General features: G+C 38.1%; 1 protein-coding gene across 1 annotated transcript; it reads left to right on the forward strand.

Moving 5' to 3' along the window:
• The first annotated feature begins 18482 nt into the window (after positions 1-18482).
• Positions 18483-117476, forward strand: LOC121322855 (follistatin-related protein 5-like). The gene is made up of 11 exons (XM_041263283.1): positions 18483-18516; positions 19895-20015; positions 55812-55978; positions 63283-63403; positions 75639-75800; positions 77685-77819; positions 91299-91417; positions 94646-94795; positions 98079-98186; positions 103849-103973; positions 116715-117476. Exons 3-11 carry the CDS (start codon positions 55847-55849, stop codon positions 117415-117417), a joined length of 1755 nt encoding a protein of 584 aa, XP_041119217.1. The 5' UTR covers positions 18483-18516; positions 19895-20015; positions 55812-55846; the 3' UTR covers positions 117418-117476.
• The last annotated feature ends 14822 nt before the right edge of the window (positions 117477-132298 follow it).

Consider the following 132298-nt stretch of genomic DNA (forward strand, 5'->3'; position numbering starts at 1 on the left):
ATTATTCCTGATTCAATCTAAATTAAAATGAACACAAATTCATATTTTTCAGTCCAATCTCAATTTTGTTAAATATGTTTACAGAGGAACAATACTTTTGTTTTGAGGAAGGAAAAAAAAGGGTTTAAGAGTCTCGTGATACCTGTGAGTAAGTGAGGAAAATCTGCTGGGCAAAGTTCACTTAATAGTGCTTCAGCGGACCCTGATTTGGCGGTCCAAGATTTCAGGAAAAGATTGCCGCTGCTGAGCCTTGACTCCTTGTTTCAGTAGCTTCATAACATCTGTTGCTTAGGTTCGTAGGGTGAAAAGATACAATTGGATTGACAGAAATATTGAGGTTGCCTGCTGATTTTCAGTCCTCTTGACCAGTAAGTGTTAATGCTTAAAGCTGTGAGGCTATGAGCCTATACCGCACACGAACCTGCATCGAGTTCTGCCACAGCATTTTCAGGGCAGGGCCCAATGTCTTATTCTTGTCTTAATCTTATTCAATGTCTTAATGTCAGGGCCCCTCTTAGTAGATGCTGCTTCAAAACCAGGAACATATGACTTGTTGAAACACACACATAAAATAATAAAAACATTTTTGCAAAAATAGCAGTATGGGATGTAGGCTAATATAAATATAAATGTCTAATATAAATAAAATACATTAATAAATATAAAAGTCAATGTGCAATGTGTAGTCTTCCATTTTTTGCGAAAGTAAAGAACAGAAGGTTATTATTGTTTCAGTCCAAAAGTAATCGTATGAGTTGTTTGTTCTTAGTTTTGTAGCATTATGGGTTTTTTGGAGGTTTTTTTTCCAGTAATTTCCATCCCATTACAAAAAAACTAAGTTAATCAAGAAAAAAAAAAAGATAAAGGTAAGCATCCATTACATTTTGTGAACCATTTTAGAATGTTCAATTTCAAACAAAATGGCCTCACAACTATAAAATATCATCATGTTTTGTTTTTTTCTTCATAGTGTAAGGGAACATTTTGCAATCTAAGGAATATTATTATGCTTTATCAGCATATCCCTTTTTAAAACGGCAAATGCAGGAAGAGTAAGGCAGGTACACAGCCGGAAGTTTGACGTAATCCTCACAGTCTGTCAAACCATTCCCTAGTTGATTTGTGACCAAGATATGTGAAAACAAATATTAAAACAATCGATATTATGTTGAAAAATACATTTCATCTCTACGTTTAGCACAAGAGACAGCCATGATTAGTAGGGTTTGTTGTAAACACTAAAGGGTGTTCTGAAACATTTAAGATAGTTATCTAAAAGCTGATTTCATGAAAATATGAGAATTTGTTAGAAAATAAATAGTAAGTTTTAAGTTTGTATGGAATCAATAGAAAATGTTTTTTACTGGATGTTCAGCACCTGGACTTTCTTAATTATAAATTGAAATGTAGGCAAAAATGATATCACCAGATACATTTGAAGTTCCTGTCAAATCAATGTTTTGTGGTCATTTGCATTTTATCATTTTAATATTTAGAATAGGAGTATAGAATACTGTCCTTTTCTTCAAGTAAATATCAGATAACTAATATGTCATTGTATATCTGATTTATTAATATCTTTTTTTCGCTGATAAAGATGCGGTTTTAATGATACCAGTAGAAATAAAATTAAGTAGACTGGCTTACTGAAGCTCAAGGTCTCATAAATATTTAACAGCACCCCACTCACAAAATGAATAATTATCATTCAGCAACAGAATACCAGTACTTTGAATTGTCTCTTGATAATCTCTACAAACTCTAATCACTACAGTTAGCATGTAATGTACATTGCAGCTTAGCAAAGTATCTGACATCCTCTTGTTTCTTTCCAGTGCACTGTATGAATTTTAATACTATGTATTTAAGACATTAATGTTAAAACCTGACAGGATGCAGAGAAATCGCAGATGAAAAGACATAGCAGACATATAAAAGCAACTGAAGAATTTTAAACATTTAAAATACAACTAATTAATACTAACTAATAAAATAACACAACACATTATAACATAGAAACACCCCAGAACAGCCAATGTTCTACACGACTGCCACACATGGCTGTTACTATTTTTACATTAAGAACATAGCTTTGTAAAACTATTTTTGGTCATTTTACCTCCTTAGAATTGTGTATTGTATGTTTTAAATCCATTCTTATCATACAGCATTTAGGTATTCTGTCCTCAAAAACCAAGTTGAATTCTGGCTCATAAACAACCACCGTCTTTGTTGGAGGCAACACAGTTGCATCCGGCTTAGGTAAACAATTTAACAGAACTTCCTGCAAAATCCAATAATCTAAACCAAGTTTGCCTAGCACTTGATTATGCAGTTATACAAACTGCAGTAAGCCAGCAGGGAACTAACTGAGTTACTGTAACGCAAGGGTGCCCAAAGCATGGCCTGGAAAACCTGAGTCCGAGTCCCAGTCACTGTCATTTTTGTCCAAGTCCAAATCACGAGTCCTTGACTTTGAGTCTGAAGTCCTTAAGCAAACTCTTATCAATTTTCATTCAACTAGCGGTAGTAGTGGGGGAACAGTTTACCTAACAAACGTTGTCAGATATCCCATATTTGAACAAGCGCTTCCCAGCTTTCTTACCGGAAGTTGTTTAGTAATGCGTGTGCAAGCGCAGTGCGCTGAGTACCACTTTTCAACGCGTACCTGAAAATAACACTACACAGGTAAGAAATTCAAGTTACTTTCACCTCTGACTACTGCATCTACTTTGACTTCAATTCAGGTAAAATCTGCCAATTTGATTTAGACATTGCTGGAACTGTATATATACTGTGTTCTTAAATAGTAAGTGTAGTGTTATTTTTATTATTTGTCCTGCAAAACAGAAGCGTTATGTTCCACTTCTCATTGCATTTGCACTTTTATTAAGTCTGTAACACAATGATGCATTTCTGAGATTGTGCTTCAGTTCAGTTGATTTCAGATCATGTATTTTTTATATTTGCTCTTTTACACAAAAACATTATGTTTATGTATTTCCCAGTGGCAACTGGTGGCCAAAATGTTTGGTGTTCAGGTGAGGGGGTGAGGTTCAGGGGGCAAACCTCAGTGGTAAAAGTACTGTCCAGCCTGACGTGGCTATCAACATGTATATAATAATAATAATAATAATAATAATAATAATAATAATAATAATAATAATAATAATAATATTAAACATTATATAAATAATAATAATAAAATAATGCAAATATACTGTACAGTATATTTAATAACCGATTACTCCAAACAGGAAGTGGTGAAGGGCAGCAGCCTCGTGAGAAAAACAAAGTTGCACCAACATTAAAGGATGATTTTATTGCATTTGCGTGTGCTCTCTGGCTAAACAGTCACTGGAGTATTCTACTGAAATTGATAAGCAGCACCGTGAACTGAAATTGATGTGACTGGTTTTGGGCGAATACATTTTTTTACCACAACATGTGGTAATTTAGTTAAGGCATTTCTAAAGTAAACTAAGTCAAAATTTGCATATGACCTTATGGCATGGCAGGACCCTGCCTGTAAATACTGTTTTGTGGTGTTTTGGTGGTGGTTGACAGGGATGGGGTTAATTTCCTATCCTGCCAAAATACATGTGAGAATGTGACTGGAGCTGATTTAAAAAGGGAGAAAAGCCTTTGCTTGGTGGAGGGAGTTTGGTAGTGAAGAAGTTTGTTATGCTGTGTTTTGGTATAAGGTTCAGTGAAGGCTCTGCCCAGCCTGAACAGTTCTGTTTAAAACTTTTGTTTTGGCCTTATAGTGAAAGACGCTATCTAACGTAAAGATCATGATGACTGTTATTATTATTAGTAATAAGTAATACGCACATGATTGAAAGCAGGAAGGGTGTTCTTCATTACAGTGAATATGTGATGTCAAGACCTTGTTAGTTCAGCCTCTCTCTTTTCATGGATGATATATCTTTGTTCTCCGGTTTAAAATAATCATTGTATAATCCTATTTTTTTTTTTTTTTTTAATATTACACCAGACATTTAGTGTATTATTACAATAATACACCAGACATTTAGTTTAAAACCTGTTTTTTATTTTAAATGTTTCAATAATTTTTGTTTGAGACCAGTTAGGAGATGTGAAAAGTCAGGTTGTTTTCCAAATGGTTTCGTGTGGGTACATCCGGCATTAACATGTTTCAAAATCCAATATTGGACCGAATATAGTCTTGTAGCCAAATAATATTTCTGAAGAACAAGCAAGGATTGGCCTCCTAATTTAGATAGAGAGAGAGTTTCATTTTCTTTATTCTGGCCTGGAAACCTTTAATAGAAAATCTACCCAGTAGAGAGATTAGCAGCTTTTTACAGTTTAGCATTTTCTACTGTTAATGTTAATTATTATACCAATTATTGGAAGCCTAAAACTTAGTTCCAATCTTCACACAACATAATGATTTATATGCAAATTTACATTTTCCCATCCAAATTGCAGAATGATAGTTCATGGACCCAGGCTCCCCAATTAATATTGTCATCGTTTCAGGTGTAAAATTAACTGCACTGGCACTGTAAATGTGAATAAAATACCTAGGGGCTTTGCCCCTGGACCCCACTGGGGGCCTGACAGTTCCCAGACCCCTTGCACGTAGGAAAACGTGCAGTGTTGGTCCACATTGCATAACCCAGTATAATCTACTCACTAGTTTCTGTAGGAGTCTAACCCTATTTTTGAGACCAGATACAATATGTAGTATACTTTAGTTTAACTTTCCATTTGGGAAAAATAATTATATTTCGTTTTAAGATGCTATAAAAAGTGGTATTTTTTGTTTTACTATAATGTTAGAATTTGCATACCTAAATATTAGAAAGAACATGATACAGTATAGCATTATTGAAAGTGTATTGTGAGTAGTACTGATTGCAGTACAGAGATTACATTGTCTTTAGAATGATGGTATTAAACAGAAATATTTAATACCATCATACTAAAGACAAACAGAGTATAACAGAATGTATATGGCAATGCCTATGAATAGAGCATTGCAATTTGGTTTATTAATTTGAATATTTTTAGTCAATACATTTTATATTTTGTCCTTTTTTACCCAGAAATTCTGCCTTTCAAACCCTGCGCTAGCCTATATAGTGTTACATTAGTCTACTTATATGTTCAGCACATGCAATGGAAATATTACATAAAGCCACAATATAGTTACAATTACATCTTAGTGCTGTACATATAATAATACTACTACCAGTACAACAGGTCGCCAACATTTCTGGAACAACATAGGTGTTATGGGTGTGATTTGCCAAATATTGGGGTCACAAATATTTATGGCTTTGCAGTAGCTGGGGAGAGCTCTCGCTCAAAGGTTAATTGGTCTCCACTTTGTGTACGTGCCCTGAGAACCTTGTCCAATTGATCCTGCTGACATTGCTGGAGTAAGCAAGTAAGTAAGTAAGTCTGTCTCCTGCTCTGTTTGTCTAGTTCACTCCTTATAGGGTTAACTTCTATTCAGACAAACGACTGCAGTTTGAAAGAGTCTGTACACTACATACAAGAATTGCCTGAAAATAAGTAAAAAAGAAAATAAATTCTATTCCTTGTCCGCACCGACTGTACATAAATCGATAAATTGCATATGTTTTTTTTGTAGCTCGAGAGACATATGAATATGAATACTGTACAGTCTGAGAACTTCACATTTTAAACTTTATTTTTACTTTGTTAAAACAAAGTGTTCAACACAATACAGTGAAACTGGCCTCTGCCACTATTTAGTTGGACCCTAACAACAATGCTGCCAAATTAAACAATCCCTAAAAATATTTTCCTAAAAACAGAGATGCAATTAAATACATATTTTAAACACATTAACACATGTATTGATAAACATTTGTTGTGACAGCATATTTGTCCAAAGTTTTCTTTATAATCTGCTATTAAAAATTCAGTGGCCAGGTCTACCAAATGACTAGGCTTTAATAGTTGCTATATTGAGTAAAGGAAGCCTAAAAATTGTATACATGTCTCATTAAAGATAACGGTAATTTACTACAGACAGAAAGAGTCATGAGAAATTTCAGTAGTGTAGTATTGTGGCAAAGTGCCCCGCCCGTGGGCTATTTATTTGTGTTGCGTGTTACATGTATTGTGTTAATGTTGGTGTATAGTGTTTAAAATGTATATTTGTATTTAGGCACGAGGATTGCACAGCACTTCATGTGCAGGTAAAATGTAATAATATGTGTGCATGGGGAATTGCACTTTTATTAATTCATGTGCAGTTGTACCGAGACCCAACTGAATGATTGATTAGAAATCGAGTCTCGGTACAGCTGTATAAAAGCAGCATGTTTTCACTCACTCTGGGTTGTGTGTTTGGTGAGTGGAGAACTGGATTGGAGACGGAGGTTAGAATAATAAGAATAGTTAAAGCTCACCTTGTTTGTCTGTGTAGTCCATTTTGTTTGTCTCTTTATTTTGGCGAAAGTGCTGTGTCCTGTGTTTTGTTTGTCTTTCAACCTTTTATTTTCTGTTTGTTCATTTACCAAATGCTGAGTGCAACCAAGCGCTCAGCTTCATCAAACTCCACCTCTCTGTTTATTTTGTGTTAGTTCCTGGTTCTGGTCTGATGTCACCCACTGCAGCCGTCTTTGTGACAAGTATGCTAAAAAAGTTTTTAATTCTGTCCAGTATTTGGTTAATGTAGAAATTTTTTTGCATCACTGCTTTCAGGTTGTTGAGAGCAACTGGCAGCCTTGTAACCAGAAATCCATTTCTGACTCAGCCAGGTGTTACAGTAATGACAATTCTAGTTGGTCTTTAAGACTGCAATCAGTGACCTCTGATTTGGATAGCTGAGTTTGTCCCAGAACACTAACTTGATGTATGACTGCGCTGCGGGAACCAGAGGGGACTGAAAAAGCTTATGGAAACTAGTCTGGGCAATCTATAACAAAAATGATACATCATTCCATTCAGTGGAGAAGCTCATCTGGCTGTTGCAAGTCTAGAATTTTAAACTGAAACAGTAAAGCTGGAGTTCAGCATTGAATCTATGTGACTTGATCTTTTGAAGGTAAGCAGCAATTTAGAACTACTGTACTAAAATAAACTTTGTAAATCCATTGACAAATGTTTTGACTTTTTACCCAATGTGTGGAAATTAGACTCTGTGTAATGTAGTCTCCAACCCCATAATGTGAAAGTCTCTTAATGGTCCTATTTTGTGTGTGCTTATTTTACACTTATTAGACATTAATCTTGCATAGGTGTGAATAGGTCACTAAGGCAAGGGAGGGAAAGAAAAAAGTGGTAATTGTGTGGGTGACATAAAGGCAGAATTTCAGTCATATGAAAAATAGAGAAAAGAAAGAATACGTGTACAGATTTTATGTTTCCTTAGGTAGAAAACATTGTAATATTGAAAGCAAAACCCCAGGTAATTACATTGTTGCAACATCGCCAGCATGTTGGAATTTCATTGTGGCAATGTAGTGAAACAGCGTTCTATGAACATTCAAGCTGGAATGTTCCTGCAACACTGTAATATTATTGTGACATTACTACAACCATGTTTTCACACCCTTCTGATGGCATTCCAGCAACCTTATTGTTACTTCTATATGACATTTTTATTAGTTGTAAAAAAAAGAAAAAACAGTCTTGTTTTTCTTGTATTATATATTTAAGCGTTAGAGCCCGTCGATGCGGGCTCCACCGTGTGGTAGATGACTGCGACTGGAGTTAAGTCAATGAAAGTCAAGGTCATCTACCACATGGTAGAGCCCACATTAGAAAACTATCTATTTATTTATTTTTTTATGTTAACTTGCGTAGTTCAGGAGGCGTGCAGCAGGGGGCTTCCAATTTTCTGTCAATTAGTACCTATTTTCTATTTAAGCCTTGATCACTTGCACCTTCGCTGTCTAGTGTTTCGTTTTTGTAGCAAACGCTCAGACACCGTCTTTTCGTGCCTCACTGCTAATCTACACTTTGTTGCCTTTCACTAGAGGTCAATTCTCTGTGCAGCGCTCCCAAGATATTATCAAGTATTTTCCTACCTGCTCCGGTGCTGCTTCTCATCATTCAGCTTCTCCATTCGGCTGCAGGAGCTCCAGCGTTAGTCTTTCCTACTCTTTCCAGCCTCCAGCCCAGCAACAGCACCGTCCAAACCGCAGCTTCATTTCTCAGCTCATCCGCGTCTTTATTAGACAGACTGGCCCTCCACTAAAACCTCTAAAGCTCCTTCAACAAGACATCGATATTCCCGTCGTCAGCGTTTGCCTTGCCATAATTCCTTTTATTAATCCACCACAAAGATCTGTCAGATGAACATTCCTTTACTCTTCACTTGAAATCAAGCGCCCCTCCTCCGCTCCCAGAGCCAGCACAAATTACTGTTCCTTCATAAGATCCTGCCCTGGATTTCTATTAGCTACGTTCAACGTTTTAAAGACCTATGCAGTCAATTTCATACTCCATTTCAACGTGTGGCGGCTTGTGCTTTCGACTGGTCACTACATGCTGCAACAAAACTGCTGTTCTGCAACTTTTACACCGGCGCCTCTCAGTCCGTGGCTACCACAGCAACGCCCTCATTGCGTGACTGTGGGGAGTGGTAAGTCGCCATGGTGACCAGGCAGCTTCATCCGCACTGCGAGCTCCGTGCCTCGGTACTGCAATCTTCTGGCTTGCTGCTGCTGTGCTTTCACAATCTGTGAGGGCTCATTCAACTCACCGAATTGTGACATCTAAATACTGTGTTAATGTATTTATATACATGACTAACTGTCCTAAAACATGTAATGAAGATATCCAAATCTAAAAGAATACGCAATTGTTGTTCTACACCGACAAGGATTTTAATCACAATAACCAAATATATTCTACCCGGCTTCACTCAAGCCAATGGTTAATTCTAATCATAACCGCTAGATGGCAGTATAACACCACACATTTTTTACAGTCTCTAAGCTGGTTAGCTATCACTGTGAAGCTCACACGCTCCAGCTTTTCTATACATTCCTGCAGTTTATTGTCACTCTGAGGGATTCACAGGAGTCCCCCTCCTCCTCAACCTTTTGTAGCAACTTACGTTCTCCAATTTCAACTCTTCCCCTCTTCAATGACCTGGTCATGAAGCAACCTTACTCAGCTGTTTTTGAGATGCTCAGCATCTGCCATCATAATAACGTCCTGCTTCCCTGCATCACGCATCCATTCCTGTGACTTATTCCTGTTCCCAGATTCGTGTTTCCTCATCTGACGCTGCTCCTCCAATCCGACCAGCTTCATCAAAGTCATCATTTCATAAACGCGAGCCACTAGTCAGTCATGGAACCATGTCCTACAATTTGTCAACGTTCCAGTCAATGTCCTCCTACCCCCAATAGACAATAAACTGCTCCCGATCAATCAATAGGTTTTGCAGACGCCTCGGAGCAACACATTCTTCATCCTCTCTGGTTCTGCAGTGGTCTCAGATCTCTGCAATCTTCATCTCTGCCCAAAAGCAGCCCCATCTCTGGCTCCAGCTAAATCTGCCTTAACACTGAATCCCTACTCTCTGCAGCAGACCACCGCACTCTACCGATGGTAGTCCTCCATTCCCTATAGCAGATCTCTACTGTTAATTGCTCCTCACTACAGCAGATCTCCACTCCCTCTTCAGATCAGCTCACTACTGCAGCTCCAAAAGTCGCTCTAGTTTACTGTTTAAATCTGCAGCTGCACTTCTCCAGAGTCTACAATACTCCAGCCTTCCTCCAATACGCAGATCGTGGCAGCATTCCCACAATCAAGGCTAACGCTAATCCCCATCTAATCAAAATACGGGGCACTTCCTCAGCAATCCTATTCATATCTCCACTCATCCTCCCAAATGTTACAGCATTAATACTTGGTTTGAGACGTGGTACAAGACTGGAAATCTGTCTTGATTATGAGCTAAGGATTTCCACTATTGAGAGAATAACTGGTGTTGCGAAACCCAAATCTCTGAATGTGAGTTTAACTTCTCCATTTCAAGCAGACATGATAGTAGCAAACCGCTGATCGATCCTGTACTAACTAACACATAGAAAGGCGGTGTCTCATCTCTGCCCTCATTTCTAGAATATGGGACGCAAAGGCGCGGTGCTTCTCCAGTAACCGATTCATGTTCGTTCAGTTCAGCTGCCACCTCAGCCCTCAGTTCCAGCTCTCCTTCTGCCTCTACTTTCGGTATCCAAGTTCAGTGAATTGGTCCCATTTGCTTTCACAACCCCCATCCAGAATCCTCAGCTTCTCCAGATGCTATTTGACTGAATCCTACTCTCAGTAACCTCCTTCACATGTCTGCAGCCCTCCACCTTGTTCAAGAGCTCCTGCTCAGTGTCTTCAATCCTCTGCGTCCAGATTCGAATAATCATAGCCCTTCAATCAAAACCTGGCTCTCATGGTCTGTGCTAGGGATTCTCTCCAACTCCCTCCAGTCTCTCCATATCAGCATTCTTCCTGACCCTCTGTGGGATTCTTAAGAGCTTTCCCCCTGCCTCAACTTCCTTCTCCCCTACAATGATTTACCCATGGAGATCAGCTGCCTCTCAGCCACCTTCCATGCTTACTCCATTACTTGGCTGCATACCTCAAGATGGATCAATTCAGCACGGTCGGTCCACTCACCTGTCAAGTATCAAGTCCCCTAGCTCCCTTTTCAAGGTATCTCCACAGCAGGAACCCCCCCTCCTCAGACCATCTGTTCATTGATTCCTCTCACTCCTATCATCACTCGCCCCGCCTTCGAGCAGACCTCCTTCCATTCCTCCACCCTCTCCTCCAGAGCAGGCCTCCCTCCTCACATGGCTCCCTCTTCTTCACCCTCACCTCCAGAGCAGGCCTCCCTCCTCTCTTCCTCACATGGCTCCCTCCTCTCCACCCTCACCTCCAAGCAGGCCTCACTCCTCGACTTCACCCTCACCTCCGAGCAGGCCTCACTCCTCTACTCCACCCTCACCTCAGAGCAGACCTCCCTCCTCTCCACCCTCGCCTCCGAGCAGGACTCCTTCCTCTCCACCCTCTCCTCCAGAGCAGGCCCCCTCTCCATCCTCGCCTCCTCGCAGGCCTCCCTACTCGACTCTCAACCCCCCCCCCCCCCCCCAGCCTGATCACAAATGTGGGGGAGCTATTTTAGAATAGTTTGTTTTTCACTTCTGAAAAAGGTAATTACCAGGGATAAAACAGTACAAGATTTTGGAATTGTAAAGAACACTGTGACCGATATTAAAAAGTCTGCCTCAGAGATTAAAAAGTTTGTGGTCTTTGGTGGGATTTTCGAGAACTATATTGCAGTACTTGAGCATTATAATTTCCGAGTACTCGACTCCAACACCACTCTCCTCTACATATTAGTACATAAATCTCAAAAATATGCCACAGGTCCTATTTTTAAATGCCAATCTAACACACAAACAAGTAATATATGAAGTAATTAATATAATGTTTGCCGCCTTGTGCAGTTATTGCATATGGTCAAGTATTACTAACTAACGAAACACATTCAAATTCACGTATCCACACAAGCTTTACATTAAATTGTTAAAAATAGGTGCCTGGCCTACCTGTTTGAAGTGTATGTCTTAGGTCCTTTATTTTAGTGCAGTAGTTCCAACATACAAACAAAAAGTGTACTGAACATAAATGGCCGTTCGGTCAAAAATCATAAAGAACAATTTCATGTGAAAAAAGCTTTCTGCCTATGGGAAGATTAGGGAATTCCACGAGACTGTGATAATCGTAACTTTTTCTCTCTTTGAAAGTTTTTTTTTTTTTTATGAACAGCAGCAGCACAATTTCTTTAAATTAGCCTAGCTGTTGTTGTTTTACAGGGCAGCACAGCATTGGGTTAATTTTAAATCGATTTCAAAACTCTGCTGCATTCCCAATTCACACGCTGTCCTCATAGAGGCTAACATGATCACAAGTAATTTCTGAATATTTTCATATTAAATGGTAAAGCATTGAACCTGTGATTTTGTGGTACGCCAATTTTGTTTGGCATAATTATTTACATACCACTGTTTTCTCGTCCGGGTCCTCAAAATACTTCCAAATGTGGCTTTGCCTCATTCCTTTGTTTAGAGAAGTATTTCATTAAAAAATATAACAACAGAAAAAAAACGCTTGTCATTAGCCCACTAACAGCGTGGACTGGATACTGTACACGCCTACTACAGCATGATTCCAGAAGCGCCAGATCGACTAAGAATAAAACCTGCCCCAGTGTCAACCTTTCTGTTGCACCAACTACAAAAACTTAATGGAGGCAATACTTCTTTTTGGTTAATGGCCACTGAGCTGAAGCTTATTGTTGCCACCTATAGTTTGTTTTGATTATTGTTATTGTGAGCCTAAGACTTCCTGATTCCTGATTTTTTTTTTTAATTTTATTTATGACTTGTTAAATCTCCCTGTTTTCCTAATGAATTTCCCTATATATCCCCTACCTATTATATTACCATCCCCTATACCAGTGGTTCTCAAATTTTGTCATAGTGAGCCTCCCTGAACTATAAAAAAAATAACTGTGCCTCCCCAGTTTACAAAAACAATATAACAAACTGAAAATCCTATATGTTGCAAAAAGTGAATACAAAAGTAGAAGGGTTTTGTTCAATATAGAGCAGTATGAGTTTCAGAAGTAGTAAAAAGAGTACAAATGTAAGCAACTAAAATGTTTGTTTTTTTGTCCTGTTCACTTTCATATCTTACTGGGTTTTAATGTAACTTTAAAATTGCTGCTTTTGTATTATTATGTGTATACTGTTGCTTAAACCTGTTATTTAAATGGTCTTATTGTTACAATTGTATGTGTGAAAAATGTATTGTGGTTTGTTCTTTTTTCTGCTATGTACTGTACAGTGCTTTGCGATACTTTATATAAATGCAATAAATAAATAAAGAAATAAACTCATTGAGCTTCCTGTGAAAACATTACGGGTTTAGATACTAATGTAGGGTGTCTTGTTTCAAGATGCTGGTGTAGCTTGCAGGGCAGCATACTGTGGTTTGCCATTATTTCGTTGCATAAAACACACTGAGGCTCGGTGCACCTCTGGACCCGCTCCATGTAAAGCCCAGTTTTAAATGTGCTTCGTCATATTTTCAGCTTGTGCGTTTTGCTGGAACCACCGCTGCTGCCCTCACTTCGGCTTGCCTTGTACGTTTTTCTCCATTTGTCACAAAAAGACCCATTTCTCATTAAAGCCATTTCTCACTGTAAGCGCTGCTGATACTGTTTTTAAGTTTACTTGGGGAGGGGGGAACCACGCATGTATGTGTGACGTTTCACAGTTGCTAAGGAACATTAGCACGTTAAATAAAAGCTTTTTGTGTTATTTTATTTTAGTTATTTTTAAATATAATACATTTAAAATCTATAATAATTTGTTATTTTTTTTCAAATCATCCAACTTCCAAAAAAAAAAAGGGACACACAGCTTGCTCCTCCCTTAGGAGGCATGCCTCATAGTTTGAGAACCGCTGCCCAATACCATCCCTAAAAAAATGACACTCCCTTAACCCATAATGGACATCCATACCCACATTCACTTTCTTCACTGCCATTTTTGCTAACCTATCTCATTCCCCTCTATTCCTACATGGACTGGAATCCACACAAAAAACACATACAATCCTAAATACATACATTCTGACACTAGATACATTACTTCCTGTACTAAATCCTTTCTATCCCCCTTTCCTTCATTCTTAATTGTCTGTAGCCCTGATAATGAATCAGAAAAATTGACTTCCCTCTCTACCTTAACCTCTATAATCCATTGTTATGCCAAAATAATCCTTATTAGTTCAGCCGTCATAACAGACATGTTATCTGTAATACGTACACATTTTCCTACCTCAAATTCTGGAATGTAATAAGCTGCTCCAACCCTACCGCTATCTATATTTTAGACACACACCCTCATCTTAACACTGCTGGAATATATTGTTTTACCATAAATGACTGGATGCCCATAAATGCCCTACTTGGAATGTTTTCACCTTCAAAAATTAACATCACAGTACCTGTAGTTACTTTTAATTTTAAATCGCTTAACTCTTATTTTTTCATTTCATTTTTAATTTATTCCACTGAGATGTTGTCTTGTGGAACTCCATAATTACCCCTTTTGTTGTTAACTTACTTTTAGGTAACTGGCATTTTAGTTTTACTTTAACATTTTTAACTGCAACAATTTTTTTCATTTGAGCCTCTGTTTTACACACTACCAACAAATCACCTCCTTGCGTTTTCTTTGCCTTTTCAATGTTCCCAACCACACTTTTAATCCACTTAGCAATTTTGAGGGGATTTATCTCTACAATTGGTTTTTCTTCCTCTACAGCTTTCATAATTACTTCATATTCTTTAACATTACTTTCAGCATTCCACCTATTTCTTTTCAACTGATTCTTTTTTCTTTGTTTCCACCTCCTCCTCCTGCATATTTTTATCCACACTTTTATGTTTGCTAAAAATACACACATACAAAGAGAATGTGAAAATGTAAGTATTAAAATAAAATAACTCACCTTCATAGTGAACGAGATAGCTGGAAACAGAGAAACAGTGAGTTCAAGTTCACTTTACTTAACAAAGTGTATAGAACATGTAAATAAGCAGTGTATACCTGGGACGGTGACGAACAGGCAGTGGACCATGCAACTGCTTGTCCGGTGACGAACAGGCATCCCTGTGGGGTGGGGGGGGGTGGGGTGGGGTGGGGGGGGGGGGGGGGGGGGGGGTTCAGGCTTGGCAGCACCAGGAGCTGTAGGCTTGGCAGCTACATCCGAACCGTCGGGGCCTCCAGATCCAAACCGTAGAGGTCCGTAACGACGAACAGTAGGGTTCCGCAATGTCGGCATCCCGTAGGAGACCGTACCGTTCGAACCTTCCTTTGGCATCCCTAGGTATTGTAGGTAGAAGCAGCTGCAGCTCCTCTCCCTCTGGTGGTGGAGCTAGCTCCAGCTAATCTGGTGGTGGAGGTAGAACAGCTGCAACCCCTCTCCCTCTGGTGGCAGTGGAGGCGGGAGCTGTAGATAGCCTCCCTCTGGTGGTGGAGACAGCGACAATACTGACCTCAGTACGGGGCACTCTGGCCGCTGTTCCTCCTACCCCTCCTCTTGAAGGGGGCAGTTGACCAGGAAGATCACTCCCCGCAGGTGGGTCACCAATTCAATACCTCCAGAAGGCGAAGGTAGGCATCCCGATGGCCCTCAGGCAGTGGTTCATCCTCCACTCCTGGGAGGGGGCAGTTGGTCGTGAAGTGCCCACACTCCCTGCAGGTGGGGCACCAACTCAAGATCTTGAGGAGGAGATAGGCTTCCGAGCAGCTCTCCTGCCATGGCAGGAGTGTGGGGTATTCTGACCTTGGCAACTGTGGCACTAGAGACAGCTAGGATTTTTCCTGTGGTGCTGGAGGCTCAGCCTCCACCCATGTGTTTGCTAGATGCTCAGGCTCCCCCCCCCCCCCCTCCTTGTGTTTGCTAAATGCTCGGGCTCTCCCCTTGTGGGTGCTGGACGCTAGGGCTCCCCCCTTGTGGGTGCTGGACACTAGGGCTCCCCCCTTGTGGGTGCTGGATGCTAGGGCTCCCCCCTTTTAGTTATTGGATGCTCTGGCTCTTCCCTCGTTGGCGCGGGATGCTCAGGCTCTTTCCTCGTTGGCACTGGATGCTCAAGCTATTTAACCCTCCAGACCCTCTTCATGGCTTTGTATGTCCTCGGAACTTCCTCTGGCAATGGGGACAATGGATCATCCATGTTGGTTTGTAGATACCAGAGGACCATTTCAAAGACATCCTGCAGCATTGCCGGGTTGTGCCACTTCTCCCATGCGGTCCACCAGTCCCAATCCCTCTGCTCCAAAATGTTAATGGCCGTAGTGACCGGCTGCTCGGGTTCCCCTTTGTTTTTGAGGAACCACTCCATGAGGGTGATTGTGTCCACCTCCATTCACCCCAAAAAAAAATAAAACATAGGAACATAACCTAGGTGGCTCTGCTAAAATGTATGTTCTTAAAAAAAAATTGGGGAGGGGGTTCCATCATTGTTCTACTACTCAGTGAAGAAATATACCTATGGTTGAAATACAATGTACAGACATTCTATATTTTCTGTCCTCTCATAAGTAACAGAAGGCACAATACTTTGGTCACTTTATATGATATATCATTGCATTTATAATTTTTATCGAATGTCTTTATTTATCCAAGTGCAGTATAAGTTTGTAGGGTTAAAGAATATCATTTTCAGTGTATGTATTTCTTAATATAAGAAAAGTAGTTTGTGTGTTTATTTAATTAGAATTTTTTTTCTGTTTTAATGTTCTTTTTAATCTTTTTAAGAGTATTTTATAAATCTTCGCTAATAATTTGCGTTTTCAAAGTTCAAAGTTTGCAAATGTTTTGTCATTAGACGGAGACCTGGAAAGGCCTACAAGCCACAATGTCTCGCACCCACTGTGAAATGTGGTGGAGGATCAGTGATGATCTGGGGGTGCTTCAGCAAGGCTGGAATCAAGCAGATTTGTCTTTGTGAAGGACGCATGAGTCAAGCCAAGTACAAGGTTGTCCTGGAAGAAAACTTGCTTCCTTCTGCTCTGACAATGTTCCCCAACTCTGAGGATTGGTTTTTCCAGCAGGTCAATGCTCCATGCCACACAGCCAGGTCAATCAAGGTGTGGATGGAGGACCATCAGATCAAGACCCTGTCATGGCCAGTCCAATCTCCAGACCTGAACCCCATGGAAAACCTTTGGAATGTGATCAAGAGGAAGATGGATGGTCACAAGCCATCAAACAAAGCCGAGCTGCTTGAATTTTTGCACCAGGAGTGGCATAAAGTCACCCAACATCAATGTGAAAGACTGGTGGAGAGCTTGCCAAGACGCATGAAAGCTGTGATTGAAAATCGGGGTTATTCCACCAAATATTGATTTCTGAACTCTTCCTAAGTTAAAACATTAGTATTGTGTTGTTTAAAAATAAATATGAACTTATTTTCTTTGCATTATTCGAGGTCTGACAACACTGCATCTTTTTTGTTATTTTGACCAGTTGTCATTTTCTGCAAATAAATGCTCTAAATGACAATATCTTTATTTGGAATTTGGGAGAAATGTTGTCAGTAGTTTATAGAATAAAACAAAAATGTTCATTTTACCCAAACACATACCTATAAATAGTAAAACCAGAGAAACTGATAATTTTGCAGTGGTCTCTTAATTTTTTCCAGAACTAGTCTTCAGTGTTCAAGGAAGTATCAACACATGGGGACATGTAGCACTATAATTCCATATACTGGCACATTGTTTCTTTTATGTCCAATAATAATTGGTGGAACAGTTGTAATGACAATAGATTTGCTAATTATACAAATAAATTTGTTGGTTCATACCATTCGTTTTTTTGTATGGATTTAATAACTTTGTAATGTCTATTTCAAAATCATGTTTCACAGTTGACACTTATTTTTCTCTTTCTTTCATCTTTCATCCATAATAATTTGATAATTGGCTGGTCCGTTATAACGCCACTGGTGATCTTAATCAATATTACCGATGTGGAAGGACGGTTGTGTTCTAATCAATTACCAGATGCTTTGGGACCAAGTTATGGTGAACAATTTCCCAGTTTTATGTTCCTATGCAGGTCTTTGGGGAGCATTTGTCATGTGATTAGTTATGTCATCATTGACGTCATATGTGATGTCATACATACACATAATGGTGCAGTTAATGTTGCGTGTCAAAAAATCCACTTTTGAGGGTTTTGCTTGGTTAACTTTAAGTTACTTTAACACAGTTTTTGCAATACATTTCCTAAGGTTTGTTTTGTTAAAAAATAAATAAATACATACATTTTAAAAATTCAGATGGTTTCAGTTAACATTCCTTATTTAAATGACAGCTTAGGTTGAAACAAAGTTCTGCTTTGGAAGAAATTGCAAGTGCCAAGTGTTTTTCAGGTATAATTATCTGTCACAAAAAAAAAAAAAAATTAAAAATGCAATAAAAACTAATGATATATATCATACAATTAATGCATTTCTACCAACATATATTTTGAAGAAATAACTTTATTCAATAAACTGTATAAAAAAAAAAAGTAATAATTTTTGCAGAGCACTTTGTTTCAACCAGACTTATATATCATATCAATTACAACACAGATGTATTTATGTATTTATTAGTTTTTATATAGTGCTTTTATCAAAGTGCTTTACAATGCATACAACTCATGAATCCAACTATGTTTACATTACTGTATTATTAGGCCTATAGGCTACATTTAGGGTTACCAGATTTCCAGATTGAAAAACTGGGATTTATTTTTGTTCAGTTAACTCCTGCATTTTCTAAACAGGTGAAAACACACAAAAGTATGATACTATAATATTATTATTCTTGGTACATACATAGAAGTAGGCCTATTTCCTTACGTGTTGATAAACGTTTAAGTGTGGACAACAGTGGTCTTGTCGACACCAACGAGCTGTCACAGGTGGGTACTGTTATGTAAAGAATATGTATGAAAGTATATAATCAGTAATATGTACTTGAAAACAAGCAGCATTGAAATGCTACTGCACTTTTAGTAATGCAGTCTAACTGTATAGCCTGAAGTTTGCAATACACAAAGATGTTTTTAGAAAGGATTGTAACTCTTTATTACATGAACATTATGGACCCCTTGTGCTCATTAGGAAGATACCTGCCTTTTCAGAGTTATCAAAGCTGATGCAAAATTATTACCAGACATTTATTATTTCCAGATGACTTTCTTGTTCCTTTATCTAACCATATAACCAACATTTTGGTGACTTCACATCCTTACAAGACAATTCCTAGACAATTTTCGAAAAAAATGTTCTTTGGTGATAAACGTTTATTGTAATACAACAGACAAAATACATTAAGGGCTGTTTGGAAAAAAAAAAAAAAAGGTTTCGTTCGTAAATGCCTCTTTTTGTGGTACGTGTTTGATTTAGGTTAAGGAGATATATAAACAATATGTTAGGTTTTATATTGTCTATACCCTTGATCGTGCTGTAACTCCAGATTTCGTCCCCAAAACCCATCACATGAACAACCTTACAGCCCTAAATATTTTCTTTCGCTTCAGTACAGGATTTCTTTCTTCTTTGCAATTTACCTTTTACTCTGTTTTTAGTTTGAGAATCTCTAATCTATATAGTGGCATCTCTAAATATTACAGGTATACAAACATTGTATTAATAGGAAATCTGTAACATGTAGTAGCAGTGCTTCCTTATCCACTTGACAACACTAATTACCAAAAAGTAAAGAGGCTTTGTGCTCAAGTGGTTAAAGAAAAGGGCTTATAACCAGGAGGTCCTTGGTTCAAATCCTGGCTTACTCACTGACTCATTGTGTGAACCTCAGCAAGTCACTTAACCTCCTTATGCTCCATCTTTTAGGTGAGATGTTGATGTAAGTGGCACAGCAGCTGATGCATAGTTCAGAGTGCATCTCTGTAAGTTCTCCTTGGAAATAAATAAAATAATAATGATAAAAGTGAAACCATTTAGGCTGATGTTTATATTTATAACACAGATTAAATTATCCAAACATATATATATATATATATATATATATATATATATAATACATATATATATATATATATATACACACACACACACACACACACACACACACACACACACACACACACACACACACACAGTGTACACACACACAGGATTGGCCAACCACAATATTAATGTACTTTTCATAATAATTATCTCCGTTTTCTTTTAAAGCAGGTTTCAATGTTCATTCATTTCTCAGGTTTTACAGCAATCCAAATGTATATTACAGTTGATATAGCCATTAACAAAGCTTTTTTTTCATATTAGGTAATAAAACAAGAAGGACTGGCTAAGGATCTCTCGGGGTGCACTTTGTTTGATCTGTTGAAATACGATGATTACAATGGCGATAAGCATCTGTCAAGGGAGGAGTTCTACGAGGCATTTGGTAAGTGTGCATTTATCAATGTGAACTGTTGTTTTATCTACATTTTTTCTTATGCAACATACTTATTCATTCCCAAGTTCTGAGTTACAAGCTCTTGAGTAAATAATGTATAATGACTACATGTATAATGGAGTGCTTTTACAATGTCTGTATTTTATAATTCAGTGTTAATTTTAATGATCTAAAAAGTGGCCGATCTGAATATCATCACCTTAATATTTTTAAACAAGATTTTCTGTGGACCTCATGTCATTGTATTTTAGTTTGTCTGGTAATGTTAACAGGTTGGTCAACAAAACATCCATTAAAATTATCATCTGCAGAATTACCTTTCAATAGAACATAAAACATGCAGTATTTGGATTCCATCCTTTTGTTTGTATACTGAATCTACAAAATGCAGAATACTATTCTGTAACAAATTCAAAGATGTATTGCCCTATAAAAGGGTTTTAAAACCATGCATGCTGTGGTTTATACCTATTCAGCTTGCCAGTGGTGGTTCAGTTTGTATTACTGTGTTTTGCTTCTGAGCCTTTCTAACAAGTAATAAAAGCTAAAAAAAAATAAAAATGAAGAGGGGAAATAATTCACAGAAAGAAGCTATAACACAAATAAAAAGCAAAGTGTAAACAACACAAAGCAACACTCAAAAGGAATAGTGTGTAAGGGAGAATAACAACCTGCAGAAAGAAAATGGGAACTGAAGGTTACTAAAGGGTACAGAGCCACTGGCTGAATCAGTGAAATTAGATAATTGATTCATTAAATTAAGAGTATCTACCAGATGGAAAATTGAAATGTTATAATCAAATGGGAGAACTTGTTCCGGATGTAAAGAACATACTAAAAACTGGAAGCAAGTCTATTTTTATACAAATTGCAGTGTCCAAATGAGCTCACTATTTGGTTCTAACAATACTTATTTACATGTCAGTAGTTTCCCACACCCACAAACAGTATGTTTGTTTATTTGTGGCTCCTGGTTCCTCACATAAATAACATACAAACAGCAAAGAAGAGTTGGATTGTTGCTTTGCCCTTGTGAAGTTGTTTATCCTCATGTAGTACGGCACAAATTGTAGAACAGTGCAATCAGATGAACTTGGTAAAGCAACTGCATACAAAATAAATTACATCACTACAAGGATCCTTGAAAAATGGTAGACAGATATTGTATACCCAAACTGACTTGCCTATGGAGTGAATTATTTTAGAAAAATAGCTCTGTTAATCTCAGTACCATATTTCTTTCTGACAATCAAAGTGATTCTGAGTAAAATGTACAGTATTGCTGTACCATTGTAAGAACAAAATTGCACAAAAAAAGCAGAGCATTTTTCAAATACTTTCCATCTATCTGTTCAAGTCAAGCTGTTATTCTAGCTGAGTCTACACTGAAGTAACATCACTGTGCTGTGCTCACAAATTCATGCTTCTTTTTCTGTGAAATAGCCTTTAGTCCTTTTGGTATGGCAAATTTTGTCTTTAAGATTTTGTAACCTGTAACTCCATATTCAATAGTTGTATTACCAAATCATTACAATGCTGATTTAAAAGGGTTTCAAAAGGTGTTAAATTAAAGACTAAAATTGGTGCACAGCGCTGTTGGTACTTATGCCACTGGATCTTAGTCTAAATTGGTGTATTAATATTTTTCTTTTGGTATTTTATAATACATGAACTAATGGAGTGGTAATTTTGTATATAAATATTGTGATATTGTGGTATTAAAACAAAAATTCACAAGGTTTGCCAGTTGCTTGGTATTAAAACAAAACTTCAAGGCGCAGCACAGTATGTTGCAGCTTCTCTAACATGGTACTTTGTTGGAGGTGTGTCATATAACATAGGCAGGGTTTACATGCAAGTTTTAATCACGCTACTATCGTGTATTCATGACGTGTCACGCACAAATGATGCATGATTGTGCTCGTTCCAAAAGTGCACGGCAAAAAAAGTGTGCGGCTTAAGTGTCATTACACTTTGATAAAGCATGGTAAAGTGTGCGCTAATTGGCCTAATTAGTCCCATAGCAACAAACTTGACAGTCGTTCACGATAGACTTTCATGAAATACCATAATACCTCCTCCCCTTTCCTATATAAAAGAATGTTCTTCTCTGGGAATGTTCTTTCCACCCAGTTGCTGTAGCGTAAGATTTTCCTTATCCCAATCTTACTAGTACAAATCAGTTAGATATCCATCCATCCATTATTATCAGTCTGCTTCTCCTGGTGAGGGTCGCGGCTAAATTACTAAATTATATATAAATTGTACATAGAGATTTTGATTTATACCAATACAATGATGTCAGCAGTTCATAACATTATTTATTCATTTCAGTGTATTTTATGAACTATGCATGAGAACTACTAGATCATTATTACTAGTATTATTAACATAATAATAATACTACGAATAATGTAGCTTTTTTCCCGCAGGATGTTTCAAGCTTCCACCAATTCTGACAACACGTAACACCAGGTCCACTGGACGGATGAGGAAACTCGTTCCCTCCTCAAAATTATTGCGGACCTGGGGGTTATGGATGAACTGGATCGACCTCGCCAAAGAAATGCCACCATTTTCACCAGTATTACTGGTGCTCTGGCTGAACTTGGTATAAACAGAACGCTCCTGCAGGTACAAGATAAATTCAAGAAACTGAAATATCTGTACCTGCAGGATAGACAACGCCTGCAGTCCTCCGGTCAAAGCTCGAGGTCCCAATTTCGGTTCTGGGAGGAAATGCACTAGTTAATGGGTGACCGGCCAGTGGCAGTTGCATCGGACCCTTTGCTGGAATCCTCATCCTCCCAGACGTCCTGTGAAATAACAGCCCCATTAATTGCGCCAGCCATCGTTTACTTTTCTAAACTAAAATATGCTGCAATTGTAAAATGCAGAAATTTATATTATTATGTTCTTCTTCTTGGCAGCATGACCGTTTTAACTGCAAGCACTTTGCATTCCAGACAGATGGGGGGCAACCTTCTCTTCATCTCTGCCTAGTGCGTTTTACCTCATGTAAACCCCTATGCATTATGTCCCTTTATCGCATAGCATCTCTTTTCAGCGCATTCGGTGATATTTAAATAAACCCTCCCATTATTTTATTATTAATGAGGTTGTTTGCATTTGGACAACTAAATTCTCTCTCTAAAATAAGCTCTCATGTAAATGTGGAAGCAGAACAGTCATGCAGATCTGTTGTCACCCTTTTCAGTTTTTGCTTGTAAATTGCCCCATTGTGTAAGAACACATTCATTCAAGTGTTGTAGAACTTGCAGTAGTATAACATTAGAATAGGTTATGCAAGTCCTTTTAAAGACAGCTTCCAAGTTCTTCTTATATAGTGCGCATGAAGATACACATTTAAAAAACAATAAAACAGCATATAAATTAAATATATAATGGGCATTGTACCATACCAAAGACACCAAACTTAACTATAGACTATTCAAATGTAAAAGGCACAAAACCTGTATGTGCATTTCTGGGGCACTCCTTACAGTATTTTAGTTTAATATTGGAACGTTCCAACTGTATATTGTCAGCTTCAGCCATCTGAGTGAAGTGCCGCAAAATATAAAATAATACATTTTTTATTATCAAATATTTTAGCCAGCATTTGAATTTAAGTGAATGTTCACTGCTTCACAATGTAATTAAATGTATACACTTGAATATCCACATATGAGAGCTATATTTGAGACCTAAATAGTATTTCTATAGTATATGAGCTCTCTTTTTTACCTCCAAATGAGAGAATTCAGCATTTTGCACAAGAATCAAGCACAATCCAGTAAAGTTAGATTTCATTGGGAAAAAAAAAAAAGTCCTCTTATTCCCATTCTACATTCCAACAGTGCATGTACGCAGTACATAAGTGTAATTACAGGTTGTATGTTACTTCAATATTTCATACTGTTCATACTTTATCCTAATAAATACTGTACATGAAATAAATCCATTAGATCAGGGCTAGTCAATTATTGGGTATTAGAGGAAAAGGTCTAGCGCTGATGTTGGTGATAGAAGTGGAGGGCTGTGTTCAGTGTTCTGTGTTCTGTGCAGTGCTGTTTGTTTATGATCATGAGGAAAGTGCTTCTTTTTTGGCCCTTGTGCTTTTAATTTTGTTAAATGCGTTTTTGTTAGTGTTTTGTCTATTTTGTTTTGTATAGTTATTTTGATTAAAAAGCGCATTAGGGCTTTTAACTTTGCAGCTTTCTGTGTCTGAGTCTCTGTCCCTGCCATTATCATCTGGGCTGGGAGGCTATCACGCCTTAAGGTCCAGAACTCTTATTTACAGCAAGATCCAGCTCCAGAGCAACATTTTCACACGACTCCTATCACCATATCCACAAATAAACACATATCTGTTACTCACATTATTGGTTTCATAGTTCTGCACAAGTTTAAATTAGTTTTTTGTTTTCAGTAGAAGTAAAACTAATGTATCCTTTTATGCCTAATGTCTGCCTTCCTTTCTGTCTTGTTACTGCAAGAGTGCTTTCCCTATCTCAGTGATAGAATTGTATAGCTACTGTATATGTTTCTGTGTTGTAACAGACCAAAATATTGTGTTCCAACATTGCAAAAACAAAGTTTAAAAATCAGAGCCACAGATTGCATTGTGGCCAGGCAATTATTTTGCACTGCGCCCTATGTAAGCTTAAGAGCAATGCAAATTACTCAACATGCACAAATAATGATCAGCAATTGTGATAATGAGGGTCTCAGTGAGTACATCAGTCTATTTAGCGGCCGTACTTGCAGAGGTAGGAGTACAGAGAGCAGTAGTCGCTGTATGTCATTTGTGAAGCACGAAAATACAAACCAAAAAAAATGTCAGATGAAGGGCAGCAAAGTCCTCTTGGTGCACGGAAAAGAAAAGAAACATTTTCTAAGAAGGAGCTGAGATTCCTTACAGCTCACGTCAGTCAGCATGATGAAACGAAGTTGTTTAGAAAAGCCTCAGCCAACATCAGTTATGCTAGTATCCTTAGGAAATTGGCCTGCCCTTTTAAGCTTGACATCTAGAAATGTGCCTAACACTCTGGAAAAGGTGGATTGGGCTACTCCTCCAGACATTCCAACTGTGGTCTGAGAGAACACAGCACTTACACATGTGCAGGGATAGCAGTCCCTAGATTGAAGCTGAGGTCTAGCTCATCCCTCAAGTCAAGGATGGCCTGCGGAGTGAGACGATAACACTTTAGCACCGCATCCTTCGGCACCCCAAACAAAGTGACCCCGGGATTGAATATACAGGGTCTTCTTCATCTTGTCCTTCTCCTCTGAACATGTTTCTGTCTTTCCTCAACAATAGCCAAGTGCCACTGCATCAGGAAGTGTACCACAGCAGCCATCCTGAAGCCAATGACAGGTCTCTGCAGGTGTGTGCTTTTATACAGCTCTTAGTTGCTCGCTTCTACAATGGTTTGCATCTTGTAAGAAGAGGTGTAGCGTTTTTGAAGGGTCAGCAATTGTCTAAGTGCAACACCTTACATCACATCACATTATAATGTTTGCGCCCATTTAGTGTCCAGATCATGTCCAATTTCATGCACTTTTCTTCATTTGAATACAATTCAATATAATTTTAATGAATTAATGATGGCAAAGTGCAAATTTGATAGCAGGTGCAGAACACCAGGCGAACACCATTCTTTACATATGCTATATTTTAGCGACTGGTAAAATCAGACCTGATGGCTGCTAAACATGATTTACGGTAGCAATATGGGGGTTTTGCACCTGCAAATCACTTTGCACATATCCTTACATCACCCCCTAAGTGGCAATGTTGATATAAAGCAGATCTGGTATGATCTTGTACCATTGGTACAGAGGCACAAAAACAAAAACTCTATAATGATACAACCACTCTTTCTGTGTGTCAGTCTATACAATGAGGTTTGTGTATATGGGTGTCTGCTGTATCTGTTTACTACTTTTCTATACATCAGTTCCAAGTCATAGTAATGTAGCTTTGCAGCATTTTGCATTGCAAGTTTCACAGGGCTTACACTGCTGATTGTGACCTTCACCTGTCAAGCAGGACTGACAAGACTGAGAAGCAAGCTGCGGTCCCCATGGCAATTGTTTCTAGCCAGTAGGATTTTCCTAATCCTGCAGGCAGGTGGCCAACATTCTCACACAAATTCACTTTAGACTCCTGTAAACGCTGACATTTTTTCATCTGTCATCTTGAACTATATTTCAGTTCAATGTTCTAGGAATTGTTTCAGAGTTTTATTTGTTTTTGGTTTGCTGGGAATACTGGTATTTACTGTGGGTAAATGTATAAATGCCAAACATCATACAATGATAATAACAGTACTCAAAGACAAGGACATAGCCTATTTTACAGAAAAGCATTTAGTTAAGCCATGGATTACTTATATTAGATTACAGTCAGGTCAATTCGTTAAGATACGGGACTTGTAGGGTGATCAGTAGGCTGGCGATATAAATGTGGAGAATGTATTGTATGCACATGACCTTCCGAATGGGCTTATGTGTGATATATTTTACCATTCTCACTTATACAACAAAAAAACAATAAAAACAAATAGTATATGGTATTTACACTCCATATATGACAAATGTGGCCCATAGTAAATGGGCCACATTTGTCTTTTTTTTAATTTTTATTCAGGTAAATTCACAATAGGTTGCTTCATTTATTGAACTGAGGAAATATGTTGCCTCGACAGGTGGCCACAATAAACAGGCAGCACTTCAGTTTAAGACTTCACTCTAAGCCTATTAGCAAATACTGCACTGGCTATCAAATGTACAGATGGATGCCATATGCAGTTTAAAAGATCTAATTATCAATTATGTTATAGGACAATCTCTCATAGCCTGTGATTTCTAACAGAATATTAATTGCTTTACCAGCATACAAAGCTTATATTCATGTTCGGATTTTACTTTGCAAGACCATGTATATATGCATATTTTGCATTCTTGTGATTTTAGTGCAAAACATTTTTTTACCCTCCAAAACATTTCTGCAAAGTGTCTCAGATTATGTAAAAAATGTAAAAAAAAATGTTTAAGTGTTTACTTCATTTAAATGTAATTGGAACTCCTGGCGCAATCTGTTTTGTTTTATACAATACAGTATATTATATTGTCATTTATCCAAGATTAACTAATTGGAGGATGTGGCAGAGTAAGACACCCTGCCTGTAAATATTGTGGTGTTTGTGTGTGTTTTTCACCCCACCACCCTGGTATGCCATACTGTCGTAGTAAAAACAGTGGGTTTGGTTTAGTGCTGCTGAACTTGAGAGCTTTGCACTTGTTTTGAATAGTTACAGGAGACATTTTCAAGCGTGATTTATCTATCAACAGCTGTAAAAATACTTATTTTCTATTTAAAAATATTTATTTTTGAGTTCAAATGAATAGACCAATACAATGCAGGACTGCACAGCAAGTCTTAGGTGTGATTATATTGGAAAAGAAAAAAAAGTTACTGAATAATAGTGTATCAAACCAGCTATTGCAAGCTAACAGAGTTGAATAGCTAACAGAGTTGAATAGCTAACAGAGTTGAACTTAGGCCCAAAATAAAAGGGTAAGCAGAAAACACTTGTATAAAACAGTCAATCAAACAAAGCTCCCGCTGCATGTCAAAAGTCACCTCTGAGCTGATAAAATCACTCTGTTCTATAGCCAAGCATTTGTAACCCTTCCAAGACCACCCCGAAGTCTCATGTCAGTGCTCATGTTGTAACAGGTTTCCCTCACGTGTAACAAGCAGGCTGCAAAAACTGTGTCACAGACAAAACAAACAATAACATCAAAACATCTGATTTACAAAGAAATTATGAGAAAATACAAGTGGGGAAATCAGAATTAAAGGTAACCACTGTTTGGTATGTTAAAATAAACACGCTGTTTTGACTACATTAACTACATTAAACACAGAACAGTTTCATAGCGTGCGACTCTGCAGTAGTTTTATGCACGTTTGCAGCGGCTCTAAAATAAAACTTATTTTTAGCTGCGTACTCTACTAGAAGGTTGGCTACATCTTGGGTCCTCTTCGGAGGGGCCTCATGGTCCGATATTTGTACTGCGGCTAGAAGGGCTATGTCGCATACATATTACGAATTGAAAGGGAGCATTAGGTTACTTACCGTAACCCTGGTTCTCTGAAAGAGAAAACAACCACCAACCAGCAGGTTGCATTGGTCGCCCTCACGGGTTTGAAGCAAAAAGAGAACTTGACTTCCATTGGCTGACTGTTTAATCCCTCGGTAGGCGGGATCGAGGATATCCCCCCAGGAAAGGGGCTATCGGCAGCTTTGATATAAAGAGCTCAGTGAATACCTACCAATAGGAGGCATATCCCATAAGTATGTTGTTGGTCATCTTCGAAATGAAAGAAAACCAGGGTTACAGTAAGTGGCCTAACGTTTGTGTTACTGCCTCAAGTATGTGATATATGCATATTTTCTTGTTCTGTACACTTTGTTTGATGAGACCTTCAAGTTTGGATAACCCCTATGGCTAACAGCTTCATCACAAAATATGCACTCTTCCATGTCCTGTGCACTAGTCACTTATCTGAAAATGAGCTTCAAGCAAAACCTCTCCGGAAATGATGCGTGGCCTTTCATTTAGGTTAAAGTTCAGAGATATTTCTCAATCCAAATGGATTTTCTATTGTGTCAAATGTATGTAGTTGATTTGATTAAAAATACAAAATAGGTTCTCACTGAGGATTCTCACAATGTATTGCAATTGTAGCCAGTGTATTTCACCAAAAGTCTGTTAGGGAGAAAAATATCTGTTTTTGTAATTAAAGTTTGTAGTGTTAATATAAATAAAACATTAACTGTAGGTCCATTACATTTAGAAAAATGCATGGCTTTTTAAACACAGTCAGTCTGTTTTTGTTCAGGTTACACAGGTTTTATCCCTAGGCTCTGGTATAATAAATAAGAATGATGTAATCAAGAAAGAATGCATTCTACAATATTGTTTACTGGCAACTTAAGTAATGCAGTATACTTTGCTGGGAAATCTGTATTATCAGTACTACACAAATTATAAGTAGACTTGAAAGAATCATAGGACTGTGTTCATTTTTAACAGCCAATTTCTTCAGAGAATTTGGCCTCAGGGTCAGTAAGAGCTGTTGTTCCAGACGCAATCCCAATTTCAGTATTATTTTATGCTTCATAGTTGCTGTTTGTTATTAATGAATATGCTCCTTCTAGCTAGGCTCAGAATTATGCATGCATTAAAAGCATGTATATGGCTAAATGGGAGGAAATGTTATTGAGTAAACTAGACAAGAAACCTTCAGAATACATAAGATATGTGGATGACGTATTTGGAATATGGACATATGGAGAAGAATCTCTTTTCTAGCTTCATAAAGTAGCAAATATTATCAACCCTAACATTTTGGTGGATCTACAGTGGACAAAATCTGAAATTAAATTCTTAGATACCTTGGTTAAACTTGATCAAGAATCTATTAAAACAGATCTTGAAGCCTACTGATATGCATCAATGATATGCATGAGATTTGACTTGGGCTTTAAATGTTTTTAATCTAACCGTTGCCTTTGATACTGTAGACCATCTACTGAGTCACTTGAAAACACAGTGGGACTGTCTGGCCTTGTCCCATGCTGGATGAAGTCTTATCTTTCCGATAGACTTCAGTTTGTCTCTATTGGGGAGGCAAAATCTGAAAGGTCTGAAGTTGTCTGCAGTATTCCACAGGGCTCTATTGTAGGTCCTTTGTTATTTTCTTTATATATGCTAATTATTCTTTAATGCTAAATCCAGATAAAACAGAGGTTATGCTAGTGGGCTCTCTGAACCAACTAAAAATGTGTGAGCCCGACCACAGTAATCTGTAATTACACCTTAAACTAGAAATAAAAAATGTTGATGGCCATCTTTGATCCTGATCTATCATTTGAGACTAATATCAGGGAAGTTACAAAAGTATCTTTTTACCATTTGTGAAATATAGCCAAACTTAGACCAATTATTTAATGAATGCATTTGTTTCATGTAGAATTGATTACTCTAATGCACTTATTTCTGGTATCCCAAAAGGTGTGGTGTCTTGCTTACAGCTTGTTCAGAATTCTGACTAAAACCAGGAAAAAAATTAAAATGAATCAGTTGGTGATTAGGGTTCTTGGAGGCTAAGCCTAAATTATTACAAATAGTTTCCCAACTAATCTCCATATCTAAGGAAGCAAGATCGCTACTCCAAATAGTTTTAACTGCTAAAGATTTATAAGAAGCTTTGAAAAGGTAAACATGTATAATCAGATGACAGACATTATCAGATGCCAGGGATAGGGGACGATACCTTGTACAAAGAGTAGGGTCTTTATCTTTTTTTAGTAAAAGGCAAATGATAACAGTGTTCATGTCTCTGTGAAAAGAGCCTTTAGCAATAGCAGTTTGCATCATACCCAGCAAAAGAGGACCCAGTTGGGTCCAGAAGGTTAGAAAATATTCAGGAGGAATACCATCAATGCCTGGTTTTGGAGGATTCACATACAGGTGTCCTTATCAAAGTGAATATCAGAACTATAGCGGTTGGAACAGAAGGATCTGTCAGATTATCTCCCTATGTGGATTTAACAAAAAAAGACCACCACAAAGAACCATGTATATGCTACTGGGGAAAAGAACATCCAGTAGCCCCCACCCTACATAATATCTATCCGTGGTTCTGGTGGACAGGGAAAACAGAGCTCCACCCCCCCCACCCTACCCCCACTAAAAAAAAAAAAAAAAAATGTTAAAAAAAAAAAAAAAACATGCTACAAATATCCATCACAATTACACCAAACTTCTCAGGCAAGTGAAATGTTTACCTCAGTTATGCCATGAACATTTCAAGTCCAAGGACAGAAGTTCAAAAGCGTACAACACAAATACCATAAAAAAAGAAAAATATAATAATAATCAAAATCCAGAACAGTTCTTTCAAAAGACATCCGACTGTAGAAAGAGGTGATCCCCGTTGTCGTCAACTGACGTATATTGCGTGGAAAGATTCGATTACCAGGACAGAAATCAACCAAGGCTGAGGCGTTGCACAGCAGAGCCAACCTTCTTCATCCCATCAGAGTGCATTCTGTCAGCAGAAGCAGGGGAAAGGACCTGGGATGGGCCTGGGAGGTCAAGAGAATCCAAAAAGGATTGGGCATTGTCAGTCGACTGGAACAGATGAACTGTGGAGTTGTGGCTGATCTTGAGAGCCGTTGGGAAAAGCAGAAACACCTGCAGGCCATGGGAGTATGCAAAGGCAATAGAGTGGGAGAAGGTCCTGCGGTGCTGAGCAGTGACTATAGTTTAGCAGTTACTATAGTCTGGACAAAATGTAAGTTCACTGGCCGCAGAACGAGAAGTGTCCTTCCTGGCTGCTTGCACTATAGCCTGGCGGGCTGAATATCTCAGGAGATTAAAAAGAAGCATGCAAGGCTAATCATTTGTTTTATAATGGTCAGAATAAATACAATGTGTACGCATTATTTGAATATCTTTACCAGACAGGGTCGGAATCCACAGTGGGAGTGATTTGGTCAAAAAATCAACAGCGTTGTTGGTTTCTGTCCTGAAGATTAGCCATCTTTGTCTCCATCTGATCAATCCTGCTCTCACAAGCTGCCATATCATCCTTGTTGTTAGCCACATGAGCGCAACAAGTAGCCAAATGAGATTTAAGGGTCTTGAATTCCAGAGTGAAGCCCGAGAACTCTTTCCGCAAAGCGACCACCCCAGAAGCACTTTCAGCCCTGTATTTTCAGTCCGAGATGGCAGTTGTTCAAAATATCGATGAGTCTGTGTCATACAGGCCTCTATAATAGGGGACAAGTCTGGATCCAGCTTGCTTTTTTCCCCTTCGATGGAGAAGAAGAAGACGACGTAAGTAAGTACACGACATTCTGAGGAAAATCAGAAGTCGATCAGTGATATATTAAGATAGGTAACAAGGGATTGTGCCCTTTTAAAAAGTGAAATAAGCAAGGGGAGGTGAGGAGAAAAGATACATTGCTCTCGCAGGTCTTGCAGAATGACATACATATAAAGAGAAAAACTAATTGTTTTTATTTAGTAAATCAATTTTTATTTGTTATTAACTTGTTAGGGTTTTAAACCCCTATGAATAACTAGGTGCTAATCCATTTAGGGCTTTATAGGTTATCAGCAAAATCAAAAAAATCAATTCTATGGCGCACAGGGTGCCAGTGTAAGGAGGCTAACATGGGTATTAATAAACAGTACCGTCAGCCAATCAGCTTCCATCTCTAGCAGGTTCTAATAGATGATAGATGCCCGCTGGATTGTCTCAGCATCAACTGTGAATCAAATTTAAAATCAATCTGCAAAAGTGCTGGCTTTTTCTTTTTGGCTTGCTGTATTTTTAAGCTAATCTACTGGACAGTAAATACTAAACAAATGCACAATTGGTCCAAATAAATTATCCACCAAAACTAGCCAATCAATACTTTGCATCGATGAAAGCAACCAATCCTGTACCTGCAACTGCCGAGAGCCAGTCACAGACTGTCAGCTCAACTGGAGCACAAACACAGCATCTTTCAACAACAACAAAGCGAGATGCAGACAGTAATATTGCTCCATTCATTTATAGATTCAGGAGAGGAAAGGCTTTGGCTGGAGATAGAAATATGATGAGTTAGGAAGCATCTTAGAGTGGTATTTAATGAGAGATTGTATTGGTAGTTCAGACTCCATCGTATAGGGACTGTTCAGTAATTGCTCTGTTCATTTCTCAGGCAATGTCCTGATTATTTGCAGGAGCTACTGGCCCTGTATAATCCAAATTGCACTCTTAGATCACAGGATGTGGGGCTCCTTGTTATTCCTAGGGTCAACAGAATTAACACGAGAGGAAAGGCTTTTTCATGCAGTGCCCCAAAATTATGTTATAAAATGGCTTGGATAAATTAAGTGCTGTGATTGGCTGAACAACATCACATGACCGTGTGGTAATAATTGTCTTAGCGCATGGCTATGACATCGTAGACCAACTTACTTATCTGATCTGTTAATATTAATACACATTAATAGTAACAATTATATAAACAGTATTTCTGTAGGTAAAAATGTCAACGTACAACTGAAACAGCATTTAAATCACTCACCAATCTTTTTTTTTTTTTTTTTTTTTTTTAATCTCTATTGCTTAGAATTACAGAAAAATTGGCAAATATACTGTGGTATTTACTTAGTCAGAGAACAGAACAAATAAAACTCTGAGGCAAGCAGTAGCAGTAACACTATTCAAAAGCCATCTGAGAAAACACCACGCAAGTCTCACTCACCATGTAATACTGTATATGCAGCAGCTGCATCTACTTATTAAACTAAATAGTGCCTTATAAAACCGACTAGCGAGTATGCAATATTTAAAATAGACACAACAGATACATCTCACCACTACTGTCCGATTTCAGAAACATATTTAAAACAAAATTAAAATCTCTCCTGCTCTCTGCTGACACAACCGTTGGGCTTTTAAACAAGGTCGGGTTCAGTATAGAATTCTCTTGTGCTCGTTGCGGATGAGAAGGACTGTGGCACTGCACAAATTGACACGGAAGCCGTTCAGTCCACATATCATCTAATGCTGGTTTACAATCTAGGGAAATTATGCCGGTTACTGGCATCGGTGTGAAAACAGCCTCACAAATTATTTGTCAGCTACTCTTGAAGACTGCAAAGCCTGAATAGGATTTAAAAAAAAAAAAAAAAAAAAAAAACACTCGGAAGACCCTCCCTTGAGTGCCAATGCAGTGCAGTGTTTGGCTGTTCCTTGAATCCTCCCTCAGATGTGGGAAATCAGTCTGCATTCAATTCACAAATGTAATTTCATCTCAAAAATGTTACTATAAACGACAATGTTCAATGTAATGTTTATGGCAAATTAAAAAGTACAAAATATTTTACAATCAGTCTTCAGGGACTATTTTTTCTCAGTGGAAGGATACATAATATATATATATATATATACATAATATATATATATATATATATATATATATATATATATATATATATATATATATATTCCTTAAAAAAGCCAGTTTGTGTAATTATTTTCAATTTTATTTTTTTGCCATTTTATAAGCAAAATAACCCACTCCAGGGTGTGTGGCAAGACAATTCTTACCGCACTTTCTGGATGGTTGAAGGCCTCACAACACACCAAGGCGTGTGGTAAGAATTATTTCTCACGAATGCCCTCCCTACTTTTGGTGGGACTGACACTTTTTAAGTCAAGACTGAAAACAAACATACTTTCATAAAATGGCTTATCTTAGTGGGTTTTAATGTAACTTTTAAATTGCTGCTTTTTAATATATTATTTTTTATATACTGTTATTTAAATATGCTATTTAATATATAGCAGTTGTGTGTGTGACATGCCTGGGGACTTTCAAATGTGCTGTGTAAATGCTTTTTGCAATGTACTATACAGTCCTTTACAATACTTTTGTATGAAAGGTGCTATATAAATGCAATGAATAAATATGTCATATGCACATCCCATCCATACTAAAATAGACATTCCAAAAGGACTAGGTATAAGGATAACACTAATCTGAAAATACAAAACAGAGAAAGGAATTGAAAATAAATGTTAAAAAATAGAAGATAAAGAACATATTATTGAGAGAGAATTGAAAAGAGTTGACAAACTCAATAGAAATGAACTACTTGAGTATAATACAAGAGAAAAGAAAGTTGAAAGAATACCATTAATAATTACATATTCTAAATTATTACCCAAAATGTTCAAAATAGTTTGGAAGCATTCATACTTCATAATAATAATTAAAAATAAATACATAAATAAATTAATTAATAAATAAAAACATATTTCCAAAAGCAAAGGTAGTGGCTTTTCGGGATGCAAATGTAGCTGACATTTTGGTCCACAGAAAACATAAACGAATGGTAGACACATTAAAGGACATTAAAACCTGTAAGAACACATGTAAGGTATGCAAAGATATTTAATGCAAAGATATTTAAAATAAAAACATTCTAAATATCCTGTGCTTTTAAATTAGTTCCCCCCAGTAGGGGAAAATGGTGTGCTAACAAGGAACAAGCCCTGATGGGGCAAATGGCCTTTTCTTATTCTCAAATTTTCTTTCTTATGTTCTGTGTTCTGAAAGTTTTCATAATGTAAATATTCTCACGTATTTACCATAATGGGTAATGTATTCCCAGACTCAGGGAAAATATGCAAATGACTGAATTGGTTTTAAATCTAGAAATAGCAGCAGTAAAACAATAAATCTAAAGGTAGATGCAGCTGGAATGCATTGTGGACAATAGCTCTTAAGCTATCAGGATCAGGCACTGATGATTTCTTCTTGGTAAGACACATGACAGTAAAGCCTTAAGTAATTACAATGCAGTAGAATATATACACATAACCTGTTACATGAGCTTTTCACATGTAAAAACCTAATCTGTATGATGTATCTGTTAATTTCTTGTGTGATCAAATTAGAATGTATAGTTATTTGAATTACAACACATTCTTAAATATATTATAAAAATGTACTTTCTAATTACTGACTACTGTATATTGGCCTATTATACATTGCCTTCCATAGTAATGTGATCTTCAACATGTAACACCTCCTGTGATGTTTTTTTTAGTTAGAATTCTTTAAATTCCAGTTTCTAGCAACATAGCGCATTCTAGTGTGGTAAACACATACAGTAATGGCTGGTTGAATAGATGGCATATCGCACCAACTTCAGTTGTGCTGCAAATTGTGACGGCTGATTTCACATCACTGCGGTCAGAACATGCAGTTCCCCTTGTAATTAATTTATCCAAATATGGTTGTGCTCTATCGATTGTGCTGTGTTTCACTAAGCGAAAATAAAAGTAAAAAAAAATGATGAACTTCAAACACATTGAACAGTTTAGCAAACAAAATAATTTATACAGAACACTTGTTTATCAAAGAATATGGATTTTGTTCCTATAATTTGTTGTTTTGTTAAAACAAACATGTGGATTAAGAACAAATGCCTGTACAACATTGTTAAATTAAGAATGCTGCTATTAGTTATTTAGCATCTAATTACCTGGATCTGTGAAATTATTCAAATTCAGAAGAGGGTAGTGTATGCAGTATTTATTTTGGCTGAATGGGAATCTGTGAAAAGCTGTAGGGTCCTGCAGAACATTCAGCCAACAGCAACACTGTTAAAGCGAACAATAAGTGTTTAATTTTCATGAATAATTCATTCAAGCTACTCTAAAGATTCAATTTGTTTTAGCTTGCATTGCACTAAGCAAAATGTCTTTGATTACACTTTGTCATTGATATGAATAAACAATGTACATATTCAAGATAGTCACTAAATCTTTAAAGATACTTTTTAGGCAATACGTTGATAAGAAATATACCTTGGAGAAATTATCAGTAATAAAATGTGGGTCTAATGTTCGGTGTGGCCTTCACATAAAAGGATTAAGGTTGCTGCATGTGGCAGATTGGCAATGCCAAAAGAAAACAAAAAAAAAAAACCTGTATATCTGATAGTGTTTTACAGATTTCTTTTGAGGGATACTATAATATAAGCACAGTAAAGAGTTTGGGCTTCTGTTCTCACCGCTGTCAGTCCCTGGGGCTACTGATTTAAGCTTTGATGACGGGTGACAGACCATTTGCCCATGAAAATGGGAAGGTTTATTGTGTTGAGTGTCTTCCTTCTGTGGTCTCCAGTGATTTGACAGACAGGCATGAGAAATTGCATGTTTCCTGTAAGTGGGCCCTGTACTGCATATTCTATTAAACGATCCTACTGCAAGCAATAAAATGATACAAGTCCTAGTCTAATACAGTATGCTTGTGTAGCAGGGGGAGATCTGTGCTGACTCTGCTGGCATGTTCACAGTGCTGCAGGAAGAGAACGGCAATCATCCAACAACCGCCTGTGAGTCATGGCAGTGACACGGGGAGGTGGGAAAGTGGGTGTGTGGACTTCCCCCCTCTCTGAATGGCTGGGAGGCAAGTCTTGGGAGATTGTTAGCCCTATAAGTTAACGCTCTGCTGTTTCCTCAGGTCTGCCCTCTTAGATACGTTGTGTGTACAGAAGCGCTGGTCGAGGACCAAGAAACCAGCTGGGAGAAACATGGCAACGAACAAGCCAGAGAGTGACAGCGGGGAACTCTTGGGCAGACCCCCAAAGTATTGTTTAGAGCAGGCAGGGAGCAGCTAGAGTAGGTCGGTGATCCGAGTCGTGCGGGTAGCGGCGACCGGGATAACTCTGCCGAGTGCAGCACCTTTTATTTGTAGTTTTATTACTGTGTTATTTTTCCTTGTTCTTTTTGCCTTTTGTTTTCATTATTATTTCTTTGAGCACCTGCAAGTGCGCCCGCAGTTAATTCTCTTACCAGCTTTGGTATTTTCGTGGTGCTGTCTATCATCGTTGATAGGCAGCCCACAGACAACAGTGCCCTCTGCAGGTGAAAAGTAAAAAAAAGTCCTGAAAATAAAACTGGGCACCTGTGCGGTGTTGCCAAATTCAACTGTCTGTCTCCTTTGTCAGTCAATTACTCACCACCCGGGACCTCGGCTATGGGTCCAGCGACAGGCACCAGATACTCTGGATCGGGCGGTCGAACTGGCGGAACAGTACCAGGCGGCAGAGCCAACGCCTGCGAGACCATATGGGAGGAGCGCGGCCACCGGATCGACCCCTCAACTGGCCCCGGAGAGGGCAAGGGGACTCGGGGGAAGGGGTAGTTCAGGATTTGGTCGGGGGGTGTCGGCAGGAGCTCCCGGCCTGGGAACTGCGGCAGGGTGGGGATACCCACGGGCTGCTGCAGTGTCGGACCGGGGTCTCGCGCGGACACCTTATTGGCGAGCCCCTTTTATGGCTCCAGTGTTTTCCCCTTTTGCCAAAACTTCAGGGAGAGAAACCAGGTGTTGGACGTGCAGGGAGGTGGGCCACCTCTCCCGGGACTGCCCCGTGATGGAGTGTGACCTCAGCCGACCAGGTAGGCACGTTCAATTACCTCAGTCACTTCAGCACACAGGTTTTGTTATTCCTGTGACAGTGGATGGTACAAAAACCCAGGCTCTCCCGGATTCAGGGTGTGGTCAGTCTCTAGTACAGGAGAGCCTAATCTCACCGGTGCATAAACGTATATTGGGACGGGTGCATATTCAATGTATTCATGGGGATGTCTACTCCTATCCCAAGATCAATGTGTGTATGACTATTGGCCCACCTGCTGGCAGGTGCAGGTAGGATTATGTCCTCGATTGCTAGTACCAGTAGTTCTGGGACGGGACTGTGAGCAGTTTAAAGATTGGTTGGCTGCCCTGACAGCCCTGTCCTCTTTATTGGCTAAGAAAGAGGAAGTAATTGGAGAGATTTTTCCCTTTCGCGATCCAGAATGGTTTTGCCATAAATTTAAACCATGTAAAACTAAATGGGAGCGCCGGATCACTAAGAATGAGGGCTGGCAATGGAGGGAGTCAGAGAAGTTTCAGGTGGGGGCGGTTGGTGAAGAGTCCGGGTGGGAGGTCACGGAGCCAGCGCAGGGGTCTGGCTCGGCTGCCTCTGCTCGGGATCGACCTGACCCCGAGTTGGAAGCCATGGGAGCTGATTCCTTAGCTCGCTCCCGTACTTCCGACTCGAGCAAGGGCATGACGACGTGCTGGGCAGGCTCTTTGACCAAGCAGCGGTGGTTAATGGTCAGGTGGTCGAGCCCAGATGCGCCACCACATACCCCTACTTTGAAATTGATCGAGACCTGCTGTACCGTGTTGCTAAATTACCCCAGACCGGTGAAGTGTGTCATCAGTTGTTCATTCCTCAGCCCTTTAAGGGGGATTTGTTGCAGCTGGCTCACACTATTTCCCTGTCTGGTCATTTGGGAAGGGATAAAACTAAAGCAAGGTTTGTGTCACGGTTCTTCTGGCTGGGGTTGGATGGCGATGTCAAGCAGTTTTGTGAGCGTTGTGGGGAATGTCAAAAGGCCAACCCTAGAGCCGTTCCATGAGCCCCACTGGTGCCTTTGCCCCTAGTGGAAGCTCCATTTGAGCGTACTGGAATGGACATAGTTGGGCCATTAGAGAGGAGCATGGCAGGATACACCCATCTACTTGTCATTCTGGATTACGCTATGCTTTATCCAGAGGCTATTCCCCTCCGATCTATGTCCGCTAAGTCTGTTGCCAACGAGCTTGTAAAGGTTTTCTCCAGGGTGGGGATTCCCAAGGAGATATTAACTGATCAAGGCACCAATTTTATGTCCCGGCTAATCCGTGGAACATGTAAGCTTTTGGGAATTAAGACCATTAGGACCTCTGTGTTTCATCCTCAGACCAACGGTCTGGTGGAACGCTTTAATAAGACCCTTAAGAGCATGTTGCGCAGGTTTATTCGTAGTGATGTGCGTTACTGGGACCACCTGATTCCTCCCCTTCTCTTTGCAATCAAAGAGGTACCCCAGGCTTCCACAGGGTTTTCACCATTCGAGCTGTTGTATGGGTGGAGACCCTGGGGCGTGCTCGATCTGGTCAGAGAGATGTGGGAGGAGCAGCAGGACAATTCGACCAATAGCGTCCGGTATGTGCTGGACCTGCGCAAGCGTCTTGAGTCTGTTGGGAAATGGCCGCATGACAATTTGCAGCAGGCACAGCACAGACAGGAGACACAGTATAACCGAGGAGCCCAGTTGCGCACATTTCAGCCGGGGGATAAGGTACTTCTCTTATTACTCAGTTCTGAGTCGAAACTCTTGGCTAAGTGGCAAGGACCCTTTGAGGTTACACGCCAGGTTGGGAAGGTGGACTATGAGATCTGCCAGCCGGAGCGACGGACAGAGAAACACATTTACCATATCAATCTCTTAAAGCCTTGGTTGCAACCAGAGGTGTTGTTAGTGGCGCATGCAGATGACATCACGGAACTGGGACCTGATCTTTCTGTGTTGGCAAGAAAAGGATTGGTACAGATTGCTGAGAATCTGACACCAACGCAGAAATGTCAGGCTCACGGTCTGGTGGCAGAGTTTCCTGACGTGTTCTCTTCCATCCCGGGGCAGACTCGAGTAGCCCATCATCACATTGATATTGAGCCGGGGGCGCTAGTTCGCCAGAGGCCGTACCGTATACCTGAGCATAAAAGACAGGTAATAAAAGAGGAAATTGACGAAATGTTGAGACGGGGGTTAATAGAAGAGTCCCGAAGTGACTGGAACAGTCCGGTCATTTTAGTCGATAAGCCAGACGGGTCAACTCGATTTTGCATTGATTTCAGACGAATCAATGAGAAATCGGAATTTGACGCTTATCCGATGCCCAGGGTAGATGAGTTGCTGGAGCGTCTAGGCACCGCTCATTTTATGATGACACTGGATTTAACTCAGCAGTATGCCGCTGCTTACATAGATGACGTGGTTATCCACAGTGAGGATTGGCCGAGTCATCTGTGTAAGGTAGCGGCAGTGCTGCAATCCTTGCAGGAGGCGGGGCTCACTGCTAACCCAAAGAAGTGTGCCATTGGGAAGAGTAAGTCGGAGTATTTGGGGTATCGAGTAGGGGGGGCCAGATCAGACCGCTGGTTGCTAAGGTGAAAGCCTTGGCTGACTGGCCGGTTCCTACAACCAAAACCCTGGTGCGCTCTTTCTTGGGACTAGCGGGCTATTATAGAAAGTTCATCCCGAGCTTCTCTATGCTCACTGCTCCCTTGACAGACCTCACCCGGAAGGGTGCCCCAAATACGGTTCAGTGGATGGAGTCGTGCCAGAGGGCTTTTCTCGCTTTGAAGCGGAGGCTGTGTAGTAAGCCAGTGCTATGCAGCCCGGATTTTGGTAAGAGGTTCACCCTGCAGACGAATGTGTCAGAGACAGGTCTCGGGGCAGTGTTGTCTCTGTACATCAGCAGGAAGCTCCTTCCCCACAAGAAAAATTATAGCACCATCGAGAAAGAGTGTCTCGCAGTAAAATGGGCAGTCGAGTCACTCCGGTACTACCTCCTAGGGCGATACTTCACCCTGGTTACAGATCATGCCCCCTTAGCATGGCTTCACCGGATGAAAGATAGCAATGCCAGAATCACATGGTGGTACTTGGCCTTGCAGCCCTATGCCTTCAGGGTAGTCCACCGAGCAGGAAAGCTGCATCAAAACACAGACTTTTTCTCTCGGGAAGGCATGGGGGTGTAGGATTTTCGAATGAACCGGTGGTGTCATTCTGAGGGGAAGGATATGTAGCAGGGGGAGATCTGTGCTGACTCTGTTGGCGTGTTCACAGTGCTGCAGGAAGAGGGCGGCAGTCGTCCAACAACCGCCTGTGAGTCATGGCAGTGACACGGGGAGGTGGGAAAGTGGGTGTGTGGACTTTCCCCCTCTCTGAATGGCTGGGAGGTGAGTCTTGGGAAATTGTTAGCCCTATAAGTTAACGCTCTGCTGTTTCCTCAGGTCTGCTCTCTTAGATACGCTGTGTGTACAGATGCGCTGGTCAAGGACCGAGAAACCAGCTGAGAGAAACACAGCTACAAAAAAGCCAGAGAGTGAAAGCGGGGAACCCTTGGGCAGACCCCCGAAGTATTGTTTAGAGCAGGCAAGGAGCCGCTAGAGTAGGTCGGTGATCTGGGTCGTGTGGGTAGCAGCGACCGGGATAACGCTGCCGAGTGCAGCACCTTTTATTTGTAGTTTTATTACTGTGTTATTTTTCCTTGTTCTTTTCGCCTTCTGTTTTCATTATTATTTCTTTGAGCACCTGCGAGTGCGCTCGCAATTAATTCTCTTACCAGCTTTGGTATTTCCGAGGTGCTGTCTATCATCATTGATAGGCAGCCCACAGACAACAGTGGCCTCTGCCAGTGAAAAGTAAAAACAAGTCCTGAATATAAAACTGGGCAACTGGGTGGTGTTCCAAGTACAACTGTTCTGTCTCGTGTGTCAGTGAATCACCTACCACCCTTCCACAGCTTGACATAAGGTTTAAATAAGGGAAAATCAAAGGACCTTGGTTTGAGTACAAGGTTGTACACAGTATTAAAAACAGTTAAAGGGTTCCATGGTAGCAGTTCCTGCAGAGCGGCCGGTCCCCACTTCGATGTAAACAAACTCAGCGCCTGTCTGTGTGTCAGTGGCATTGCAATCGCCCCGATCTGTAGCACAGCCGCTTTGTGAGCTCTGCGCAGCATCCCCAGGCACGCCCCTCAGCCAATCCAGACCTCTCAATCATCTTAGCTCAGGGCCAGCCTGCCACTCAGCTGGTTGCTTAGCAATGTGTCTCCGGCTGCGCGTCGCAGCTGATTTATCACAGGCGCACACACTTGTGCAGGAACCAGCGACCCGGCTTCCTGTCATAACCTCCGCGTGGAAGGTTCCCATTGTTCAGAGGGGACACTTGGCCAAATAACTAACTATATTTCGTTTTCCATCCTCCTGCTAATCTATTCATTTGCACCGTTGCCTGTCTCCCCCTTTAGAGAGAAAGCTGCTCCAAACTTTCGAGCTAATCATTTGACTCAACTTGTTGAAGGTGGCTCATACAGCTTGGGGGGGTAAGACCCCTGGCCCTCTTCGTGTTTATTTCTTATTCTCATTTCCAGTGCTTTTGTTCTCCCTGCTTAGATTGTAAGACTCTCCATACAACCTCAGAGCATCATCTGAGTCTGACCTGTCTTGACTAGACGACTCAGTACCTTGGTTCATCCTCCTATTCTTTCTTAGTTTCCCCTTGGGGGAGGTCCTCGCTTCCCAGCCTTGGAGGTCGATCGCCTCGGCCTCAACTCAGCGAGGGCGGTTCTTTGAGTAAAGGGGAAACCCCTATTCTGTTACTAAGCCACAAGCACTTTGTCTTTCTTCTATCAGTACCTTTACGCAGGCCTGGCTCCTGCCTTGTGAACTACTCTAAACAATTTTATTACCCTATACTAGCCTTTTAAACCAGTTCTAACTGATTCCTAACTGATGTTATCTTTATAGTGTCACACACACACACACCACCCTCAGGTTCATGTTACCGCTGAGTGAGTGACTTGTATGCACTAATTTCAACTATGAGTGAAAACTTGAACATATAAATACAAATACCTGAGGACACGAGAGATTTTACAGTAGGGTCTTATGACTATCTTGGGATGACCAGGTGCATACCCAATTCTTACCCATAAGACATACATTCTACCAGGCAACGTCAAATTCATTGCCAGTCAAGATGACTATTATAGCACAGTGTTGCCAACTCCTTCTTCCCTTTACTTCCTAACAGGTGCACCTTGTGTACACATTGGTATATCCCTGGTAAATTAATCTGTATATCCTCACTAGCGCACTTATATTAGTGCCTACTGTCCTTCGACATGTTAGCCTTATAATAATGCCTGATCCAACTAGTGCCTCATCAGATGGATGAGTTGCTTGCGGTGACTGGCCACCAAACAACGTAATTGCAACATTAAAACAACAACAGTGATTGAGTGAATGAAGAGAAAGCCTCAGGCCTCTGTCTGTACTCCGAAAGTAACTCTAAAGATTGTTATATCTATATCTCTATGTGTGTGGTTAGCAGCATTCCTTTTTCTTTAATGGAAAAAAGTCAGACAACTGCTTGTATCAGTCACAGAGAGGATGCATTTATTTCTCTGTTGGCAAAACACCTCCCTCATTGCTAACAATAGCCACAGTAGCTGCTCCACTGCACCTGGGAATTCAGTTGCAGCAAGCTTGCTTATCAGTGTAACCATAGTTACATCTCTTTCTAACCCCGCAGCTCTCTTGTGGGAAGACTCCCAAAGCATCAAAATTAAAGTAGAAAATAAACAAAATTACCGGTGTTTAAAAAGACAATTATTAAAAAGTTCATGTTTCTCAATAGCGCATACAGAAATAAAAGTACTGCCTACTCTTGCTGCAGTTACTACAGCATGTAATTCAACAGATCAACTAAAATCCTTGCCCAATAAGTCACGATCTATTATAGAAATACAGTCAGGTAATAAAAAGAAACAAGAATGAGAGAAACAGGCTTAGGAGCTACAAGGTTGTAGTGTGTGTGCAGATCTGTTATTTGTTACCTTGCACTGTGTGTGATACACTTTTTATTTATCAGCAGCCCTAATGGGTCCTCATTCATTTGCTGTTTCAATTTATCACATCATCAGTCCAAACTTTAATTTCTCAGCATTATTTACATGATTTTTCTCAGCACGAAATTGCAATGCATAGGCACTCAACAGTTTGTCTTCTTTCTCATTCATTTTCTTTTCTAAATTGTAATTGGATGTCAGCATTAAGTGCTGCATCAGATAGATTTGTTTGTATACTGAAATGCTTGGAAATCTTTACTGATTTTTGATAATTCTTCAGAATTGTTCCAGTTCATTCAAATTCCGAGGACTTCTCTTGTGCACTCAACCAAAGACTCTCAATCTGATTTAGATTGGGACTTTGACTAGGCCATTCTAGAACCTTGATTTTATTATTTTTTAACTGCTCTGAAGTAGATTTTGATATGTGCTTTGGATCATGGTTGTATTGGAACATCCAGTTGCGCTTTAAACCAAGTTTTGTAGTGGAGGGTTTGAGATGATTGGCCAATATCTTTTGGTATGCTATGGAATCCATTTTTTGTATTGGAACTAAATTTCCTGTGCCAATAGAGGAAGAACAGCCTCATAGAAGGATATTATCACCTCCATGCTTAACAGTAGGTATGGTGTTGTTTTCTTTGTACACCTCACCAGACTATCTCCAAATGCAACAACTATCAGCGTGACCAAATAGCTTGATTTTTGTTTCTGTCTTCCAGACCAAGGTAGTGTTGTGACAGTATCACAAGTCTTGTACTTCTTGATAATAGAAACAGTAGTTGAAATTGGGATACTGAAATGCTTGGAAATCTTCTTGTAAACTTCTCCACCTTTATGACAATAAATAATTTTCTGCCTAAGGTCCTCAGATAATTCTTTACTTTGTCCCATATTGACTTATTGGTAATGACAGCAATAATTATATGCCCAACCTTCTTATTCTGATTGATTCATCTAGTCTACTCATGTGCTGTAGCAAAAAGCAGTGCATGAGAAAAAAATCTAGAAAGACGTCGGATAGTACTTCAAAAGATGGTGGCAAACAGGTTACAGGGAGATATACCCAACATTTTGCCATCGCTTAGAACAGTGTTTTCAGAGTTATTAGGGTGGCGCCAAGACCTGAGTGGAAAATACATTTTTCTGATTTCCTGGTTATTATAAAAGCTACACGGTAAATGGCAGACTCAGTGGGTTTCCAGGATGATTGACTCGATCAACTATCCTGGCAGGAATCACATTTAATCTGACCAACCCCCGTCTACACAGCATGTATTGTTTCAGACCTATTTCAGCCCTCCTCCAGCATGTTTTAATATCACATACATTTTGTGCACAAATAAAATAAAATAACATAGATACAGCTTGAGTTTATAAATGGGGGGGGGGGGGGGGGGGGGTTAGCTTTTAGTTTAATTATGTGATGTGCTACATGCAGAATGTAGAAAACTAACAAACAAGGGTGCAACATTTTATTAAACAAATATGAACATAATAAAGTTTACAAATAAGGGGAGGCCATTCAGCCCATCTTGCTCGTTTGGTTGTTAGTATCTTATTGATCCCAGAATCTTATCAAGCAGCTTCTTGAAGGATCTCAGGGTGTTAGCTTCAGCAACATTACTGGAGAGTTGGTTCCAGATTCCCACGATTCTCTGTAAAAAAAAAAAAAAAGTGCCTCCTATTTTCTGTTCTGAATGCCCCTTTATCTAATCTCCATTTGTGACCCCTAGTTCTTGTTTCTTTTTTCACATCGAAAAAAGGCCCTTGGGTCAGCATTGTCAATACCTTTTAGAATTTTGAATGCTTGAATCAGATCGCCCTGTAGTCTTCTTTGTTCAAGACTTTTTGTAGCGAGGTGACCAGAACTGAATACAGTATTCTAGATGAGGTCTTACTAATGCATTGTCAAGTTTTAACATTACTTCCCTTGATTTAAATTCAACACTCTTCACTATATATCCAAGCATCTTGTTGGCCTTTTTTTTATCGCTTCCCCACATTGTCTAGATGAAGACATTTCTGAGTCAACATAAACTCTTCCTGTCTTTTTCATAAATTCCTTCTTCAATTTCTGTATCTATGTGGTATTTATAATGCACATGTTTACAAAGCTGAATCTTTAAAAAAATCTTTAATAAAGTTAGAATAAAAAAGAAAAAAGCTGGACAGACTTTACAATTACTGTTCATAATAGCATTAACATTATTTTAAGACTAGTCACATGTATACTGTAACAATACTGTAATAATAAGAGTAAAATCTGTTTCATTAACGGGGTTTTGCTGTGAAACAATTAAATAGCTTTTATATCCTCCATGTCCTTATTTTCTCATTTAAAAGTGGAATGAAGAACAAGAAAACGAATGCATCATTTGAATGACTAGTTTTTTATATTGGTGTTAATACAATTACAAATAGTGATTGTAATAAGGTGTATCCATCTTAAATATATATATTATAATTTAATTTTACTCTTTATTAGAAGGGGGCAGCAAAAAATTATATATATATACACACACAGTGCTTATAGAAAGTCTACATCTCCTTGAAATTTTTTTCACATTTTGTTGTGTCAGTGCCTCAGAGTTTCATGCATTTAAATGAGGATTTTTTTATCCACTTATTTACATACCATACTCCACACTGTTAAGGGGAAAAAGTTTTTATTGAGAAATATATATAGTTCTCCACCCCCCCTGAATTAATACTTGGTAGAAGCACCTTTGGCACCAATTATAGCTGTGAGTCTGTTGGGAGAGGTCTCTACCAACTCTGCACACCTAGATTTGGCAATATTTGACAATCTTCTTTATAAAACTGTTCAAGCTCTGTGAAGTTCCTTGGGGAGCGCTGATGGACAGCAATCTTCAAGTCATGCCACAAATTTTTGATTGGATTTAGGTTGGGGCACTGACTGGGCCACTCAAGGACATTTACCTTTTTGTTCCTTAGCCACTCCAGTGTAGCTTTGGCTGTGTGCTTTGAGTCGTTGTCATGCTGAAAGGTGAACTTCCGCCCCAGTTTCAGCTTTCTTGCAGAGGGCAGCAGGTTTTCCTCAAGGACTTCTCTGTACTTTGCTCCGTTCATTTCCCCTTCTATCCTGACCAGTCCCTTCTGATGAGAAACATCTCCATAACATGATGCTGCCACCACCATGCTTCACAGTAGGGATGGTGTTCTTTGGTGATGCACTTTGTTGGGTTTGCGCCAAACATAACGCTTTGCATTTAGGCCAAAAAGTTTCATTTTAGTTTTGTCAGTCCACAAAACTTTTTCACATTGCTACAGAATCTCCTGAGTGCTTTTTTTTTTTTTTGGCATATATCAAACAGGATTCAAGATGGGCTTTCTTGAGTAATAGCTTCCTTCTTGCCACTCTACCATACAGGCCTGATTTGTGAAGTGCTTGGGATATTTTTGTCACATGCACACTTTTGCCATACACCTTCCACTTCTTAAGAATCGTCTTGAACGTGCTCCAAGGGATATTCATGGCCTTTGATATTTTTTATACCTATCCCCTGATCTGTGCCTTTCAACAACTTTGTCCCGGAGTTCTTTTGAAAGCCCCTTGGTGCTCATGGTTGAGTCTTTGCTTTGAAATGCACTACTTAGCAAAGTGCTGTGAATCACTACAATTTAACACAAGTGGAGGCCAATTAACTTGTGTGATTTTGAAGGTGATTGGTTACACCTGATCTAATTTAGGATTGCTATTAAACTTATCCAACCAAGCTATTTCAGTTTTTATTCTTAATTAATTTTCTACAAATTTCTAGAATATTTTTTTTCCACTTGGAAGTTGTGGGGTAGGATGTGTAAATAAATGTAAAAAAAAAAAAAATATATATATATATATATATATATATATATATATATATATACACACACACACACACACATATATATATATATATATATATATATATATATATATATATATATATATATATATATATATATATTATATAACGTAATGAGGTATAAGATATTCCATTGTTTTCCGCTGTTAAAACTTTCCCACACATCTTTTAATTATCCGTGACACTGAACGTAGTGTGTGTTCAGTGTGTGTGTGTGTGTGTATATATATATATATATATATATATATATATATATATATATATATATATATATATATATATATATAATTGTACAGTTTAATGTAATAGGCAGAGATGGTAGTTAATTCCTGTCTCTGCCAAAATACAAACCCGTTAGCATGCATGGTCGGAAGCTAATGGTTTATTGATAATTGGCTGTTGACCACGCTTAGTGGGCAAACCCATGCAGAATGTGTTTTGTTTTGTTTTGTTTTTTTTCAGTCACAGCACTAAAATACACTCACTGATCTTACGCAGCTCACAGGACTGTACTACTGCATTCTGGAGGCTGTAGTTTTCTTTCTGAACTACATATACAGGAACATTTGGGAACCCTTCCATAGGGCTGCTAAAATGATGGAGCTATTGACTCATAGCGAAACCTATGTAGGTGACCCCTCTCAAATGACGAGTGGCTTACCTTCAGGCGATCGTACAGTGAATGTCATTGGAAAGCGCTGGGTCTGTATTTTTAAGCAATCCCTGAATCAAGTAGGTGGCTTTGTTAGCACTTTTAAACAAGCCTTGAACCACATAGTTGGTTTTATTAGCACTTTTACCAATCACAACTCTCCTCTCTCAGCATCCTTACCTTCAATAGACCAGACCTGTCCCCAAGCGTGCACCAGTGTGGAGTCATTGTGTTGGTCCCACACGCCGGTATATATGTGTATATAGAGAGGGGCTGGAGTAACATCTGCCCTGGATGACCCAGTAACATTGTTCTCTCGGTCACACTGCGTACCGGCGTTTGATACCAGCAGAGCTTTCTCCCACCTTCCTATTCCTTCCTTTCTATTCCTTAAGGATATTATCTTCAAGTATTGCTCATCCTTGTTAGACAGCTTTTTTTGGGTCTCCCAGTCCTGGGTTTGTCAATTACAGATGCTGTTTCTTTGTACTTGTTGATTATGCTTGCAATACCACACCTTGAAAATCAAGTGATGCAATCTGTTTCACTCAGTGTTTTTCCTTTTTTATGCAAAAACACAATTCTATGGTGATCTTCTACTGAAATTTTAGCCATTTTATTTTAAGCTAATAGTTAATCCTACTAGATCTGTATTCTGCAGTACGAAAAGATGGCTTTTACCTTTATGGATGTGTGGAGAGGAACACCTGACAATGAGTCATGGTGGCAAAGTGGTTTATAGTGCACAGGTGTAGAGGTGATGCAGTGTTTAGTAACAACAGTGCAACGTTTCAATGATGAAAACAAAGTTGTATTAATTGCTTAAATAATGATTCTAGCAATACACAGCAATGTGCAAAGCCAGTCAAAACCATGGGGCTCAGAACCGAAATAATAACAGTTTAAAACACCTACATGATCACCAGTCCAACAGTGAGTGCTCCGGGTGCAAGTGGTGTTGTTAATATGTGAAACAGTGCTAACAGTGGTGCAGTGCAGTCCGAGTTTGATGCTGGCTGAATAGCGACAGCTCCCGGATATTTAGCCATCTACAATGATTGACGCACTCTCTTCTGCATTAAGGTGATGACTTATTTTATTATAACTCCGCCCCCTTACTGGATGACCGACTTCCAACTGACCCTGGAATGAACTACCAAACCATCCAGTCCGAGGCACACTGTTCCTGCTATACCGTGCCCACAGGTCAGGAGGGAGATTGTTGACTAGGATTTGTTCACTCTCTGTCAGTCGTCAATTAGATTTAATTGTTAAATTTGATGGATTTGCTACTGCAACACTTCATATTAGCTGCTCATGTATAGTTAGTTACCTTTGAGTTGTTGGGATCACAAGTTCTTAAATATTATTATCAATGTGCATTAAAGATTGCTAAATGACAAGCTTGGTTTATTCTCACACAAACTAAGCAGTGTTAATAACAATCAATGTTTATTATAATAGTGGAAAACACTTGTGGATGCTTTGAGTAAATGGTTGAGGTTCATAAAATCCATATATTGTAACTCATGAATATCTAAGACTGTTGCACATCACTGTATATATATACAAATTATAAAAATATAACACATGGGTTGCAGTACATTTCGAGAACATATTTAATCTTGTGGTTTATGATATCACATTAAATAAAATGTACAGTGACGAAGAGCCACAAGCTTTAAAAAGTGTTTAATTTAGCATTCACTGATATTTTTTACTACAATTACTATCACACACACATTATTAAATGCAATGACTTTTATTTTTTCCAGTACGTCCATAATATTGACATCCAAACATACATTTTCACTATATACAAAAGCAGTTTTGTCTTTGTTTCTGTAACTATTGTTTATTTTCTTATACCACATAAAGGTAGGATCTGTAATCAGTGTGACTTTTGGCATTCTTTACTACGCACATTGTTGGAGTTCTGAATGCAGCTGTAGTTCAAAGTCACTATTTAGATCTGAGATGGATACCTTCTACCGTGATGTGACAGCTGCAGGTCTGAAACTTTCTTTTGCAGTTGATTGTTGTTTGGACGTAGGATAGCAATAACATTGCTAAGACAAGTTTTCACAAACTCACCTTCGGAGTAGGTTTTGTTTTTTGCATGGGCAATGTTCCAGGCCACTTGTTGGGAGTAGGGTAAAGTCGCTGTCTCAGATTGTTTGGCAGATTTGGTCACCATTTACGTCTGTTTATCGTTTTGCTTTTTACCGACAGCAGCCATTTTGACGGTTACAGTTTTAATCTGCTCCGACATGAAAATGAAATACAAACTTTAAGATAAAGCTCAAAAGAGAAATTTAAAATAACATATTCTTGGAATAGTGATAGCAACTGCCCAGTCTAACCTTGGATCTTACTATTTTGTGTTCGTGATTTGTTTTTGTTTGAATATTTATTTTCTGTGCTCTGTGAGCAGTTTTTGTTAAAACCTTTAATTTTTTTGTCTAATAAAAACGGCGCACCACGTGTCTTTTTTGTTAGACAAAAAATAAATAAAAGGTTTTAACAAAAACTTCTCACAGAGCACCAAAAACAAAAATATTCAAACAAAAACAAATCAAGAACACAAAATTGATCCTAGGTCAGGCTGGGCAGTTGCTGTCACTGTTCCTAGAATATGTTACTTTAAATTTCTCTCTGCTCGCTCCCGTTCCTCCTTCCTTATTCCACCCGGAACTGAGAGCGTTGCAAGTTTATATACCGTGGCCGAGGGGTTTATCTAGCTAGTAATTATTCTATTACTCCTCGAACACAATCTGCATCAGTTTATTAATTATGTGTGAATGCCGGCTATTTTAACAACGCAGTAGCCCACAGCCACACATTACCACAAGGTTTTAAAAACAAATACACGGCTTTCGCCGTCATAAATAGTAATACAAAAACAAAAACACACGGCGTTCACCGACATTTATACATAAACAATAAACAGATAAATAAATCATAATACAAAGCACAAAATAAAAGCACATGTGTGGAGGGGGAAACCCGTTCTAAATAAATAACTGAACAGGGCTCCTCGCCCTGTTGTTACAAGCCTCTTAAATCGAAAAAAAACGGTATGGCAGCGTTTTTGGAAATTGAAGAGGACAGAGCCACTCTTAGCAGAAAGATTTGCAGAGAGAAAATCCTTTATAAATATGGATGATGAGCAATTAATAACAAACTATTGATTTGACCGAAATGATGTCTGTATATAATGCTGGAAGCAGATAACAACCCTAAACAAGAAGAAATCACACATTCACCTGTCCTTTTAAGCAACCGGGTACTAGCAAATAAGGCACCGGAGTTTTCCATTGCGTTGAACAAAAAAATACATTACTCTCCCACTCCGGTAAGAAGGTTCGATATTCATCTTCAGATTTTCTTTTTCACTATTTTTTTCTGCCATTATGAACAAAACAGAAGCCAGTCCTGTGCAAAGCAGAGTTAACGGTTTCCAAGCTTCTGCAACGAATGCACAGTAAAGTAAGCGTGGATATGATTTGCTAGTTAGTTGCTATGTAACAAAAAAGTGTTGCTGCCACGCTGCTGATTGGCTTAGGGCGGAAAGTGATCGGCTTGTGATAGGGGGGGGGGGACTCGGAGACTTATTGTAAAAAATAATACACATATATATATATATAAAAAAAAAAAAGAATTAAAATAAATAAATAAATAAAAATAAAACTTTGTAGTTGTGTAATGAAATATATGGGAAGTTCGAAGAGCTGCGTTTTGACCACAGAAGGGCCGCAGGCGGCTCAGGAGACGTCGGTTGGCCACCCCTGCTTTAGATGATTTGACAATCACTTTGTTGCTACAGTAATCATTGCTGACTGGACACTAGTTTAATTATTTAAGATAACTAAAAAGCAGACAAATTTAGAATGAAAATTAAGAAAAATGTTATGATGTGAATAAGCTGAAACATTTATTTATTTATTTATTTATTAGCAGACGTCCTTACCCACGGCGACTGAAAGTTGTATACAAAAAATACATATCAAGAATCACGAAATACAATGACTTTAGTCCTAATAGGCGCAAATACAAAACACAGTACGATTTGATATTGGGGTAGTTCAAGAGAAGGTAACAGTGTTGATAGTTACATCAGGGTTAGGTACAAGTGCAAGTGAAATACAAAATACTACAGATTGGGTTAAGTGCAGGATTAAATACAGTAAAATAGGGAGAAGATAAGTGCAAGTTAAAGTTCATTAAAGGCAGAGTGATATATTGTCCAGAAGGGAAGAGTTGAGTTTTACAGGTGTTGTCTGAAGAGGTGCCTCTTGAGGAGGTGCCGGAAGGTGGTCAGGGACTGGGCAGTTCTGACATCCACAGGAAGGTTGTTCCACCACTGCGGGGCAAGGGTGGAGAAGGAGCTGGCTCTGGAGGCAGGGGAGCGTAGCAGAGGTACAGCCAGTCTTCAGTTGCAGGTGGAGTGGAGAGGTCGGGTGTGGGTGTAGGGAGAGATGAGGGTCTGGAGGTAGCTGGGTGCAGTCTGGTCAAGGCATCGGTAGGCGAGTACAAGAGTCTTGAACTGGATGCGAGTGGTGATCAGGAGCCAGTGGAGTAAGCAGAGCAGTGGAGTAGCAGGGAGAAGCGAGGCAGAGAGAACACAAGGGGAGCAGTGGAGTTCTGGATGAGCTGGAGCGGACGGGTGACGGACGCAGGGAGGTCAGCCAGGAGGGCGTTGCAGTAGTCTAGTGGAATGGAGATAGAGAGATCAGAGGATTTTATACTTGGGGAATTTAAATTCACTTGAGAAACTGTGATGGTGAAGAACAGGTATCAAGTTATAGTTGCAGCATGATGTGTTCCAAATAACTTCTACTTTGGTCTAATGGTCCACGGTTTCCTATTCAAAGATTTTAATCTATATGCTGTTCAAAGTGATTTCCTTTTCTTCAGATACAGCACCCATTCCTGGAAAATGTTGTAAACAACTGAACAGAATATTATTATTGCAGAAGCTTTCATGGAATTCCATATCTCTAGCAATAAGCTCTTAAAGCTGCAGCGACATTTCTCTTGTTGGTATACAGTAATACAGGAGAAGCTACAGAGCTTATTCACTGCACCGTGGTCAGCATGGTGTATGTGAGGGACATGTCTAACCTGTTGGGAAATTTTATAGCTCAGATGTTCGCTCCCCCCTACGCATCACAGTGAATGCTGTGAAAATGCTATACAGTATGTAGCAAACAGTATGTTCCAACTGTACCTACCAAGGGTTAGTGAACAGTGACTACTATGTTTTCTGCATCATTTTTGCTATAACTCCCCTGTGCATGGTGCTACCCTTGTGTATCATCTGTAAGTAAAGCAAAACACAGGACTTACAAAGTGTCTTTTCTGCACTAAAATTCAGCTTAAGCAGCTTATTCAACAACCAGTGTCTGGCAGGATACAGACCATGAAGGACATTATTCTGAAAACAGTGAAAGCTAGTTGGCATTTGCAAACAAAAACAAACAAAAAAAACATCAATGATGGATCCAACCTCATTAATTATTAAATGGATCTCCAATAATACACGTACACAAGTTGTGCACATAGAAGTAAATAAGTAAATGTGGTCTAATGTTTTGAGAAGAAAACTTCACTAAATCCCATCACAGCCATTGACGTGTGACCTTGAACAAGTCACATGACCTGAGTTAATGTTTCAGTGTCTTCCAGCTGTAAAGTTGTGTAAAAGCAGTATCCTGCTGGAATTGAGAAATTGCTTCTCAGTGAGACTACACTGGATAAATACTTATCAATAAATGAGAATGTCTGCGGCTACTACTGCAAGTAAAAAATAGTGTCAGTTTCCCTCCACATTTGTAGAAGTTTTAGGAAAAAGTTGATTCAAAATGAGAAACTGAGGACATAGATACACCCCTTTAAAATTAATGTGGTCTTAAATTAGCTAATGTAAAATATTGTTTGTGGTTATTTTTAGGAGAACATGTTTTGTCTCATTTAAAAATAGGGATTCTTATCTATCTTGTCACAATGGTAAGTTTCAGTTTGAACTAATGTTCACCAAACATTTGGTTATAATCTGATAAACTCTCGATTATATACAAACACTTTTAACCTTTCAGGTACTGTACAATTATTAAGTGACTATGAGGACCCTCTGTATGTGCGTGCAATGGTTTATATTTCTAAGGACAGAACATTGCTTACTAGTACTTGTATTTGAAAATATATCATATTCCATAATGAGAAGGACTTGTTAAGGACAATGACAATACTAATATGCTAAGGTTTCTTTTTAATGAAACTACCAGTGATAAAAATGACTCACGTTATAGTGACATAACACTCCCTTATACAAGAAATGCTAATACAGCAATCAGATCTGAAGCTTCAGAACCTCGCAGTGGACTAGTTGAAAGAGCAGACAGCTGCATTGATGGTACAGTTTTTGATTGGAGTGTCATCTGTCTATTCTATGACACCATTCATTAAGCAAACCCCATGTAGCAGAGTTCTTCTGAGGCAGAAGGTATTTCACCAATTACTGCAGTAAAAAAAAAAAGTAATTTCTTGAATAATTAATTATCAGGTCAATATGTTACAAGAGTACACTTGTGGAACTATATAATGCCAATATTGTTCTTAATGATAAAGACTGTTATTAACATTAACAGTTTAAAATACTCTAGCAGCAAACTAAAGCACGCTGCAGTGGGGAAGAAGAGGCAGACAAGAGTGTGAAGTTCCAAAAGCAGTACAAACCCCTGTATTTAATAATGTACACCCTGGTAAACCCATAACTCTACCCATTCTTTCACCCACTGGCGCAATCACAACTCAGTACCCCATTGGCTGTAGTAGACACCCAATTGCTTTCTGCAATCCCCACACAGGCAGCCTGCAAGCAGGCCAAGAAACAGGGAAGATGAGCGAGAGAGACAGCCAGTAGAACTAGTGGCATTCACTCACTGGCAGAGAACACAACAAGTACAATTTAAACATGACCACAGATAGCAAAGTCCCATCCCTTTCCCCAGTCCATAACTCTGTGCATTTTACATGGGTCCCTCACAGCAGCTGCCTTGGCGCTACAATACATGCAATGAAATACAAAAATAAATACAAATTAATACATATCATCATACTAAGTAAGCTTACAATTTTCTTCCCACAGAAGTGCTTCAGCTGAGTCTGCAGGAAGACCAGAAAATGAGCATCACCACAACAACAGTTGGACAGAGTGTGGTCCTGACATGTGCCATTCAGGGAACTCAGAGGCCCCCCATCTTATGGAAGCGTAACAACGTGGAGCTAAGCACCTTGGAGCTAGAAGATATAAATGTAAGTAGCCAACATTCAGTAATTAAAGCTTTGATTCACTGTATAACTTTCCTGCTGATGAATGGGCTTTCCTACACATGCAAGAATCAATTCAAATATCTAAAATAGTAGATACACTGGTTAATGTATGAATATTTATAACTTGGATAGAGAGGCTCATGTTCCTTGGTAGTTGGACATTGTCAACTATCCATTTGCCAATGGTCATATAGTGAATAAACAAAATTCCACACACTTTTCACTCTGTAATAACATGGTGTGCAGATGTAGGTGGAAACACATACTGTACAGTATGTAGTCTTTATGATTTTTTTTTTTTTTTTATTCCAGCTGGATGTGCAGTATAGTTATCCGAATCATAATGTTTTATTTGGTTCTTTCAGGACACAGTTAACATTAATTTGACAGGGTGCTATTCATACAATATTTAAGATTGAATGCTATGAGGGATGCTTATGCTTAAACCTCTACTGCTGGTTTTCTGTGCATTTGCAAGGCAGTTAAATAGACTTTGACTTTTTTGGTTTCCCTCATATTTTAATCAATGGCTTGGTTTACATGCACTTAAAAATTGGCTCTACAGTCATGACTGTATGACATTGTCACGTGAATACATCGTGAAACAGCAACAGGAGGTCCTTTGGCAGAGGGGTTTAAGGGCAGGGTCAATCTCTTTCTCACATAAAAATAGCTGTACCATGTAAACCAGAGCAGGAATCGTGCTTGTGTCTTCAGCAGTCAATATCCCGCTTTTCTGACTCAATATCACGTAATCTCCAGCAGAAACGCTATACAAAACATAGACATTTCAAAATAGTGTTTAAACAAGTGTATGCATATACAAAACTATAAAAAACAAAAGTTTTTAATCTAAAACTAAAGTAACATGATATATCTTGCGTGTGTGTCACTCGCAGCACAGAATCCAGGTTGAGCTGCAGCTTTGCAGAATCCAGGTTGAACTGCAGCGTTTGCATTTTTCTGATAAATGTTTCTGCTGAAGCGCTGTGGCCAGCTTTAAGATGAAATCTCTCCTACCTTATACAAAACGAAGAGATTAATGGCTGCCAGGTCCAGCTGAGATAACAACAGGCTTGTATATAAAAAAAACTAATGGAATATTGTAGGTTATGTTAAAAATAAAAACATGTATTGTAAAAGGCGGTTCTCGTGTTAATAAAATGTAACTTTTAGATGCCCCCCCCCCCCCCCCCCCCACACACACACACACACACACACACACACACACACACACACACACACACACACACACACACACACACACAAATATAGACGCTAAACTTGTGGAAATTATATTGTATATAATTGTGTGTGTTTTGGAATGGTAACCAGACAAACAAGTAGCTAATGCGCGGCGTAATTTAGAATGTGCGCGAAAACACGTGAATTCATTTCTCTTGTTAACTGTTTTTATCTTCATGGCAATGCATGAAGCTCTCTTCACAATATTCAGTCGTTCTTTTAGAACATAAGAACATAAGAAAGTTTACAAACGAGAGGAGGCCATTCGGCCCATCTTGCTCGTTTGGTTGTTAGTAGCTTATTGATCCCAAAATCTCATCAAGCAGCTTCTTGAAGGATCCCAGGGTGTCAGCTTCAACAACATTACTGGGGAGTTGATTCCAGACCCTCACAATTCTCTGTGTAAAAAAGTGTTTCCTATTTTCTGTTCTGAATGCCCCTTTTTCTAAACTCCATTTGTGACCCCTGGTCCTTGTTTCTTTTTTCAGGCTGAAAAAGTCCCTTGGGTCGACACTGTCAATACCTTTTAGAATTTTGAATGCTTGAATTAGGTCGCCACGTAGTCTTCTTTGTTCAAGACTGAACAGATTCAATTCTTTTAGCCTGTCTGCATATGACATGCCTTTTAAGCCCGGAATAATTCTGGTCGCTCTTCTTTGCACTCTTTCTAGAGCAGCAATATCTTTTTTATAGCGAGGTGACCAGAACTGCACACAATATTCAAGATGAGGTCTTACAAGTGCATTGTACAGTTTTAACATTACTTCCCTTGATTTAAATTCAACACTTTTCACAATGTATCCAAGCATCTTGTTAGCCTTTTTTATAGCTTCCCCACATTGCCTAGATGAAGACATTTCTGAGTCAACAAAAACTCCTAGGTCTTTTTCATAGATTCCTTCTCCAATTTCAATATCTCCCATATGATATTTATAATGTACATTTTTATTTCCTGCGTGCAGTACCTTACACTTTTCTCTATTAAATGTCATTTGCCATGTGTCTGCCCAGTTCTGAATCTTGTCTAGATCATTTTGAATGACCTTTGCTGCTGCAACAGTGTTTGCCACTCCTCCTACTTTTGTGTCGTCTGCAAATTTAACAAGTTTGCTTACTATACCAGAATCTAAATCATTAATGTAGATTAGGAATAGCAGAGGACCTAATACTGATCCCTGTGGTACACCGCTGGTTACCACACTCCATTCTGAGGTTTTTCCTCTAATCAGTACTTTCTGTTTTCTACATGTTAACCACTCCCTAATCCATGTATTATTCCTACTTAGTAAGCAGATACAGACATTTAAATATCCCCTCCCCTAAATGACTATGAATTGAGTAATCTGCATTGGTAGGGCCGATTTTTTTTTTCCTAAATCAAAAATGCATAGCAACGAATTTTTACAGCAAACGGGTCGTGAGGAAAACTGTCTTGACTTGTGCATGTAAACGCCACCATAGTCTTTTATTCCAAAGGGACTGCCATTTTTAAAATGTGTATTTCTGTTTTATAAATACTCAAAAGTATGTTTTCCTCCATTTTAAACGAAAGGTATTATTACCTCTTTTTATTCTGAACTGAATTCTACTCCCTTTGTGAGTAATGCTAAACTCCTCCCATTTTACCACTATGTATAAAATGTACAGCACATTAACAGACCTAGGTTTATACCATGGTTACAAGCCACTTTCTTATTCTTCTTTTAGGCCTGCCAACAAATGATGGTAATGTACGTTCGATAGTTCATCTTATCAATGTCATATAACGCATAAGCGAGTGTAAATGAGTTGTGTTCAATTTATAAATGAATCAGTTTTGTCTATACTCTAGCCTTCCTGCAACAGTGGGATTTCAAAATATCCTCTTACCGCTATAGGATACAATACCAGTGCTTGAAATGGTGCGGTACTCACCGGAACGGAGTACCGCCACTTCTCAATTTCAAATATTTGAGTCCCGCTACTTCTGAATTTAAAACATTTGAGTAGCACTTTGGTGCTTATCACTGATTATCTGCCTGATTTCTTTTCCAAACTGTCAGCTGCATTTATGTGACTTTCTAGAGCCCTGTTCACACTTGTATCGGTACGATACTAATGCCCCTGTTCGCACTAGCATTTGTATACCGGTATTGCGGAACCGTACCAAAATAGGACCGAAACATCTGTCCAGACTCGAGTTCTTATTGGTGTCCTACTGTATTGGTGCGGAACAAAAAAAAGAGCAGGTTTCACAGCAGTACTGTTTCGTTACAACTCAGAACAGCTTAAGTGTGGGCAGGTAAACCGACACGGTATCGATACAGATAAGTCAGTATTCTTGAGCACGCGCACGTCTTGCTTTACAGTTTAAATGCTTTAAACAGCTTTACATTTTACCAAGAGCAATACCTTTATCGTGACTACACCAAAAATACCCAAAATTAGTGATGATGACTAAAGTGTTGCTCTAAAATAAAATCCCTTGTGAGGGAATATAGGGGAATTAAAAAAAAAAAAAAAAAAAAAAAAAAGCATTCTCAAACCCGTTGTCTTGCAACCTCATGCTTTTAAAGATGGCTAATTGTTTTCACCTTTTTGTTCATCTCATCCTTTCACGTTCTGCTCTTCTGTTGATAACACTATGTAACACAATTTTTGTTCCTGGGTAGTAAGTGTTATTTCCTAATTGCTTATGCCTCAAAAGTACAGAACATGGCTATTATTCCCCACAAACTTTGCTTTTGTGACCATTTCAAAATATCACTATTTCCAATGGGAAAATGGGCAAATGTGTGTCTTTTCTTTCACATAAAGTCAGAAAAAAACAACATATGAATCCAAATTAACATGTATTTATACTAAAGTAATACAAAGATGACTACAAAAGATTTAGAAGTGAGTAGTTTTTCGAGATTTACAATTATACTGTAATATTATATAGTATATTATAAAGTATCTGTAGAAAACATTTTTGTTGATATGCTGCAAGATTAAAGTGTTGTAGTAGCATCAATTGGATTTGATAAATATGTTTGAAATTTATAAATTACACATGTAGACATTAACAATGCAGTGTATTTGAAACACGTCTAAATATTCTGCCACTGCTGCCACTTTTTTATGTACATACATGGTTAAGAGGAGAAATATTGCTTCAGACAGACAGCAATACATTTCATTCTTGCGCTAAATGTAAATATATAGTTTAAATAGTGTTTTGTTTTCAACAGGAACGTTTTAAAACATAAAAGAAGTTAAAATGACTTAAAGGTGTGTGTTTGATAGTCTGTTACTAAGGCTGCCTCCCAGTAAGCCTAACCTTGGTGCCACAATAGCACATATGGGACTAGAACCACAGGGACAAAAGAAGAGCCATAAGACTTCATGCCTCAGTTGTCTTCCCTAGAAGACAATGTCTTTGTTAATAATAAAGCTACTGCTACACATTTTTGCCACATAATACCTAATTTAAATAATTTGGACAAATTAAAATACATCAAGCATGCACCATTTAACAACACAGAACATTCACTAGGAAATTAATGTTTTGGAACATAACCAGTAACCTGGGCAGAACTGAAACATGAAATTGAAATAAAAATAAAAAGTAATCATAAAAGTGATAATGCTGCTGTTAATACCATACGATAGTTACAACAGCATGATCCGCTCAAGCTGCAGGTAAACCACCAAAACATTCATCTAACAACATTCAAATGTATATATTACGTAAAATTAAGGCTGCAAATCAGAAACTGAGGCCTGGCGAAAATCGTTATTATTCATAAGTATGATTCGCACTAGTACAAATCAGGTGTCCTCAGAGTTGGTAAAAAGGACATCTTGTAACCCCCAGACGTGAATTAGTCTTCAACAAGTCTGTAAATTCAAAATAAAATGCCATGTTGTGGCCAGAGAGCATGATTTGAAAACAATGAACTGGGTGTAAATAACTCATTTCGTTATACCTTCTTTTCCAAATTCTAGAATAACCATTTCATCCCTTGAGTGGTGTGTATTTGCATGGACCGTTCAAAGGATCCATTTAAGAGTTGACAATTATTTTTTGTATTTTCGTCCAGCCCCAATTTGGTTATGCCCAATCATTGTGTTTTACTGAACTATAGAATCTAATGACAGAGCATACCAATATTAATTTTATTAAAAGCTGGTATTGCTTTGAGGCGAATACCCCGGAAATGCTTTATCAATTCAAACATAACACTGACATGGAGGTTCGCATGGGACTACATTTCACTGGAAAAAATTCTGAAACCATCTGATTATGTGGTGATTTTTAGTCCTGTGCGAATCGGGCTTAATACTATATAATTAATATACAGTAGACCCAGTTATTGAGGTGATACAGCCATCTGCCATCTCTTTGTATTAAAAGTTTGGTTTGTTTATCACAAATCATTAAAATAAAACTATAAATAAACTATAAATAAACAAATCCCCCAAAAAGCATAACATGGTCAACCGAGGACAAAGAAAAATACACTAAGAAACAAGAAAATTCAAAAACAGAAAATCTTTGCAGACATTCAAATAATTAAACAGTACATACAACCATTAAATGATATAGTGTGTTAACAAGAAAGATGAGTAGGAATACCAACATAATTCACACAGAATAGGCAGATTCTGTTTTTTTCTTTTTTTTTTTTTTTTTTTTTTTGTATTTCACTATGCATTATATAACAACATATGTTATAGGTTGCTGTAAGATACAAGCTGCTTTTTACTCCACTCACCAGAGCACTAAAAAGATTCTACAGTATATATCCTGTTCAAGCTTCTGTCAACCTATTGAATATGAATTTAAATCACCTTTAGCCACATGATATTTACAGGTACTTAAAATAAAAAACAACTTATTGGAGCATGACCTAAATGCTTCCGTTAAAGATTGTGCACTTACGTCCTGTGTTATCTCAGTATTGATTTGCTGACTACAGTAATCAAACTACAGTGCTACCCTGTTATAACATGACCTTATTATAGTGCGGTATCGGTCATAACATGGTAAGGCCATGGCTTCCATTTCCCCAGTGATGCAATTTGACTTGCAAACGGGTGAATGTTCCAGATACTTTAAGTGATCCTAGTGATGTTATCGTGAATTCTGCTCGGATAAATTCTAATAGAAACTCAAATAAACCATAACACTGTGATTTTGTTTTACTGTTGTTTTTACATTACCGTATTTAAACGCATTTAAGTTGAAACTGGGACATATAGTACTTATAAAGCTCCCGCGCTTGCACTGTAATTTTTTTTTTTTTTTTTTTAAAACAAAGTGTACGTTAATGTTACAAAACAAGTGTGTATAAACGTCTTTGGATTCTGTGTAATTGATTTTGTTAGCAGGGAAGCAGTAAGCTTGCCTCAGCTGGCATTGGTGTGTGACGTCCAGGAGGGCGGGGTGCATGAAAGCAATGGAGGGCGCTCACATCAGCACGGGCAGAGCCTAGTGAGACAAGCTGCTGTGTGAATGTGCAAGACTGTTAGTTGTTTTTGGTGTGGCCCAGGCTAACAGGCCGGAAATAATCATCCCATAAGCCGTGGATTTGAGTATCTGCAAACTGTGTGTCTCCTTCCTTCATTTTCAATATTAATTTGGCTTGTGGGCATTGAATTTCATTTTGGGAACAAAAATGCCAATATTCGTTATAAGGAGAAACACAAATAACGCAGTCTCCTAATTATGGACCTGGGCTGGAGTTTGGTTTATATGTGTTTGGAAACCCTAATTTATATTCCACATGGCATCCCATATATTGTGAATTGTATTTGCAGCATCTGCTTTCTGATTCTTCTAGAGATATCCAGCCTGTAATGCAGCTATTATACAAATAGAAGACATAAAATCAGCCCTATGTAGGGATCCAATTGTTCGTAAAGGCTATTTGACAAGTATTTAAAGTTACTTCATACTCTAACTTAAGATCAGCTGTTAATTGCTTTGTATTTCTTTGTTCTTTGGAGTTTCTGCTACTTGAATTGCTTAGTGTGAAGACAATAATAACTGCAAAGTGTAATTTCCTTTCCTATAGGATTTTGGAGATGATGGGTCGCTGTATATTACCAAGGTTACCACAACCCACATGGGTAACTACAGCTGTCATGCAGATGGCTATGATAAGCTTTATCAGACTCATATTCTCCAAGTGAATGGTAAGTAACAACAATTTTACCAATATCAATACTGTATTAATGCAGAAAAATAATTACAGCATAATATATATTTATATATATATATATATATAATATATATATATATCTATATATATATATATATATATATATATATATTATATATATATATATATATATATATGGGGTCCGCATGAGACAGATGAAATGTTTTAAGAATGTATTGGAGCAATACAATGGAAAAATATGTAAGTTAAGCTGTATGATAAAAGTCTTACTTAGTGGATGCTGTATTGGACCTGTGTTTTATTTATGTTTTAAATTGCTTCTCAGTGACAGTATAGGAGTGCCATTCCGTTGGTGCAAGGCTGAAAAGTCGAACAGTCTTGACCACAATTCAGACAATATATCTACATAACTGTTTCCAGATGTTTCATAAAAGCAACAAGCAACACTTTAAGTGGTAGAATCCCTTTTATTGAATGGCCACATCATTTTCAAAAAGTTCATTTAAATGTGTTAGTTAAAATATAAAGTATTGGATGTTTCCGTCTGTGTGGTGAATAAAGTCTGGGGGAAAAAAAAACACACACACACACACACACACACACACATTTTCAAACAGGATGCAATGCTGCAACGGGACTTTTAAATGCAAACGCAGCCTGCGACTGAGTTGAGAATGTGACTATTTTTAAGCAGTGGGGATTTGAAACAACAGCTTAGCATCGTCACAAGGTTTTGTGGGTGTTCCCTGCTCTTTTGTTTTATCCTCAAGTTCGCCTATAATTTTCAATCGGCACAGTGATTGCAAATAGGCATGTCAGGTATACCAGTTTTACGGTAAACCGCGGTATAAACTTCCACGGTTTGGAAACCGCAACCTTTTTTCTATACCATGATTACCGAGTTCACACGGTTTAAGGCAGGGGTGTCAAACTCCGTTCCTGGAGGGCCGCGTGTCTTCTGGTTTTCATTCCACCTGAGCTCTCAATTACTTAATTGGTCTAATGATTTGATTAATTGGACAAATGTAACCCTTTTCTCCAGGTCTCAAAATGTTTTGTAGGTCTTGTACCTTGAATCAAGTGCATGTTTTAAATCATCAACTGTAAAAGACCTTGAAAATATGAACATGTTCAACTGAACAAATAATATATTAAATCTTGTTAAATGAGAGCTTAAGTTGGAATGAAAACCAAAAGTCCCGGCGGCCCTCGAGGACTGGAGTTTGACACCACTGGTTTAAAAGTGATATTGGCACTTTTTTTTATTAACCGTTTGTCCATTGGTGAGCCACTGTGTTCATTAGAACTAATTAATTAACACTGACATCTCAAGTTCTGAAAATTGCATGAGATTATCCGAATAGGCTATTAAATAAGTGATGTCATATTTAATATAAACCGCCTTACTAAACAATGATCGCTAGCAAACATGATTGTCAGTGAAATACTCGAAAATATCAGCAAGAACAAGGCACTGTAACTTTTCATCACCACCTTCCTATTAATTTACCAAACCAAAAAAGTAACAGTAGTTATTATCTATCGTATAGGTCACGAGAAACACAGTAAGCCAAACCAATGCAGATAATCAAAGTCTGTATACTACAATATAACTAAGTATAAGATGCTACAGGCATTTCTAATATTTTTTATTTTAAACAGTATTGAAAAGATTTTGCCATCTCCTCGAGTTGATAGTGTTGTAGGTATTTTGGTTTTGTGTATACAATTTTATTCCCATTAAAAATAAAAAAGTTCCCTAGATGCCACTTAACTTTGCAATGGTGTCATACCCACCTTAACTTTTCTTCTTTCCCTTGTGTTCATTGCTGCTAACGTGCAGTCCAAAATATAAATAAAAAATGTGCAGGCGCCGTCTTCTCATCATAAACTTTTGCACTCTGCTGAGAGATCAGTGGGAGGGCACTTCATGTCTTAAAAAGCACTCAATTGGCTATTGCTAGGTAACTCTTTGCTTCTCTTAGATAATAGGATGCCATCTAAACTGATATGGATGAAGAAGGTATTCAGTTGCAGTGGTCACATGCTTACTGAGCCCTGAAAATGTTAATGTTTTGATGTTTCTCCACAGTAATTTCAAATAAAAAAGCAGCATTATTTTGCTGAGCCTGTGTGAGCTGGAGTGAACACTACTTCCTGTTAGGTAGTGCTTGACAGAACTGTAGCACCAGTGTGTTGCATTTGTTTTAAAACCTTAAATTAAAGTTATTTTTCTTGTTAAAAAATTACTTGACTTGAGGGTATTTCTTTAAATAGCCATGTGGAAGGGGTGTGGGTAATTCACTGACCAGGAGACAGACAGGTGTAATTGAAAACACCACACAGGTGCCCAGTTTTATTTCAGGGGCGCGTTGGGTTTCTTTAGCCCGCAGAGGGCGCTGTTGGTCCGTGGTCTGCTTACCAACTATGGTAAACAGAACCACGGGAATACCAAGCAAGGGTAAACAGTTCAGGCGCACTCGCAGGTGCTTCAAAACAATACTACAAAAATCGAAGGCACAAAGAAACAGGAAAAAAAAAACAGTAACAAAACTACAAAGAAAAGGTGCTGCACTCTGCAGCAATATCCCGGTCGCCGCTACCCGTGCAACCCGGATCACCGTCCTACACTGCCGGCTACCTAGCCTGCTCGGCTATCCTTATTCAGGGATCTGCCCAAGGGTTCCCCTCCCTCACTGTCTCGCTCTGAACCTCCGTTCCATTCCGTTCAGTCGTGGACCAGCGTTTCCGCGCACTCTACGCGTTTAGAGCGTTAATTTATAGGGCTAACAATCTCCCAAGACGCGCCTCTCAGCCATTCAGAGAGGGGGAAAGTCCACACACCCACTTTCCCACCTCCCCGTGTCACTGCCATGACTCTCCCTGTTACAAGCCATTTAAAACGGATTACCAAAAAATGACATTATACCATGGTACTACAATAACAGTGGTATATTTTTTGACAGTCATCATACCGTCAAAATTTGACATCCCTAATTGCAAATCACTGTGTTGCATTTATTGTTCTAACTCAATTTCAGCTGCTTTATTACAAAAACAAATTTATAAAATAATTACATTAATTCATATGAACAACCAAAAGTAGAGCATGTAAACAAAATGGCTGGTTCCCTTTCAATTCGAATGAAAACCATTACTGAAAGGGAAGAGCCTCTCTGACTGTCAATCACTGAGCATAAAAAGCTACCCTATCAGGGCCCAGCTGTGAGGGGGAAGTCTCTCCCACCTCCTGTTGAAGAGGGATGTCCTCACAGTAGCACATCGCCATTTTCTCTCTCATCTCACTGAGACAGGTCGTAGATAGCTTTTGCTTTCTGGTACCGAATTTGGCTGATTTTTTGGTTTTTTTGCCGGCCATTACTCTTTTTCACTACACAAAGCCTTGTGTAGTTGATGCACTGTGTGGAGAGCTGTTGTGGTGCGGTAAGGAGACTACGTGGGTTTGCGGTGTCGTCCTCTACGCCGATTTAATCGGTCACAGTGAGAAATTAAAAAAAAAAAAAACTCGGGCTTAGCGCCCCTCTCAAGCCTGGGACTTTTCTAGCATGGCTGCACTTGCCCTCGGCGACCACGCTGATTGAATCGTCTGCATACCCTGGCACCGACCTCGGTTTTCCCGCCAACTTACGAGGCTGAGAAAAACAACGCCACCCGGCCCCGATTGACTCAGCTCCAGTGTAAACATCTTCACTGCCACCTACAGCTCGGCCCCGACCATGCCTACCATCGGCACCGACCTTGGAACAGGTCCAATTGGCACTGATTGTTCGGCACAGACAGTGCTTTTTCTCAACACCGATCCCAGCACTGATTAACTCGGCACCGGAGTCTATCTTCAGAGCCATCTACAGCCCGGCACCGACTGCGCTACACAGCAGCACCGTCCTCGGCGCCAATTGACTCGGCACCGACCACTCAGCACCGACAGCACTTCCCTTGGCGCCATTCCCGGCACTGATTGATTCGGCACCGGTGAACCCCTTTGGAGCCGTCTACAGCCCGGCACCAACTGCAATACCCAATGGCACCAACCTTGGCACCGATCTCTCGGCACCGACCACACATGCCTCGATGCCGAACTCGACACCAACAGTGCTCGCCTCGATGCCGATCCCGGCACCAACTGATTCGGCCCTAGTGAATCGCTTGGAAGCGTCTACAGTCTGCCTCATTGAGCACAGCAGCTTCACTTGCAAAGCTGGTCCAGTCAATTGGGTCCTCCGCTGGGTTCCGCCTGTGTTACCAGTGCGCAGCGAAGCTGCCCAGGCAGGACGAACGCCAATCTTATGCCAGATGCCTAGGGCCAGAACATGTGGCCAAAGCACTGGCAGGTGAGCTGGACTGCTCTCCATGTAGGAAGTTCTCGAGGAGAACTAAGCGACGGAGAACAGCCCTATTCCCCAGCAGAGTCTCTTTCCTCAAGACATGGGAGAATGAGATTGGTGGTCCAAGATCCTCCGCAGAGGTCGTCCAGGACACCTGGCTACAGTGACCAGGGAACTCTCCCGCACAACTGGGTCACCCTCCCCTTCTCCACCACCGGTACAGAGGCACAGACACGGTCACTGCCGAGGCAGTACCACTCGAGGGACGCTCACCGGGTGACAGACGGTCACCTCGCAGGCACTGCTCCCCTTCCCCAGGGGACAGGAGGCAGCAGGCAATCACCGTCGCAGTCGCCTCGAAGGCGCCCAAGCTCGGCCGAGCAGCACATCGCGAAGCTGGCAGAGACTGTAAGAGCTCAGCAGACCATGCTGGAGACCCTATTAAAATCTCAGGGCAGGCTGCCCCCTAACACCGGGCAGCCCCAGCACCCACAGTCTCTGCTTAGACCCCCTAGCCAAGGTGAGGTGTCCTTCATGGCTTCCAGGTCGGATGTTTCAGACCCAGCCACCTCCGTCAGGCAGGCCACAGTGGGGAGCACCTTGCTGCCCTTGCCACACGTATCCCAGAGGGAGGAGTTCTGGGCGCTAATGCAGCATGCAGCTGCAGCCACAGAAGTCCCCTGGCTGGCAGAACAGGAGGGAAAGGGAAACCACTTCCTTCAGCAGAAAGGGCACTCACAGCATGCCCTCCCCTTATGCCAAGACTTCCTGGATTTGGTGCGCTCATCCTGGGGCAACCCAGCATCTGCACCCTCAGCCTCCAGAAGAGCAGAGTCTCTGCTTCTGACTGCAGGAGCCCAAGAAGTGGGCCTAGGGACATTCCCCACTATCGGGGACATGGTCATGGTGTTGATGCAAGGTTCCACCTTCACCAAGGGGGATAAGGACCCAACCTCCCCGTCCAAGCCTTACAGGACAATGGACACGATGCTAAAAAAGGCATATGCATTGGCAGTGCTGTCAGTACGAGCAGCAAACGCCATGGCCATACTGGTACTCTACCAAAAACAGTTAGCGGAGAGGCTGCAGGATAGAGCTACAGAGGCAGTCTCAGGGGAGCTCCAGGTGGTGACTAAGGCGATGACCTAATGGGGAGTTAGGTCAGGCATCAGGGAGGTCGCTGGCGGCGATGGTGGCCGCCCACTGGTATTTGTGGCTGACGCAAGCCAAGGTCATGGAGACCGAGAAGGTGGTGCTGCTGGTTGCCCCCATTACACCGGGGCAGACTTTTGGGGAGAACATTGATGTGAGCCTTGAGAGGTCCCACAAGGCCACGGAGGGCACCTTGAAGTTTTCCAGTTTACAGTCAGCGCCCAAGGTGGCATTCGCAGCCTGCTGGGGTAAAAGGGTCTGAACACTGCCCTCCACCCCAGAGTAGGCAAGCAGGCAGAGGTAGGGACAGCGGCAGGGGACCATTGCAGGCCAGGGGCAAATGGTTCTCTGGCTAAGAAAGACCTGTCCCCTCCCAAGCCCAAGGGAGACCGTCCCTGAGGGGCCCCAGCTGCCACCAAACCCTCCCTCCCCCCCACAACCAGACTGACCAACGGCAACGACCCATGGCAAGGACTCCTAGGTGCTATCGACTATGAGACACGGATATGCTCTACAATTCCGTATAGGTTTGCCAGCCTTCAAGGGTGTGCTCCTCATCACTGTTGAATCAGCGAGGGTGATACTCCTTCAACAGGAGATCGTCAATCTTCAAAGGAAGAACACTGTACGCTTGGTAAGTCCAAGCGATGCCCTTAGCGGCTCTTACTTCAGGTACTTCCTGGTGCCCAAAAAGGACACGGTTTCAGACCAATTCTGGACCTCAGGGTCCTCAACTTGTTCCTCAAACAGAGGAAGTTCAACATGTTGACAGCACAGTGTATCCTCCAGTCCGTCCAACGGGGCGTCTGGTTCACATCGATCAACCTGCAAGACTCCTATTTTCACGTCCCAATCCGTCCTGCACACAGAAAATATCTGCGCTTCGCCTTTCAAGGCAATGCATACGAATTCTGCGTGCTAACATTTGGCCTCTCGCTGGCGCCCCACACATTTTCAAAGTGCATGGATGCAGCACTGGCTCCACTCAGGCTGCGGGGTATTCAGATCCTAAACTATCTGGACAATTGGTTATTTTGCATGCAGTCAAAAGCACGTGCAGAGGCGAACACAAACCAGGTCATAGATCATGTGGCGAAGTTAGGGCTCTCAATACATCAACAGAAGAGCAACTTCATACCCTCTCAGTCCACAGTGTTTCTGGGGATCAAACTGAACTCTGTGAGCATGCATGCTTCACTGTTGGAAGACAGGATTCGGTCGTTAGAGACCACCCTTTCCCTATTCAGAGAGGACACTCTCCTACAGGTCAAAGTATATCAAAGATTGTTGGGGCTGATGGCAGCCGCCTCGAGAATCCTTCCACTAGGGCTGCTGAGAATGCGCCCGCTTCAAGTCTGTGTGAATACGCTCAAGGTGCACCCTATCTGAGTTCGGTACCGGCTGGTGCGAGTGTCAGACAAGTACAAGGTTGTCCTGGAAGAAAACTTGCTTCCTTCCCCAACTCTGAGGATTGGTTTTTCCAGCAAGACAATGCTCCATGCCACACAGCCAGGTCAATCAAGGTGTGGATGGAGGACCACCAGATCAAGACCCTGTCATGGCCAGCCCAATCTCCAGACCTGAACCCCATTGAAAACCTCTGGAATGTGATCAAGAGGAAGACGGATGGTCAGAAGCCATCAAACAAAGCCGAGCTGCTTGAATATTTGCGCCAGGAGCGGCATAAAGTCACCCAACATCAATGTGAAAGACTGGTGGAGAGCATGCCAAGATGCATGAAAGTTGTGCTTGAAAATCAGGGTTATTCCACCAAATATTGATTTCTGAACTCTTCCTAAGTTAAAACATTAGTATTGTGTTGTTTAACAATGAATCTGAACTTATTTTCTTTGCATTATTCAAGGTCTGACAACACTGCATCTTTTTTGTTATTTTGACCAGTTGTCATTTTCTGCAAATAAATGCTCTAAATGACAATATTTTTATTTGGAATTTGGGAGAAATGTTGTCAGTAGTTTATAGAATAAAACAAAAATGTTCATTTTACCCAAACACATACCTATAAATAGTAAAACCAGAGAAACTGATAATTTTTCAGTGGCCTCTTAATTTTTTCCAGAGCTGTGTATATATATATATATACACACACACACACACACACACACACACACACACAGTTATAGTCAAAAGTTTTGCATCACCCAATAGAATTATGTTACGTTAACATATTGAATTACATACCGCTTTGCAGTTTTCCATATACTTAACAAAAAACTGATACTGTACTACAATTATAGCAATATCATTTTGTAGTTTATTTGATTACTTGATGTTAAATAAGATATCAATTATGTTCATATGGTTTTTATTTTAAAATTGTCACAATCCAAAAATTCTAGGTGATGCAAAACATTTGGCCATAGCTGTGTATTATTTCATAGTATTAAGTTCATATTTTAAAGAAAGCAATATCTGTATGATGCAGTGGCAAATTGCATTGAGGATATTTTACTTTTCGTCTGGGCTTAATTACTTTACTTTCCAGCATGGTCTAGGCAGTGTTTTGTACTGCTGAAAATTAACTCAATGATGCAGTATAGTCATTGCTGACCTTGTATACCCAGTCAGTGTTACATTCTAATATTAGTCTAATAAAAGTTGTTTTATTGTAACACAGACTATACGATTCACAAAGAATAGTGGAACATTCATCAGGGCTATAGCAAGGGTACATACACCAGAAGACATTAAAATATGTACCCCCTCACTGTGGAGAGAGAGAGAGAGAGAGAGAGAGAGAGAGAATTTTAAAGGAAGTTATGGAAGACAGGGCAGTCTGAGCTGATCAACATGAGAGAGAACAGGTTGCCATGCTTTATAAAATGTATCAGTGGATCCCCTGGGTGTGAACATTATTTTTTTCCTAATATAAGTAATTGCATAACATCTCTAATCAAGTGAACATATGAGGGTGGTGCAGCTTGCTTCCAACCAAATAGAATGAGGCATCTAGCCAATAGAGTTGCAAAGACCGGTGTTTGACTGTTGCCCAGATAGAGAGACATTGCCTGGTACTACCCCGAAAAGTTATATTAGTGGGGAGGTGTCAATATGCACTCTTAAGGTCTGAGAAAGGGTTTCAACCACAGATGTGCAGAAAGGAGTCAACCCGGGACAGGACCAGAACATATGAATAAGAGAAGCAGGAGCTAGTTTGCATCTGTCACAGGTTGGAGCCAGTTCAGGGTAAACTCTGGCCAACTTGACTTTTGACAAGTGGAGACAATTTTAAATATTGAATTGAATTATACCGTGTCGAGCACAGACAGATATCCTCTGTAAAATATTATCTGTAAAACTTTCTCCTGTATCTTGTTCCTACAAGGTTTTCAGTGTCGATAGAGAGGGGGTATGCAGAGAGAGTATCATATTATATATTTAAGATATAACTCCTTATGGAGTATGGGTGGATATCCAGTAAGGAATCAATAGCGGATTTGAGAAATTGAGCCAGTTTATTACAAACAAAGTCACGTATTTGCAAATAACAGAAAAAAGTGTGGAGAGTTCTGGGAGAGTTGGTAAATGGTGAAAAATTAGTGTTACTACAGACAGTACTGTCGCACGAAGTCACCAATACATACCTTTCTGCAATAAACAGTGGCTGTCCAGCAAAGCACAGCGCTCTGACAAACTCATTAGCACAGTCATTCTGTGCTCTCTTTTTATTAAAGCATGTGTAAAAGCCGCATAAATGGATTGCTTGTCTCTCAGTTCACTTTCTTGTTTTAGTTTAATGTGTCGCATATTTTTCAGTATATTCTTTTATTGGCAGTGTGAACATGTACCTCAATGCAGCAGTATTTGCATCCTCTGCCTCATCTGACCCACTTCTGCTATTTTTGCTTTTTGTATACTTCCAAACATTTGTTTTCTTTTGAATATTCATAAACTGATTTATGTTTTCTCTCCATTGCTCATCCACTATAAATATCATATTTTCGTGTCAGTATTTCAATTTAGTCTTTGATGAAGCCAGTACTTACTATTACTATGCCCAGCAATTGCCACAATAATCTGACTTGATTGGCCAATATAATCATGTGATATTAATGTGTTTGTGAAGTGAAGAGAACCGCGTTTGAATGTTATTTGATCCTCTGACATCTAAATGTCTGCTGTATCCATCTAGGATGAAGAGTAAGGCTGTTTATTACAATGTCAAGGTCAAAATAAATATTGAATAATAGACAAAAATTGGGTATAAACCAGTAAAAAAAAAAAAATCCTGTAATTTCCGGTAAAATTCAGAATAAACCGGAAACGCAGAACACTAATTATGAAGAACAGCATGCTCTTGTAGGCTCCCTGGCATCTGGTGATCATCTATGGATATACTTATTCTCAGTTCAGTAACCTTTAATTCACTGGTACCCTCATTAAATGAAAAGCGTATTTCCTCTGTGGGAACACTTAAAACAGCTCTTATGTGATGTAATGAAAATGTGCGTTTCTGTGACCTTCTAAATCAGTTCCATTAACAATGAACTAAAAGCTCTTGCCATTTAAAGCATGATTAAATATAAGATCTCTCATTAATTGGCTAAAAACTAATTAGCTGGCATTATGACATGTTGCCTAGCAATTGATGATCAATGAAAAAAAACAAATCTAATTTTGGTCTGGTTATCATCTTTCTACTAACACAAATACAGAGTACTTGAGGTTTGCTAGATAAAACAATGGCTGGTTGTTCTGCCTTGAGCTTGTACAATGACACTGATGTTGGTTTCAATGTAGTCAATAAAAAGATTAACAAATACATTGAAATCAAGTTTTAATGATAATTGGAGCAATAAATTGCTCTTTCACTCAATAGAACAATACCTCCCTTTCATTATCATTTCAAATACCTAAATTTGCAACCAACATCTTAGTTCTCAGAAATGTATAGCAAATCGGGGTAGGTGTTCTAAGATGGGTCGGCTGCAGGGCAAACATACCGCAATTTGCATTTTCATTATGACACTTAGCAATGTATATAGTTTGTCATATGTACTAATAGAAAATATGTTAATGAAAAGAGCCGCAAATTACTAATTTAAATATTTGCTGCATCTTCTTTGCGAGATCTCTATTGCGAAAGTCTAGTGACATTGTTCAAATAAATATCTGAAGTTGAGTTGTGGTTTGCTGCAGCAGAGGGTGCCCGAAGGATAACATCTATACATGCAAGGGTCCAAGAATCAAAACAACATTGTTTTTGTTAGGAGGTGTCAGGTTTAACAAAATACAATAAAATTGCACACACATACATTTATAGTGGTCAGTGTATTTTAAATGGATAAATAATTGCGCGTAAAAAAACACTAATGTGCTTTGGGTAGGCTACACATTACATTATAAACACAAATATAAATCTGTACAGTACGCCAATACAGTATAAAGTACAGTAGTAAAATCAAATGAACACCTTGCGCTCTTTCTTTTTACTTCAGTCTGTAGGCTACCAGTAACACAAAATAAATCATGCTTCTGCATTGTACACGTTGGTCTATTATTATTTTAACAGCAGGCAGTTCTCAGAAATCCTGCTATGATGTCAACACAAAATGTGCTGCATGTAAGTATAAAGAGTGGTAAAAAATGATGGAGTGAATGGGCTGACACTGCTTCTAAAACACAGTAACTATGAGGGATACAGACATAAAGAACATTTTTATTCCTGAAAATTGATATCCTGTACGAAATCAGTGTGCTGACTGACTGTTACTCACAAGTGCTTTTTGCTGCATATAATAGGATATATCTTAATATTTTTTTCATAAAAACATGCTGTTTTTTAGTTTTGTTTCAAAGAACAGATGTATAGAAATATTGTAAAGCTAGAAAATTGTTTTTTGTCTGCATGTCATACAAGACTAAAAAAAGTGGACGTTTATTATTTTTTGACAATTATTTGTGTTTTTCTTGGATGTGTATGCAAAAAACAAATGAGGTGCCTTTTTTCCAATAGTCCACAAAATAAAATTACATGTACAGTCACGTTTTTTGGACCACAAATACTGGTTAAGAACAGGTCTTATTAAAATGCATTGACCTGAATTTTGAACCTTTCACCTTTTTTGTTTCCAGAATGCATATAAAATGGTCCATCTTAATGAATTGTTCATTATTTTTAAAAGCCTTGAATATGGCATAAGTCAACACCACAGAACCAACACAAAATCTGTCACAATGCATTTCAGTATTATCTTTTGAGAGGTACATAGCTGAGTAGCCCAGGTTTTCTGGTTAGGATTGGGGGAAGCTCTATTGACTCCTGTCGGCAATATACCTAAGGTCATTTGATTTATCGTAGAATTACTTCAGTATTTTTGATTTTGTATTAGTGAGATAAAAGCTACGTAAGGATTTAGTTGGTAAAGAAATACCAAAGTGATTTCTCAATATTATTTTTTACTAAGCTAGCCCAACAGCTGTAGCATAAACTACAAAAAAAGTCCCTTCTAAAATGAATAGATCTTGCTAGTGCTAGATAACTCTTTTCATTTGCTTTTTCTTTCAGTTCTGCAAGCTTTCGGCTTTATCTTGGCCATGTTAAATTAAGGGATTTTACTTACATGTATAAAGGAAATGTGCTTGATCCCATAAAAAATATGTTAGTGTGCAGAGTAAGAAGTAAATTGTGAGCTTGGCACCCATATACTAAAACCTGTTATCTTAGTTTACGATTCTGTTAGACTTTGATGCCTGCTGACTTTGTAATTTTTTTTTCTCCCCATGCAGTTCCACCTGTCATCCAGGTGTACCCAGAAAGCCAAGCCAGAGAACCAGGTGTAACTGCTAGCCTTAGGTGCCGTGCAGAAGGCATCCCTAATCCTCAACTTGCCTGGTTGAAGAATGGCATTGATATAACACCAAAACTATCAAACCAACTAACTTTGCAGGGTAAGTTGTTTTAAATCAATGTTTTCCTTTTGATATTTGTAATACTTCTGTATCTTGTTTGCAATTTTAATATTGTAGTACTTTCTTGCTAATAAACCTTGACATTGCTTTATATCTTGAGATTTGACTGCATTGATTTTACTGTATACCTAAAAAATGAAACCTTCAAAGCTGGCACTATTCTTTTGATATTTGATAACTGTCAGAGTCCCTATATGGTATGGTCATAGGTCAACGAAACACAGTACCGTCTGCCCTGGAAGTAAAATTCAAACAAGTTGGAGGAAGTCACTGGCTCCACAACGCTCAAGCATTCTTATTCACTCTGTTGATTTAGAAACAAAGCTTGCAAATCCAGCTAATGTAGCAAAGAACATGATTTTTTCTTTGAACTTTGCTACTTGATTAATCACCAAGTTAAAACAATGGGCATAACAGTGTATAAAAATAGCCAGGGCAACTGAAGCAACTAAAGCCCTTCATTTGGGATGCCATAGCTGCAGCACTATCTTATGTTTGTGCTACCAGTTTTTTTTGCATAATCCAGCTCATTCATTGCACGATCAATATAATTGAAAACGGACTGAGCGTTACAGCCTTCACTCACAATATAAAACCTGTAGAATCTCTCTTCTACAGTTCCAGTCTCATCCACATGTCTCAGGATAATTGACCAGTGCAATCTGCAGGAGATGTCAGTTGTGTCCTCCACCTGCCATGCATAAACAGGGCAGCAGCTATTGTGTTTTTTCAGTTTCTTGCTGTAGATGACACCACTTTAGACATTCCAGTAAACACGGTTGATTCTCTTATGTGCATGTCCATTATCTTGTCCCACTTTGCTAATATCATAGTTCTCAATAATTCCCTTTATTCAGTGATTCAGCACCACCTTCATGCCCCCAAAAATGGCAACTCCTGTTTTGCTAAATAGGTAATGGCATCTATTAGTCGCTTTACCACATCTCTGTTCGTCTTCAATAGAGCGTTGTGTTTAGCAGTTTATATATGCAATCTTTCATCTAACACAATGTCCATTCTGACTTCCCCAAGAAGCTGAAGTTTTACCTCTGCGGGTGCTGTTACATGTCTTTTTACAGTCCGTGGAAGATTTTTCAAATCACTGTAATCCACGGAAATCCACGGTTTTAAAAAGCAAACAAGGTCAACAGAACACCTTTAATGTACCAAGAGCAATTAAATAGGCGATTCTGTTCAGGTCCTATCTGTTGATGAATTTTGAAAGGATAGCCACAAATGAGCCATACCCAGCCTAGTAACAGACATGTCAAGATTAAGACTGATTGAGAGGTGGAAGCTAGCCTCAAAATGAGTTATACTTATATTGTGTTAGCCAATTAAAATACAGTAAAACTTCACAGAGGGTGATTTACGGTTATAGAAGTGCATGGAACAAATACAGAATCCCAGCCCATTTTGAGACTGCCAACACCTAGCCTCAAAAATGGGTGGGATTCTGTCATGTTAGCCAATAGCAATACAATAGAACTTGGAAAGGATGATGAAGGTTTGAAAATGTATGAAACAGATGCTAGAGGCTAAACGGAATCCACCCAAGATGCGTGGTTGACACAGATCAGTATGGTTATTGCACTGTAATTATTTTGTAAGTCAAATTTTTAAAGTCACATTTTTTAAAAAATTTTGTTACCTTTACAAAATTACACATACCCTTCGCCTCATTCAGGCCTCTTAAAACGAGCCCCAACTAGATGTGATTTAGATCAGGTGTATAGAACTGAACACTGCCGTTGCATTTCTTTGAATCTTGGTGCAAGTTTTGAATCCCAACTTTTATTTTTTGACAGCAGAAAACAGCAGAACTGTTGACCCAATTGATCTTGTGCTTTTTTTTTTTTTTAGCAAATGGAAGTGAAGTACACATAAGCAATGTGCGCTATGAAGATACAGGAGCATATACATGTATTGCAAAGAATGAAGCTGGAGTGGATGAAGACATCTCATCTCTATTCGTTGAGGATTCTGCCAGAAAAACACGTATGTTTAAAACAAGAACATTTCTTTTGTATTTTTAAAACAGTATCTGCTAAGAAATGAGTCACAAATAGCACCTGACATAATATATTATGAAGGGATTCTGTCCCGGTAAGATATTCTCAACTCTTTAATGTACAATTGGGATTGTGCATCTATATCAATATTATAGTGACATAATAAGCCGCTGATGTGATACCAATAGTAACTTGGTTTGTTTTCCAATCTGGAGTTAATTTGTTCCTATTATGATACCTTTCCTGAACATGAAAGGTCTTGTTAGAATAATACTATCCACACTTGTGCCACATGGCCCATGTTTGAAGAAAAAGATAAGAGAACATACGAGAAAAGGAAGGTTCTAGCGTCAGGTTCCATAGAACAGTTTAACTGCAATGCATAAGCCAATTCTTGTAAAAATAGCTTTTTTTAACAGCTGAGGGAACTGCAATAGTTTTCATCCAGTAATAAAGCCTGCAGAATCAACCCATGTGGATTTAGGACAAGCCCTTCTTGAAATAGTCAGATAGCAGCCTAGCAAAACCCTTTCTTATGCAGAAGAACAGTCTATGCAGCACAGAAAACAATCTGTTTTTCAAGCCTATGGCAGACCAATTTAAAATGGTTACATGATCATTATACACATTCATAGGATAATAATAATTGAAGTTTGTACATTTTTTTGCAAGTCCATAATTCAAGTTTATCAGCATCACTTATTAAATCATTTAGAAGTTACCAAACATAATCCTCAAAAATGTAATATATATTCTAATTCTATAAATCAAACAAAAGTCATCAGTAATTAATTCACACAAGCCTGTCTGTTATCATATTTATTAAAGTGATTTGTGTTCATTGCCTACCCTAGAGACAGTAGGCTATTTGCATCAGCTGTAATAGCCATTTAGAAAGAAAAATGTAGCTTCCTTACTTTTTACCAGCACATTTGTTTATTTAAAGACAAGCACTTGGATTTAATGGTTTGTAAACAGAAGCAAGGGTGATCTGAGTTGTGTTTTGAATATTCTAATAGAAATGGTCCCTCAACATCTCCACAAACCATGCATTATTTTATCCAGGTTATTCTTATTGATTTATTGTATTATCATGTATGTCATTCTTGATATAGTCATTTCAATCCAGTGATAGTAGAGAGGTGATTCTCTGATGAAGTGTGGGTGTTACAGAGCATGTTCATTTTCCAATGTTCAGTGGCCACCTCTTGTTATCACAATCACTATCCAGCCTACAGGAGCAGTTCCGCCTGTTTCATTGAGAAAATCAAACCAAAGCATGACCATACAACTTATGTTTTATTTATTTTTATTTTTTGTGTACTGCTTAATGGTATATCCGTTGTAGAACATAGCTTACTAAAGCCATGCTACTCACTGCCCAATCGCAGCACAAAATATTAAACATGTTTAAACTTTACAAGCTGACTGAAATCAATCAGCTGATCCTGTAAAATTGCATTGCAAAGCATAATACAGTGCCTAATGAGACTGAAAAATCATGTTGCAATTGATCGCATCAGGCAGTGTGTACATCCTGTGGTATTTTAGTAGGCCAAGAGCAGCCCAGTCAGACACAGCACAGTTGAAATTATGAACACCTTTCCCTTGCAGAAAACATCTCTAAACATAATATAAAAACTGTATTGTCTATATTAGTTCAACAGTTCTGATTTTCAAACATTAGCTCAGTGTTATGCATAGTGTAAGGATGTTACCACAAACCAAAGCTACATTTTTAGATTTTACTGAAGAACCTGGGCTAGCCTCTGTGGACTGGGAACAATGAGACAAGAATGATCAAAGCACAGTGTAGCAGATGTGCACTGATGGACTGCTTTGACACTTATTAGCACATAAAGGGATTATTATCATACAGGCTTATACAGGCTGACTGCGTACTACTGAGGCATATACAAGTTCCACTGACGTCATCAGTCTGCCTAATAATTACAGCCAACCTTATTTATTAAGATTGTCCTGGGTCACTGGTATATGTCAAGAGACAACAACCACTGAAGTGGTCTGTCAATTCATTAATATAAAGAAAGTATATAAATCCTGTAATTTTCTTCTGAGAGCACATAAAATATAATTTGACATGTGCATACTTGTGTCTTGCGGCAGTGTTAAAAACATAATAAGCCTTTTCAATCTCATGAAAGAGATCTATTTCAAGCATGATGTCTTCTACCTTACATTGCAGGATTGTTAGATCTCAAGTAGTATGTGACCTCTTGGTGCTAGTGACTTGACAGCTTTATAGTCACTACGGGCTGCTGGGAACCTCTACAGCCTATGACTCAAAAAGGAAAAACTAAAAGCTTTGCTACTATGATTTATAGGCCAAATTTGTCCAGTGTTGCTTTATGCAGATTTAATGGGATCTGCCTGTCACATCTAATGCTTTATAACACCTATTTACCTCATTTTGAGGGAGATAATTTATGGTGACATTCTATTTTTAGGCAAGAAGGGGGAAAATATTGCAATGCCTGCTGAGCCAAATTAGTAGATAATTATTATTCAATAAAGTTGAGACTTCAACTCTTTAATCTCATTTTTATTTTATTTTATTTTTTTAAATCAAGGCGGGGCGAGGGTGACTCACAGAAGAGACTGTATCCTCATAACATCTATAAAAAACATGAGTTGGAATAAAATTTAATTTTACCTGAACTAAAATGTGTATTTTATTCATGTGGCTGTTGCTTAGGAACAGGATTTGCAAACAAATGGAAGGTTGATACTGATAAGGTGAATAACAATAGGGGTCCAAGGGAATACGTTTTCCACAATTTAGACTTATTGCTGTGCTAGACTCTAGGGGTAAAGTGTGAAGAGAGGTTGGTTTTGAAATCCATATAGACAAGAAATACAATCTCACCTCCTGGTGTCATGCAACTTGGATGGCTAGAGGCTAAACAGCTGTTTGTTTCTGTCTCCTGTTGAGTCAGATCTGTAGAATAAATAACTAAGAGTGGTCCCCCAAGACAATGAGTTTTCCAATGAGGTAGAATTTATATACTTATGGGAAGCCAACCAAAGAGTTCTCTCTATTTATCTGATGTAAACAGTCACCTCTTCGTTATTTATGTAATATATTATAAAACTTAATATTTAGAGAATAAAATATACAAAATAACAGGCTTCTTGATTTCATTAAATATGTTTTGGAACAGGACATTACTAATATAAATTCTAATAAATATGTTTAACAACATACATATGCAAATTAAGCACACCATTTCAAAAAGTATAACTAAAGTAATAATCCTGTCATTGTGAGAATGGACCTCCACACCACACGATAATGTAGTTTTAATGTAACATTTTTTCCAAATTATACACATTTGGATGTATTTTGTATTGTGTAGGAACCTGTAATAAACAATGTTACACAAATGTATATTCAGCGTAGCTAGAGACCACTTAATGTTCACGTACAGATGTTTTAAAGTACATCCTACTCACAAGACAAAGAACTTTACCTTTTTAGTTTGAAATCAAATGGAGTACACCTATTACACATAGCAGTGCTATAATTACCCACAGCACTGGGCCATTAATATCTTCAAAACTTATCAGCATATATATAATATGATAAGAATTTTTCTCTGATAATTGGTTGCATGCATGCTTCATTTATTAGGATTCATCTGTTCACCAAGCGGAACAACAGGTTAATGTACTCATTTATCAATCAGTGTAAATCCTGACAGCCTGCAGCAGACACCTACAAATTATGGTGCATTAACTTCCAACTGCAAAGTGTTGCTGGTGCAGGAAACAATACACTTGTGATGGGGAAAGACAGTTATGGAAGAAAATGTTGTACTATATTTCATTTTCAAAAGTATGTTTTTACTTTACTGTGGAATCTTTCATTATTAACTTTATATGGTGGGCATTTTGTTGCAAGACAGATATGCAAAATACATTGAAAATACTTACAGTGGATTTCAGTTTTAAATGACAGTTTTGTTTAACACATTATGGAGGTGATGTCAGTATAGGCGCCATGCATTGTGGCCAGACAATTGTTTTGCATTGTGCCCTTTGTAAACTTAAGAGCAATGCAAATTACTGAACACGCACATATAATGATCCGCAATTATGATGATGAGGGTCTCAATGAGCGCATCGGTCTATTTAGTGCACTTTCAGAGTTAGGAGTACAGAGAGCAGTAGTCACTGTTTGATATTTCTGTTGCATGAAAATACAAACCAAAAAAATGTAAGAGGAATGGCAGCAAAGTCCATTTGGTGCAAGAAAACTTTTCTGAGGAGCTGAGAGTCCTTATGGCTGAGGTCACTCAGCACGGTGAAACTGAGTTGTTTGGGGAAGCCTCAGCCAACATCAGTTATGCTAGTATCCTTCGGAAATTATATGTACTGGCCTGCACTTATTAGCATGACATCCAGAAATCTGCCTAGCACTCTGGAAAAGGTGGATTGGGCTTTCCCTCCAGACATTCCAATTGTGGTCTGAAAGGAACCAGAGGCTAAGAAATGCAGAGAACACAGCACTTTCACATGTGCAGGGATAGCGGTCCCAAGATTGACGTTGGGGTCTAGCTCATCCCTCAGTTCAGCTCTGAAATCAAGGATGACTTGCAGAGTGAGATGATAACACTTTAGCACCGCGTCATTCAGTATCCCAAACAAAGTGACCCTGGGATTGAATATGCGGGGTCTTCTTTATCTTGCCCTTTTTTAAAGTGTTCCTGTCTCTCATGTGATCATAGACACAAATAAATGCTTTAGATTATAGAGACATGTAGAATTGTAAATATATCTTCCTGTAGTGCTGCTTCAGGAAGTGTACCGCAGCCATCCTGAAGCCAATCGCTTCTAGAAGGGTTTGCACCTTGTAAGAAGAGGTGTAAAGTTTTTGCCTAAGTGCAAGGCAACATTACATCCTATTATAATGTTTGTGCCTGCTTAGTATCCAGATGCCACCCTATTCCATGCTCTTTTCTTCATTTGAATGTATTTAAATATAATTTTAATGGATTAATAATGGCAAAGTGCAAATTTGCAAACGGGTGCAGAACACCAGGTGAACACTATTCTTATCTCAGTGTTATTTATTTATTTATTTATTTATTACTTAAGATACTGCAAGGTGAGGACATAATTTCCAATGCCTGCTAGAGTTGCTTACAAATTGCTCTTAGCGTAAATTAATGTTTTAACATTTTTTTTATATACTTTTTAATATAATTTTGTATCTAATGTAGAGGTTAATGCACTGTAATTAAGTGGAATTTGTGACATATTTGTCTGTATTTAATTAATACCTATATTGACCAGTTCTTCCTCTTGATATGCTGTTAACATCTAATTAGGTATTCATGCTTTTAAAAATGTAGAAAATGACAGAAATACCGATTTTACATTAAACAGCAAGCATCGCTATATCGAAGGAAAATCATGATCAATTTATTTATCAATTTATTTATTCCAGAAATCATTGAAGCGAGGTGATTTACTCCCACTGGTTTTAGACTATACTTTATTATTTCATGAAAAGCTTTGTGATTTTTTGTTTCTTCATTGTAGTTTAAGAATACGAATTCTAGTCCATTTTCATCTATAATGACAACAAAGCTGTCAGGTTTAAACAGATGCTGCCCATCTTAGACTTTAGACTGGAAAGAGTAGCTGAGTGTCGTAGCTTTTCCAGGTCAGCAGTAGTAATGTGTGGATGGTAAACTATGGTGTCTTTGTCTCGTTTTCTGTATCTTTTAAATATCGTCAAAATTACATTATTGGCATTTTTTAATGCTTGGTCATTAAAGGCCAACATTGCGGTTTATGTCAGCACTGTTTATGTAGTAACTGAGACCAGCACGGAGGCCAACAAATCAAGAAATTGAGTACTCTTGACCAGTCCAATTTGTGTTTGTTTAATTTTTGTTTTCTTCGATTTCATAAAGTTATTAACTTGTGGAGTTATAATTCTAGCCACTTGTTTACTGTCATGCCACTGAAAAGATCAAATGTGACGAGAGGAATGTTACTAAATTTGAAAAACTTTGAAAGACCTCTCACACCACAGTGTATACATTTGTCAAAGCATTACACACAAAAGACAACATTCCTCCATCCAGGAGAGCAACAACCAAGCAAAGGTGTTAAAACCCAGGACAACTGGAAGCTGCCAGAGACTGGAAGATGCTGGCCAATGTTGGTCAACGGCTTATTTTTCCACCAGAGATTGCCACCACTAACCTTCGACCAGACATTGTCTTGTGATCTGGATCAGCACACCTTGTTCATCTGGTAGAGTTAACAGTGCCATGGGAGGTTGCTGTGGATGAGGCATATGACAGGAAGAAACTTCGTTATTTACAATAGTTGCTGAAACGGAACAGTGAGGATGGAGAGTCTGAACTTACCCAGTGGAACTGGGTTGTTGAGGATTTGTGCACACTCTACAACCTGGTTTCTCAGAGATGTCGGGTTCAGTGGCCAAGAGTTGCGTCTCACAGTGAAGAACTTAGCTGAAGCAGCAAAAAGCAGCAACTGGCTTTGGTTGAGACAGAGATTCTGGATGGGGATCTCAAGCACAATAGAAAGAAAGCAACGCTGATGTACGGTTAAGTAAGCTGGGCTGAGATGAGTGGGGGACGGAGGGGGATGATGCTGGGACGCCAGAATCACTGTTGAGCCCTCTTGAGGTGTTGTGGGCTAGTCGACGAAACACAGAGGACAGAAGGTACCCCCTTGAAGACCCCAGAGATGTACCCTACTTAGCTCAATCCAGACGGTTTTCATGCTGATGCGCTGGGGAGACCGCACTGTGGTTGATTCCCAGAGCCAGCATTGCAGCCGTTGTCTGTGCTGATGCATTGGGGAGGCAAAATAAGCTGATCCCTGGAGCCAGCATTACACTTCAGCCATCAACATCAGGCAGAAGGATATCTACATCAACAGATGGAAAAAAATGCAAATGGATGGAGATGCAGATGGATCACGTTAGTTTACTGTATTGTTACGTCTTAGTTGGTGCTTATCTTGGTGAGAGCCGAGTTCAAATCAGCATGAAGTTTTAACATGTCTCATGTAATGGAAATTTATTATGTTGTGTATTAATAATAGTAATCAAACTGTGCTTAGGAAAAAAATATGTTACGCAGTGCATTGTGCTATATATCTGCATGGTCATAAGTCCTCAACAGCCAGTCAGCATGCAGCATCCAAACATTCTGTTTTATAATAGTGAACTAATTACAAATACAAGCAACACATTAAATACATATGTGGTTCAAACTTAGTCAGCAGCCTACAAAGAAGAACAAGGTAAATATGATGCATCTATATGTTAATGTGAACTAAAGGAAAAACAATGGCAAGAGGCTTAAGCCATTCACAAACACGGTCTTTATAGCCAGAAAAGAAGATTGTCATATTCCATCTCCATACTAAAAGTAAGAGTTCCACGTTTTTGGGAGCTGATAGGTGAAAGATAGCTCTCCCAAATGTGTAAGCACCCATGGGACTGCGAAACTGACAGAATCCTGAGAGCGTAAACTATAGCCAGTGTTAGTCTGTGGAAGGGTGGTGGGTAATTCACTGACACAGGAGACAGACAGGTGAATTTGCAACACCGCACAGGTGCCCAGTTTTTTTTCAGGGTGCTGTTTTTCTTTAGTCCCGCAGATGGCGCTGTGGGTCCTTGGTCTGATTTACCAACAATGGTAAACAGAACCACGGGCATACCAAGCGATGGTACACAATACCGGCGCCTTGCAGGTGCTCAAAGAAATAACAATGAAAACAGAAGGCGAAAAGAACAAGGGAAAATAAAACAGTAATAAAACTACAAATAAAAGGTGCTGCTCTCGGCAGCGTTATCCCAGTCGCCGCTACCCGAACGACCCGGATCACCGTCCTACTCTATCGGCTAACTAGCCTGCTCTTTTACCGGGGTCTGCCCAAGGGTTCCCCGCTCTCTCTGTCTCGCTGTGAACCTCTTTCTTTTCTCCCGGCTGATTCCCGGTCCTGAATCAGAGCCTCCGCACTCTCGGCGCGTCTACGTGGGCAGACCTGCGGAAACAGCAGAGCATTTTTTTATAGGGCTAGCAATCCGCCTCTCAGCCATTCAGAGAGGGGGAAAGTCCACACACCTACCTTCCCACCTCCCCGTGTCACTGCCATGAGTCACAGGCGGTTGTTGGAAGACTGCCGCCCTCTTCCTGCAGTACTGCGAACACGCCAGCAGAGTCAGCACAGATCTCTCCCTGCTACATAGTCCTTTCCACCAGAACATTCAAGGAGGTACAACATTTTTAAGAACTTGAAAAACAAAACACTACCATTGAAAAAGCCTACAGTTTGTAAGGGCCAGTCTAGTTTTGTGTACATATAACTGGTGTCTCGAAGAGGGTCAATCTAGAACAAATCTGCAGAATGAATTATGTATATATTACATAAAATTTGTTTAAAAACTGCTGGGATTACAATGCCAATATCTTTATTGTATTCAGCTGTTTGAATTGAAAAAGAAAGTAATTGTGAGGCATGTGGTTTCAGATGGACAGAACATTCCAGATCAAATCTGGGTGAAGGTTGTCTGAACCACTGAGGAGATGTTTAAAAAAGTGTGAAAATACAACATAAACCAACTGGGTGGTAAACATAGTGTGGAGATAATGTAATATGTTTAAAAGTAAAATTATAGTTAACAAATGAATGTAAAGTGGTTATCACAGGGTGATTTAAGAGGTTAAACCACAAACTTGGGTTTAAAAGAAGCAATGTTATGTTTGGTTGGAAAAAAAGGTGTTATGTCAGAAAGGGTATTAAGACCCTGGGGAACATACTGATGCCAGGAATTATCTCCAGTGTAGCTTAATTGTTTAATTGTGTAATTGTCTGGCAGTTAAAAGTGGTAAGGTTGAGAAGGTAGGGGGAAAGGGAAATGTGAGGAGAACTTGCTGAGAGCCTGATCCTGAGAGCAAGTTAGGCATGATCAGCCCTTATCTTCAAGTCATGAAGATTCAATAGATGAACCCAAGTAGCCTAATGGTGTACCGTAGGAGCTATTTTTTGGTACCGTAGGACCAATTTTATTTTCAAGTACTTCAGTTAGCAATGTAACTAAAAGTTTTTAATGCAATGTAGTGTACTCCCTTCCGTGATTTCAGTCAGGACAATCTTGTGTTAAATAACCACCTTTTATACTGCAAAATCTTATGAATTCCAAAAACATTGAACCCAAGATTGAAGAAAAATAAGTAAAAATAGTTGCAGCACAGCCTCTTCCTTCTGAGCATCACAGTTCTGCCTGCTAAACAACAAACCAAATAAAATAAGAAATCTGTGCAACGTGTTCATCCTGGTGAACAACAAATATTAAGCAGAGGAGCATCGTTTACAATCCGCCCTCCCGCCTTCTGGACAACGCTGGGAGTGAGGTAGTGATTTGTAAGAACTGCAGGACTGAGTTTATGAGGTAGGGTTATATGCCGTATAGGCTGATGGGAACTTGCCGATAATTGGTTTGTAGATTGACCAATGAATGTACTAGGCACTTGTACTGTAAATTTTCTGACTGAAAACCTTGCAAGCTTTATATTAATATAGGCATTTACCCACCTACAATGTGAAAAGGTTTACACTGGTATACTTGGCACATTATAAAATGTTTGGATTTAATTTGCGTGTGTTTGTTTTATTACCCCCAAGCATTTGTCACAAGAATCAAGCACAATACAGTATGGAGTAAGGTTAGTGTAGAGAATATAAATACAGCTACCGCATTACATAGCGATTGTATATTGTTAATACTGAATTCTAATGATCATAGACACAAATAAATGCTTTAGATTATATAGACATGTAGAATTGTAAATATCTCTTCCTGTAGTGTCTTCAACCACATGCCAGAATAAAAGCAGTTTGCAAGATAATCCCAAAGTTTATTACTTTATCCAGCACCAAAGGCATATATTATATAAAGATAATCATAGTAATATGATTGGCTTTACGAACCAGAAAGAATATATATTCTGATGAAGGTAGGGAACATTGCTGATTTTTTCCACAGGAAAAGGACAGAACTGACAACTTTGAGGAAGGCCAGATCTTGTTACCCATTTTTACTTTAACAAAAACAAATTTATATTCAATCTTTGTCCAATAGCCAAAGACCAGCTTGTTGTTGTTTTAAATCTGGGTTATATTTATTTACTCCACGTTAAACACAAAATTGTGCAGTAATTTACCATAACTGAATGGATTTAGTTGTTATCAATGTGACGGTTTCTCTTTTTTCCCCATTTACATTTGTGTGCTGATTGGATGCCTTTTGTTAGCAGAATGGCCTGGTGCCAGGAGCTCAGCACCTTCAGGCCAAGGAAGTTCTTCCAGCAGCACATTCAAAGCAGTCCATCACAAGTATTCAAACTAATTTAATATGAATAACCTTGCTGCAAGGCAGAAGTTTGATGTATTACATTAAACTCATCTGTCAGTTTGTTGTCTGGGTTAAAGTACAGTTGTGCCACCCAGGATGAACCTGCGTCTGAACTGGCATAACAAGTAATTCATGATATATGGGTTTTGGCATAAGCTTTAATCTTACTCTAGCAAAGAACAACATGATACTGCAAAGTGATGAATCACACATCCAATCATATTATGAGTACCACATCTTAGATGTTATATTTCTAGTTGAACTTTTTCTAGTCATGTTGAGGGAGTGGTGATGTTGAAGTCTGCATTTTTTGTCTGTCACTTTTACATGCAAATGTTTCTGATAACATATTAAAAAGAACTGTTTGCAGTGAATCGAGGAAGCTTGCATTGCATTAAAAAGGAGATAATGAGCTTTGTTTATAAAGACTTTATACAACACTCTCAAGGTCAGTTTTGGATGTAACAAATAATGAAAACATCAAAAATAACCAATAATAGTAAATACAAACATACAACTATGTTATTATGCAATTTAAGTATACTACACAGCTGTTATATGTAGTTTATGAAGCTCAAATGTGCATCAGGTGGTTGAAATTGATGACACAGTGTAACACATTTTTTAATTTTTTTTGGTTCCTGGGTAGTAAGTGTTATTACCTAATTGCTTATGCCTCAAAAGTATAGACAATTGATATTATTCCCCACAAACTTTGCTTTTGTGACTAGGACAGTGATATTTTGAAATTTACCTATTTTCTAGAACATTCCAGATATAGTCAGTGCTGAGTAAACTTGGAGTAACTTCTAGAACTTTCTAGAACTTTCCAGTAATATAAATAGTGGTGTAAATACAGGGGCCTTAAGCCCACCAGTTCAGTTTAGTTCCAGCTGCCTAAGTGGATACATATCTGCATTTTTCTGAGATGGCATCAAGAGGCTGCAATGGTGGCATTCCTGATGGGTCTCCAAGGCGGTTTTACCAAGTTGCCCTGCTATCTTTGCCTTTGGGACAGCAGGGACACCAAGGCGCACTACCACAGGCGGGACTGGCCACAGCGGACCGAGTTCTCTGTGGGGAGGAACAACGTCAAGTGAGAGCCACTGGTGGACCCCCGGAAGGTGCTGATGCCACCACTGCACATCAAATTGGGCCTTATGAAACAATTTGTCAGAGTAGATAAGGAGTCGGCAGCCTTCAAGTACCTTCAAGACTTCTTCCCTAAGCTGTCTGAGGCAAAGGTCAAAGCCGGTGTCTTCGTCGGACCACAGATAAAGAAGATCCTGGAGTGCAATGAATTCCCCAAGAAGATCACTAGTAAGGAGAAAGCTGCTTGGAACAGCTTTGTCTCAGTGGTTCGGGGCTTCCTGGGCAATCACAAGGCTGAAAACTATGTGAAGCTGGTTGAGACTCTGGTGAAGAACTATGGCACAGTGGGCTGTAGGATATCCCTCAAAGTCTATATCCTTGATGCTCATCTTGATAAATTCAAGGAGAACAGAGGAGCAAGGCGAGCGCTTCCACCAGGATATACTGGACTTTGAATGCCGCTACCAAGGACAGTATAACGAGAACATGATGGAAGACTACATTTGGGGGCTGATTCGTGAAAGTGATTTACAGTACAATCGTAAATCTCGAAAAACTACTCATTTCTAAATCTGTTGTAGTCATTTTTGTATTACTTTAGTATAAATGCATGTTAATTTGGATTCATATGTTGTTTTTTTCTGACTTTATGTGAACGAAAAGAGCGTTTTCTCAATGGAAATAGGTACATTTCAAAATATCACTGTCCTGGTCACAAAAGCAAAGTTGAAATCATCCCCAGGCAATTAGGCAACTCTGAAATAGTGTCATTTATGCAATGATCTTTAATAAAAAAATTCAAATGTTGCTTCATTACACGAGTCAGCCCTTTTGTTACTGCTTTAAAGACTTTTCAAAATATTAAATACACTTGTAAATATTTTATTCACCCCCTTACAGTATTCAATCTTTAAAAAAACTCATCTTTGAAGACACTGGTCAGGATTTTTCCCTGTATACGTTGAATATTCATTATACGATGAATAATTGAACCTTTAGGGATTGTTAGAGAAGGTGTGATTATTGCATCCCTTTTTTTTACCTTACTAAATTAAATAAGGCATGCATTAATATTAAAGCACAGTGGAAAATAGGGCCCAATATGCCTGTTACCTAAATAAATTGCATTTAAAACTGTCATATGCTTTGATAGAGATGTGCAAGCTGAAAGACTGATACTTGAGAAATACAGCCCAAACTAATGCAGGGATTTGAAGGATAAGGACATTTTTGGAGAAGATACTACAGTTGAGCACTGAATAATTTTAAATAGAAGTTATTATCTGTGTTTTTTTGTTTATTTGTTTGTTTTTAAAACCTGCTATTTATTGTTTAATCACATGTCTTAATCATCATTTAATTTTTTCCCTTTTTTAAAATGTTGTTTTTTTTGTTTTTTTTTGTTATTGCTTCAGTTGCAAACATACTGTGGCGAGAAGGTACTTAAGCACTTTTGTAATGTTACAGTTGTGAATGTCTGGTTTATGAATGCCATCTGTATTCCTGTTGTCTTCATTGTTCTAGAAAGTATTTTTCCCTAAATTCACAAAAGATTTTTGCTAAATAAATTTCACAAACCCAAATTTACACAATTATATGATGGTTTGTGACAGAGATGTCATGTTACATTGCTGTATTCATTAGTACATACATCAAGTATACTGTCCCAGTTACCAAATGCTGTTTATGCTCAACCATACCCTGTTTATGTTTTCAGTTCTTCCTTCATTATGCTTTTATTCTAAGGTTGCTGGGGCTTCTCCTGTTTGTATGCCAAATGCAATTGCTGCTACAGTACATCCTTTATTGACAATTATTAACCAGGTTCTTTATAGGCAGAAAAATGCCTGAAACAACCAATTGTAAAACCTTTTTATGTTTCTTCAGACAGTTGCTGTGCAATATAAGGTTGTATTTTTTTTTTCTTAACACTTTGTTTCTCCATAGGTGTAGGGGTTGGAAATATGTTTTATGCATTCTATGAGGATGGGATTAAGGTCATCCAGCCTGTGGAATGTGAAATCCAGAGACATATAAAGCCAAGTGAAAAGCTACTGGGATTCCAGGTAAAGGATTCCTTGTGTACAAACTTAATAAGAGCTGTTTCTAGTACAGTACACTTTTGTATTGGAGCATTAGTCAAGCCAAAGATACAATGGCAACATTTACAATACAAGAGGTAGCACATGATTGTCATTCTATTATTCACAGTCATTTTTTTTTATTTTGACAATAATTTACAAGAAGACTCTTAATTAGTGTGCCAGTTAGTGTCATTTATGATAATTAATGAGGGGCTATGCTAATATTTAATAGTGCACATCATGAAAAAATACCAATAATGTAACACACATTGCATTAAAAACAGATGTTTACAACAACTTTCTAATATTTTAGAATGATATGACAGAAACGTTCAAATTTTTACCTACCCAACTGTGGCCATCCAGGTTTACAGCAGATGTAACTGTTTTTTTTTTCTGTTTTTTGTTTTTTGTTTAGTTTAGTTTTTTTGTATATCTCCAAGGATGGTTAAATGTAATTATTTGTTAAATATTTCTATTGCAATTCACTTTTTATGAAAAGTATTTTTGTATTTTAAGTATTGGCAAGATTTAATACTATGGTCTAAGAGACCTTAGGCTAGGGGTTTATTGATTGACCTAAACTGTGATTAATTGTTTTTATTACATTAACATTTCCCACCGTGTCCGTAAAAAAATATTAAGAACAGCATTTTATATATATATTATATATTATATATATCGTATTATATATATATATATATATATAATATATATATATATATATATATATATATATATATATATATATTTTTTTTTTTTTAATACATTAGCTATGAAGATTTGGTAGGCTATGAAGACAGGAAAATGCACCCCCGACTCTTAAGCTATCTAAAATGCAGTTTATATGTCATTTAGATACAGCATTAGCATAAAATAAGCACAAACCTATTTGTCAAAACCAGTCTGAAGTGAAATAGCCTTTTATCAAATCTCAGATGCATTTAGGAGCAAATTATGTCCCACATACAGTAGCAGCCTTCAGATTCTTATTGCGTCTGTTTTTTCTTTTATAATACAAGCAAGGTAAAGATTGCATTAGTGTAGCTGGCATGCCAAGCTAAATATAACACATTTACAAAGGGATGTTGCAAAAAGATAGCTTGAAGATGATTTCACCTGTTAAGCCTCAAATGTGTGTCCTGTTTGTTAACACAGTGTCAGTCACACTTTCCTTAAAAGGTGTCTATGCCATGTGGTAAAACAAACACATATACTGTACCAAGAAAATATTTAATTGCAAGCTCTTTTAACATAAAAAAGCGTGTATTTAATATTTGTATATGTTTTATATGTTTATAATCGTATATTTGTTATAACTGGACGATTCCAAATCCTCCTCCTAATGTAATTTGACTAAAATGTCAGAACTAACACTGATATGATAGGATAGTTTAATTTACAAGGAATTCTCAAACATACTCAGTAATAAAGTTTCTATTCACTCCAATACAATTGTATGCAAATTAATGTATGTAAGCATACTATAGTACAAAAACAGATAACAATACTTTTGTTCAGAGTGTGAATATCTTGTCAATAGACGTACCATCACAAACAGCTTGCACATTAATATGATTCCTATACTGGTGTTCACCTCTCAGAATTATGTAGGCGTAGCTAGATAGATAGATAAACAGATAGACAGACCATAGTTTGCATGCAGTACAGATAACTGATGGAGGACAACAAAATCCTGTTCAACCTACAAAGTTGCATACTCTTAATTTTAAAGCCCATCTATTCTTATATTGAGTAGTAACCCAAACAGTAGTCCCAAAGAAGAAGAATGTTTGAAAATGTTATACTTTTCCTTTTGATGATGCCAGGGGCTTCCATCTTGTCCAGAGGAGCTTGTTTGCTTGTTTTATCTGGAGAACAATAATTACTGAAACATGCTCAGTTTACATTCACTCCTTTTGAGTTTATTACCAAAAGCGGGTGCATACTGTATGCAATTGGATTTAAGCATAGCCAACTTGGCATTGGTACATTGTTGCCAAGTGCACACATTTCCACTTGCATTTCAGCACTTCATTTCTTTGTGGAATTCAAATACCTCACAGCTTCACATTGCCTAAACCTCACAGCTTTTATATTGCCTAAACTAAACTGTTTATCTACAACTGTAAAACGTAACTTTTAACAACAGGTTGTTGAACATCTTCAGAGACCAAAAGAGATCCCAAAAGTAAAACAAGACCAATAAAATGTTACTGCCACATTGTGTGACTGATTCAATTATACTGACATTTCCCAGTTTCAAAGGTGCATTCATCAAACACTGTGACACCCAAAAGCATATGTTTCAGAAATAGCACTTTCATAATGGTTTATGTACTGCACTTAATAAATTAGATTTATCATTTTTTGCGTCTGGGAAAATGGACATTAAAAATACACTGTATTGGGTTTGAAATTAAGCAAGCAGCTTTGTAATTCAGGGAGACTTACTGACCAAAATATGTTAGATAACAACTAAAGCCTTTCTTGGCTTACTATCTTTGTAAAGAATCAACAAGCCACTTTGAAGTAACTATTACTTTGCAGGATGAAAAAAAATATCAAATTTTGATACGATGTCAGATTGCATCAGGGTGCAGTCAGTGATCTTCACTGGTGGTGAATATATGTGGCGCTTGGATAACTACTGCTTTCAACAACTGTATCTTTGCATTTTAAATCAGTGACATAGGATTTATGTTTTTAAGCACATACATCAGATAGTCTGAGCATGTGTAATTAAATACATTAATACAATATCCTATGATATGTAATTGTAACCCCCGAAAAATTCATAATAAATAGTACTATGTGTTGCAGCACGTTATAATCAAAAAGCTACCATGGTCATTTTCACCTCCCCCTCCAAGTGAAAGAAAACCTCTTCATTAACCGGATTTATCCTCCAATCAACTGTAAGCCTGTTTTGGAAAATCATTGTATCTTCAAATGACTTCTGATCTGGCAGGGATCAGAAGTCATTTGAGGATACAACTGGAAATCTTGGGTTATTATATTAGTTATGTCTTTTTATATCTCTTTCTTATCATATCAATTTGATCATTATCTATTTGTTTGTGTGTTCTTGTTTTTTTAAGCTTTCAATTTATAGATAAAGTAATTTATTGCATTATAAAATGTAATTATATTTGAGTTCTGATGTCTGTCTGTATCTTCTAAACAGATTTCTATGTATGTACTTTCTAGGATGAAGTTTGCCCCAAACTGGAGAGTGATGCCACTCAGAGATGTGCCTGGGCCTCTTCTGTGAACGTCAAAGACAAATACATTTATGTCACACAGCCATATTTGGACAGAGTGCTCCTTATTGATGTCCAGTCACAAAAAGCTGTGCAGGTAGGCTAGGTATTATATCTTTTCAGATGCAGCAAAAGCAAATGTACTGTAGTCTCTGTAAGTCACCTGGGATAAAGGCATAATAATAATAACTGTACATGTCTGTGGCAGGATAGCGTAGGTGCAGAGGCTTTTAAGCAGCAATGCAGAGACTCCGAGACAGAGATGGCAGGTTTAAGCGCTAAAGCGTGCTTTTATTAACAATGACAAAACAAACAAAACGCAAACAAAATCCTAGCTCTTTTCATGAGCACTAAGAAAAACATTCCTAATTGTAATCTGGGCGATAAGCTGCTTACCGGTACCACAAAACACACTTCTTGAACAAAAACACAATATCAGAACTTCTTTAGCGAAAGCAGTCAGCCCTGCACGCACGCACTGGCCTTACCATGAGCACAGACAAAGAGACACCTTTGCAGTGCCTGTAAATACCTGGCCTGATCAGGTGAACTAAATACCAGCTAATTGCTGGCCAGCTTGGCTGAGTGCAGCCTGCTGGGAAATGTAGTTTTTGTCCTGGGCAGCCATCTTAGCTCCCAGGACTACATTTATTTAAAGGAAGAGCATCTGCTTTACCATAATGGCATAAAAATATAATTACATATACCACCTGCTTTGCTACAAAGGACATTAGCAGAAGTTAAATGGCAGGTCAATCCCCCACATCCACATTCATTGCTGTGCTCTTTGGAATCTAAATGTACACATGCTTTAAGCATCAGGGGTGCTAAACCTTTGGTTCTAATGCTATATGCTTAGGCACATACATAACAGAAGGAAGGGTAATAGAGTAACCTGATCAGAGCCTGTCTTTTCATTGATATGATTGACTCAAGTGTCAGTTTTATTCCACCAATCAAACACTGTATAAATCAGGTGTTCAGTTTCACAAGGTATAACTTGTTTTGTTTATCGGTGCTACGCAAAGGTCCCCAGAGGGCCTTCATGGCTTTTAGTGGGGATCAGGTTTCAACACCAGTGCATGAGATTCATGTTGGAACACCCCAGGAGTGAAGTTATATGCTAGCAGCAGTCATACATACTCATTAGCGCATTACCTGGAGGTTTAGTTTCATTAGTTTAGATTAGCTGCACTTAATTAGCCACCTGGTCCGTTTCTGACAAACAAACCAGTAAAACTCTGGGGTCTCATATGTAAATATTAGCAAATGTTTTTTGTGTTGTTTGTAATAAAAAGATTATTAAAGGTTTGTCTTTGTAGCTAGCTAGAGAAAGGGGATATGTGTTGAGGTTACAAAAGCACAAGAAAAATCCACTGCAGCAGTAAAAGTCGCAAGTCTAAATAGGCAAAGCAACTGTTACAGCTTTGCAAAAGGTGTGGTTATAAATGGGGTATGCTGTGTTTTAAGGGTTATATTATTTTATTAAAAATGATAACGTAAGTAGTCAGATTTATATAAAAATGTATGTGTTATTATACTCAAGCACCCTAGTGTTACCACTTAAATGTTTAATTACAGGAAATTACACAGAATATATACTTTAAGCATTCATTATTAAAACAAAAGTTTGATCATCAAAAAAGCAACTTTGTATGTATATTAAATAACATGTATCTTAACTAGATATCCTTTTTTGTTGTTTGAATAGAATGATATAATTTTCTGTTTTAGTCCTCATCACAGTGGCTTTTAAAAGCACCACTGATGTCTAAGCAGACCTCTAAGAGTCTCAGCCCAGTACATCATGTAACACTGTTCCCCAAGTGGCGTTAAGAAATACCACATTCACTCTAAGATTAAACGTATTTCTGGGAGCTCTAGCGAAGGTCCAGGGGTGTTATAAATATATCAGAATCATCTGTTTTCTTAAAAAAAAAAAAACGCACACACACAAGCATGCTTTTTGCATTTGGATAAAGAGCACTGAAGCATTCAACGTTTTCAAGTGTTAGGTAAACAGGAGAAAGACAAGCAGCCTGTTTAATTTTACCAGGGTAAATATTATTGTGTGCTAGTTATTAAATGGAACAGTGTTGTTTTAATTCATACAGCAAAGCTGTTATTCGAATGTTACATTTCAATTCCTGATTCATTACATCAGTGAATTGACTGATACATGTATTTATATATGTATGATAGCATTTGATTTACTCTTAAAAAGTATTTTAAGAAAAATGTAATACAAAGTATATGTTATAACAGCTAGGGAACAGCTCACAAATAGCTTCATTTTTTAATTTTTTTTTTTGCATAATGTTGCCCTACTTGCATAGCTTTATAAAGGTGAATGGTTGGAAGTGTTTTGTCACACACTACTGTAAATTATTATTATTATTATTATTATTATTATTATTATTATTATTATTATTATTATATTATTATTATTATAATAATAATAATAATAATACTACATTATTTATTTTATTTATTTCTTAGCAGACGCCCTTATCCAGGGTGACCTTACAATTGTTATAAAATATCACAGTACAGAATATCATAATACAAGTAAGAGCAGTTACGAAAGTATAATAAGATCAGATTTAAGTAAGAGCAAAATAAAGAATACAGTAAGGTATAAGTAAGAGCAAGTTTGACTAAGAGCAGTTATAACTTACAGTAAATATTTGCTTATAAGTCCAGTAAGAACATGTAGTAAGTATGATAAATGGATGAGAATGACTTCCCAATAACAGAAAATACAAAAAAAAAATAATAAGTGGAGTACAGTTACCTATAACAGTAAAATCAAATCCTAGTTAGGCGCAGTTGTTGATTGTGGCACGGTATGGAGCAGTTCAGTGCAAGCACAAGCTGATGCAAGAACTGGTACAATTGGGTGTCACATAGTCCAGTATATATGTTACAAATACAGTATATAGCTTTGATCACTTTGCACAGTTGTTTAAGCGATCACTTGGGAACCTTGTGTATGATTTAAAAGTGTTGCTTTTTTTCAGTCTACAGATGTAATTTATATACAAAAAAGGATCTGACATGTTACTTAAAAAAAATACTGGAAAATGAAAGAACATCAAAACCAGTCACTGCGTGAAGGCATGGCTTTTTTTGTAATTTGTGCTCAGGTCAATGTTGCTCCTTTAGCAAGCTCAGCATACTGTGAACATACTGTATAGTGCACACGAGGTCAGGTAATCAAGAAAAAGAAAAAGAACAGGCTTTCCATGACAGATTGCTTGGAAATGTACTGTGGTAGTGCTAACTATTCGATCATGAAGGGTACAAGAAATGACTTTCTTTCTTTCTTTCTTTCTTTTTCTTTCTTTCTTTCTTTCTTTCTTTCTTTCTTTACCGTACAGTCTGTGAGTACTGATCCGGTTCCAGTGAAACTTCACTATGACAAATCTCACGATCAGGTCTGGGTTCTCAGTTGGGGGAATATGGAGAAGACCACACCAACACTGCAGGTAATGCCATTTAAAATATACACTATGTATACAATACAGGTCATATTTCTGAGTCCAACAAGAAAATATAAAAACCTAATGTTGTTAAAACATTCATTTTGTCTGTTATATCAATGTCATATTATTATTATTATTATTATTATTATTATTATTATTATTATTATTATTATTATTATTATTATTAATAATAATAATAATAATAATAATAATATATATATATATATATATATATATATATATATATATATATATATATATATATATATATATATATATATATATATATATATATATATATATACGTGTGTGTGTGTGTGTATCCATTTTCCCAAGATAATTATTACGTTAAAATGTGATGATTATCTCGAGAAAAACAGAAACAAACCGCAATTTATCAGGCTTCAGAACATCATGCGGACTAATTTGTTGCATCCTATTTCCCATTGTATTTTAGTGGTATTATTTGCACTTACTGTAAACTATAATGTATTTAAATGTTACGCTTGCATTGTAACCCTGTACTGCCCTGTAAAAGTAAGTCACCTTGGATAAAGGTGTCTGCCAAATAAATAATACAATACATAAATAATACAATATCTCACTAGCAAATCAGGAGTGTCACGCATGGCTGATGTAGTAAACAAAATCCGATTCTGTTTTGGATTAGGCCTGAACCATAAGGACACGTTGGAATGTTAACTCTGTTTGGATAGAATTGTTATACAGTAGAACACTTAGGCAAAAGCACCAATCTGATGTACAAGACGTGGCGCTGTATTTAAATAGTCCCCATGGAAATCTGCAGTCAAATTTCCTAAAATCTGCAAAGAGCAAAAACTTGTCAAAGACTTTTTAATGAAAAATAGTGTTAATGAGTATTAATAAATAAGAAAAAAGTAAGTCACAGTTAGTTAAATTCATTTTTTATTAAATCATATTACTAAAATTTGAAGAAAAAAAACAGAACAAAATGTTTGCCATATATTATGGAAATCAAAGAAGAAGAAAAAACACATACAATAAAGCAAAGAGTTCACTTTTTTTAAAACTGTTACAGCACTGACTATTGAACACCTTTTTTTTTTAAATATACATAACAATTCTTATGAAATAAATTAAATACAGGTATGGCCAAAACATATGACTGTATTCAGGGGCGAAAGTGCTCCGTCTGTCGACAGAATTCTGTCAAAATGGCCTCTCCCAGGTCCATTCCTATGATTCATGTAGAAATGCAAAACAGATGTGGGGTTGGAGTGCAGGGTTGGAAAACTGTGTTTTAACTTGATTGAGACCATAGGCACCTAACTATAGATCACAGGAGAGGCAAACTATATATTTTGCCACTCTACTTTTTTTGCTCCATGTACTGTTATTTTATATTTTGTTATGATTGTGCCTAAAACGATTTAAAATTTAAAAAAAAGAAAAATGAAAGTAATTCATAAGGCACCGTAAGTCCAACATTAAAAATAAATAAATAAATAAAAACCCACAATAAAACGGCCCCTACATGAACACTGGTTTGACCCCCCATAGTCCGCTCTGCACTATTTTACAACAGCTAACGTTAGCAGCAGTGTAACCAGTGTTGCCAGATTGGGCAGGAATTCATGCCCAATTGGGCTTGTATTTTTTGTACCGTGTGCAAGGGCGCTGGAAGCGCTGGGGGTTCGGTAGCACCCCCTTGTCTTTGCATGGTTTCTAGCATATACAGGGGTTACAATTTCAGCAACCACTTTAAAAATCATTCCAGTGCCAATGATTGTGCGTGAAAAAAATGGCTTTGGACGGGTGCCTGTTTTTTGGGTTAGTTTTGTGCATTTGTGTGGGTATTACATTTGTATATATTTTGAAAAGTTTTAAATGATACACAAGCCTTAGTGTTTATATGATATGATACACAAGCCTTAGTGTTTACATCACTGTTGCTAAAGATTGTAACAATAACATGCATCAATATCTGTCATATGACATACACTCCATTATTACTTTGGGCTGAAACTTAGCACTTTCTAAAAGGCACAGTCGGGTAACTTTATTAAAGAAAAGGAATGATTGATTGATTCGTATCAGTGTTATTCCGCAATTAAAATAAAACGCTAAAACTGAGTGCGCCCCTCGTCACATTATGAGATATGCAAACATTATTATTGAATAACAGTTCATTTTTACAGGAAGCATTAATTGGTACACTTTCAAATTAGATGGAAGTTCCACAAATTCACCAGAGTGCCATCAATCAATAATAAACAAATGTACGCCTACCATTTTACTTTACACATTGCAAATACATCTGGGTACTTATAATAAAAACCAAAAAATAGTATTTATATCAGTTTATCTCGAGTCTTTGTCACCTGGATGGATATTGCCAAAATCACTGACCCGATATTTAGGGGTGATTTCTATAGTTTTTGACATCTTTAAACAGCTTGTTTAATAGTAAAAAAATAAAAAAAGTAAACTGCAGCTACTTTTTAGTATGAATGTGACATTGACAGTGTGCCTCGCTCACTAGATACAGTTTTATTGAACAAGCATGTTTACTAAATTTAAAGCAAAGCAAATTTTTGTACAGCACATTTTAACACAATGACAGTGCCATTATTCTCTGAAATGTCATCTAAAAACTAGTGATGTGAAAAAAAAGTGAACCCTTTGAAGCATTTGGTTCAGTAAGGCTACGTAAACACACAGGCTAATGCGGTTGTGAGTTCACCTTTTGCTGTTAATACAGTTTGTATACACACAGTTTGGTTACAAAGGGCAGCAACAACCGCACTAGTTAATCCTGTTTGGAACAAGTATCAAATGCGGTTATTAATTCAGTTTGGTTAGTTAATGCGCACTAACTGTGTGTGTGTGCATGACAACCGCACTAACACAACTGCAGTTGGTGCTCAGTGGATTTCTGTGCAACTAATGAAGTCATTGTTTATCAGACGTTTATGTGTTATAAACATGGCTAATATATATAATATATAATTAGGACTTCTGTTTTTCGGGTTTTATTAATTGTATTTTTTGGTGCTTATTTTTTTAGCTATGTTTGAGTTTCATATAAATCGTTTTTTTCGGGGCTTTCGTTTTTGATATACTGTATGAAATTAGTGTTTTCGGTTACTTTCCAGAATGCGTTTTTTTGTGTCAAAGTGTGTAAAGTAATTCAACAGTACTTGCACACTTAATTTGTACCTTCTTTCCTTTGCTGTGTTCGCACACCTAAGTTGTACCTTCTTTCCTTTGCTGTGTTCCTCAACGAAATCCCTATGATCTCGGGCACATTCTTGTTGGGTTTTTGTGTGGAGGCATGTTTGTACATTTCAGCACAATCCTGTTGTAATTCCTCCGTACTTTAACTGTAATACAGTTTTAAATCCCGCAAACAAGCCTCCATCCTGATTGTAATCTCGTTTTAAATCTTGCTAGCGGAGTCTCCAATAGAAATGTAGGAATGTGCTGCCACTCACTAGTTGGGGTGGGTTTAAAGTATTCAGATCTAACCAATGATACAAGTCAGTTTTGTTTTGTTTTTTGTGAAAAGGGTAAAGTCAATGTGAATAGATTAACCATTTCCACAGTTTTATGGTATTTTACAGTGTTTATTGTTCCACTATGAAAGGTACTATATAAAATAAAGATTGATTGATTGATTGATATTGGCTAGCCAACGTTTTTTGGGTTTTTATTTGTATCGAGGGGTTTTATCGGTTAAAACCGAAAATCAGAAGCCTTATATATAATCTCCTATTGCAGCTTCTTTCACTCACACACCAACATTCTATTTTTTTTATTTCAGCATAAATCTCTGTGTACATCTGTTTATTAGTTGCAACTGACTTACGGTTCTGTATTTCAAAGCAGGAGTTTTTTTTTTTTCTTTAACGTATTCGTCTCGTGGAGAGGTTTTTTGTTCCAGACTTATTTTTCTTTCCCCTTATTTGACTTCTCTAGAGCACATCTCTCCTAGCTGGGCTCACCAAATGTTACATACGTTAATTTGTAGATAGTTTTTGTTTCATTTCATCAGTAAAATGAAAATGGAAATATTATAATGTTATAACGTAATAATTATTTAGTGAAAACAGAAATAATTAATCTGTTTTATTTTTTTTTATTTTTGTATGCTGATTTTTTTTTTTTTTTTCTCTCTCTCTACGTGGCAGCTATATGCTTTGGTATTTTACAGACGTTGACTTGGATCTGCTTTTTCTTGTGTCAAAGCTGAGTTAGGCCTCTATTCTGTTTGTTGCTATGTTTAATATGCACAGGAATGCAGCATTAAGAACCTTTACCAGGGTCGCTAAAACAATGTGCGTTATCCATAGGAGCGTGTTTGTAATACAGCAAACATTGCAGGAACATTCTCTGAAATTTATGGAAACTTCACTGCAGCAAACAACGGTAATCAATAGCAATAATTATTCATTAAATGGATCACTGAGCACCACCCCTTGCAAATATTTAGGGCATACATACAGGCACTATAAGAAGAGGAAGAGGAAGGTGAATTATGAAGGAGTTTGTCAAAGCATATATCCTATGTTTTACCTGTTTTAAAAACGATGAGTCAATTACTTTCAACATAATCCGCTCATCGTGAGGAGAAATCGATCCTAATTATATAAATAAAAATACAGGCCTCAATCTGTACTACTTGTGTATGGAATGGATTGTCATCTAAAGGAGCCTTACTGGTTACTTAAAAATACTGGTTGTTAAAAACCATTAAATCTATAACTGGAACATACATGAAGAATTAAAAAGGTTGGTCTTTTTCAAAAGTGAAGTCAATTGTTTCAAGTGTCAAAAAGCTGTATCATTTTTTTTTTCACCCTATTGTCATTAATACCACTGTTTGATACTGTCTGGAAAATTTAAAAGGGGGGCATTATTCCTTATTATTGGATAACTGCCTAATACTTAATTTGTCAACATGGTCAGGTGTTTACAATGTGTTACTCGTGACAAAAAATTGAAGTACAAATTATAGAATATTATAGAATATTCTATGAACTTGAGAATTGTTTGTTTTGTTATTGATTTGAAGAGGTGTGTATCAAGCTCACTCACTCAGTTTGTACATCACATGTACCGTACAATAACATTTGCAATTATTTTCTTGTTGGACTCAGACTTATGACTGTTATTTAAGCCATATAATAATTTTAAATCCATGATAATGGTTGATACTTAAAGTTAAAGCTTTGTCAGAGAAGAGTGTGAGATGAAAATGCATCAGGATTTAGAGCATGCTGACACAAGGTGCATCTTCTACAATGGCAAGGAACTGAATCTTTGGACTTTTATGTTTAGTGTGGGAAGTGCAAGTCATTTCAATTATGCACTCTGCTGAATGAGTGCATTGACAGGCAGCCCGCTAAATGAGAACTATCCCTGCTGATCAGTTCTGCTGCATAGTAAGGATGCACCAAGAATAAATATAGTATGAGTCTGCTTTTTAGAGGCAAAGGCAAAGCACATTTCCTGAGTAATGCAACATTTGTAATGGTATAAAATAAGCAAGAAACAAAATGGTTGCAGGAAAGACTTGTCAGCTTTATACTGTTGGAATTATTACATTTGCGCTTTGACTTGGTCGTGCTTAAATACAGTTGCTTTCTATGTGTATTGCATTGCTTTTTCCCCTCCTATTTAGGTGATAAACCAGGCCAGTGGGAGTGTGTCCCACCACACCATCCATACCCAGCCAGTTGGCAAGCAGTTTGATAAGGTGGAGGATTTTTTTATTCCTGCCACAACCCTCATCATTAATCACATCAGGTAAGTGTGTATGGTAGAGGGCACTACAGTATATACCTTCAATTCCCAGCCCTGCTAATATTTACTGAAAAACAGTGATCAAGAGGAAATTAGCCTCCAATGTTTTAGTTCATATATATGTGTGTGTGTGTGTGTGTATATATATATAGTACTGTGCAAAAGTTTTAGGCAGGTGTGAAATAATGCTGTAAAGTAAGAATGCTTTCAAAAATAGACATGTTAATAAATTATATTTATCAATTAACTAAATGCAAAGTGAGTGAACAGAAGAAAAATCTGAATCAAATCCATATTTGGTGTGACCACCCTTTGCCTTCAAAACAGCATCAATTCTTCTAGGTACACTTGCACAAAGTCAGGGATTTTGTAGGCATATAGGCAGGTGTATGATTAAACAATTATACCAAACAGGTGTTAATGATCATCAATTCAATATGTAGGTTGAAACACAATCATTAACTGAAACCGAAACAGCTGTGTAGGAGGAATAAAACTGGGTGAGGAACAGCCAAACTCAGCTAACAAGGTGAGGTTGCTGAAGACAGTTTACTGTCAAAAGTCATACACCATGGCAAGACTGAGCACAGCAACAAGACACAAGGTAGTTATACTACATCAGCAAGGTCTCTCCCTGGCAGAAATTTCAAGGCAGACAGGGGTTTCCAGATGTGCTGTCCAAGCTCTTTTGAAGAAGCACAAAGTAATGGGCAACGTTGAAGACCGTAGACGCAGTGGTCGGCCAAGGAAACTTACTGCAGCAGATGAAAGACACATCATGCTTACTTCCCTTCGCAATCGGAAGATGTCCAGCAATGCCACCAGCTCAGAATTGGCAGAAAACAGTGGGACCCTGGTACACCCATCTACTGTCCGGAGAAGTCTGGTCAGAAGTGGCCTTCATGGAAGACTTCCAGCCAAAAAGGCATACCAACGACATAGAAACAAGGCTAAGTGACTCAACTGATGAGTCAAAATTTGAAATATTTGGCTGTAGCAGAAGGCAGTTTGTTCGCTGAAGCGATACACGAATGAGTGTCTGCAGGCAACAGTGAAGCATGGTGGAGGTTACTTGCGAGTTTGGGGCTGCATTTCTGCAAATGGAGTTGGGGATTTGGTCAGAATTAATGGTCTCCTCAATGCTGAGAAGTACAGGCAGATACTTATCCATCATGCAATACCATCAGGGAGGCATCTGATTGGCCCCAAATTTATTCTGCAGCATGACATCGACCCCAGACATACAGCGAAAGTCATTAAGAACTATCTTCAGCGTAAAGAACAAGGAGTCCTGGAAGTGATGGTATGGCCCCCAAGGAGCCCTGATCTCAACATCATCGAGTCTGTCTGGGATTACATGAAGAGAGAGAAGCAGCTGAGGCTGCCTAAATCCACAGAAGAACTGTGGTTAGTTCTCCAAGATGTTTGGGCCAACCTACCTGCCGAGTTCCTTCGAAAACTGTGTGCAAGTGTACCTAGAAGAATTGATGCTGTTTTGAAGGCAAAGGGTGATCACACCAAATATTGATTTGATGTATATTTTTCTTCTGTTCACTCACTTTGCATTTTGTTAATTGATAAATATAATCTATTAACATGACTATATATATATATATATATATATATATATATATATATATATATATATATATATATATATATATATTGCATGTTGTTTCCCTAAGCCAGTTATCAAGCATGTTGTTTATTGATTAATTAACTGAACTACATGTATACATTAATTATGTTTACATTTAGTTCACATGTTGATAACATGTTTGAAAGTTGATATGATGCATCTTACTTGAGCATCCCCCCCCAAACAAGTGCTGATTATTATACTATACTTGGGCAATAACATGTGTTTACAAGCAGTGCAATCATACTAAAACTAAATTCATTGATTTTTGTTGGATAATTTGGGTGCTTTTTTACCACAAAAAGCTAATCAATTCTGTATGAATGCAGTGTAACAGCAAGTGATACAACAGTGAATGTACCTGTTGTTTTTCTATTGGTATTTTATTTATCTTTTTGTGTTTTGGCTGTTTGTCCAAATTAATATGTAATATAGTTACAATTTTCTTAAAAATAAAAAAAATTTAAAAATCATACAAAATGTATGGGAATAAGAGAAGCTTTGTGATTTCTCAATATTAATCCTGACAGACATAAATTGACAAAGCAATACAAATACAGTGACCTTAAACAGAGAAAACTGATTTAACCAATCTCCAAAGAGACACTTGTAGCATCTTAAGAGAGCAAGCTTATTAATAAAGGTGTCATTTACTTGTATTTGGGATATTTTGCTGAATAATGGAAGTCATCGTTTTCTAATTTAATGGGGTCCTGATTGGCTCACCTGCACATGCCCAGCCACTGAAATGTCAAATTATGCTTGCACTGAGTTGCCTTCTTGGCAGAGAAAACCAGCTGGGATTAGTTTACCTCTGTCCTCTGTGGTTTGGTAGCTTCATGGTGAATTCAATAAATACTGCACCACCCTCTGCTGCATTGGCTTCACAAGCAGTAGGTCATGTGGCTGTCAAAGTCAGTAAAGAAAGTCTGTGACTGTGCCAGTGACACAGTCACACCCTGCCCCAAGGATATAAAAGAGACTGTTGACACTCAAAACATCATAATTTTTCCTTTCACTGACCTGACAGAGAGAGAGCTCTACAAACAGATAAGTGACACATACAGTGGCTCTCAAAAGTATTCACCCCCCTTGAACTTTTCCACATTTTATTGTACAACATATGCCAGAAACGTCTCCCCACAGAGGACAGGCATTTCAGAGACACTGCCTGTCTGGGTCCGGAGCATGCTAAGGAGTTTTGTGCGTCCTTTTCTACTCTTACGTTAAAGAAACGAGTGTTGCACAGCTCTGTGGAGCTCTTGCTGTCCATTCCACCTGGTCAAGGCTCCCCTCCTTCAGCCCAACAGAGATCTGTATCCTCTTATGAGAGCTCTGTGCCTAGGGAAAGTAGGAGAACATGTAGGATGGTCCTTCTCGTCTTCTCCTTCTCCTTCCTCTCCTCCAGCTCTCTCGCCTAAGAGGAGAAAAAAGAGCCATACAGCTCATAGATCAGACAGTGCTGAGCAGCTGGGTAAGCTCTGGAAAGCGGTCTCCCAACAGGGAAACGTGTTAGCTGAGCTGTTGAATTAACACAGTTACACCTGCTCCTTCTGTGCCATTACCGTCAAAAGGAGTAATACACGCAGAATGGCTTCAAGAGGATCTGCTGTTTATCACTGCATCTGATGAGGCAGTCGAACGGGAGTTCCTCTCCGAGGAAGGTGACTCAGATAGTGCAACACCAGTAGCACAGGTGTCACTAGACTGCGACTGTGACACTGGCACTACGTGCATCCTTGGAATATCTGTTCTGGTTAGATGGTATCAAAGGATTAATACCCATGAGGTAATAGTTGCATTTCTATTCCAGGGAACCACGGTTATGTAGTCGGAGTGAAAATATAACTGGTTAGGGTTCAAATCCTGCCTTATTATTGTGTGTGTGTGTGTATATACACACACACACAGTGGCTATATAAAGTCTACACTTCCTTTCAAAATGTTCACCTTTTGTTGCCTTATAGCCTGAAATTAATATACATTTATTTTTTTTTTCATTTATCTACACTTTCTACCCCACAACTTCCAAGTGAGAAAAATATTCTAGAATTTTTTTTTTTTATCAATAAAAACTTTTTCCCCTTATCAGTGTGAAGTGTGGTGTGTAGATAAGTGGAAAAAAATCCTCATTTCAATTTATGAAACTCTGAGGCACTGACACAACAAAATGTGAAAAAGTTCAAGGGGGTGTAGACTTGTGTGTGTGTGTGTATGAAAGCATGATGTACAAAAATCTTTGTTATTTATACAATTGAAAAAGAACTGTTGAGTATTTATTTTCATTTCATACAGTATTCAATGGCAGTGTTTATATCTGATAGTGAAAATAAATAAATAAATATCAAGATATATAAAGAAATAAATGTCTATGTATTCATTTATGTATTCATTTATTTCAATATTTATTAATGTATTTATTTATGTTTTACTTTTACGAAATACTGCATATAGGCTATCCTTCAGCATATAGATAATTAGAAATAAACGCTCCTGTTTGTCCAGAGGGGACCACAAAAAGCATTACTCTCATCAACTAGTATCTCAAGAGGAACTGTACTTCTTGCACCAAAAGGGACCACAATAAGCGTTACACTGACAGGAAAACAATGTCCCGAGAATTCTCAGACTTCACCTTTCGAAATGCTGCTTGTTTTCTCATCTAATCGTGTAAGCACTGATGGCAGTATAACACAACATGCTTGCAAACTGAAGGTTATAGTTTCAAATCTCACGCATGCCAGACCTTTTTTATATTTATTTATATTATGTAAAAAAAAAAAAAAAATGCAGGTAAATGTTCAATTTTAAAACATAAATATATAATTTAATATAAATGATATAGACTTCACAATAAGGGTGTTCCCTAGTATATTTCCATGTTGACAAAACAAGTTAATTGTCATTAAACTCAGATGTTCTGTAATATACATATGCATGGATAGTTGCCCTGGGTAAGAGCGTCTGCTAAAAAAAGAAGAAAGAAGAAGAAGAAGAAGAAGAAGAAGAAGAAGAAGAAGAAGAAGAAGAAGAAGAAGAATAGATAAAATTGCCTGGGGTCTGCAAAAATATGCAAAAAAAGGAGAAGGACATTTTTACCTTACTTTGGCAACTTATTTCTCTTACTGTATGACTTACTTTTCTACATTTCACGAAGACTGTTGGGAACTACCCATTAAAAGTGAAATGGTGCTTTTGGCTAATTTACTTTTGCTGCATCAATACCCTGAAAACACGTAAACTATCCTTGCTGTATAGTGAGTCTGGCAGGTCTCGCTGATAACTTGGTGCAAGGAACTACCTTTACTCTCAATCCCCTGTTGACTGATAGTAATTTATTTTGTCACATGTATTGTTTTACACTTGTAGTCTATATAACGGGCTTATCAACAAATCCATAAATTGTTTGGTCATTGATTCAAACATCACAAAATGAATCTCTCACTGCAACATAAACATGTGACAGGCCAATCTGATATCCGGACCAAACATTTCAATTAGGTCGGTCCGTGTGGCTTATAAACTGTTTGCAAGATTTCTAGAGGATTTTTTTTACAGGAGTGTGTAATAGGTTGGTGTGGCAGAGCACAGCTCTGCTCTTTAGAAATTGGCAGGGATGGGGTTAAATTCATTGTGTTCAGGTGGCTGGGGTTGATTAGATGATTAGTTTAATTAACGATCAATCAGCTCCCAGCCACCTGACATAAAAGGAGGCCTCTGCTTTTCATTTAGGAGGAGGGAGCTGAGGAAGCAGGTTGGTGTTTTGGTGTTTGTGATTTTTTGAATGTTTTTGAATCCAGTGAAGGCATTGACCAGCCTGGAAACCTTTATTTTTGTGAGTGTATTTTTGCTTCATTTTGTTTATTTTGTGTTTAAATTGCTTTGTTTTGGCCCTTGTGCCCTTTCATTTTTGTGTTTATAATAAAATAGTTCTTTTTTTTGAAGTCCAGACTGTCTCTGGGCCTCTATCCACTCACCAGCCTGCCACAGTTGGTGTATGACTTAATTGTTATAACAATTGTAACAGGAAATAACATAACTGTTGAAAAAAATGCCATACTCTAACTATGACAAACTTGCAGATAAAACCTTAGCCTTGACAGATACTGCAAGTGATCACCAGGTAGTGGATTCCAATTCAGTCCAAGCTCCTCACATTATGCCTGCCATGTGAGGCAAAAACTTTTTAATAAATACTTATCTTGGAAAATCTCACTTTATTCATACATTGATATTGGACGGACGGGATTTCCTTTGCCTAACTGTTTCTCTGATGCCTTTTACTACTCCAGAGTATAAGAATGGGGTTAATACCTCATTTTCTAAAGCTGACCTCTCCTGGTTTTAAGAACGCTCCATTGAGAAGGTGCTATCAAGTGTCTACACCTTCATGGAGTGCACAGATGATATAATTAACACAGGGATTCCCCAATTGTGTTAAAATGAAAACATGTTAATAGCACAAATTCAAGTACTAAGAGTGACCTTTGTGGGTTAGATCATTTGCTAAAGAAGGATCTTAGCATTGTTATTAAGTCAGAAATGGTCCTAATGGCAACAAAAACTATTTGTGAATCAGGCCATTGGTATGTTATGTAAGATTTTATGAGATGAACATGAGAGCCAAGGTTCAAAGATGTATCTAGCTGTACTGGCATACAGTTAGCTGAGAGGGTATACATAATGGTAAACTAATGTACTGCTGTATGTAAATGATTGGCATCATCCCACAATCCCTCTTGTTATCCTATAATTTGTGACACTGTAATATTTATTGCTTAACCCTTTCAATCATGCATATTTCCATTATGATTGACCTACTGTTTAACATGTTTCACCCTTTTCCAAATAATCTGCAGCAAAGGAAGAGAATTACGTTTTCACAAATTATTTATTCATGCAAATTGTAATAATATTATGCTATTTACAGTTAAGTAGCACGTTATTAACCAGTTATTTATCTCTGATTGGTTCATCCTGATCGCGCCTGTTTCCTTTTCCAAGGACTCTAACAAAAGTAAACATACGTGTTATATTTTTATTCAGACGTAAAAGTCAAATTTGTATCAAAAAAAAACTATTTTCTATTTAAAAATATATATATTTACAAAATAGAAGTAGAAATGGTCTCTGAAAATTCTATTTAAAATAAAAATAGAAAGCACTATAATAGGTATTTTCTAAATAGTAAAACATTTTCATGCCCATCCCTGGTATTAATTTTATTTCATGTGAGTCATGTCAAGACCTTACTGTGAAGTGACAAATTTAAGGATTGTGCTTGCCAGTCAGAAGTCTTCAAATATGCTAACAGGATTAAGCTGCAATAAGCTTTTCATCCTGCCCTGCGTTTTGTTTGTGTGTTATCTGTTTTGAAAGTCTTCTTCACCTGAGAGGTCTCTGTAGGAAAATCGATGGGAGTGTATCTCTCTGACCCAAGGGAACTTTGCAAGGTTAAAGACTTACATTTACCTCATTTGAACAGGAAAATAAATTCTGCTGAAAGCTTACCTAATCAATCTGTTGTTAAATATCCACCTTCATTTCATATTGCCTTGAGTTTCTGAGTTATTTTGCATTTAAACACAGTGCCTATAACATCTATTTGGCAAACACGTGAATTACTATCACCAAAAGTGTACTGGATTCTTGCTGGTGCACGAAAAGGAAAGACTGCATTAATACATGCCATGCTGCAGGGTTGTTTGTTTTCTGTATCCAGTTTCCAATATATTTTGTATTGATTTATTTCTGGAGGGAAACACATCAAGAAAAAAAAAAAAAACACGCTAATGAATAAAACAAAAAATCAACATTTGTACAATAGAGAGGAAAGATAAAGATAGAGATGTTTTTTTTTTTCTGTTTTTATCTGACTAGATAATGTATTATATGTGTGCTATAGTATTGTTCTTTGTATGAATTTCTGAATCATAATTAGGGTTTCTGTTTTTTGGGGGTTTTATGAATTGTATTTTTTCGGTGCTTATTTTTTTAGCTATTTTCAAGTTTTATGTAAATCGATTTTTTTTCGTGGCTTTCGTTTTTGATATATTGTATGAAATTAGTGTTTTTGGTTACTTTCTAAAATGCTTGTTTTTTTTCTGTAAAAATATGTATAGTAGTAACTCGACAGTATGTGCACACTTGTACCTTCTTTCCTTTGCTGTCTTCCACAACGAAATCCCTATGGTCTCAGGCACATTCTTCTGGAGTTTTTGTGTGGAGGCATTTTTGCACATTTTGCCACAATCCTGTTGTAATTCCTCCGTACTTTAACTGTAATACAGTTTTAAATCCCGCTAACAAGCCTCCATCCTGATTGTAATCTCGTTTTAAATCTTGCTAGCGGAGTCTCCAATAGAAATGTAGGAATGTGCTGTCACTCAGTAGTTGGGTTAGGGTTAGAGTAATCTCTTTATTATTATTATTTCTGTAGTAGGTTTTATTTTGTAATGGATAAAGGGTAAAGTCAACGTGAATTAATTAAGTATTTCCACAGTTTTTCCAGTGTTTATTGGCTATACACCCATTTTATTATTTTTTTGTATCAGGGGTGTTTTATCAGAAGCCCTAATCATAATGTACACTATATATATATACTATATATTGATGGAGTAGGCAGGTTAATATATATATATATATATATATATATATATATATATATATATATATATATATATATATATATATATATATATTTTGTTTATTTAGCAGTTTATTTAGCAGATGTCCAAGGCAATTTACAGAGACTAGGGTGTGTGAACTATGCATCAGTTGCAGAGTCACTTACAACAACATCTCACCCGAAAGACTGAGCACAAGGAGGCTAAGTGACTTGCTCAAGGTCACACAGTGAGTCAGCAAGCGAGCCGGGATTTGAACGGTGTACCTCCTGGTTACAAACCATTTTCTTTAACCACTGGACCACAGAGCCTTCTCTGTCTGAGGGAGCCTGCCGAGAATGTTCTGAAGATTGTTTTAGGAGACAATGTGATGATGTAATCTCTTTCAATATTGCCCAATACGAGCAGTGTAGACCGCTTTTTCAGTCAATATTAATTTTTATAGACGGCCATGTGACCACGTTTTGACCACTGAAACATTTGGATACAAATCCAAGGTTTCAAATATATATGTAGTTATATATGGATAGTTCATAGATTATTATTTTTTTTTATTTATTTTTTTAAGCATGTAATTTTTCTTGACAGTTGTATAAAATAAACCAACAGTCTGGAACAGCTTTATGAATGAAAAACTTTATATAACAATTTGTGAATTCAGCCCTATATTTCAGACTGCAGGACAAATATTTCATTCAAACACAAGCCTTTCATACTCTCTCACCTCCATCATTAAAATCACAAGCACCAAAAAAAAAAAAAAACAAACATAAAAAAAAACCTGCCTACTCCATCAATTCCTACACAACAACTCAATTGATCACTATGCAGGCAATTTGAAGATAATCATTCTGTCTCTTTTGACAGCATTTCCATTTTCTGTTCCTGATGGCACGGATGGTAACATAGATGCAATTTATCAACTCTGACTCATTAAGGATAAAACCCAATGTTAGTGATGAGAGATAACAGTGTTTGGGAGCCTCAGTTGTACTGTACATGTAGGTTCAGCGCATGTCCCTAATGCATGAACCCCAGATATACACATGCACTGTGCAACAATGGAATAAAAAAGCAAAATATATGAAAATCTGAAACTCCCATTAATTCCATGTGAACCAATAGGAAAATCGAGAGAACTGGTTTGTTTATGAATTAATGAAAATATGGAAAAAACTGATCTAGCAAAAATGCATTGCTTTACAGTAATGTGGAAGTTTTCAGTGCTTAATCACAGGTTTTAAGGCCTCGAAACACCAAACAGAAGAAAGTACGTCTATACATGGTGGCAGTGAATGCTTTAGGGAGATGGTGTACAAAGGTGTTTTTTTGTTTTGTTTTTTACTGTTAATTCTGAAATTGTAATTAAGGTTTAGTTGTCTGTCAGAGTAAATGCCAAAATACAATTTTATGTAATGCTCAAACAAACCCTATGACTCGAGGGGCAAGCAAACAAAATGAACACAATGTTGACGACTCTTTCATGCGCATGTATTTAGAACGTGTATATTATTTTAATCCCTCTAGTACCTTACATTTAATAAAACACCCCTGTACCGTGTATTGTGAATATGTGGCATATTGTTAATGTGTCTGTGCAACAAGTAGGAATTTGTCAAAATGGAAGAATGTAAAATCTATATCATTAGTTGGGTCACGTCAACAAGTAAATTACATTACTTGACTTGACCCTAGGATTAAAATCTTGCACATCTTTGGATGTACAGCACTAAAGAAGTTTTTTTTTGTTTGTTTTTTTTTTTTTTTTTTTTCTGGGCTTTAGGTTATGGAAATAGCTATATATAGTAGCAAGCTATACATTTCTGGCATTTAGGGCATTTCCGATACCACCAAAATTCAAAAGTCTAAATGTACACAAATTCCAATGTGCCATTCCAAACTGAAATCCACCAAAAATATAGATACTGTATAAAAAGTATGTGGTGTATTTTGTTTGAATCACAATCTCCTGTAAGGACCTAGGGGTTCACATTTAAAAGCAAATCAGTAAGACTTAAATGACTGCACAGCGGGTTTGTCTGATTCTATATAAGTCTGGTAGAATTTAATGCAGTTAATCTGAAGTTATCACAATATCACAAAGGCTGTGAAATTAACTTGATAATTCAATGGACAACACAGTTTGACTCAATACCGTATCCCTCGAATTAAGACGCAGCCCAGATGTCTCACCCTCAATTTGAGAAAAAAATAAATAAAACATCAAATAAATGTGCATTTACAAAGATACAACCTCAATGATGAGTATGGAGGCAGTCTGCGGCCCAGGGCATAAGTGATAGAGCAATAAAGGGAAATTAATGTATTTAGCCTAGAAGAAGAATTAGGAGGGACTTGATTGAAGTCTACAATCTTTAAAGGATTTCACCAAGTTAACTGTTGCTGTTATGTTTGAAGGATGATAAAGAGGTGTTCTTATTCCATCCACAAGTGTAGAACATGTTAACTAAGAAATATGGTAAAATGTTACTTTGTGCTCTTGGACAGATTATTGTAATGATTTGTTTACAGTCCTTTCAGGTTTTAAATGAAATAGGCTTCTGCTTATTCAGAATGCTGCTGCCAGAATAATGATTCCAAAAATTGGTTAGGACAAGAGCTTCTAGATGTTATACCCCCATGTCTGTCAAATTCAGTCCAAACTGATATCAGGAAAGCAAGCACAACTGGATGTTTTAAGTCTAGACTGAATACGTATTTGAGTGTGCTTTTTATATTTGGATCTGATAACGAAAAGCTCAATAGTGATCTTTTTTTATCTTTTATTGTGAAGCACTCTGGGATGACTTTATGTGAAAAGTCCAATAAAAGACTATTTTGTATTGTATTGATATTAAATACTAATAAAGGTGATAGCTATCTTAATATTGCTACAAAAGTAATACTTTTTAAAAGCTATTGAACAAAGAGCAAAGGATTCACCAAACCAATGTTCTTCTGCAGGTTACCTTTTCAACAGGGATAAAGAGAACAGTTCAATTTCCGTTGACATCCCATTCTTGACCTCTATCAGCATTAGTTGTGATGGTGATTTTGTTATGCTGACATCAGTCCCCTGGGACCTGAAATTAAATCAATAAAACCCATTTAGTATCTTGACCCAAAAAATCTACCAGCTTGAAATTTTTGATTGCTGCTTAGCAAAGCTGAACAGAAATTTGTGGGCGAATTGGAGGAATAAAGGTGTTCAGCATTCCAGTGGCTCACCCAACCTCATTTTGTGTAGCAGAAACTGTATTATGTGCAGGAGTATTATACATATATGCACAAAAGACATTTATTACCCTTATGTTTGTATAGTAATGTGTACCATTCTGCAGTGTGGAATTACAAATTCAAATTGTGTTCTATCGTGAATGTACAATTATTTCAATCCCTTCGGGGGGGGGGGGGGGGGAGCATTATCTAAACCTAATATGTATCATTTAAAATATAAAAACAAAGTAATCTAATAATAATTAACATTTTTAAAAAAGAATGCAGTTCTCTATGTTTTAATTACTATATATGAAAACATATTAGCATGTTTATACTTAATGTAATATACATTGTTTTTTACGATATCTTGTAAAGCACTTCATGATGGTGGTCCACTATGAAAGGCACTATATAAAATAAAGATTTGATTGATTGATTTACAATTCACAGAAATAAAATGAAAAAATCAAGATGGCAACAGCAGAGCTGTTAGGTGAACAGATGCTGTAAAAATAATGGGCAGATAATGGCCCTATCACTGTAGTTTGTTTTTCTTTAATTTTACATTTAATTAGTATTCATCCCTTGCAGGTAGACATTTATGTACTACTGTAATACAAATGTATTTGAACTACAAGAACACTCCCCTAAGAAGTATTTCCCACCCTGCTGGTTCTTCCAGCTTCTTTCAAACAAGAATGATATTAGAGTTTATGTTGGGTTTGTGTGCTTGTTTTGCTTCCAAGAGCTGTTTAACCACCTCATTCACATTATACAGCATTCAGTAGTATGACACTTTGCTGTTTCGGGTGTTTAGGATTTTCTCTAGGTCTGCCAGTAAGATGCAGCTTTGTCTTTCTCTTATAAAGTAGTCTCTCTGTAATTGTGTAGGTCTCTTTTATAGATTTGGTTCATTGCTGGTGTTGTGAAATATCTCCACAGGTAAGATGCATGATAAACAGTTTGCTCTTTTCTTCCCCACTTGAGTTCCCCCTGTATTTTCTAATGCTGCTAGAGTACATTATAGTATTATTAGACTAGGGAAATCAATTGGATATATGTATAAACACAACAATATTAGCCAATTTGTACGAAACATTGCCTTTTTCCCACACTGATCAATGTATTCCAGTCACTGGTACAATTGGAAATAGAGCTGTCCTCTGGGCTTTTGTTTTTTTTAATTTTTTTGCAGGGATAATGTACAGTATGATGTAATTTATTCAGTAACTCAAATCATTTTTCTTTTTCTTCCTTAAGGTTTGGATACATTCTTCATAAAGATGAACCAGCCCTTCATAAAATTGACCTTGAGACCACATCGTATGTGAAGAAGATTAGCCTGAAAGACTACGACTGTGTACCAAAGTCCCTGGCATACACCCACTTGGGGGGGTACTACTTTATCAACTGCAGGCCCGACTCAACCAGTGCTATGAAACCTCAGCTCATAGTTGACAGCGTTACTGACTCTGTGATTGGCTACAACAGTGATGTTACTGGCACCCCCTATATGTCTCCTGATGGACACTTCCTTGTCAGCATTGATGACAAAAAGGGTCTCATGAGGGTCCAGTCCATTACAATTCGAGGGGAGATTCAGGAAGCATTTGACATCCACACTAATTTGCACATCTCAGATGTGGCTTTCCAGCCTTCCTTCACTGAGGCCCATCAGTACAATGTGTTTGCCAGTTCAGGGTTACAGACAGATGTGCTGTATGTGGAGTTAGCCTCTGGTAAAGTAAAGATGGTGAAGAGTCTGAAGGAGCCCATGAAAGGGGTGGAGTGGCCATGGAATAGTAAAAACCGCATGATCATGGACAGTGGTCTGTTTGGTCAGTACTTGATGACACCTTCAAGGGAATCTTTGTTCATCCTGGATGGTCGGCTAAATAAGTTAAACTGTGAGATCACTGATGTCTTTAAGGGAAACACGGTTATGTGGGTTGGGGAAGCATAGAAAATTCCTGTAGTTTGTGACTAACATTACAATGTTTTCCATTTTAACAGCCCGTAATAAATAAACAATATATATATATATATATATCATATATATAGCTATATAATTATATATATATATATATATATATATATATATATATATATATACAGTGCCTATAGAAAGTCTACACCCCCTTGAACTTTTTTCACATTTTGTTGTGTCAGTACCTCAGAGCTTCATACATTTAAATGAGGATTTTTATCCACTTATCTAGACACCACATAAGGGGGAAAAAGTTTTTATTGAGAAAAAAATTATATATTAAAAATAAAAAACTGAAAGCTCATAATTGGATAAGTCTCCACCCCCTTGGTGGAAGCACCTTTGGCAGCAATTACAGCTGTGAGTCTGTTGGGATAGGTCTTCCACCAACTTTGCATACCTAGATTTGGCAATATTTTACCATTCTTCTTTACAAAAGTGTTCAAGCTCTGTCGAGTTCCTTGGGGAGCGTTGATGGACAGCAATCTTCAATTCATGCCACAAAATTTTGATTGAATTTAGGTCGGGGCTCTGACTGGGCCACTCAAGGACATTTACCTTTTTGTTCCTTAGCCACTCCAGTGTAGCTTTGGCTGTGTGCTTTGGGTCGTTGTTATGCTGAAAGGTGAACTTCCGCCCCAGTTTCAGCTTTCTTGCAGAGGGCAGCAGGTTTTCCTCAAGGACTTCTCTGTACTTTGCTCCATTCATTTTCCCTGCTATCCTGACAAGTGACCCAGTCCCTGCCGATGAGAAACATCCCCATAACATGATGCTGCCACCACCATGCTTCACAATAGGGGTGGTGTTCTTTGGGTGATGCACTGTGTTGGGTTTGTGCCAAACATAACGCTTTGCGTTTAGGTCAAAAAGTTCCACTTTAGTTTCATCAGACCACAAAACCGTTTGCCACATGGCTACGGAATCTCCTGAGTTTTTTTTGCATACTTCAAATGGGATTCAAGGTGGGCTTTCTTGAGTAATGGCATTCTTCTTGCCACCCCACCATACAGGCCAGAATTGTGGAGTGCTTGGGATATTGTTGTCACATGCACACTTTGACCAGTCTTGGCCATAAAAGCCTGTAGCTCTTGCAAAGTTGCAATTGGCATCTTGGTAGCCTCTCTGATCAGTCTCCTTCTTGCTCGGTCATACAGTTTGGAGGGACGGCCTGATCTAGGCAGGGTCTTGGTGGTGCCATAAACCTTCCACTTCTTAATGATCATCTTGACTATGCTCCAAGGGATATTCAGGGCCTTTTCACATTTTTTTATACCCATCTTCTGATCTGTGCCTTTCAACAACTTTGTCCCAGAGTTCTTTTGAAAGAGCCTTGGTGCTCATGGTTGAGTCTTTGCTTTGAATTGCACTACCCAACAGAGCGAACCTACAGGAACTGCTGAATTTAACCTGAAATCATGCGAATCACTACAATTTAACACAGGTGGAGGCCACTTAGCTTGGTGTGTGATTTTGAAGGCGACTGGTTACACCTGAGCTAATTTAGGATTACTATTACAAGGGGGGGGTGGACACTTATCCAACCAAGCTATTTCAGTTTTTATTTTTTAATTAATTTTCTACAAATTTCTAGAATATTTTTTTCACTTGGAATTTGTGGGGTAGGATGTGTAGATAAATGAAAAAAAAAACTATTTTAATGCATTTTAATTCCAGATTATAAAGCAACAAAAGGTGAAAATTTTGAAAGGGGGTGTAGACTTTCTATAGGCACCTTATATAATGAACTACATATACAATCTGTTTTGTTGGACCAACCAAAAGACGATTACTAAAATTGGATTTGGAGCCCACATAAAAATAAAAAAAGTAATTCAGAAGACAAAATTAGGGGTCAAATGGAATTATTATTTTCAAGTAGAGGGCTCTAAAATGTTAGAGCGAGCAATTCTGTAGCAACTCAAAGATTAACTGCCTAAAAATACAAAGAGAAAATACAAAGAAAAATAATTTCTCTACAGCTGCAGGGAGTTTTGAGCTGCCATAATACAATCAATTTGTGGCTTGTATAGCTCATTGATTTTTCTTTTGGGGGGGGGGGGGGGGTGTTGTACCAACCTTTACTGTTGAGAGAATTTTAACATCAAAGTCCTGTCCTGTCCACTGTTTGATCTTGTTGTGCCTTCAAGGAATACACTTACAAGAGCTGGAACAAAATAATATAATTATTCCCATCGAAGCTACAGATTGCTTGTCACAAGGAGAGAAATGTTTCAGAGCTCAACTGTTTACTATCCACCATGCCGGGAGAGGGTCTAAATGGTTTAAAATACAAGAGTGAAGGGAAAATCCTTTCATAAATTAATGACATCCCTACTGAGTCACATATTTCAGAGCTGTAACTAGGGATTTTAGCGCCCTGAACAGACAGTCATGTTTGTGCCCACCCCTGATTTTTTTATTTTTGTGTGTTAAAAGTTGAGATGGTATATTTGCTCATGTTTCATAGTTTTGATTAACTTTTTGTTATTTCAGAATCTCTGATTTGACCTGTCTGAAGGGAACAAGACATTACTTAAAACGGAAAGGAGCTTCTTAACACGTGTTAACTGCCAGGTTAGATTTCCGCCTCTACAATTATATTCAATCCACGCATTTTCAGCACCAATCAGTAATAATGAGTTTATTTTACGTATGGTCATTTTTTGTTAGTCAGGGCTGGAGTTTAGTTTTTGACTCCACACTAAGGCAGAGATCAAGCCATGCGCTTATAATAAGGACGATTAAATTGTTTTCTTTTTTCCGATCAAATTAAAAATTGATCAGTAAGTGCATGCATTTGTGGAATTTTAGCAGTGTCGCTGTAAACAATAAAAACTACTATATGATTACACTATGTAACACAATTTTTGTTCCTGGGTAGTAAGTGTTATTTCCTAATTGCTTATGCCTCAGAAAATGGCTATTATTCCCCACAAACTTTGCTTTTGTGACCAGGACAGTGATATTTTGAAATTTACCTATTTCCAATGAGAAAACGGGCGAATTTGTGTCTTTTCGTTCACATAAAGTCAGAAAAAAACAACATATGAATCCAAATTAACATGTATTTATACTAAAGTAATACAAAAATACTACAAAAGATTTAGAAGTGAGTAGTTTTTCGAGATTTACAATTATACTGTAAATCACTTTTACGAATCAGCCCCCAAATGTAGTCTCCCATCATGTTCTCGTTATACTGTCCTTGGTAGCGGCGTTCAAAGTCCAGTATATCCTGGTAGAAGCGCTCGCCTTGCTCCTCCAAGTACGCTCCCATGTTCTCCTTGAATTTATCAAGATGAGCATCAAGGACATGGACTTTGAGGGACATCCTACAGTCCATTGTGCCGTAGTTCTTCACCAGAGTCTCAACCAGCTCCACATAGTTTTTGGCCTTGTGATTGCCCAGGAAGCCCCGAACCACTGCGACAAAGCTGTTCCAAGCCGCTTTCTCCTTACTAGTGAACTTCTTGGGGAATTCATTGCACTCCAGGATCTTCTTTATCTGTGGTCCGACAAAGACACCAGCTTTGACCTTTGCCTCAGATAGCTTAGGGAAGAAGTCTTGAAGGTACTTGAAGGCCGCCGACTCCTTATCTAGAGCTCTGACAAATTGTTTCATAAGGCCCAATTTGATGTGCAGTGGTGGCATCAGCACCTTCCGGGGGTCCACCAGTGGCTCCCACTTGACGTTGTTCCTCCCCACAGAGAACTCGGTCCGCTGTGACCAGTCCCGCCTGTGGTAGCGCGCCTTGGTGTCCCTGCTGTCCCAAAGGCAAAGATAGCAGGGAAACTTGGTAAAACCGCCTTGGAGACCCATCATGAACTGGTGGGCTTAAGGCCCCTGTATTTACACTACTATTTATATTACTGGAAAGTTCTAGAAAGTTCTAGAAGTTACTCCAAGTTTACTTAGCACTGAATCTATCTGGAATGTTCTGGAAAATAGGTAAATTTCAAAATATCACTGTCCTGGTCACAAAAGCAAAGTTTGTGGGGAATAATATCAACTTTCTATACTTTTGAGGCATAAGCAATTAGGAAATAACACTTACTACCCAGATAAAAAAATAATAATTGTTACTCAGTGTTATTTTAGCAGCCACAATAAAACTTACAAAATCCTTTACTATCTCTATACCCTGCAATAACTTAATTAACTTCATGTGCAGCATTTTCTCATAATCATTAATTGGTACTGCAAAAAAAAAAAAAAATCTTAACACAAATGCAGACGCAATGACTTAATGGCTTGAAGCATATTCAGAAAGACATAAACTCACATTTCCATCTATAAAGTTAGCAAAAAGAAAATTCTTCCGTTTCTCTAAAGATCAAAACAATTCAACATTTAGCAAGAGCCATGCACTTTTGCTATTTTTAACCAAAAAATAAGGTGGTTATTAAAAATAATAACTAGATTTTGTGTTTCTTTATACATACATATTTTAACGCATTATAAGAGCTACGTAATTAACAAACAAACTTGTTTTATAATGGTGCTTTTAGCAGGCCAAGCAATTAAAGTGGTGGAGATTAGCAGGGTCACAAGAACAACGAAACATTCTATCAGAACAGTACTACTGTCCTCTGGCAGATATCAAAAGCATTCAATAACTGAAAAAAAATAATAATAATTATAACCGACAAAATAAGAATGATGATAGCGACACCCCCCGGAAGGAAGTGACGGGTTCCCCTTTCTCATGCAGAGGTGTGTGAGATCTTCAGACTATGCTAGGGAGCGCTGACAGCTGCTAAGTGAAAACATGACCACCGCAGAACAGAATTATTACTCGAGTGGCAATGAATTTAAGTCATTTCTCCAGCCCCCGCGGCTTTGCTCCCTGGGCGGTTGCCTCTCTTGCCCACCCCTAGTTACGGCTGTGACGCATTTGTTTGGGTAGGTAACAATTCATGATTTGAATTAGCTATGATTTGGTATTGCTATTGTAAAACCACTAGATAATAGTAAAATGAGATGCAAATAGATATGTGCATTTGGATTGAAGTTGTACTTTTGAACTGTATTATATGAATTAAACAGATTCTAAAGACTGTCATTCTTTTGGTGAGTGGCAACACTCTATGTAACAGTTATTTTAACAAGTTTTTAGTTTTAAAATTTGATTAGAATTGTGTTTTTACGTTTGAACGTTGAAACAGTATTTGGCCACTCAGGGCCAGTACTGACTGCATCTTATTTATTATTTGAATGTACACGGTAGATGTCATCGATAATAAGCATTGTATTGGGTATTTTCTATAGACATTTAATGTTAAGGTTTGAGGTAGAATAATAGCAGCACTACATTATAATGTATGATGTATGGTTACATTTTAATGAAACATCTAGCTTTGCGAAAGACTGCAGTTTAAAAGAGCTCTGTTATTTTGAAGATGTGTAAAACTTAGAAATCTGTTGTCTGAAAACATTGCTAAACAAGTTTTTCAACTTCTTTTCTTTAAATACCTTCAACTCTTACCTTTGTGACTTGATTGGAAACACTACAAGTACACCACAATACGGTACGTGCTTTCTAGAGTATGTCTCCCCTGAATGGGTGTAGTCTATGCATTTTCATTCTTGAAGTCTGTCTAGATTAGGGCATTTTAGGATTAACCTTTTCAAATTGAACAATGTTGCATAGAATGTGTAGGGCTTTAAATTTAAACAACACCCAAGTGTAAGCCTGTTAAATGGTTGCCTATTTAAAAATATATATATTTTGTATATTTATTTTAAAGTAACCTATTAAGGCTATTAAATTGTAAAGGCAATCATTCAACAAATGTATCTTTTTATAATATTTCCTTTGACATAGAATAGGTTTCCTCATAACCTCACAGCTTTTTATTAGCATGTCATGTGACCTATAATTTTCTAGTTATGTCATTTAATAGCAGCGGCATGAGCTGTGTGATAGACCACTTGTTAGTGCAGAAATGTGCTTGAGAGTTCAGTTATACTGAAAAAAATCTTCATAATTTCTAGAAACTGAATTGAATCACTTTTCTAAGAAAAATAAAATAATGACATTTCTCCATGAGTGATCAAGTAAAATGTGATGTCTCTAATCATTAAGTCTGTCATATACATTTTAGCCTTGTTAATCCATGTGGGTGTTCTGTATGTAGAAATTGCTTGCCACTGATAGAAGAATAAAGCCCATACCATTGAAAGCTTTTTTTTGTCGTATTGTTTTGATTATTGATTGAAAGTGGTGTCTACTGAACAGTCAGATAAGATTTAAAAGGAAAAAAGACTATTAACTTATTCAAGACAAAATCATCTTTTGTGCCTGAGTCTGAAAATGCTCCAACTCCGAAGCCCCTTTCACACTGGCATTCCTACCCGGGTCTGAATCCGTGCTCTGGCTACCCAGGTCACAATCTAGTGTGAAATCAACTACCTGGGTTGTATCCCCATCTCAGGGTGTCTGCCAACATGCTTTGACCCGGGTTCAGTGAGAAAATGCATGATGGCGGATGAAATAACAAACAACTAAGTCTGTGTGAAGTTTTCACTTTCACAAGGAACAATTTGATTTATTCTATTTAACCATATTTTTGTTGCTTGAGACACACCATGAGCCAGATTGCCGCAGATATAAAGAAACGTTTGATCTAATCAACATTTAATCAACAATCGTCAGTTCGATCCAGAGAAGCTTGGATGGAATCACCTGTAGCAGGCTGCTTCCAGGGCATCAATACACGCATTGTTTACTTGCGCTTGTCACCCAGGTCAACCCTGCTTTATCAAAAGCAGTGTGAAATTGCGTAGCCAACCCGCATGACACTGGGTCCTGACCCAGGTACAGGGCTGGCCTTAGAGCTTTTGGTGCCCCAAGCGAGAGTAGATTATAGTGGCCCACTTTTTACTTAAAACGACTTCTTTTTCATTCATATGATGTTTTAATAAATTGTTTTAATAAGATGTAAATGCAGTCGTATTAGCTATTTATATATATATTTTAAAAATTATATACATCTAATTAAATAATTTTGCTAGATTTGTTGGTTAAAGTTAAACACAACAACTTAGTCACATTATTAATGATGACCTACAGATATGACCTGATATGATAAATTGGTAATTTTTGTAATAACTATTTTGGCTTTAACATATAAAACAAAATTACTTAAATTTAAAATTATACTTTACGGCCCTCTTGCTTACAATTTTTACATGTGACTTAATAGGAGCTATTGTGAGAGTTGCTATTTAAATGATTTCGTAAATACAGCAGTGAACCCATTTAGTAATTAAAAGCTATTTACTCTACTACATACAGAAATGCAGTAAAAAAAACATTTAAAAAATCCTGGTACAACCAGTAATAAATAATAATGTGTATACACTATACACAGTACAAACTGCAAATATTATTGTCAACAATTTCCTTTTTTCAGATAAACATTTGCTTATGTTAATTAAATTTAAAAAAATTAAATTTTCACATTTTGTTGGTACCTGAGCGTACTCCACGATGCTTTCAAATTAGACTTTACATGTAGAATCAACACAACTACTCCACATTGATCAAGTTAAAAAATGCATATAGAATATAAATAAGTAAGATTTACAGAGAAAAACAGATTAATCTCAGTTGCATAAGTAGTCAACCCCTTTGCTACTGCAGCCCTAAATCAGCTCAGGTACAAATGATTTGTTTGAAAGGTCACAAAATTAGTGAAATGGTTTCAGCCTTTGTGTACTTAAAATGGTTTAAGTTGTAGATAATTTCCTTCAGGTATATAAAGACTTTCAAGCTGCAACTCACATAGTGATCCAACAAAGCAACCATGAAGACCAAGAAGCTTTCGAAACAAGTCAGGGATAAAGTGGTAGAGAGGCACAGAGCAGTTGAAGGGTACAAGAACATTTCAAAGGTGCTGATTATCCCTCTCAGCACAGTGAAGTCCATCATTAATAAGTGGAAGATGCATCATAATACCCAGACACTACCCAGATCAGGTTGCCCTCCCAAACTGAGCAGCCAGGCAAGCAGGAAACTGGTTTGTCAATCTGAAGCCAACAATGACAAGAGATGGGGTTCAGTGTTCACACATCAACAATAATCATGTCCCTACACAAAGCTGGCCTGTATGGACAGGTGGCAAGAAAGAAGCCATTGCTCAAAAGCCTCATATGTGTGTGTGTGTGTGTCAGAGACCCTGATCATGTGGTGCAAGATGGAGCTATTCACTATGGCTTCAAAGCCATTCAAGTAGCTACCATGACTAACCCTAACAGCTGACTGTTCTCTGAACATATTAGCTTACTGCACTAAAATAGTTCATACAGCCCAGAAATAAGATTTTAAAAACACTCGTATTTACAGGGGTTTGCCGACAGGCTCAAATACTGAAAATGCACAAATAGGACCTCATTGGAAAGTCCCAAAGCTCATCTTTTGAATAGTGTTGTCTCTTACCGTGCCCAAAGAAAGAGTTAAAAAAATATAATCCACTTGCAGAATTTTTAACATTGGGGGGGACCCTAAACAGTAAAAATAAAGTCTCAAAACATGTACATTTGAATTCTCTCATAAAGGTGTATTATAGTTTAAACGAAATGTCACAAAATGCACTTAAATGGGGGTATATTTATGTAATTAATGCTAACGACTAGACACAATGATGAAAGGTGATTTTTTTGGCTCCAGCAGGAATGGAGTTTCAGATTACAAAATGCAAACAGATAAAACTGCTGCATTATGTCATGATACTTAAACATAACTTAAAAAAGGTATCAGAAATTAAAATCCAAAGAAAGTCGCTAACTACGAAACTCCATAAAAAATATATTTTGGGTGACTAGCCTAAAGACAGGTAGGGCGTTCAGTTTTTTAAAACTCAGTAGGTACTGTCAATTCTACTACTAGTACTGAATGAACAGAATAGCATTTGGCTATAGTTCGTCGATTGCTAATGGCATGTCCACTTAGTGCCTGTCACTGTGCCACTGTAAACTAGCAACAGACAACAACTACAAACATTAAGACAATATAATAAAAAAAAATTTTAAAAAAACTTACCTTGGTTAAAGTTTGCAATTGTTCTTAGCTCTGCTCTCCGTAACATTAATGTTGTTATGTAATGAGAGGTGGTCGTGTAGTTGCCGTTGTAGTGTCAGAATAGGTCATAACAGAATTGAAATATACGGAGGGGGATTTTAAGCCATTCTTACAAAGAATGGTTTTAAAAAGAGTCTAAACTAAATACTGAACAAATGGCTTATCTTCACGATCGCTGAATGACACCTTTGGCGCTGCAAGCCAGACAGTGTTAGGTACTTTGACACCTAGGACAGAAATCAGTCCATCTCATAAATCCAGCCAACAGGGGCGGAATAACGGACCAATTGATAACAAGGGGCCGCATCGGATCAAGAACAACCAATGGGAAACACTCAACGTGAACTCAGGCACCGCCCAAAATAACCAAACTATCCAATCACAGGAGTAAAGAGAAGATTACAAAAGTATGATCATGACTCACAAACAAGGCTCTGGATACACAAACAAGTCTATGAACTGTGATAAACTGAAGATCCAGCCTGCGACCAAATTTGATCAGAGATACCGTTTTCGGACACTCCAATACGAGATAACTATATAAGTGTTTACCTTGGTGTGGGAGTCTGCCACGTAAGACGTCTACAATCCTAAAAGTTCTCTAACTTAGACCTGATTGATCATCGGAGAAAGTGTTGGATGAACATTTGAAGTCGACATAAATTGAAATATATCCCAGACATATCCGGATGTTAAATCATGATAATTACCTTGTGAAAACGGAAACAAACCACAATTTATCAGGGTTAAGAACATCATGCAGACTAATGCACTACTAATATGTCATTGTATACATAACTTGAATAGCGTCAGTGTTGGTCATAATATCACTCTGTGTATGAAATTAACAGAATTGAAATATATAGAGGGGGGTCCTAAGCTATTCTCTGTGTCTACTTGGTTTCTTGTCACATCATTTGAAAATAACTTATATGCTTAAATATATGCTTATATACTTAAATGCTTATTATGAGCCGACGAAATCACTGGAACTTCAGATCCAGAGAGAGAGCTGCAGTGTTCATCACCAAAGCAGATTGACTTCTTTGTTGAAAATCGATAAGTATTGAGCATATTAAATACTTTATGACTCAAGAAATTAACTGTAGCAAATGCTATCCAGTTAGTGAATAAACTGTTCTTCCTGCGTAGAGTGTGTAAGAGATGTATTTTGTTTGTTGAAATGTGCAACTGTGAATGTGTGGTTTGAGGTGCACAGTGAAAGGTGATGCAGATGCTCCAAACAAGACAAACACAAGATAGTTCACAGTTCAAACAGCTTTATTTTTGCTGGGTTGGATGTCAACAGCACTTTAAATTATAGTACGCATGGGCTGTACACACCACTTTGTATTGCATCTTGCTTAAAAGAAGGGTTACAGTCCCGAACGAAAATTAAACTAACAAGACACTCACTTTCAACAGACACTATTGTAGATGAAACAGTGTGTGCACTCAGTGCAGTGGGGTACAGGTTGACAATGGTGCTTTATGCAGTCTAGGTTTGCATGCTGGCCTCAAGTGACAGCTCCCGAATGCTTTAGCCGTCTAACAGGAACAAACAGTAACAATTAGACAGGTACAAAACAAGCAAAACACGAAACACTCATGATCCCAGAGTTCTTCCTTCAACCACAACAAAGGAAACGATTACGGCGTCACGTCTCCCTAAAGTACCCTCAGCCCCTCACCCCCTCTGATAGCTAGTTCAATCACGTCTCCTCCAATTCATGAATGAACTTTCACTCACTGTACTAGGGCGATGACTCCTGGTACCATGACGCCATCCCTTTCCTAAATGGCCGGCTTCCGACTGCCTCCGGAATGAACTGCCCAACCATTCAGAACAGGGCACGTAATTCCAGCTGTACAGTGCTTTCACAGGTCGAGAGGGAGATTGTTGATTCAGATTCATTCGTTCTCTGTCACAGCAACTCAAAGGAGTTACACCATAAATGTAGATAATTTGTTCATTGCCCCATTTCTGAGTTAATTTGAATATATAATCAATTGATGTTGATAACATATTATTAGTTTGGTACATCACTTCTAAATTAACACAGAAAAACTCATTTGCTAAATTAGGTACTAGAATGCTGGATTCCATTCTAAATGGGAAGTTAAATTAATTCTTGTGCATATTGATATGAATTACAATGAGAAACGGGTATTGAAAATACAATGCAAAGTAGACACATTAGCCATAATTAATATTAGTATATTAACCATGTATGGTAATGATGTTATGTTGTCATTGTAATCGTTTGACTATGACATCAATTAACTGTATACTATTCATGCATATCTCTAAGCAATAGCCTTTCCTTTCTGTAAATTATTTTCATTACATGAGAGTAGATGTTGAACTTCATGCTGATTTGAACTTGGCTCTCGCCAAGATAAGCACCAACTAAGACATAGCTTTGCAGAAAACTAATGTGATCCATCTGCATCTCCATCCATTTGTTTTGTTTTCCATCTGATGATGTAGATATCCTTCTGTCTGATGTTGATTGCTGAAGTGTAATGCTGGCTCCAGGGATTATCTCATTTTGCCTCTCCAGCGCATCAACACACACAACGGCTGCAATGCTGGCTCCGGGGATCAACCCAGTGTGATCTCCCCAGTGCATCAGCATGACAACCGTCTGGATTGAGCTAAGTAGGGTACATCTCTGGGGTCTTCAAGTGGGCTCCTTCCATCCTCAGTGTTTCGTTGACTAGCCCACGACACCTCAAGAGGGCTCAACAGTGATTCTGGCATCCCAGCATCACCTGCCTCCATCCCCCACTTAGCTCAGCCCAGCTTACTTAACCTGTACATCAGTGTTGCTTTCTTTCTATTGTGGTTGAGATCTCCATCCAGAATCTTTCCGTCTCAACCACAGTTAGTTGCTTCTCCTTTCTGTTGCTTCAGATAAGAATGTTAACTGTGTTTGGATTGAATTGTTATACAGTAGAGCACTTAGGCAAAAGGACCAATCTGATGTACTACATGTGGCACTGTATTTAATGCAAGAAATTGAACAGTGAACAATTACATGGACATAGATTAATGCGCTTGAAATGCAGTCAAGAAGGATTTTTGGCAGCCAGAATGACGTTAGACAGTACTTAATATTATTGATCTATGTTCAATTTCGGCTAGAAATCGATTGACATAGCATAACTTAGGCCCTGTTTCTATGGCATCTTGATTCCTAATTGCAATTGATGGATATTCTAAATTCATGATTTGGTTTAAGCCTACACAACAGTGATCTGACAGAAGTAGCTATTTAGAAGTTATTTTATGGAAGCTGTGAAATCAAGAATGGGGTGTCCCAAATGAGAATGTGGAGATTTGGGACTGACAAAATACCAGCACAGGTTTTGCTTCTGTTTTCACAAGATAATTATTATGTTATAACCTAATAAGTATCTTGTGAAAACTAAAACAATGATTAAGTTTTAAATGTTAACCTATTATTATGGTTCAGGGGGTGGGAGCTGGGCTCCACACTATTCTTTCGTTTCCTATCATCAATTAAATCAACTTCCTATTTAAACCATAGTCACACCCTATGCATTTTTTTTTTCATTTTGCCTCGCTCTCAGCTGCAGACTCAAGAGTACAGACTCAAGACCACAGAATAATTTTCAGCAGCATCTGCCTCCTCCATTGGAAACAGCAATTCTCAGCTTTCTCCCACTATTATTCCAAAGAGAAAATGCCTGAAGAAATCCAACCGACCTACTGCTGTCTTCACCCTTCAAAAAGGAATCCCAATCCAGCAAGGAGCATTTGAAATATTGTTTTCTTTATACTGCAATCAATGTCAGCAGAGCCAGTATTTTCTCCCCGCACAGCAGCCAAGAGAATCACAAATATCAGTGTTAGCTGCCCTCCAGCAAAATAACTTCCACTGCCTGCAGTTCTACCAGAGTCATCAGCTCTTCTCATCTCTTTTTGGACCCACATCTTCAAAAAGCCAATGATATGAAGCATCTTATTCGCCTGGAACCATCAGCTCTCCTGCCCCAAGCATCTGCTTTGACAGCTGTGCAGGTCTCTTCAGCAGCTCCCAACCCTGAAGTTCACCTGCCAATGCTCAAGTCAGATAACATTTTGGCCACACCTCTGCTTCATGGAGTCAACAATTTAGTAGGTAAAGATTAACTTGGTTTCAATTATATTGCATCACCAGAATTTTAGATTATCAAGTCATTAAATATGGTGGTCTGTCTGTTACCCTCAAATCCAGGGTTCCTCGGCTTCTAAAAGTAATAGCTCTTTTTTTAAATATACAGAGATTTATTTATTTATTTATTTGTATGAAGTTTACCCCCATCACGGCAAAAAAAACTGACTCTTACATGTTGTAGACCTATCAGTTAGGTACGGAGAAATAATGTTTTATCAATTCCATAAAGCACTCTCAGCCAAACTTCCACTGCCAAGGATATAACGGGCCGCTCAATTAAATACTAAGATGGCATACGATATGTATTAATTTCAACGCTACATTTTGTGCACCCAAACAATGCCGGTTCCTGCACATGCAGTGTCTGAGGTGACGCTCACTCCATTTCCATCTGCCTGCTTTCCTCAAATGTCAATCATCTCTCATCATTGATTGATCGCAAAATAATTTTCTACCTCATCTCTGGACTTTCTAATGGATTCTCTAACAGACTATTCAACCGAACTCAGTCAAATTCTTCTGTCCTTCCTTTCAAAGCAAAAACCTCCATTCTGCTATTCAACAGCCCAAGACAGTTCAGTCTCTTATTCAGAAAGAGGTTAAAACAATTCAGAATTAACCCCATCAACATCGGTACTCGGAAAAAGTCAGGAAAAAACATCTCATCTGTCTTCGTTGGTTTCCCGAGCAGGACTTCCCCTGCAATTCTATACCCCTCATGCATTCAGAATCAGGGCAGCCACTTCAGCAGCAAGAGCAAATATTAACCAGCATTTAATTAAAAATATGGGGTGCTGGACCTCATCAGCAGTTGAATCATTCATACATTCTTCCCCATCTGAGATGTCTTCTGCACATCAGTCTACCACCTGGGCAACCAAAGGTTTCCCCCTAAAAAGAAAGTTTCTTTATTTTTTTTCCTTTCCACTGAACAGAGAGTCTTCACCTAGTCAGTTTTCTTTCTTTCTTTCTTTCTTTCTTTCTTTCTTTCTTTCTTTCTTTCTTTCTTTCTTTCTTTCTTTGTATATGCATTAGTGGTTCTTTTGTTTGTCTGCACATATAGGAATCTTTAGCAGGGAGCCGGGGGTCCATTTTTTTGGGGGGGGGGGGGTTAGTGATTTTACTTTCTCTAAGTCTTGGTTAAACTCCACTTCCTTTACCTCAGCAGGAGGGTTCTCTAGAGTCAGAGGGGACCCCAGGCCAAACCCAACCTTTTAGCATCTCATAACCTATCACTATCCTTGCAATCTGAGGGGCTAAGCTTATTGTTGCTGAACCTCACTGTAGGAGCTCTCCCTTTGTAACACAAGGCTCTCTTCTCGTTTCAGGTTCTCTGGGGGTGCGTCTCTGTCCCAGCTTTGGAAGTCTATAATTCACCTCATTGAGGGCAGCTCTCTGACCCAGAGGTCTCCTTTACTTCCTTCCTTTCAGGTTCTTGATCCTGTATGGGGCCCCCCAAGAGACGGGGACCCCTCTTTTGTATGATGGATCCCCAAAGAGACGGAGATGTCTTGTGTATGCACACAGCCTTGGAGATACAAGCTGTAAAAGCAGAGGCAGCAGCAGCAATGTTGGGTTTACAATGAATAT

Source organism: Polyodon spathula, chromosome 1, assembly GCF_017654505.1.
Source record: "Polyodon spathula isolate WHYD16114869_AA chromosome 1, ASM1765450v1, whole genome shotgun sequence".
NCBI lineage: Eukaryota > Metazoa > Chordata > Actinopteri > Acipenseriformes > Polyodontidae > Polyodon > Polyodon spathula.

What these genes read in the sequence shown, in the direction of transcription:
- LOC121322855 (XM_041263283.1), top strand. Translation starts at nt 55,847, where the DNA reads ATGAGCATCACCACAACAACAGTTGGACAGAGTGTGGTCCTGACATGT. An exon ending in TGGAGCTAGAAGATATAAAT is followed by an intron (nt 55,979 to 63,282) that starts GTAAGTAGCCAA and finishes CCTTTCCTATAG; the next exon opens with GATTTTGGAGATGATGGGTC. An exon ending in AAAAGCTACTGGGATTCCAG is followed by an intron (nt 91,418 to 94,645) that starts GTAAAGGATTCC and finishes TGTACTTTCTAG; the next exon opens with GATGAAGTTTGCCCCAAACT.